Below are 144,179 nucleotides of genomic sequence, written 5' to 3' on the forward strand. Positions count from 1 at the left end.
CCTGTGGGAAACCTGAGATCTGGGAAAATCCCAGAGTCCTTGCATCGTGGCTTTCTTGGTCCCAGGCGAAATGCACAAAGTTGTGTGTCTTCGTGAAGATGACATCTGTGACCCCCTGGATGCACTTGTGGGTGGAGGCTTGCTATATCCCACAGAGGTCACCTGTGGATCCCTGAGGGGAGTGATTGGCGTAGAAATCGAGCATTGTGGACACTTTCATGACCACCTCCATGTCCCTGTAGCATCAAATCCTGCAGCAGCTGGCTGATGTGACTGACCAGTTCCCTAGACATGCACAGTCTTCAGTGACATTGGTTCTCGGTCATTTGCAGGAATGAAAGGAGTCATCTATAGATCCTAGGCTAAGCTAGGCACTGACCAGCATCAGCTCACTGTGGCTCTTCAGCAGTGTGTGCAGGAGCCCCATCCATCCCTTCTTCCTGAGATGCTGCTCTCCTCTCTGTCCAGCCAGCCACGTCTGTTGCTCTTTTCTCCTTCATCTCCGCTCTCTGTATGCCATGAGGCATACAGTTAGGTCACCAGTCTCCATAGTCCTGATGATGTACTCCATCTGAAGGGTGAAAGAGAAAGACGCGTGGTTTAGCTTGGGTGTACTAAGAACCTCTCTTGGTTAAGTCTGAAGGCCCCTTTATGCATCCCGGAGATGGTACCACTTGGATAGCCAGAGATTAGTGTGCTGCATGGCTGCCCAAAACCTCACCTTCCTCTGCCTCACTCCACCTGACCGATTGGTGGCATTTCCACTCATTGGGCTGCATGCTGTGCTCTCAGCTCAGGCACAGGCATTCTCCTAACTCACGCTGCAAGGCTGCCTTGTTAGCTTGAACCATGGGGGAGACTGGTCCAAACCAGGGTGCTGACATTGCAAGGAGCTGTAAGCATCTCCACCAGTGATAGCTTCATGGCCAGCTTTAGCAAGGATATTGTACAACGTGCCCAGTTGTCCAACTGTTCTGCAGTCCACTAAAACGATTATTAGTTTTCAGTGTGTGCCCGAGGGGTGAAAAGTTCAGGAGCACTAGGTGGCACTTTGATGCCTCTGCATTGTATGAGTGGGCAGATGAGCTAGAGGCTCGACTCCAAGCATGTCAATGTGGCTGCATCTGAACTGTCTCAGCTTTATACTTTATACAAAATTTCCCTGATGCAAGGCCGCTTCCCTCCCTACCCTGTACATTCTTGTGCTCTACCAGCCCTTGTCCCCACCCTCCCCCAAGTTGCCTCAGCCTTGAAGTCCAACAGGCGAGCCTGGTGAGCACTGTGCAACCTTACTGTGCACTCGCTCTGAGTTCCCCTCAAAGTGCAGTGTGCCAAGTGCATGCCTTATAAATGCTGTTGTGAAACATGTCAGTGTGCAATCATGCCGAAATGCTCGGATGATCCAGCATTAGGGGATGATTCCGGTGGTCTGGGCTTATAATGATACACAGGTGTATTACCATGAGATTCCTGATGTCCGATGGCAGGAAATGTGGCCCGTCATTGACAGGCAGGGCGGACGATTACAAACTGGTTTCACAATGCTGTGAAACTGATGTTTGGCCTTCTTGCCATATTGTCCGCTCACGCCATCAATCATGCCCAACACCAGCAGGCATGAAAAGTTCCATCCGTATTCTGTCAAGGTGCTTTGTTTCACAGCAAGTGATCATACAGAAGAACAGTTATAATCAGGTTCATTTCATTCAATCAGTTGAACATGCTGTGCTTCCCCACATTGTTAGGCTGTCTTCAACAACTGACTTCCAACTACCCTTGGCAACTCTGACCTCAAGCATAGTGAAAGCTTGCATTGAAAGTCTAGTAATTGTACATGTAATGCCAATTTAATTCAACACTGTAAGTGGTCATCATTAAATTCATATGAAATCATGAACAGTAATGAAACCATGCCAAGATGTTTACAAGCTCATTTTTCTTTGCCTTGAAAAATAACCCATCCATCATTTAATCTCTTAGGTTAATAAGTTGCCTGGTTCAGGAATGCACTCTTTTTAGGTGATAATGAATAGTTACAGTAGCATATTGCATATGCCTTAAACTTCTACTGAAGAACTAAAGATGAGTATTGAAAGAGGTTGCAAAATCTGAGTTTCCACCAGTTTTATCATTGGTGAATGTCATGATGGAATGACAGATTAAAGGGGATAATTGCAAAGAAGCTTATGATAATTGTCAATCTTAGTTCATGATGTAAAACACACAATTGGTGACTCTTGAACTTGATTTTACTATAACATTTGTACATGTAACAATGTTTAGATATCTATGCAAGAAATGCATTAAAATGCAACCTCTGTTGTGTGTTGCACGTGAAAGCAAATTGCATTGTTATGATTCCTATTGCTGCTCAGCAGTGCTTTCAAATAACTATTCAATCTTAACTGTAAGAGACATATATATATAGTATTTTAGTCAGATCTCAAAACATTTCACATACAGTGAATTACCTCGGTGTACAATAACTTTGTAGCGGGTGCTGCAGCATTTAAAAGCACAACAGTGTCCCATAAATGCAATAAAATGAATTAATCTTGTTTTCTTTTGGTGCTGCTGATGATGGGGATAGGTATAAAGAAAGCAAGACTAGAATTTATATAGTGCCCTTCATGATGTCAGGGCATCCTAAAGTGCATTACAGTTAATTAAGTACTTTTGAAAATTTTGAAGCACTGTAGGAAACAGAGCAGCTAATTTATGCACAGCAAGGTCCAACAAACAACAATGAAATGGTGATCAGATAATCTGTTTTAATGATGTTGTTTTAGGGATATACATGGTGGGGATACCAGGGAGAAGTCCCCTGCTGTTTTTTTTTCAAAATAGTGTCATGGGACTTTTTATATTCACCTGAGGGGGCATGGGACCTGAGTTAAACAATTCTTCCTAGGATTGCCCATCAACAGTGCAGCACTCCCACAGTACTGCATTAGGTGTGCCAGCTGAAATCCTTGGCATGGAACCTGAACCCATATCCTTCAGACTCGGAGGCAAGAATGCTACCAACTGAACCATGGCTGACATGAGAGTTTATAGAAATAGATTTAGCATTGCAGAGAGTAACAGTTAATAGAAAACAGCAGGATTAGTAAATGAAAGACAGCACAGATTTGTTAAAGGCAAATCAATGATTGAACAACTTGAATAAATTTTCTGTTGAAGAGGATGGGCATTTTGTAATTGGATTTTCAAAAGACTTTTGATGAAGTACCACATATTGGACTTGTTAGCACAATCAAAACCCATGGGATAAAAAGGACAATGGCAGTATAAAATTGGTCAAAGGATGGAAAGAGCATAGAGTGGTGGTGAAAGGTTGTTATTTTGACTGGGGGACAGTATATAGGCATGTTCCATTGGGGTTGGTATTAGCACTACTGCTCTTTTTGATACGTATTAATAACCTGGACTTGACTAAACAGGGCACAATTTCAAACTTTACAGATGTTACAAAACTCAGAAATGTAGTGATCAATGAGGAGGATGGTCAGAGACTTCAGGAGAAAATGGACTGGTTGGTGAAACGGGAAAAGTTGTGACAGGCTAAATTTAATGCAAAAATGTGTGAAGTGATACATTTTGATCAGAAGAATGGAGACAGGCGAAATATGCCAAATGGTACAATTTCAAAGGAGGTGCAGGAACACAAAAGAGTGCATTTCCACAAATCATTGAAGTAGTATGACAAGTTGAGAAGGTTGTTTAAAAAAGCAGAAGGGATCATTGGCTTTATAAATAAGGTACAAAAGTGAGGAAGTAATGATAAACCTTTAATTACCGTGTGATGAGTTTGAACTCAAAGTTTCCATGATAAATGTGGAGATTGGAACTTGTACTGAAGGTTAACAGTAAGTATGAGCAGACAGGATTTTAAATATTAGTCAATCTCCCATGGTATTACAAAAGGTAGCTCCGAAAATATGACCTCAAACCCATCTGTGTTTTCTTCATGCTTCTGTTCCTCCTTTCTACTTCTCTATCCTCAATTCTTCTTGCTTATCTTTCTTTCTCTTTAGTTTTGAGCTGGTGGGTGGGTGGCAGAAAGAGCCAAAGACTGCAGACTAACTGTGTGGTGTGGATTGTGGGGAAAATGGGGCCTTTTCCAGTTCCTTGCCACCATGCTCCACACTTTCTTCTTACCAGCTCCTCAGTCCCATCAGTACCGCTTGCTCCTTCCCTCTAAAATACATGCCTAACCCCATTATTCTCACTTTTGCCTTGTTACTCATCTTACCCTTAATCAGTCTCCTCAAAGAGCAGGCTTCAAGAGGACAAAGGGATCTTAATTGTCATAAATCTTGCCTGTACCCTACCTTTATATCTGCTATCAAAGTGGTTGTTTGCTTTCAAAGCACAACTTTATAATTCAAATGAGAATGAGGAAAGAAAATGCTTGTTTAGCTTTCTTATTCCCTCCAATTCAAAGGTTGTGTGAATTGGAGTCTCAGGCTTGCTGGGACTTTAATACACCAGTGTAAGTTACTGCCCATGTCCAAGTTAAGAGATGCCATCCCAAATCAAACAGCTAGCTCTTTTGCTTAGGTGGGGCAGGCTGTTGACAACTACAAGGTCACATTAATGATGGCCACCCGGACCCAATTAACCTTCTGAGGCAGAAACTCCTGGAGATCCGAAGAGACCAATGAAAAGGCCTTTTTCTTTATAAAGGTTTTTCTTTTGCTATTGGCATCATTCTGACTCGAGCAGATAGTCAACCCCCTCAATGATTGCAAAAGTAAAATATTGCTTGTGCTGGAAATCTAAATTAAAAACAAAAATGCTGGTAAAACTCAGCAGGTCAGGCAAAATCCATGGAGAGAAACAGAGTTAACGTTTCATCAGAACTGACCCTCAACGATTGATTGCCTTATTCCATTACCTTGGGTCCTTCAGAGGCTGCGAAATGGTGCACACAATACATTTTGGCCTTTAAAGTGTGTCAAGGGTAAAAACTTCTGAGGGACACCCAGGAACTCCCCCTGAATGGGCCACGTGACATTCAGGGACAGGTGTATGATCTACCCATAGTATCTTGCCCAAAGTTTGAAAGGTCTTGTCTAAATGGGGTGGAATTATTTTCCAGTAAAATAGCTAAGAGCAAGAGAAAAGGAATTCTCTCCATATAGTTGAATGAATGGTATTGATGTGCCCTGGGAAATATGATAAACTGTACACGCTCAGCCTGCTCACTCTGAATTTAGTTCGCAACAACAGAGGTCTTGGCAAAAATATCAACTCTAAAGCCAGGCTTTTGGGAGGAACTCCAGCCCCAAATAAAATGTTAAATAAAGGCATCAGAATGCAAATAACAATCTAATCAATAAGTGCAACCCTGTTATTGTGATTCTTTATTCATTTTGGTAAAACCTTTCCTTTGGGCTATAGAAATTTCAGTTTATGAAGAAAAAATGGCAAAAGAAATTTCAAAGCATTTCTGAAAACTGGAAAAATCCAATATGAGTAATCTAGCCATTGACATAATCTTGCACAGTGACATGTTTGCGGAGTAATATTCCATTACAAGTGTGGACATAGAAATGGAAAATGTTAACAAAAATATGACAACAGGATGTCAAGTGGTATGGGCAGCAAGTGCACATGGATGTAAGATAGATATAGATTCAGAATTCTGAAATATTAATTCTCGTCTATTAAATATGTGCACATTTACAAGAGTGGGCTTGTCACGTCCACCTGCTATGTTTCACAGACTCCTATTCCCAGCAAGGAATGTGTGTGGACTAATATATTGCCACGGCTTTTTAATCTTCAATCATGATATCAACCAAAAAGAGCTCAATTTCATTCTGCCACTCTTCCTCTGGGTGCATCACAAACAGATGAGGGAACATTTTGAAATATATTGATTAAATGCTAAATAACCTTGCTCTTTTAGTTAAACATTGATATGAAATGATGTCTATATTTCTTCCATTTTGCAACTTGGTTAACCCATATGTAGACAGAGCCATAGATCATGAAGGAAACTCATCAGCTGGAATCACAAAAATATCTCAAAAAAGGTGATTAACTTCCCCTCTCCTCCTTTCCTCTGTCACACAACACAGGATTCATTCACTAACCCTAGCCCTAGCCCCTAACCATAATCCTAACAGAGCAAAGAGTTGGCCTGTTCCTAAGTCCTGCAATATCACTCAGAGGTTAAGCCATTGTTTAATGTGAACGAGTATATGGGCAGGATTTTATGTTCACTGGGCAGGCGCGTGCCTGACCCGATCAGGTGTAAAATCATGTGTGATGATGTGCGATCTTTCAGTCGATGGGCGCGCGCGAAAGTTGGCAGTGCACCTGCCCACAATTAAAAGGCCTGTTAAGGCCCTTAAGCGATTAATTAAGTTGTATTTTTCGCTGCCCGCTCAACTGTTCGGTTGGCAGGCAGGCGAATAGGCCAGGCAGCCTTTGCATTTTTTATGAAACCTATTCCACGGGTGAGATGACGTTTCCAATGGTAAGTAAAACACGCAAAAAAACTTTTCCACTTCATTTTAAACATGTTCCTTTTCATGGGGCTAAGTCACATGTGGGGACATGGTTATATCATTCATTAAATATTCACTTTCCTTTGTCCAAATCTTCAGCTCCCTGAGGCAGCTCTGTGCCCTCAGGAAGCTGTCAGTGTGCGCTCCCCCGTGCATGCGCAGACTTCAGCGCTCGTCCTCCTCCTGCCCCCACTCCGGCAACGCTGAGCCTTTCAGCGCACGTTTCACGCTGGCTGCCTGTTGATTGGCCAGCCAGCACGAAATCGTGGTTGGGGCCTGATCGCGGGCAGCTGCCCGTGTCGTGGCCCTTTCCGAGCCCGCTCGACGAAGAGAAAATCTTGCCCTATGAATTTGAATCATCAGTCCACTTTCTTCCAGCACAGCTTTCATTTAGTGTCCAAGATGACAAGGGCTTCAAATCCAGTATATTGCAAATCATAGGTACCTATCTGTAATGAAATTTATGTCCTATAAAATCTGCTGAAAATTGGGAACTCTTAGCTTATTCCATAGCAAACCAACATAAGGTAAAAATGTAAGCGCATCTCACAAAAGAATTTTGGCCTGAACAATAATGTCCAAGAGCCTGATTCATTCTGCTTTTGTTTACCAGCATCCTCAGGCTTGGATGCAGTGGGAAGGATGCTGAATTATGTAAAAGATCGTTTTTAGACCTTTTGCGCCTTTTTGTATGTTTTCCTCACTCAAAGGGCTGTTGAGAAAATTTCAGAAAGATACATGAATTTAAAGCAAAAAGTTGAGTGAGAAGAAAAGAAACAGCTTGCTCAGCAGGACCAAAGCAGTGTCAGAGTGATAAATTGATAGTATTAAAAAAGTAATTTCTGAAGATGATCGTTAGAGTGCGAGAGGGTCAGAGTGTCTGTGTCTAAATCACGGTCAGCCTCAGGATGCTCACTCGCTCACATTCACCCACTGGGTGGAATTGTCTCAGAAGTGCGGTAGGGGGCGGGTGAAACAATGTTTTACCCGTCGGCCGCGATGGCGGGTTTTCACGCTGTATCATGCCAAACCTGCCGTATTATTTATGCATTCCCGGGAAACACGCCATTTCCATGGCAGGTGGGTGGGCAGGCTCTCACTCACCCGCCCACCATCGCCTTGCCACTTCATCACGCTGGGCACCATATTTAAAGTCCAGCTGCGCGCGCCACACATCAATGTTTCCAGCTCTATGACTGCTGCAGGGAAGATGTTCATGAAACGCAAAAAGACTGCAGCTCCCAGGTTTAGTGAAATATCACTGGAATGGCTTTTGGATGTCGTGGAGTCCTGCTGGGATGTCCTGTACCCCTGCTCTGGCTGCAGGATTGGCAGATTTCCTCCGTTCCGCCAGGGTGAGTCAAGGGAGGTCAGGGTAAGTCAGGGTACGTCAAGGTAAGTAAGGCAAGGGAGATGGTGGCATAGTGGTATTGTCACTGGACTGGTTATCCAGAGACTCAGGGATAATACTCTAGGGACCTGGGTTCAAATCCATGGTAAATGGTGGAATTTGAATTCAATAAATATCTGGAATTAAAAGTCTAACGATGACTGAAACCATTGTCAATTGTCATAAAAACCAATCTGGTTCACTAATGTCTTTTAGGGAAGGAAATCTGTCATCCTCACCTGGTCTGGCCTACATGTGACTCCAGATCCACAGCAATGTGGTTGAATCTTTAAAAAAAAAAATTCCCTCTGAACAAGGGCAATTAGGGATGGGCAATAAATGCTGTCCTGGACAGCAACACCCACATCCCATAAACAAAAAAAAATCATCACTCTCAACTCACATACTCACAAAGTCATCACATATCCACAAGACCCTCATGCACTGCCAGTGCAAGGGACCTCATCATTCACTCTCTCACAATCACCATCATTGTCTTCATCCCATACATGGGACCGCTCACCACCCACACATGCCAGGCCTATGTATCATCTGGCCTGGCAGGTAACTTGGTAACACTTTCTCCATCTCTATTCATGCAGGTCAAGCTGGCACACAACAAGATGGAGAGGTCGCAGACTGGTGGAGGAATGCCTGAAATCAAGGTCCTCACGGACTTTGAAAACAGAGCCATCCAGCTGGCCGGCGACAATCTGGACCATTCCTGTGCTGATGGTGTGGTCAGCGGTGCTCTACAGAGTGAGGATCCAGCAGTGCAACATCTATCAGACAACCATGCTGTGAGTGATGTGTCCTGTTTCACAGGCCACTGCCATGAACTAATTATTTTCCCTTGCTTCTGCAGGTACATCTGTTAAACAGCCGACGGAGTCTACAACCCAGGGCCCCCAATCAAGCCCTGAAGAAACCTCTGAAGAGGAATGTGAAAGCACCCTCCTTGAAGTCCTGTCACTGTGCTCACCCACACCCTCCACCAGCGCAGGATCTAGCTTTAGAATAGCCTCGGGATCACAATCTGATGAGCACATCACACTGTCTGAGCCACAGCAGGCGTTACCAGGGACTTCCCAGATGTCTGGCACTCAGAGGGCTGCTGGAGGCTAGAAACTTGCTAAGTCTGAGTCAGATGATGAGCCTCTGGACTCGGTCATGTGACAGTTGCTGGAGCTGCAAAGGCAAGCTCGAGAACATCAGAAAGGAATGTCGCTGCACTCCTCAGATTGCAAGGCATGATGGAGGAGTCTGTCCGCCTTCAGTCTGAGATGATAGCACTGGCGTGCCAATGCGCCGAGGTCAACACTGGTAGGATGGCAGTCGCCATGGAAACCTTGGTCCAGGACGACGCTCCTGCATTGCTGCATGGGCTCAACTCCATGATGTCATAGTTGGCCTCCAACTGTGTGTATGCCAGAGGGGTGCCCAGCAGCTTGATCTCACTCCAGCTACCTCTTCTCCTCAAGGAGTAAGTCTGGGGTTTCCGGGCACCCATAGGGAGGAGGATCAGCAGCTGCACACTCGGGCCCATCCATCCAGGTGACTCCGAGAGTGCCCGGCCCATCCGATTCCCCTCTTCCTATGACCTCAGCAGCTTCGGCTCCACAGGCTGAGGAAGGTGCCACTGCCACACAGCAGGGCCCTGACAACAGATCAGGGCCCTCCATGTCTTGGCCCTCTGGAGGACGCCCACCGAGGTCATTACAGACCGGGCATAGCAGTCAACAGGCTGCCTCCACCTCTGTTGTGGATGTCCAGGGAGCACCAAGATGTAGCCGAAGAGTTAGGAAAGTTAAGAAGAATTAGTTGCACAGCCTGGGCATGGGTATTAATCACTTGTATATACTGTTTGCTATTGCCAATAAACTCCCAAGAATGTCTCCCTGCCTGTGGCTCCTTGTTCTGATGAGCAGTGTTTGTGTCACTCAGATGTGAAACCTTTCTGCACAAGATAAAGGCAGGTGTCTCAGTCCAGGGCCCCTTTCCTGTGCCTTGTGCAGCCTTCAGACCAAAGTGATGGTCCAGCCTCACACTCCTGGACACATTACTGATGCCTGCACCTCGGCGATGCTTGTCTTTGCTGCCAGAAAGTTTTGGGCAGGTGTCACAGAGTTCCGTCATTCTCTCTGTGTGCTCTCAGCATCTTTAAGATGGGGCTGGCCCCCACCTCCTCAGCATCTGTGACCAGTGATGCTGTGCTCCTGAAGGGCTCAGATGTTGAAGGCAAAGCATCAGATGCTTCTAAAATTTCAGGACTGCGTCTCTATGATCTGACCCTGATCACAGACCGCAAGTGAACTGCCCTCGGCCAGACAGGAGTCAGACATTCTCAGAGGCTATGTGAAGATCTATGAAGTGTCCCCACTGCATGTCATCTTCATCCTTGCCTGCAATTGAATGACTATTAGGGCCTCCACTGCGTCTCCATGACAGGAGCGTTAACACAGAGGGTACGCGCGCTGCCATAAGCCAGACTGGAGTCAAACGTTCATAGATGCAATGTGAGGATCTATGGTGTCTCCTCACTGCATGTTGTCATCATCCTGCACAAATCTAGCAGCTATGAGGGCCTCCTGAGCATGCCTGCCTCATCTAGCCAGTGTGAGGGCCTCATCCCTTCATGGACCTCCTCACCCTCATCCCCATCAGCATCCTCCTCATTGGAGGATATGCCCAGATCCTTCAACCCCTCTTCAGCCAGCTCCTCTCCCAATTGCAACGCCAGGCTGTAAAGGGTGTAGCAGATGATGACGATGCATGACACCCTCCGCAGACTGTATTACGGGGCTCCACCAGACCGGTCCAAGCTCCGAAACCTCATTTTCAGCATCCTGATGGTTTGCTCCACCAAGTTGCGAGCTGCTGCATAAGCCTCATTATACCATTGCTCTGCTGCAGCCTGAGGCCACCGCTCGGGTGTCATCAGCCACGGCCTCTGCGGGTAGTCCTTGTCCCTGAGGAGCCATCTCTGCAGCTTCTGTGCACCTTGGGAGACTTCCGGAACTTGTGACCAACTGAGGACATAGGAGTCGTGCACATTCCCTGGAAAGCGTGTGAACACCTGCAGGATGCATTTCTGGTGATTGCACATTCAGCAAATGGAATCCCTTGTGGTTGATGTTCTTGACTGTGTTGCCATGGAAACCCGAGCACCACGTGAGTGCAATCCAATTGCTCTTGCATCCTGGCTGTCCTGGTTCCAGGTGTACTAAGAACCTGTCCTGGTTCAGTGCGACTGCCCCTTAACGCTTCCTGGAGAGAGCTGGCCACCACTCAGATGGCCAGAGATTAGTGCACTGCATGGCTGCCTGAAACCCCACCCATCTCCTTGACCCGGCCGACTGGCTGCAGCTTTGCCCATTGGGATGCATTCTGGCAGCTCTGTTAGCTCGAACCACGGGGGAGGCTGTTTTAAATCGGGATGATGACATTGTAAGGGGCTGTGTGTGCCTCCTGCAGAGACTACTCCATGACCAGCTTGAGCAAGAAGATTGTACACCGTGTGCTTTCGTACAACTGTTCTGCAGCCCACTAAAATGTCATCACTTTGCAGTCTGTGCCTGAAAACCTCTGGAGCACTTGGTGGCACTTTGATGCCTGTGTTGCTTGAGTGGGCAGATGAGCTAGGATAAAAGCAAAATACTGCGGATGCTGGAAACCTGAAACAAAGACAAAAACTGCTGGAAAAACTCAGCAGGTCTGACAGCATCTGTGGAATGCAGCCTCCACAGATAAGCTAGAAGCCTGACGCCAATCATGTTAATCGCTATGCTCCAACTGTCTCAGTTGCAGAAGAATGGTCACTTTATTTAAAGGTGCCCCTAATGCAAGGCCGCTTCCCTCGCTCACCCCACCCCCCCATCCTGAATGCTTGTGCGCTATGTTCAACCACAGGACAGCCCTTGCCCCCCCCCCCACCCCCCAATACAAGTCACCTCAATGGCAGGGCTGCCCTTCGCACCCCCCCTCCCCCCCGCCACAAATTGCCTCAAATGCAAGACAGCCGTTGACCCCCCCCCACCCCACCCCCCCCACCTCCCACAATGTGCCTCAAGCTTGAAGTCCAACAGGTGACCCTGGCAAGCGCTGCACCACGTTACTGTGCACTCACCTCCAAGCTCCCCTCAAAGTGCAGCCTGCCAACTGCACGCGCCTTTAATATGCTGGACGATTCCATTGGCGGGCTGAGTGGACGATTGCAAACTGGTTTTACGCCGTTGTGAAAGTGATCGTGCCATATCACCTGCTCACGCCACCGAACACACCCAACGCCGGCGGGCACAGAAAATCCCGGCCACTGTGTGAGTTGGTGTGAATATCTGTTGTTGTATGGGAGGCGCATGCTTGAGACTGGGATTGGGACTGGGACACACATGCATGCATGCATACGTCAGCCTCTCCCCCCACTCCTTTCCCCCTGGCCCCAGCAGGCACTCTCTCTTTCCCCAGTGGCGCTGGCAGTCTGTCTCTCCTTCCCCCAGAACCCACACACGTCATGGATATTATGTGATTTTGCATGGCTTGTCTATTCATTGGATCCAATGTAGATTGAACCATGATCCGATCGCCAGCAGAGGAGCTGATTTAAAGTTTGCCACTGTGGTTTACAAGGAGTGACATTTCTTGAAATCCTTTAATTTCCAGCTTCTGCAGAAACCTTTCATTGACGATGCTTCCAATCACAAAACAAAGACCGAATAATATTGTCACCATTAACTGACTACTTGCTCATTTGTTCATGTTTGAGGAGGCTGGGTGACCACTTTCATTTAATGTTTGGGTTTGTCACTTTTGCAGTACTTCATGAATCTGCTTATGCTTGCAATAGAAAGATACCAATAACTTAAGGGAGAATCTGAAGCCCTTATCCCACACTGAGAAAATTATCCCTTGTACTGATGGTTGGAAAATGTTGATGACACTGGTGGGAGTCATGCAGGAGAACATCTCTAGGTTAGTACCCGTGAGTACTGCTACTTCCTTCCCAATATCATAGCAGTGCATGGCTTGCCATGTCACCTTTGTTACAAGAGGTGTTGCTGCTATCATTCTAAGGCCTGGTCCTCTTTTTCTCTTCGTATCTCCAGAAACAAGTTTCAGTCAAGAGGATGCTAATCCTGCCACTTCACAACACACAACTTCATTCACCTCACTTGCAGTGAGCTCTTGCACAGGGTTATTGGCTTTGACTATTTCAATTCAGATTGTGGACTGGCAGGACCAAGTGAAACACATACTAAGCAGGGTGCCAGCAGAGGAATAGGAAGCAATTGGACATAAAATAAGCTTCAGGGCACCTTCAGCTGAACAGGCAGGTGTTCTGAGAATTTCATAGTGTGTGAAGCATCCTGCAAGGTACTTCAGCTAATATCGAGGAATCCACATTTCAGTGAAATAGTATTTCCTTCAGGAAAACTGACAACTCCAGCAAGGTGAGGACAACCTCAGATAGCCAAAAAGAGTACAGTGTTTCCTCCCAGTCCCAAAGCTCTCTCCTACTCTGGATCAGCATGCCCGCCTGAGATCTGACCAGCATCTCACAAGGTCGGGCTTGGGATTACCTCTTCTCCAACGTTCCCCGTCATAGTGGAAGCCAAGCCCGCCAATCAGACTGACTTCCAGGAGGGGAACCTGTCTGTGTCATCACACGCATACTGGGGAACTAAAATCCCACAGTATGCGGGGAAACCCGGACTTCCAGCTCTCCCATGCACTACCAAGCTCGATCGCCATGCTCCTGGCTAGTCCCAAGGTTAAAATTCCCTCTTTGAACTTCAATATCTGTGAGTCTGCCTTGCCTGTATTCATCATCATTGGGGAGAATCAGCTAGACAGTACACTAATGCAGGGCAGCCCTGTGTCTGTTCTGATGCAGATGACAGGGCGTGTTGAGGAAGTGTCAAACAAGAGGGGTATGGCATAACTAGGTAAACATGAGGGAGCTGTTTCTCAGACATTATCCAAACTCACCAGCTGCCAGTTATCAGATAGCTCACACAGAACCAAAAAAAGAGGACAGATTAATCAAGCACCTCGATATCAGGTGGCACCAGCAATGGTGCAGTCGTGTAAAGGATTCAGCAAAGAACCACCACAGGTACATCTAGAATCCAGCTCATTTTTCCTCCCCTAAGACAGCACTAGAAAGAACTGCAGGCCACGTTGTAGGCTATTCTCACCACTGCTGCTCCTCCTGTGATTTGCAAGGGTACAAGCATAGACGACACACTCAAGAAACTGGAGAAAAATGGCTAGTTTGACTGACTGTAAAAGAGTGCCACCTAGTGCCAAGAATCCATAGTTACCTTGCAATAGGCAACAGGTTTACATACAAAAGCAAAATATTGTATATGCTGGAAATTTGAAATAAAAACAGGGAATTCTGAAAAATGCTCAGCATGTCAGGCAGCATCTGTGGAAGAGAAACAGAGCTAATGCTTCAGGTCAATGCTGTTTTTACAGAATTGGTGTGAGGCAAATGACGATAGTAATGGAATAAGAAACAAAAGATGGGTTTAGAGGAGGCGTAAACAGTGTTACCACCAGGTGAGAAGTGATAGAATGGCTCCCCTCTCTTCCTGCCTCTCGGTTGACCACAACAGGTGTTTTTTTTTAAATTGCTTGCCAATTTCGTGAGTATTGATCTTTTAAAATGCTGTGACTGTAAAAGACACACACAGGCAGGTAGGGAATCGTGTTTATTGTCGCTAACACCCCGCAGATAAAAAATAATAAAAGCACTCCAACTCACACATGCATCCAAGATATTCACATGCACAGATGCAGGTTACAAGGAAGGAGGTTAAGTTAAATTGAGTGTCCAAAAGAAAGTTGATTATAGCCTGTGGGTTGACGCATCAGTTGTTTTCAGGCCGTGTTCAGTAATTTTTTTTCCAGATTTTGTAGAGGGGAATAAACTCTTGACAGTCTATCTTGGTCTTTTCCTCTGAAGTCAGCAGCTGTTTGCTTTATGTTGAAGACGCATCTTGCAGTGTTTGGCTGGTCATATACAGGCAGGGCACACACTTGCAGAATGGTTGGAGAAAGCGGGACCGTGAGCTCTCTTCTCGCTGTTACCCTGTCATGGTGTCTGTCTCTGGACAAGCAGTGTCTTTTTTAACACAAAAGGGTTAGCTTACTATCACATGAACCCCATTCATAAACTAGCCAGTTACTAATATGGTCATAGCAAGCTGGGGAACCCTCATTACAGGTCACAGAGCCCTCTCCTCAGCTGGGGTCCATTGTCCAAAGTGATTTGAGTTTAAAAGCTTGATCCGCACTCACCTGAATAAACCAATTATATCTAGCTGTCTGTGAATAGTTCAGGGGGTGAGCCATTCATTCTCGTTTAAAATGATTGTCCTGATGGGCTACTTCTAGACAGCATAACTTCTTTCTGATAGATTTGTAATTTGCAGGGTAAATTGTAATTTGCTATGTAAATATTCATCCATTTTGAGAGCTGCTGTTTATGTCACTTAAAAATACTGTTGGCAGTCTTTTAAAAACTTTTCCTAAGGTTTCATCCCATTGAATAAATGGCCATTTTTCATACTAATCATGGTTTTATAACAATGGGTATAGCTGAATCATTACTGATAGCTGCTCTCTGTAAAAGTGGGGAGGGGGGAAAAAAAAGAGGTTAAAATACTAGTCTTGGATCCATTCCTCTCTCCCTCAAACTGAATGTAAAATTAAATCATATTATGATCGCTGCTACCTAGCAGTGCCTTCAGTATCAGGTTATCAATTAATCCCATCTCGTTGCACAGTTCTAGGTCAAGTATAACCTGCTCTCTGGTTGGCTCAAGAATGTGCTGCTCCAAGAAACTATCCTGAAAACATTCTATGAACTCCTTATCTAGGCTATCTTTGCCCATCTGATTTTTCCAGTCTATCTGTAGATTAAAATTCCCCATGATTATTCCTGTACCTTTCTGACAAGCTCTCATTATCTCTTCCTTTATACTCTGTCCTACCATGTAGTTACAATTAGGGGGGCCTATACACCACTCTTGCAAGTGACTTTTTGCCTATATTGTTTCTCATTTTGACCCAAACTGCTTCTACATTCTGGTTTCTTGAACTTAGGCCATCCCTCTCTAATGTGTTAATACCATCATTTACTGTACTTAGATTTCCAGAAGGCATTTGATAAGGTGCCACATCAAACATCATTGTGGAAAATAGAAGCTCATCAGAAAGAAGTTATGCTGTCTAGAAGTAGCCCATCAGGACAATCATTTTAAATGAGAATGAATGGCTCACCCCCTGAACTATTCACAGACAGCTAGATATAATTGGTTTATTCAGGTGAGTGCGGATCGAGCTGTAGCGGGGTAACATATTGGCATGGATAGAAGATTGGCTAGCCAACAGGAAACAGAAAGTAGCCATAAATGGGCCATTTTCAGGTTGGTGGGATGCAACGAGTGGTGTGCCACAGGGATCAGTGCTGGGCCTCAACTTTTAACAATTTATAAAAATTAGTTAGATGAAGGTACAGATGGTATGGTTGCTAAATTTGCTGATAACTTACTTTCCTACCTATTTACGTGTTATGAAGAGAATGTAAGGAAGCTACAAAGTGACAAACCTGGCAAATGGAGCATAATGTAGGCAAATGTGGAATTGTCCATTTTAGGAGGAAGAATAAAAAGAAGCATATTATCTAAATGGTGAGATCGCAGAGCTCAGGGGGATCTGGATGTCCTAGTGCATGAATCACAAAAGGCTAGTATGCAGGTACAGCAAGTAATTAGGAAAGCTAATAGAATGTTATCATTTATTATGAGGTGAATTGAATACAAAAGTAAGGAGGTTATGCTTCAGTTGTCCAAGGCACTAATGAGAGCACGCCTGAAATGCTGTGTATAGTATTGGTCTCCTTATTTAAGGAAAGATGTAACTACATTAGAAGCAGTTCAGTGAATGTTTACTAGAATAATACCAGGAATGGGCAAGTTGTCTTATGAGGAAAGGTTGGACAGATTAGGCTTATATCCACTGGAGTTTAGAAGAGTAAGAGGTGACTTGATCAAAACCTTTAACACCCTGAAGGTCTTGACAGAATGGATGTGGAGAGGATGTTTCCCCTTGTGGGAGAATCTAGTACTAGGGGTCACTGTTTAGAAATACGGGCTCGCTCATTTAAGACAGAGTTGAGGAGAATTTTTTTCTCTCAGAGGGTCGTGAGTCTTTGGAACTTCCTCAAAAGGCAGTGGAAGCAGGGTTTCTGAATATTTTTTAAGACAGAGCTAGATAGGTTCTTGATTAACAAGGGGGTGAAAGGTTATCAGGGTAGGTGGGAGGTTGCAGTCAGATCAGCCAGGATCTTATTGAATGGCCAATATGAAGGCCAAGGAATGGCCTATTCCTGTTCCTAGTTCATACTTATTTGTACATATGTATGTTATGATCAGAAATTGTTGACTTCAATGTCTAAATAACCAGATCAATGTACCGATTTTATATTAGCCAGTTTCAATGTTAAAAAATGCTAAAAAGCAGGGCTTAGTGTATGACATAGGATAAAGAATTCAGCAACAGGAAGTGTATGTCAAACCACATTTTTTGTTCTTGGTATATGGACAACAGTAGTACCATATTTTTATATATTTCCATTATAATTCTATATTCATGTTTAGAATTGAAAACACTGTGTAAACTTGTCACACTAATTACACTAGCTTTTTACATTATATTTAACTAGCTTTAGTTCCAGGCATCCTTCACATGCCAAACATTGGGCAAAGAGCTCCGTCTTCGCTGCTTTTCTTACATCTGTATAAACTCACCTCCAATATTGTGAAATTGCTACTGTTCAAGTGGTCCTCTTGTTTTGCTCTGTTTCATTCAATTCTCTCATCAATATAACTGATTATTGGATACACAGTTGGTCTCCTTGCTTCTATGGAATGGAGGCCTAATCCAAAGACTGTCCACTGGCATTAGAGCTGCGTCTTCAGACTGAAGCTAGCAACTTTTACATTTGTCAGATAGGTTATTTTCTTTTGGTGCAGCAGGACTGCACTGTTGTGTGGGGTGGTCGGGATGGTAGGCAGGCATTAGTGGGAAAAAGGTCCCTGTTCAGACAACAGCTGGCACGTCAAAAAACTACCCAGAATTTGTCTGCTACCGCCTTTAAAGCTCACAGCAGTGGACAGATTCCCTCCCCTAATATGCAACACTTGGCGATTCCCAGACAACTTAAATGAGTTGAACCCAGAATTATAGCCAGGTTTGGAGGTTGTCAAGTCAGGTACTTGTGAAAAGAACACCACCAAGCCCAAGCTGGGGCGAGGGTACAAGAGAAGGAAATCTAAGCCAAATTACTCGGCGATGACAAGTGCAGCACTCAAAGACCCCATCTCCCATAAAATACAGAACTGTTGGGCTATTGGGATATACTTCAACTTCAAGCATAAAATTAAAACGTGTCAGATCAGAAAAAATCAAAACCAAGCACTATAAACAAAAAACACACTGCAAGAGTTACATCAAGGTATTTTTATTGGTTGGAGGAAAACCAGTTTAAAAAAAAGTGATTGGAAGATCTATATCTTCATCGTTGAGCATCAGTATGCTATGTTTGCATTAGAAAATCAAAGTTGGAAATCCAGAAATAGGCCAGATTTAAAACATAGAATTGAAAAGAAATGACAAGCATTAAGTTGTTAATGTGAACAAAGGAATTACCAATTCCATCTTGTGAACCGAGTTCCTGTAACAAAGAAGTACCACCCCATTGTTTTGCTGAATTTCATTCTCAGTAGACACTTCAGATAGTTGCATTACATATCTGACCAGAAACATTTGGTTGAAATGCAGTTTTTTTTAAAAAGTTGGATTCCATTGGTCATAGCAGCATATGTTTTGCAAGTTATCAGTATTGGTTACAACATATCTAACCAGAAACATTTGGTTGAAATGCAGTTTTTTTTAAAGTTGGATTCCACTGGCCATAGCAGCATGTGTTTTGCAACAGTTATCAGTATTGGTTACAATATTGATAACAGAATATTACATTTTAGAATTTTTAAAAGAAGAAATAGTTATGCACTCTGTTAAGCTTAATTAAGTTACCCTCCACTGGGATATTTAACTGTACAATAGCAGAGAAACTTAATTGAATGTTGTTCATTTAAGACACATCAAAATTACAAATGCAGCAAATTGCTGATTTATCACATGCTTAGGATTTGTAGGAATGAATTTATTTGTAGTTAACTAGCCTGTACGTGAAAATTATCAAACTGAGCCAGTTCAAAGGTATGTGTTCCAATAGCTGCCCAGCCATTGTGTGGTTTGAGCACATGAACACCCTTCCACAGTGGATAGCCATTCAATAGTCCATATGCTACATTGTCCTGAAAGAGAATAAAATTAAAGGTGAATTACTGCCTTAAAATAGTTCTCTTCACAGCAACCTGATATAGTTGTTGATACAATTTTTGGTTCTTCATAAATATAGGTGATCATTTAAAATCAAATATTAAACATTTGTAAAGTGAGAGTAGAATCCCTCAAATACTTCAACTTTAAACTTAAAAACTATGATGATTTATTTCCTGCCAGAATAGCTCCAGATCTCTGTGTTTATATTCCATTTTCATTGAACTATTATGGCAGCATCTGCAAAATCTCCCAATGACAGTAAATATACAAATATCTCCAGAATGAAAGAAAAAAAAATGCTTAACTACTTTGACCAGATAGGAACATTGGGGGATTTGCAATATTATTAACTCCTTTAGATTTGGCTACAAGGTTTCTACCAGCAATTGCTTAAACCAGAAAAAAGTTTCTAGGATTGCCAATAGGAGAAAGTAAATCAGATTTAAAAAGCTTTCTTTTTAACCTTCTCTCTTCCCCTCTATGCAATTTATGAATCACCTTAAATTGTGCAAAGTTTAACTAAAAAGGTATCGTGGGTGATAGCAACCATGGAAACCCAAGCAAGATCTGGGGTGGGGGTAGCAATGCTACCACTTTGACCAAAGAATCCCCTCAACAACTATTAAACTTGGCTGCTTAGAAATGTAAAAGCCTTAAATGTTCTACATTGCAAATGTAGCTGTGGTTATTAGATTGTAATTTTCAGTTTATAAGCAGAGAAGCGGTTAGAGAACTTCTGTATTGAAAGTGATAAACTAGAATTTTAAAGTAGCTTAACAATGGTAAGTCACCTCAAAATACCAAACATATGGGCTTCGTGTTACTAAGATTCTGCAAATGCTTCAGGATAATTCTTAAAGATTGGAGAATTTGAAAAAAAAAAATCAGTATTCTGCTCATCAGCCAGAAATTTCCTGTGTTTAATTTTCCTTTGAAAGGCAAATAAAATTTGAAGTTGTGTATCTGAATTCCATAAAGAAACAAGCTTATTTAAAAAAAAATATAAACTATATCTCTCACCTTAACGCTAAGTGTGAGAGTATGCCATTTTCCTGCACGAGTACCCGACTGACCTGAAGCCAACACAATTTTACCAGCTGCAAGATAAAAGTCATTTATTAACTGCTGCAAGAATGAAGCAATTGCCAGATATTAGTCTGCAGACAGTTCTGAAACACAAGTTTTACTTTTGAAAATGTTTCTTGTTAACATTTCAATTAAATAATGCTCACAGAAAGGCCTTTCAATTTAGGATGAAGATTATTTGAATGAAAAGGGAAGTATGCCCATTTTTCTCTTCATTAAAGGTCAATGATACAATTGCATGTTTTACTTCCATGCTTTTGTTAGTGGATCATTACTAACGGAGGGGGTAATAAGGGCATTTTAATTTTGTTAAAGAGGAAAATCATTGCTTTAGGTCCATTGCCAGTCAGCAGCACTTAAAATGTAACAGTGCGACAACGTTTCTCAGTAGCTTAGAAATATCCTTTCGCCTCTTGAGTTCGGATCTAATCTAACTCAGATTGAGAAGCTAAATGCATGTAGTCCCAGATATTTTAAGAATTTTAAAATAAGTTGTGTGAATGAGAGGTCACCTAACCAGTTGAGTCCCTCGGTAAATGAAATTATAGGCCACAATAATGGCTGGTGGAGTAAATGGAAGCATTTCATTGATGTAAGTAGGTGGTGTGAAAAGTTGTGAAGGTTGTGTGAAAACATGTTGCTCAGGCATTGTATACAAACTTTTACTCTCTCAGAACCTGTATTATACCTGACCTGGGATTGTTTATTGAGGACAGAATATTTAAAAAAGTGCCAAAAGAAATTGCTTGATAAACATATCTTGGTACATATTTGTTCTTTAAATGCAATTCAACCTCGATCTGGGGAAACTCTCCATTTCAGCATACTACAGAGTACAGCATACTCTCCATTTCAGAATATGATCCTCAAAAGCCACACAAGATATTTCTCTATCATGTGATGTCTTATTTCTACAAAAGCCAGATCTTTTTTGAAGAAAATTGGAGGGCAAACAACTCAGACATAGAAGCATTGAAAGGCCTCTTCTACCCAAGATGAACTTTACAGCTGGACGCTGAAAACATTTTATAATATGAGCAAAATCATACTGTCTTCTGAAAACTATCATGGTTGGCAAAACTGTTTGATCTTATGTGGAGTCCTTATATGGAGATCTGGAGGTCAAGGAGGGCCTAAATTTAGAACCATTAATGCAATTATAGTCAAATATAGGTGGAATCACAGGAATTATTTTTCTCTTCAAGCCAGGCAATGTTCCTCAATGCCTCCTCATTTGTTCTTTTTATTCATTCATGGGATGTGGTTGTCGCTGGCTAGGCCAACATTTATTGCCCATCCCTAGTTGCCCTTGGTGGTGAGCCGCCTTCTTGAACCGCTGCAGTCCATGTGGTGTAGGCTCTGGGCATTTAAGAATCAATCACATTGTGGGTCTGGAGTCACATGTAGGCCAGACCAGGTAAGGACAGCAGGTTTCCTGTCTGATGACAGCTGACACAGAAAATCTATAAGTTGTTCAGGCGAGAATCTACATGGCTGCTAAAGCTTCGTACAACTCACATAGCTGCCCAGGCTGAATGATTAACAGTCTCACCAGGCAATGATATCTTACAAACTGAACCAAGTACAATGTTCCTTTATAAAGTTTCTCAGACAAGCTTCCTTTATTGATTTAGCGTTGCAGCATTTTTGAGAGCCTTTATTGAGTGTCCTGCGTTCATATTGTTAAGGAAGTTTGTTGATGTCAAATACCAAATTCCAATTTCATCTGCTGGTTTCACATTTGCAAGATTTTTAAAAGGTAGTTTCAACTGTTTAAAAACAAAGACACTGACTTAAGATGGCTACCACAGGTCACCTGACATTTGGGACTGCAAGCTGGCCAAGCTTCTGGAAGTTTCTCAAAGGTGGATTACAATGGACATGCCCAGATGACATCCTTGTGGAATGTTACACACACCTTTGTCAGGACTTACCCCAAAACAGCAAGGACCATAAGGCCTCAGACTTTGTCTCCAGGCAACAGGCTGCCAGGTAACAAAGGAAAATAAACAAAACTGATTACTGATATATTTAGAGATGAAAACTGATTATGCACAAGGGGAATGCGATGCTAAGGACCACTGTCTGCCTCTGTTGTATGTCAATGGTTCTGACCATGGAAGGCAGAAATTCCTCTGTTAACATGAATAGGCTGTTGATTAGTTTCCGTTGTGTAACAATGGCCAGTCATCACAAGACCAAAGATCTGATTTTTGAAAGTCTTTGATTACAAAAGCCCTGCTGGCTTTGGGCAGGCTGGAGAAGGAACACTTTAAGATAGCAAAAAAGCTGCTTGCCTCTCTCTCAACTAAAGTGAACCCTGCTAATATCATTCAATGGACAGCATACAGAGAAATTCTAAAGACGACTTCAAATTCCAAAGCAGTGATTCCAAGGGAGAAAAAACCAAGGATTAGTTTTATTTCTTTTATTTATTCACGGGATGCGGGTGTCACTGGCTAGGCCAGCATTTATTGCCCATCCCTATTTGCCCTTGAGAAGGTAGTGGTGAGAATTGCCTCAGCCACAAACAACAGTGAAGGATTCATAATCAGTGAACTCTTTATACCTTTCCCTTTTATTGTTGAATCCTAATTTAGCCAACGGTTAACCTCCTCTACTTTGTAATTTGTATGTTTGCATGCTTGTGTGTGTTGCAACAGTCAGGATGTTTTTACCTTTTTTAATACTTTAATATATCTTTACCTGGCTGGATTTTCCTGGCTGGAAAATATCTCGTTAGATTTTATTGTTGAAGTAATTGGTCAGGTGCTTAAGGTTGCAATTACCAACAGATAACAATGCCAATAATAAAGAAAATGATGAGATTGTTGTAGAATTACTTCCATGTTCCACACACAATTCTCATTCTAATGCAAATCATTTTTACTTTGATTTTGTAGAGGAACTGGACTCAGACATCATTGGTTTGTGCAAGATTGAATAATATCATTCTATCAAGTTCACTTTCTAGCAGCTCTAGCATTTATAATGATCACTGGAATAGACAGTTGGGAGATAAGTACAGATTATCTGATGTTAAAAAAGTAGAATTGGATGTCCTGAATTCAGCAGTTATCACTAACATCAAAAAAATCTTTAAATAAATGAATCGTCGACGTATGAGAAAAATAAAAATGCTCCCTGAAGCCAGAAAACATTGGTAACAGCTGTTTGAAAGTAAAGCAAGAGAATTAAAAGTAGACAAAAAGGACCATGTAGACATTAAAAAAAAACTAATTGGCATCAAACATTAATATACTACCTTTGCTTCAGATATGCTGCTGGACCTGCTTTGCATTGCTAGTATTTTCTGAGTTGTGATTTTAAATCTTTTTTTGGGAGCTGCAACTGATTATGGGAGAAAAAGGTGGCCAAGATGTCATAAATAAAAATGGTCTGAAATGTAATGGCAAACTGAGGTGAAAAAAATTACATTCTTTTCTGGTTACAGCAGGCACCACTAAAAATAAATCAGAATACTGCTTTCTTAGCCTTATGGATTATGGCCTATTCATTTATCGATGGAAAGTGTACAAACGGAAGCAATTTTCTTGATGAAGTAACGAGGAATATAAATAAGCCCAACTATATAAGAAGTTATAATGAAAAAAATGACTTACGGAGATCATTTGTAACTTTATATTTCCCATCTGCAAAGATCCAGAAGAATAAGCCTTCAGCATGTCGAATATCTTGACCTCCTTTGTTCACCCTTCCAGCAATAAACACACCTCCAGTGTTGGCTTTCTCAATGAATACGTCACAAATTATATTCAGATCTTTCCTAGAAAAAAAAGCTTGGAGTTAGCACATCAACTAAATAAACAAGGTCTCCGATTGCCACAACACTGCACTCGGTTTAAAGATGCATACTAGTCATGGTTGTATCAAAGGCACAAACTATTATTGTTATAGATTCTCTCTCAAGTACATCAGCATTTTAAAAAATCATTAATGCAATTCTGGCATCACTTCAAACATATGCAGCTTTATATAGCTGCATACATACATCTTAGTATTTTCAGTGCTTTTAAAAATAGTAATAAGCAGACCATAATTTTTTTTAAGCATCAGGCCAAAAATCAAGTTGTACATGCTGTGGTAGTTTATTGTGCTTATTTATTGGACTCTTTTCTCGTTATTCACAGGATATGCAGGGTTAAAATTGGTCACTATGGCTATTTCTGCAGGCTGCAGAGAATACATTGTCGTGAGCCCAAGTTCGCTCCTGTGGTTTGTTTAATAAGCTGTCTGTTGAGTGCAGAGTCATTAGTGTAACTTCGTCTATCAATGTCCCTGCTGGAAGACTGGGCAATGCTAATTTTCTGCAAACATAATTTGATGAAAGTCATTGAAACAGATCAAAGGGTCAATTCAATTACAAACACTCTGTGGGACAATTTACAGTACCAATTTGACAGCAATATTTAAGTAATACAGTTTTTAATCCTGCAAATGGCTGACTACCTAAATGCAGTTTTGAGAAATATTTTCATTCTGATGTATATATTGGATGAATTACAGGCAGAAAGCAGTCAGTCTGAGGCCTTTAGGGATTAAAATCTAATCACATTCATTCCAATAAACCAGAGGACAGTTAAGAAATTGTCTGTTTGATTTTTATGCCCTGCTACATTTAACTTGATTTAGGGCAGGTAAAAGAACATAGATCATAAGGGATCGGAGGCTGGTTTACGTGAATGACCAATTAAGGAACCCAAGGAAATAACGAGTGCATGAATCCAAATACATAAATGATCAAATGTTTAAAAAATAATTCCCAGTATTTAAATCACAGGTTTCAAATACTGCCTCCCATTACATTGGATTTGAGTGTGCAAACCCTTGGGGAGAAAAAGGTACAAATTATATCAACTAGTTATTCTTCTCTGCCCCATCCAGCCCTAAAATGATACTTGCTGTGCATGCTGCAAAAAGACAACACCATAATGTTCTTCTCTACCCGTATGTTATAACGGACATTCAAGGACCTCAATTTTTTTCATCCATCAAGTCTCTGAGATTTAATTTACTGAATAGGTGCAGTGTACTGCAAGTAAAAGCACATATTATCCTCCAATACTACTGTAATTCAATTTTACTACAATCACTTAACTGAGGTTTATCTGACAGATGGTATCCTCAAATCACGTAATTCATGATAGGTCATAAGTGGTTATTTTATAATTGATTGAAAAGCAATGGCATTTACCACAAATACTGAAAACGTGTCAGAGATGTAAATCAACTTTACTGTCCGTAGAAGCTTTATCAATGGAAAATAAATTTGAACCTACAAATATTTAAAAATTAAGTTTTAACATCGAGGCCACTTTTTTTGCTCACCCTTTCTTCCCAATTTTTTAACCCACTTTTTTTCTATTTAACCTATGCCTTTTCTCTTAGGCAAACATTTCTTAAGCTTTCTTTGATACATTTAAAAATTGGTTTGTAACTAAAAGCTGCTTCTTAAATGCATTACCTTTTAAAATAAACTAATTGATAAAATTGTCAAGATCGATATCGTGGCAAGTGGTTGATAAATAAGTAAAATCTCTGACCCTTCATTGCATCAGGGCAAGTCACCTCACTGAGACAGTGTAAGGCTTAAAGATTTTGTACAGTAATTGGAGTGCAACGAAAAGTTTAAGTGTCAATAAAATGAGGCCTTACCAATTGTAGTCACCAATAATACTAATTGTTTGGTCAGCATCACTTGCCCAAGTTATAGGTCGCTCTGTTATGACCTGGCGCAAGGTAAACACATGGTCACCAGGGTCTTTGTAGTTTACGAAGTATTCAAACACTCCAGTCTGGTCAGCAAAATTAGGTGCTTCACTGAATGGTGGAATTGCTATATCACAGGTAATTTGAACACAAGAGTAGGTTTATTTTTGAAACACCATCCATATCAACCTTCAGCATTCCTAAACCATACCAACTTAAACCAATTGAAAATTGATATTATAATTACTTGAAAGAAATAAAACAAAAAGCACAAAACACTGGCCTATGTTCTGTAGCATCTCATATAGGCTTAGGAAGTTAAACTGTTAAATATATTAGACCACTAGTCACACAAACAAATTTTGTTAAACTTTTCACTATCACCAACTTGTTAACATTAATTTCTGTGGCAAGTCCAGTCTCCATGTTTAAAAACAATTTACTGAGTTCAGCCTCCTAGTTCCTCATGCTTTTCTCAGTTGGATTGATAAAACCAGGTATTCATTTTAATAAAATTATAGTGGGATAAACTGCATGGGGAGGTGTAAACATAATGGGTTAAATTTTGCAATGGTTTCCATACGTGCAGAATCATGAAGCAATAGGTTACTTACTGTTATTACTTAAAAAAATAGCAATAGGCAATTTTCTATTTGCATTATCTATTCAAATAAACTGTTTCAACCTACTTATATATGTGAACCTATAGTAAAAATTCTATTTCATTTATATATGGTTAAAAAAAATTCTTCCAAGATATCACACTGCAACATAAATAGTTACTTGCTGCTGTAAGTAAGTTTCTGATCCATTGTGACAATTTAGTAAGCCTAAATCTCAATAAACATTGTAAAGCTGGATGCAAACACTTCTGAGCATTTAACCCCAATGGAAATGAAATGTTAGGATGCTGAATTCTACAAGCTGATGAAAAAAATAAAGGGCTTGATTGCCTATTCATCATTAACTGCATTTTAACAAGATTTGTGAATTAGGCAACTGGACAAGTTTGGCACTAGATTTAATATTTAGCAGTCTTACAAAATTAATTTGAAGTAGGTGAAAAGTCAGACACCAGTGCTTTAATATGGCTGGATTTTACAGGGGACAAACTTAATTTCTCTGTTCTTGACCACAGGGATCGCGATTTGCAATTAGCCCATCCGTGGTCCCATTGAGGCAGGCAGCATTTAAACTTTGTGCTGCTTCCTCATTTCGCTGATATCAGTCTGCAACCCAGCACTAAATGTACTGCTGGCGAGCTGCACATTCAACAGGATACTCAGCAGTGTGTGTGGCTGACATGCATTTTAGTCAGTCTGCACCTCTTGAAGGCACCCTCCTCCATGCTCACTCCTCTGAGAGGGTCCATGTATGCCTGGTGGCAAGAGCTACGCCCTCATGATAGTGAGGATGTGGAGGATGCAGCAGATTATGATGACCTTGGACACGCAATCTGATTCATACTAGAGCCCTAAGCAGTCAGGGCAGAAGAACAGTTGCTTCAGTGCTCTGATAGTCTGCTGCACAATATTGCTTCTGCCTGCATGACTCCCATTATAGGCACATTGTCCTTGTGTGGTTGGAAGCCAGAAAGAAATCATCCCTTATATGTAGAGACGGTAATCCTTGTTTCCAAGCAGATAGCCTCTGGTTTGTTGTGGTGGCCCAAAGAAGGTGGGATTGGCGGTCTGTCCCAGAATGTAAGCATTATGGCTGCTGCCAGGTTCGCAGATATTTATTAACAAGAATGATCTGGGCGTGGTTGCACAACAACAGTAAGTTGATGGAGTGGTAGCTCTTGTGGTTCCTCTGTCTCTCCCCAGTTACATGCGGGGCCTGCAAAGTGTGTGTAGTCGGTTTCCTGAAAAGTTGGAAATTTTGCTATCCTGGCAAAGCCACATGCTTGCTCATTCTGTTTCTCTTGGATAAGACAGATGATGAAACCCTCTCTCCTGGCATTCACAGCTCCATGATGCTGCAATGAACAGCAAGTTAAGAAATGTCGGTTGCCTCTCCCAACTAGAAGGATTCACTTCCATAGAAGTTAATAACCACGGTGACATTGATGGCCACTATATGAGGCTGTATGGCTTGTTGACAGAGGTGTCACAACTTAGTAACTACCTTCTTGCTGAATCATAAGCACCTCAAACATTGTTCCCAGCTGAGATGAAGGTAGTGTTATGAACAATGTATAATTTTAAGTTATATATATATATTTGTGTGTAAAGAAATATAACAATGTTTTCAGTTTCATTTAGGTTTTATGAACCTTGGTGCCTAGGAGTCTGGATAGATTTGTCACTAAAAGGTCGGGTTTTTTGGCCTTGTTTGTATATAAACATGTTTAATGAGTCTCAACCCCCTGAAGTGAAAAAGAGATATCTTAAAAGGGGTTGAAAGCTCAGTGATTCTGCAGGCTTTACTGTTGCCTTGCGACAGAGATCCAGTGACAGACACAGAAAAGATGGGAATTAAAAAGGGGGGAGTTCAAAGTGTGTGTCAGAGAGGAAGACATGGATTCTGAGAAGAAAACTGAAAGGGTAATGGGACAGTAGTTAACTGAATTATTGGTTATGGGACTCAGTAAAGTGATCAGTTTAATGGAAGTGCTGCTGGAAGACAGTTTAGGTAACTTATTTGTTTGCTCTGCAGTTGAAGAAAGAGTTAGTTGAAGAAAGTTTAGAGTGCAGTTTCTGGGAATCTTCGGGAGAGAAATTAGTTGGGTGAGAAGCATCAAGTGAATGCTCAGGAATTCACTGGAAGAAAATGATTTACAACTGTGCCAACCCCAAGCAAGATGCCTTTGTGTTAAGCTAGTGGTAACTTTTCACTGGTTTGTGTGTCAGTAAAGATATTGCTGGGGTAAAAGAATAGGGGGAATTTGAATCGTCTCCTTGTGTTTGTATTGAGATCTTTCCAACTTTTTGTCTAGTGTAATATAGTTCACTGTTCTTGTTTTAATAAATAGTTCAGTAACTTTGCTCCACAGTTCCTTAAAAAAAAAGTCAGGATCTATTAAGCCAGGTTTCATTCTGGGATCTGACTTGTCCAGTATTAACAGCAGCTAGAATGGTAACAGTAGGAGCAATGCTTCCTGAAGGTTCTTGGTGGGTGGGGCCTTCTGCAAGAACCCTCCTCCTTCACTGTGCGCACAGCTTCCTCTCTCTGCAGCCTGTGCTTCTTGTCCCTGTCATGCTGCAGTCTAAGAGCAACTACAACTATAGCTCCTATAACTCTCGCAGCCTTTCTGTTGCCAGGGCAGGAAACTCCTCTGAAACCCCTTTGAGAAAGCAGCAAAACTCCCTTCAAAATACAGGTCACCAATATGCCTCCAAGAACTCATTGTAGTAATTCTATAAACTTGCAAAAGAAAGTCAAAAGCATCTCACCTACAAGTAGGATAACTGACCCTTGAACTAATGCTATTGGATTTCTCATGCAGCTGACACATGTTTAGCTGGGAGTGATTGAAAGGAGTTAACTGGACCACCATGATCCAAATTGGCAGAACGTGCACCAAATCAGGTAAAGAGACTGTCTGACATGACAATCTCCATACACTACATGCTTTCGGCACCAATCCGAGCATCCTCACACACATGGTATGCTGCACAGGCTTCTGGTGTCAAGAAGCAGTGGTATACCTGCGATTTTCATCTCCTCTGGCTTCTACAGCACTGGCTCCAGTGAATTTTGCAGCCTTTGCTCTAAACTTTGGCAAAGAGAGAGAGAAACCCATGCCAAGAACAAAGACCCTTCAGCTGGGGAAGAAAATAAATGTTCACAACTGTATTGATCGTGCAACTTTATGTGGAATGCTGGAAGTGTGTGTATTTAGTATCAGGTTTCCTTAGAACTACCAAAATATATGTTTCACTCTTAAAGTGTGCAGAGTACAAAATACTTTAAATGTTGTGGTAATTGTACTTATCTCACTATACCCAAGTTGGGCACATGCAACAATTTATGCTTGTTTAAAATCTTATTTAATGCTCACTTACCAACATTAAAATCATCTTTATACTGTTTGGGAAATGACTTAGAGGCTGGGGGCTTAGGAAAACTGCCTCGATTTCCTGTACTGATGGTGGTTATAGTGCATATTTCATCCAACTTTAATTGCAGTGAAAATGATCCATTGACTAGCTGTAGGATTAGAATAATCAATTTTAAAATCAAGAATTTCCCCAATTTGCAGCAAGTCTATAAAAAAAAAGCAGGATTCAGAGGCTCAACTTTTCACTTGTCCCAGATTCTAGAAGGTAGACTGCTGAATATTTAGCAAAATAAAATCCAATGAAAGCCAGCAAATTTTTTTAAAACATATGAAAGAACAAAGTTCACAATGAATTTTTATCCATTTCATAATGTACCTCAAAACATAATATAATGAAACATGCGCTCTGTTAATGAGCAAAATTAATTTTACTGATGAGAAAAATCTCTCAAATGACTTGGTGCTAACCTTAAGGAGAGCTCTCTCTCAATGTATTTAGCTTCCACTGAAGATCGTTGGAGACTGAGCTGCGGTTCAATTAGAAATGAGGCTCAAGATTTGACCTTTAATCTCCCAGCAGTTCCCTGGCCTGGGAATTAGTCAGTCAAGATGCCAATGAAGTCTTCTCAAACCTTTAAATGTAGACTACTAGCAGTCACCCAACACTGGACTCGAGTGAAAGAGGCCATTGCAACAGAATGCTGGAAAAAATGTTTCAAGCTTTTGTGGTATGAGTGACACACCAACTAAAAAGACACTTTGGGTAGAATTTTCCGTTTGGCATGCAGCCAACATGCTCGAGCGTAAAGTGGCGTGTGATGACGTTGGGTGAGTGTCCTGATGTTATTGTGCACTCACACCATATTTCGGTCTGCGCGCGGGTGCCAGAGCTGAACCCACCATTAATTAAGAGGCCAATTAAGGCCATTAAAATTGATGCCGATTTTTAGTTGCCCGTGCAATTTCGTACTTGTCACATGGGCAAAACGACCAGCTGACAATTTCAAAATCCTCATCCATGGGCGGAATTAAAAAAAGTGTCAGCAGCATTGCCAGTGTGAGTAGTGAGGAGTTTGGTAGATAATTTGCTTCTGGTGACTTACTGATATATGGCAACTTCATCTCCTTTTGGGGCTTCATTGTTAGCTTTCCCAGGCATCATTTCAGGACTCATTGGTGTCTCCAAGGATCCCGGAGAATTCAGACAGCCTTCTGTTACCCTGGTAATGGGGATGGATTGTGGTCTCCGCTGGTGTCATCTCCCCTGAGAAGGAAGAGAAGGGCAGAAGGGAGGGGAGGCCAAGTGTGCCTAAGCAGCTTCCAGGGGAGCGACCTGTGGGAGGAGAGTGCAGGCACAAGTGGCGCAGGGCCAGCTGGCAGTCCAAGGTGTTAGCAGCCGCAGAAGATGCCACTATCCTGCTGCCAAGGTTTACCAGCGGCGATGCACCTTGGACATATTGAGGTGGCTGCAATGCTGAAGGAGGCTCCACCTCTCAAGGGAGACAGTGTTGTCCATTTTTCAGATGATTAGGCCTGAGATCACCTCTGGTTGTGTGGGTAGGCACCCCATGCCAGTGGCTCTGAAGGTCACAGTGGCTCTCAACTTCTAGGCATCTGGCTCTTTCCAGGGGGATCAGTGGGGGATCTTTGTGGAGTCTCCCAGTCAGCTGTTCATAGTTGCATCAGGTGACAGAAGCAGGTATTGACTTTCATTTATTTCCATATGGATGAGGCCAGCCAGGCTGAGCTAGCTAGAGGCTTTGCAACAATTGCCTTCATAAACAGGAAAGGATTCCACTCCATGAACGCGCAGATAGTGTGTGACCATAGGGTGCATATTCTGCAAGTCTGTGCAGCTTCCATGACACTTACATCCTTAGACACTCCCAGGTGCTGAGGCTCTTCAGTGCTCCAGACCGACTGGATGGATGGTTGCAGGGTGACAAGAGCTATCCCTTGAACAAGAGCATAGCAACGGAATAACAGGAGCCATGCCTCCACAAGGGTGGTGATGGAGAGAACTGTAGGTCTTCTGAAGATTGCTTCCGATGTCTGGACCGTTTGGGGGAGCACCACAACACCCCCCAGAGCAGGTGTCACTGATCATGGTCGCATGCTGCACTCTCCACAATCTTGCACTGGCAAGGGGGAGACCTAATGGAGGAAGAGGATGTTGACGCAGCTTTACAGATGACAAATCCAGTAGTGAGTCAGAAAAAGAGCATGGTGAGGAGAATGCTGAGGACTTGGAGGCAGACCTCTGTAACCTCCAGGGAGGCAGGGACACCAGAGAGACCTTAATCCAACACTCCTTCAGCTAGGCTGCCAAATAAGTGCTACCACCTCATGCCAGGGCTGCCACCTCCATCCCAGATGTCTGAAATGATCCTTTTTCTTTGACCCCAAAGTCTACTCTCTGCATATGTAATAAAGTTTCAAGCCACCCATGTTCAGCATTACATACTGGCTTACCTTGCACCACATTAAATAAAAAAGGTGAAGCATATTCAGGCCATTATGACAAAAGAAAATTCTCAGGTTGACAGTCAAAACAAATTAACAGAACCTTCTCTGATCTTCAATCCCAGACCAGTTAAAATATTCAAAACATTACACAACAGAAGATCATCAGTGACCAGTTCCTCTTGCGCTCATGGTGCCTTAAGCTTATGTTTGCAAGTGCCAAGTCTTGGTGCTCCCCCGTCACTGGCACCAGCATTGGAGACAGCCTGCTGACTTGTTGACCTTGGCAGTTGTCCTCTGGAAGGGAGCGGCCAGTTCCATGGCTAGCATCTCCCCAGTTGCCACCAGCCTCATCAGATGCATGGTCACTGGCAGATGGGCGGAGGAGCTGCTACTGTCACTACAGCAGCCTGAGAGGGTTCCGCAGAGACGACAGACAGCTCGTGCATCAATGTGAGATCACTTTGGGCGTCCCTGCTCATCATTGATGGACGGGCACCTAGCTGGGATACTGGGTGCCTCATCCATCTCCTACACAGACACTGACCACCTGAGGTCAGTGTGTGTGTGAAGGCTTGCAGGTCCAAGCACAACCCCAGGAACCCCCGATTATGTTCCTGGAGCTGCCTCTCCATGAGAGTTGCCACGCTTAATGAAGAAGGCAGTGCGCTCGGCCATGAGGGTCAACACGGTGCTGATGCTCCGCATGGACTCCTCTGTAACGGAGACCATGGCACGCATACCCTCATGGATCTCCGCTGGACATCCAGCGTCTGCCACCTAATGGACGACTCCAGAGGCTCATTATCTACCTTCGGCTCAGCATCATCCTGGTCTCCAACAGTGCTCCGACTGCCGGCGCCCTATGCACTCTCTGCCTGCACCTCAAGCGAGTGTGAAGTGCCCTCACCTCTGTGCACCAGGCAGACATTCTAGCTGAAGATCTGATGCCCACCAAGGTGCTGGTATCTGCGCTGGTGCCTGGTTCAGAGAGTGGGTGTAACGCAGGTGCATGTGGAGCCTAGCAGTTCTCTGGCAACAGGGGTGGGTCTTCGGGGTCCTGCGATTGGGTGCGTGGTGACAAACCTAAGGGAGAACAAAGACATGTCATTAGTTTAAGTCATCACACTGTCACCCTAATGAGACCATGGAGATCTGCATCATGGTGCCATTGTCTTTCAATGATCAATGGGGAATCCAGTTTTGAGGCTCCCTTCAATGATGAGACCACATAAGAATATTTGCACCATCTAAAGCTCTCACCTCTATGCACCGCAGTCTTACCTTAGTTTGACGCTCCAACCTCTCCGCGGCCGGTTGACCGAGGTGCGTGGTGCCTCTCCAGCACCAAAGCGTCCTGCTTGTATCTGGTTAGGATTAGGTGGTTAGTGGGGCTTCCATCGGTCCACGACCTTTCAGTGTTGTAATGGGCCGTCTTCTCCTAAAAGGACAGAGGAGCTTGGATTAGTCCACTCTCCAACTGCAGCGCCACTGCAGCCTGGCCAACCCCACCTGAGGAGCACCTTGCAAGGCACATCTGAGTTGAGGCCTTCGAGCCACAAGGCACTCAGTCCAAGCAACCAGAGTTCAACCCTTTGGCCAGCTCCAGCGTCATTGACAGTTGGCACTCAGACTCAAACACCCCTGAGCTCCATGGGGCAGGGGGACGGCCAGCCCTTAAGACTTCAACACACTGATCCATGCCAACACGGTACTCACCCTTCCTGAGCTCTGCGGGTCATTAAACCTCTTGCGGCACTGGATCCAGGTGTGCCGCACAACATCATGGCTGCTGATCAGCACCGCCACCTCCTCCCAAGCTCTTTTTGTATGGTGTGGTGGTCTCCTGCTTCCATCCCTGGGGACAAGGGTGTCCCCTCCTGGCAGCCACCTCCTCCTCCAGGAGGACCACAAGGCACTCATCAGAAAACTGGGCCCCCTCCCCACTCCTGTGCCCACCCGACATGCCCTCCCCCCGGCGTCTGCAGCCGCATTTGAATCCATAATTTTTAATCTCCTGCTGACAATGCCGAAGATGTCTTTGCTGCTGGCAGTCTTCCAGAGCCTGATTGCCGGTTTTAAACCGGCCTGTTGGGTCACCATTGGGCCTGGCGGCTGACAGGCCCTGACCCCGCCTTCCTTACTATTCCTTAATTAGCCCACCAGTGTGAAATCGTGATCGGGGGCCGATCGTGGGTGGCGGCCCGTTTCCCGGACTGCACCCGCACGGAGAACTCAAAATCCTGCCCTTTGACTGAATCTAATTTATGAAGGATACGAAACTTCAGTTATGTGAAGTAGGGAAGATTAAACAGATAATTAGAGGCATTCTAAACTATGATGGAGTTGGATAGAGTAAATAAGTAGCATTTGTTTCCACTGGTGGGTGAACTAATAACTAGCTTACCAGAGGTGACTTACATTTCTAATAATTCAGAAACAAACAAAGGATAGGTGAGAAGTCAAGTAATTCTTTGCACAACTCTGAAAAGGTAGCAAAAATAGACCTGGGAGGTGGTGGTCCGGTCATTACTCAGTTAATAGGAGTGAGAAAGGGAATAGGGGCATCAGTAATAATTTGATAGCTTGAATCAGTAAATTCTTGAGAAACCCTAACAGATTCAAAAGTGTAATGAGGGCCATAAATGATGATGTACTGGTTCAAATTCACCTTACGCATTCCTAATCTTTTTAGCATAAAATATCATGCTGCAAAATCAGAATTTAAAAGTCTAGTAGTAACTATTCAAGAAGATCAAAGACATGAATTACCTTGATTTCAGACAGCTGGGTAAAAAAATTTGACGAATTCTTGACAAAGTCAAATTTTGAATGCCATATTTTCAAAGTTTCAATGCGCTTCTGAAGAAACAGTTACACATATGTTTAAATATAAATGTAAAGATTAATAACCTCACACAGAAACACCGCAGGGGAAAAAAAGACATTTTTAAACCTACGAATACAGGATCTCTCAATGCTGTTACCACAATCCCAGCAAAACTATCTTAAAACAAATGTTCCAATGCAAATCCAATAAGCGATATGAGTTTAGTCATTCCTTAGCTATGCCCATTTGCCTTCCTAATTGCTTGGTGCACCTGCATGCTAATTTCTGCACTCCTTGTACGAGCGCACCCAAGTCTCTTTGAACATCAACACTTAAAAGTTTTACACCTTTTAACAAATATTCCGCTCTTCTATTCTTACAACCAAAGTGAATAACTTCTCTATTCTTCATGTGCCATCCTGTTGTCCACTCATTTAACCTACCTATTTCTTTTACAGCCTCTCGGAGTCTGTCCCACAGCTTCCCTTCCCACCTAGCTTGGTATCAACAGCAAACTTCAATAAATTACTTTGTCTCTTCATCCTAGTCATTAACATTGATTGTTAATGGCTGAGGGCCCAGCACTGACTCTTGCAGCATTCCACTATTCACTGTCAGCCGACTTGAAAAAGCCCCATTTATACCCACTCTGTACTTGCTGTTTACCAATCCTCTAGACATGCTAATATGTTACTCCCAACTCCATGAGCCCTTATTTTGCCTATTAACCTTTTGTGAGGCACCTGATCAAATGCCTTTTAGAAATCCAGGGTGTACGGCATCTATTTGCTCCCCTCCATTTACCCTTCTAGTTACATCCTCAAAAAACTCTAATAAATTTGTCAGGTAGGACTTCTCTTTAGTAAAACATGTTGACTTGTTCTAATCATACTATGCTTTTCTATAACTAGGGGGTTACTGTTTAAAAATATGGGGTCGCTCATTTAAGACAGATATGAGGAGAAATTTTTTTCACTCAGAGGATCGCGAGTCTTTGGAACTCTTTTCCTCAAAAGGCAGTGGGAGAAGATTCCTTCAATATTTTTAAGGCAGTGGTAGATGGATTCTTGATTAACAAATGGGTGAAAGGTTATTGGGGGTAGATGGGAATATGAAAATGAGATTACAATCAGATCAGCCATGATCTTATTGAATGGTGGAGCAGGCTTGAGGGGCCTACTCCTGCTCCTAATTCGTATGTTCATATGTTTTAAGTGCATTGTTAAGACTTCCTTACTAATAGATTCCAGCATTTTCCCAATAACGGATGTTAGACGACCTGGCCTATAGTTCAATAGATTAGAATACTTTTCAGTAACATTTGTGACTGTGACAGCAGAGGGGAAAAAGTAATGGTTAACATTGACACATATAAGCAGTGAGAGAGGGGTCTCAATAGACTATTGGCACAAGTATATTGAATTAGAGTATTGCTCTATACTCCAACTCACATTAGATGTCACTTTCTCACAATAAAGATTTTCTACATCTCAGTTATGACTATTATTATTGGTAATGACAAAGTAACTATAAAATAATTTCCACTCTCTCCTTTACCTACACAAAACCAAAAACATGCAGTGATTAACTATTCATACTTACAAATGACCCTTGCAACTTAAAAGTCACATTTTGCTGAAAGACATCGAAAGGTGGTAGTGGTGGCCGGATACATATTGAATGATCATGGGTCTAAATTTAGAAAAGACAGCTTTAAGAATGTTAATATGTACCAATTACATAAATGAGACAATCTGCAATGCAATGGCAGTGGAATTTCTGAAAATTTACTGAAATCAAGGAATCTAAATGCAGATTTCTGAAGTGATCTCTATTATAAACTCAGTTACTTAATTGTACATTATTAACAACACAGAAACAGGTCATTCAACCCAACAATTCTCTGCGTGCAGTCCAACATGTCCATGCCAATGTTTATGCTCCACCTGAGCATCCTCCCACCCTCCTTCATCTAACCTCAAAGTATCCTTCTGTTTCCTTCTCCCTCATGTTTTTATTTAGCCTCTCCTTAAAAGCATCTATGCTAGTTACCTCAACCACTCCTTGTGGCTCAGTTCCACATTCTAACCATTGTCTGGGTAAATAAACTTCTCCCAAATTCCCTATTGGTTTTATTAATGATTATCTTACATTTACGGCCTTAAGTTCTGATCTCCTCCGCAAGGGGAAGCATCTTGTCTACATCCACCCAAGGGAACCTTTTAGTAGTCTAACATCCACATATCTAACATCCTCAGCCTTCTCTTTTCTGCAGAGAAGAGTGCTAACCTGTTCAGTATTTCCTGGTAAGCATAACCTTTCAGTTCTGGTATTATCCTAGTTAATCATTTTTGTACCTTTCTCAGGGCCCCTAAAGCCTTTTTGTAATATGGAGATCAGATCTGTTCAGAATACTGTGACTATGATCGAACCAAGTTTTGCAGAAGCTTAATTTTTCTCTGCTTTTCAATTCAATCCCTCTAGAAGTTATCAACAATGTTTTGTTTGCATTTTTAATGTGTTTATTAATCTGTGACACCACCTCCAGTGATGTGTGCATCTGTACCTCCAGATTGTTCTGCTTCTCTACCCCATTTAAACACTTATTAGTCAAAGAATATGTGGTCTCCTTATTTTTTCCAAAATTTTAAATGAAAATCAAACCACCTCAATTAGGCATGTTAAACTGTGATCAAACATACTAAATGAAATAGACAGTCAGGTTCCAATTCATTTCAAACTGTAGAAAATGGATTCTGATTTTAAAGTAGCACCCTGATAAATGTTTACAATTTCTACAATGCAAAATTTCTGTTTCCAATAGCAGGTCCTCTCAAGTCTTGACACCATCTAAACTTTACAAACTATTTCAACTATTCACATAAATATGTCTATATCTGCTGTTGTCTCCTCGTTACCCTTCAGACATTAACATTGCCACCACTTGCTAGTGCGTAGAATGAGAAGTGGACTCACCATAAGAAATTTAAAATACAAATCTCAGTTTGAAAAAAGTAAAATGTAATCTTGAATATACCCTAGTCAAAAATTACAGCTCAGATTTAAATACCCGTTCGCTTGAAGTGATTTTGTATCGTGGTACAAGAAAAAGTTTGGAGACAAGGTTTACATAAATAATTTTTAAACAAGTAAAGGTAAAAAGTAGAATCATCCTCTTAGATATTCTAAAGGAAAGTTTAAAGCAAACGCTATCCGAGAAGAAAATCTTAATACTTGCTCATGCCACTCTTGTATCATTGGATAGACACAAATACAGTTAATGAGCAGCTTCATAGAATCAGCAATGTTTTGACTCCAGATGCTGATCAGCAGCTATTAGTTGCTAATGAATTTCAAAATGGCTCAGTACATTCAGCAGTATTGCTCTGTCAATTCTCTGTGTGGAGGAAAACAACCAGAAATAGGAAAAGTGGAGCGAAAGGAGATGTGCAATTATGGGCCAGAGCAATGAATATGTAAAGATTCATACAAGAATACACAGTCTGAGACCAGAAAACAGTATGCTATGTAACATGATGAAATGTAGATACCATAGTTTCTATGACAATGGTGATGTTTCCCTTCCCATCAGTAAGGGCCACATAACTGCCACCCTTCTGCAAGTGACCAACAGTCTTCAGATAATGCCATCCTGGCTGAGTGAACTGTGTGGTGTGTGCTGCAAAAGACAAAAATTAGTTTAGATAGCACTTCACACACTCAGTCCTGTTTCTTCAAGCTAACCAGGAAATTCAGAATGAACATGCTTAATTCTGACAATGCAATGAGTCACTTTTGAAATCCTGTGTTTAGTACATGGAATTTAGCTACTCATTGTCAAAATAAGTTGTTCCTCTCTATAAACGGTGCGAAGGAATAATATAATAGATTGAACAGCTAACACATGGTTCATGCCAACAATAGAAGCGTAGATGTGACTAATGACATTAGTCAGGGATTTGTTCTGGGGTGTCAGATTTTCACTACGTTTATAAATGACTTGGCTGAATGGGGAGAGCCACTTATCAATGCTTGCTGATGACACAAAGTTAGGTAGCACAGTGACTAACACAGATGTGAGCAGAAAGTTACAAAGTCAGACTGATAGACTGAATAAGTGGGCGTATCCGTGGCAGGCAGATTTCAGCATGGAGAAGTTTTGGCCTATCGAAGGTTGATGAGGGCATACAGTTGATGTAGTGTACGTGAACCTCCAAAAGGTGTTTGATATGGTGCTGCGTAACAGGCTTGAGAATAAAGTTACAGCTCATGCAATAAAAGGGACAGTAGCAACATATATACAGAATTGATTGTGTGGCAGGAAACAGTAGTGGTTAATAGATAAAAACAAAAAAACTGCGGATGCTGGAAATCCAAAACAGAAACAGAATTACCTGGAAAAACTCAGCAGGTCTGGCAGCATCGGCGGAGAAGAAAAGAGTTGACGTTTCGAGTCCTCATGACCCTTCGACAGAACTTGCGTTCGCTCGAACGCAAGTTCTGTCGAAGGGTCATGAGGACTCGAAACGTCAACTCTTTTCTTCTCCGCCGATGCTGCCAGACCTGCTGAGTTTTTCCAGGTAATTCTGTTTTTGTTGTGGTTAATAGATGTTTTGCAGGCTGGATGAAGGTTTGTAGTGTAGTTCCCTAGGGGTCAGTGTTGACACCCTTGCTCTTCCTGATATATATTAATCACCTAGATCTTGGTATGCAGGGCACAATTTCAAAGATGATACAAAACTTAGAAGCATTGCGAACTTTGAGGAGGATAGTGCAGAACTTCAAAGGGCATAGACAAATTGGTGGGATGGACAGACAGATGGCAGATGATGTTTAATGCAGAGAAATGTGAAGTGACTCATTTTGGTAGAGAGAACATGGAGAGACAGTGCAAAATAGGGGTTACATGAGCAGTGGGACCTGGGTGTATGTGTGCATAAGTCACTGAAAGTGCCAGGATAAGTTGAGAGAGCAGTTAACAAAGCATACAGTATCCTGAATTTTATTAACAGGACCATAGAGTACAAGGGCAAGGAGGAGGAGATGGTATAATTGTATTGTCACTGGACTAGTAATCCAGAGACCTAGGGTACTGCTCTGGGGACCCGGGTTCAGATCTTGAAGTTGAATTCAATAAAAATCTGGAATTAGAAGTCTAATGATGACCATGAAACCATTGTTGATTGTTGTAAAAACCCATCTAAAGGAATAATGTTCTTTAGGGAAGGAAATGGTCTGGCCTACACGTGACCCCAGACACACAGCAATGTGGTTGACTCTTAAATAGCCTAGCAAGCCACTCAGTTGTATCAAAGCACTACAAAGTCACAAAAAAAGGAATGAAACTGGACGGACCACCCAGCATTGATCTAGGCACTGGAAACGACAATCTCAGCCCTATCAACCCTGAAAAGTCCTCCTTACTAACATCTGGGGGATAGTGTCAAAATTGAGAGAGCTGTCTCACAGACTAGTCAAGCAACAGCCTGACATAGTCATCCGGAAACTTACCTTACAGATAATGTCCCAGACACCACCATCACCATCTCTGGATAAGCCCTGTCCCACCAGCAGGACAGACCCAGCAGAGGTGGCAGCACAGGTGGTATACAGTCAGGAGGGAGTTGCCCTGGGAGCCCTCATCAACTCCAGACCTCATGGCATCTGGTCAAACATGGGCAAGGAAACCTCCTGCTGATTACCACGTACCGCCTTCCCTCAGCTGATGAATCAGTGCTCCTCCATGTTGAGCACCACATGGAGGAAGCACTGGGGGGTGGCAAGGGCACAGCATGTACTCTAGGTGGGGGACGTCAATGTCCATCATCAAGAATGGCTCAGCAGCACCACTACTGACCGAGCTGGTAGAGTCCTGAGGGAACCAACAAGAAGGAAAAACATACTTGACCTCATCCTCATCAACTTGCCTGCCGCAGATGCATCTGTCCTGATAGTATCGGTAGGAGTGACCACCGTACTGTCATTGTGGAAACGAAGGCAGAACTTCACACTGAGGATACCTTCCGTTGTGTTGTGTGGCACTACTGCCGTGCTAAATGGGATAGATTTCGAACAGATCTAGCAACTCAAGACAGGGCATCCATGAGGTGCTGTGGGCCATCGGCAGCAGCAGAATTGCACTCAAACACAATCTGTGACCTCGTGGCCCAGCATATCCCCTACTCCACCATCCCCATCAAGCCAGGGGATCAATCCCAGTTCAATGAAGAGTGCAGGAGGGCATACCAGGAGCTGCACCAGGCATATCTAAAAATTAGGTGTCAACCTGGTGAAGCTATAACACAGGAATACTTGTGTGCCAAACAGCATAAGCAAAGTAATCATCAGGGCTAAGCGATCCTACAACCAACGGATCAGATCAAAGCTCTGCAGTCCTGCCACATCCAGTTGCGAATGATGGTGGACAAGTAAACAACTCACTGGAGGAGGAGGCTCCATAAATATCCCCATCCTCAATGATGGAGGAGCCCATCACATCAGTGAAAAAGATAAGGCTGAAGCACTTGCTACAATCTTCAGCCAGAAGTGCCGAGTGGATGATCCACCTCAGCCTGCTCCGGAGGTTCCCAGCATCACAGATGCCAGTCTTCAGCCAATTCAATTCACTCCAAGTGACATCAAGAAACGGCTAAAGGCACTGGATACTGCAAAAGCAATGGGCCCTGACAATATCCCAGCAATAGTACTGAAGACTTGTGCTCCAGAACTTGCCACACCCCTAGCCAAGTGGGGATGTTCGCTGATGATTGCACAATGTTCAGCACATTCGCGACACCTCAGATATTGAAGGAGCCCAAGTCGATATACAGCAAAACCTGGACAATATCCAGGCTTGGGCTGACAAGTGGCAAGTAACATTTGCGCCATACAAGTGTCAGGCAACGACTATCTCCAACAAGAGAGAATCCAACCATCGCCCCATTATGTTCAATGGCATTACCATCACTGAATCCCCCACAATCAATATCCTGGGGGGTTGCCATTGACCAGAAACTGAACTGGATGAACTATATAAATACTGTGGCCACAAGAGCAGATCAGAGGCTAAGAATAATGCAATGAGCAACTCACCTCCTGACTCCCCAGAGCCTATCCACCATCTACAAGGTCAGGAGTGTGATGGAATACTTTCCACTTTCTTGATGAGTACAGCTCCCACAACAATGAAGAAGCTTGACACCATCCAGGACAAAGTAGCCCTCTTGATTGGCACCACATCCACAGACATTCACTCCCTCCACCACAGACACACAGCAGCAGCAACGTGTACCATCTACAAGATGCACTGCAGGAATTCACCAAGGTTCCTCCTTCGATAGCACCTTCCAAACCTACAGCCACTACCATCTAGAAGGACAAGGGCAGCAGATAGACGGGAACATCACCACCTGGAAGTTCCCCTCCAAGTCACTCACCGTCCTGACTTGGAAATATCTTGCCGTTCCTTTACTGTCACTGGGTCAAATTCCTGGAACTCCCTTCCTAACGGCACTGTGGGTGTTCCTACACCACATGGACTGCAGTGGTTCAAGAGGGCAGCTCACCACCACGTTCGCAAGGGCAACTAAGGCTGAGCAATAAGTGCTGGCCCAGCCAGTGAAACTCACATCCCGTGAATGAACAAAGAAAAAAAATGGTTATGTTGAATTTGTAGAAGTCTCTACTTGGCCTCAGCTGGAGTATTGCATCTAGTTCTTGATGCTGCACTTTAGGAAGGATGGTAAAACATTAGAGCGAGTGCAAAAAAGGATCACGAGAATGGATCAGGAACTTCAGTTATGAAGAGAAATTGGAGAAGTTTGGGCTGTCCCCACTAGTGAAAGAATCAAGAATGAAGGGGCACAGATTTAAAGAGATTAGTCAAAGAAGCAACTGTGATAGGAGGAAAAACCTTTTCACACAGCGAATGATTAGGGTCTGGAATGCGCTGCCCAAGAGTGTGGTGGAGGCAGGTTCAATTGAAGCATTCAAAAAGGAATTAGGCTGTTATCTGAAATGGAAAAATGTGCAGGGCTAAAGGGAGAAGGCAAGAGAATGGAGCTAGGGGAGTTGCTCATTTGGAGAGCCAGTGCAGGCCTATGGCCTTCTCCTGTGCAGTAACAATTCTGTGATCCTGTGTGACATTTCTACCTTTTCTTCCTGGGTATCTTTGTGGACTCTTTCAGTAATTTGTTATATTGTTCTTGGGAATTGAGCCAACAGAAATTTAAAAGAATTGGCTAAGATAGGGGTGATGCTGAGAGAATGTTTCCCCTCGTGGGCAAGGCGAAAACTAGGGGATGCAATTAAAAATAAGGGGTTTCCCATTTAAGATGGGGGATGAGGAAAAATATTTTTTCTATCCTAGGGAGAGCAGTGGAGGCACGGTCCTTGAATATTTTTCAGAATAAGTTAGGTTCTCGGCTGACAAGGGAGTAAAAGGGTATAGGGGGTAAACAGGAAAGTGGAATGGAAACCACAATCAGATCAACCATGATCTTATCAAATGATGGAACAGGCTTGAGGGGCTGAATGGTCCACTCCTTCTCCTAATTTGTATTTTCGTATTTCACACTGCTGCTACTGGGACAAAAGCAAAATAGCTGGAAATCTGAAATAAAATCAGAAAATGCCAGTAATATTCAGCAGGTCAGGCAGCATCCGTGGAGAGAAACAGAATTAATCATCATCGAGCCAAAACGTTAACTCAGTTTCTCTCCACAGAGGCTGTATGACCTGTTCAGTATTTCCAGCATTTTCTTTGTTTATTGCTGTTATTGGGTTTTAGTTAGTTATTCTGTCCTGTATACACTAAGCAATAGTTTAGAGAATTGCCTTCATCAGGCATCCTGTTCCATACTGAAGCTACTTCTGTCAAGGGAGCAAGAATTAGGAAAAAGGTGCCATCACTTTAAGTAATCCCTTTGTTCATTTTTCAGAGTAAAGCACTGAATTGCATCAACACTTTTTATAGGCTAGTATCCAAGTTTCTAATTTGTGCATATTGCAATTATATTATAATGACTGGGCAAGTATGGTTTAAAAACATCATTTTGTATTATTACAAGCATGAAAATGAAAACCAAAACCAGCAGTGCCAATTCATTTTATATAATGCATTACAATAACTAAAAGATCTGCTTTCCTCATTCACATCTAATCAAAGCACTTTCATGTAAATCTTGATCGTCCCAGTTTGAAATGAATTTACTCAGCAATGACAACAACTTGTATTTATATAGAATCTTAAAGTAATAAAACAATTCAAGGTGCTTCACAGTGGCATTATAAAACAAAACATGACAACGAGCCACATAAGGAGACATTAGGCCAGATGGCCAAAAGCTTGCCCAGAGATAAGTTTTAAGGGTGTCTTAAAGGAGCAAAGAAAGGCAGAGGTTTAGCGAGTGATTGAATTACAGATTAGGGTATAGGGAGCAGTAGCATGATTACCAATTGAAATCGGGATGGTCAGATGTTAGAATTATAGTGCAGATACCTTGGAGGGTTGTAGGGCTGGAGGAGATTACAGAGATCGAGAGGGGTCTGGCGATGGAGAAATTTGAAAACAAGAATGAGAATTTTAAAATTAAGACATTGCTTAACCAGCAGCCAATGTGGGTCAACGAGCACAGGGTAAAGGGACATGGGCAGCATAGTTTTGGATAACATCAAATTTACGAGGGTAGAAATATAAGAAGACAACCAGCAGTGTGCTAGAACAGTTAAGTAATACATGGCTAGGGCAAAAAGGTGGTTGCAGATAAAGTCATGGAAAAATGGTGAGGGACCTGCCTTGTGAGAACTGGCTAAATTTCTGATTGACAATGGGGTAGCCAGGATGGAATTTGCTAATGATGAGTTTAGAGACAAAGGTGAAGGTATGAACACTGTGGTTATGAACACCAAAGCTTAAAGTCCTTTCAGCAATGGACTCTGAAAGAAATCACAAAGTGATCAATGAGATGATCCATAACAGATCATCAAGTTTACATCTCCCCTGGCATGGGCAGTTCATGCAAAGAATTCAGTTCAGATAGTCCTCATCAATTGCTCTACAGGAGGAGTCCCAAATTATTTTCTGTGCTGCCCAAGAGCAGATTACAATTAGTTCATTTTTTTCTGCATACTAGAATGCTGGGAGAAGGGCATTCATCAAGGCTGAAGTCGAGGTCAAAATTTGGAGAGCTCTAAGGCACTTCATATGACCAGAGATAAACCTTAATCCTGGGATTGTGTATACCAGAAAAGAGTCAAAGAATGGAAAGATCCAGGGAAGTTGACAGGGTGTGATGGTAAGACAATCGTTCTACAACATGGTATTTAAGCTTTTAAGATCCAAGGCCATTACCATTGCTGAATCCCTCGCTATCATCATCCTGGGAGCTACCGTTGACCAGAAACTTAACTGGACCAGACATATCAATATAATATAAAAGCAAAATATTGCAGATGCTGGAAACCTGAAACAAAAACAAAAATAGCTGGAAAAACTTAGCAGGTCTGACAGCATCTGTAGAGAGGAAGACAGAGTTAACGTTTTGAGTCCGTGTGACTCTTCATCAGAACTTGCCGCATCCTGAGATCCACACTCAGTGTCACGCGCCGCTATATGAACACACTCAACCTCTCCCTCAGCAGCACTGACCCATCCTATCTCTAAGCTGTCCTTGCCCCCAGTTTCATTTATTCTTTGTCTCATCCGACACCTTAACAAGAAACTTTGTCTCTTTCTTTCAGGTGGAAAGGAACACAAGCTCAAACAACTCATCGACTCCAACGCCCATCCAGGACCCTCCACCCCTGCCCATCCCTCTGCCCCATCCCATCTTCTAATCTCAGACCTATTTCTAATAATTAATTTTAAAAATATTTTTTTTTCCCAACTATTTCTATTATTATTTTATATTTATTTCCATTCATTGTTTTATCTCCACCTTTTAGCCTATTTCGATCCCTTCCCTCCACTCCACCTCCACTAGGGCCATCTGGCACTTGCTCATCCTGCTTTCTACCCTTAATGTCACCATTAGCACATCCTTTAGCTAATATCACCACCATCAGCACCCCTTTGTCCTTTTGTCCATGACATCTTTGGCAATCTCTCCTTTGCCTCCACCTATCACTGGCCCTCTATCCAGCTCCACCTGTCCCACCCCCCCTTAAACAGCTTATATCTCAAGTTCTGTCGAAGGGTCATGAGGACTCGAAATGTCAACTCTTTTCTTCTCCGCTGATGCTGCCAGACCTGCTGAGTTTTTTCAGGTAATTCTGTTTTTGTTTTGGATTTCCAGCATCCGCGGTTTTTTTGTTTTTAGCTTATATTTCACCTCATTTCTATTTCTCTTCAGTTCTGATGAAGAGTCACATGGACTTGAAATGTTAACTCTGTCTTCCTCTCTACAGATGCTGTCAGATCTGCTGAATTTTTCCAGGCATATCAATACTTTGGCTACAAGAGCAGGTCAGAGGCTGGGAATACTGCAGCGAATAACTCCTCCTGACTCCCCAAAGCCGCTCCACCATCTACAAGGCACAAATCAGGAGTGTGAAGGAATACTCTCCACTTGCCTGGATGAGTGAAGCTCCAATAACACTCAAGAAGCTCCACACCATCCAGACCAATTGACTGGCACTCTATTCACCACCTTAAACAGTCATTCCTTCCAACTGTGACAAACAATGGCAACAATATGCACCATATACAAGATGCAGCGCAGCAACTGGTCAAACCTCCTTCAAAAGCACCTTCAAAACCCATGACTTCTAATACCTCGAAGGAGAAGGGCAGCCGATGCATGGGAACAACATCACCTGCAAGTTCCTCTCCAAGCCACATGCCATCCTGACTTGAACTATATCTCCTTTCCTTCACTGTCAATGGGTCAAAATCCTGGAACTCCCTTCCGAACAGCACTGTAGCTGCACCTACATCACATGGACTTCAGTGGTTCTAGAAGGTGTCTCACCGCCGCCTTCCCATGGGCAATTAGGGAATGGCAACAAATGCTGGCCTAGCCAGCGCACCCCATGAAAGAATAAATAAATTCATCCCGATTAACTGGGATTGATTATAAACTCAGAATCTGATTAATTAGTAGAAGTCAATGAGGCACCTTGTATCTCACATACTCATGTGGTTTGACAATTATTGACAGAATATGGTAGATAAACAGCCACATGGTAATAGGCAGAAGGATACTGATACACAGAACAGGCCAAAGGACAATTGCCTAATTTGGGTACTCAGGTGACATACATACCAGGTCTAATGAATTGAGGGATGTGGCTATTGTAGGGAGAGCAAGGGAAGCCAACGACAGGTTCAAATATTGACTAAATGTCCAAGCAGATGGACATGAGGTAAGATCTATGGACTGGCAAAATGGGGCAAAACAGTAGAAAGCAAGAAAACGCAGTGCAAGTTCTCACAGTGCATCTGGGAATGACATTTGCTGTCGGAAATGATCACATACCAGTGATAGAACCTCTGTTCGTGGAAGGGAGAGATCCTGTAGTAGTTCAGAAAGACATGGAAGTGCAAGCAGGGGGCGTAGCTTGACTAGGTTATGCAATAGAACAAGGACTACAGAACAATCTATAAATGCCACTAGAAGTAGAGGCCTTTATGACCAGGAAGTTTTGGTGGCTGCCAACAAATTAGAAGGTAAATTAATATGAGAGGCAAAACAAAAAGAATTGGATATTTGGAAGGAATTTGATCTCTACTTGGAAATGCCAGATAAGACACAGCCAGCCTTAGCACATATGTACAGAAAATGTCCTTCCAGATTAGACTTATAAGGATAATGCTAGACTAGTGGCTAGGGTTTTGGGGAGAAACTTGGAGAACAAGATGTTTGAGTGGACTCCCCACGGCTGGAAAAGTAATCCTGAAAATTTTCTTAACTCTGTTGGCCACATATTTATCAGGAGGTAGGTTGCTCGATATAAAAGCTGCATTTTTTATATGGAGAAAAATTTCGTAGGAATGTTTTTGAAACCATCTAAAGAGGCCAAGCAATGTAGAAGGGAGGTTGTGAAAATTAAACATTGAATGACGCACTAAGGGTATGGTATTTCTCAGTTGGGTTTATCTTGCTAAAAGTAGACTGTGCTCAACTGAAAGCAGATCCAGCAATGTTCTACTGGTACCACAAAGGGAAACTCTCAGGCATCTTTATGATGCATGTTGATGATTTTCAACAGGGAGGTTCTGTAAAATTTGAGAAATTTGTTATAAATGAGATTAAAGGGGGAATTTAAGATTGGAAGTGAGGCTTCAGGGCCTTTGAGTATATAGGCTTAGACATTAAGCAGAATAGATTGGGATTAACCTTCAATCAGCAAATCTTATTTAGGAAGTGTTACTCATATCCTGATAAATTGAGTTAGGTCATCACAAAAAGATGATCTTACATCTAAGGAAGAAACAGAGCAGTTACGAAGCTTCATTGGACAGTTGAATTGGCTATGCACTCAGGCAAGGCTAGGTGCCAAGTTTGATGTGTTGGAACTAAGTATGATGGAACACACTACAAATAAGGATGTGTTAAGGGCAAATAAAACATTAAAAAAAATAAATATGGAGAAATGCATACTCAAGCTTCAAACCTCGGGGGACAAAATAACATGAAATTAGTCCTTTTTATTGACACTTCTCATGCAAGTCTTCCAGGTGGGTATTTGAGCATAGCTGGTTTTATAACAAGTGGAAAATGTTATCCCTTGTCTTGGGAAGCTAAGAAAAATTAAAAAAGGGCGACTGAAAGTACTTTAGCTGTGGAAACGCTGGTTCTTTTAAAAATAATAGATATGGGGTTTTACTTAACAAATACTTTAGGGGAAATTCTATCCAGGGGGCATTCTGAGAATAGATTGTCCTTTGAATATTACAGAGATAATCGTTCCCTTTAGGATAATGTTCATTCAACAAAAGGTGGACTGAAAACGGGTTAAGGATTGACCTTGCTCGTGCAAAAGAGATGCTAGAAAGAAATCTCAGAGATAAAATGGGTTGATGCAAGTCATTAATTATCTAATTGCTTTACGAAAAGAAGTAAAGAGACTATTGGAGATCCTAGAAGAGAGTCTTGTGTTATGATGTGGTGTACAGAATACAGAAATGCAATTTTTTTCTCTCTTCTTCAGCGGTTTTAAAATACTGTTTGTGTTATAAAGTTTTGATTTAAATAAAGGGAATATGTTAATGGTATGTTCATTATATTTCAAGGTTAAACATATACAGGTGAGGGCATTGGTTGATTAAGTACCTTGAACACATATAAAGAGTGACTTATGCTGCTTTTAAAGGTTTGTTAATGTGTTTCTCATTTTACTCAAAAGAGTATAAAAGGAGACTTCTGGGACACTGGGTGTTGGTTAGGGAGAAGGCAGGCATTTGTAGTAGTGCACTCTGTAAATAAATCTAGTATTAAGTAAAAGATGGCCGCCTAGTTTCCTACTTCACCATCTGGTTTCAGGATGAATTAACACCAGAGGTGTAAAGGGACAGACCATTTGGTTATAAGAGCCACAACATGGCAACAGTCTGGGTGAAGCAAGTGATGGAGGATATAGCCAAGTTTCAGTCATCCCTCAGTCAGGTTTTCATCAAAGCTATAATGTCGATGCAATCATTCACTATAAATTGATTGATGGCTCATGAGTGAATGGCATTCTAGAGGGAGAGAGGTGGCGAGAACTGAACCACTGGTGGAGTCCACAGGATCAGCATTGGGAGGGGTGAGTTGGACAGGGAAGAAATTGGCGAGGTTAGCACCCAGCTGATGCGCTGGGCAGGAAAGTACTTGAAAGTAAGATAGGGCAGTTAGGCTTGCTACACATGAGGATGCAGTGACATGCACCTTGATGGGTTCTTTAGTGAATGGCAAGGAAGGTACAGGGAGAAGCTGTAAGCTTATCCAAGTGAGAGTCAAGTAGAAGAGTAAGAATGCCGAGGAGTACTGATGAGTGAAGGTAAGGATTTGGGAAGGTAGAGTACAGAATCACAGAATTGTTACAGCACAGAAGGTGACCACTTGGCCTGTTGTGTCTGTGCTGGCTTTCTGGACAGGCAATGCACCTAGTGCCGTTCCCCACTTTCTCCACTTAACCCTGCACATTATTCCTTTTCAGATAATAATCTAATCCCCTCTCGAATGCCTTGATTGAAAATGCCCCCATCACATTCTTGGGCATGGCATTCCAGATTTTAACCAGGCGCTGCGTGAAGAAGTTTTTCATGGGCTGAATTTTACACTCAGGGTGCGCCTGAAGTTGGTGCGGCTAGAAGCAAATGTAAAACCCGCTCCGAGCCAAGATTTCAGTCAGCTAGTGTGAAATGTGCCCGGACAAAGGCTCAGCACTGCTGGTGGCAGCGGGAAGAGGGTGGGCGCCGATATCACCATGGATGCTGGTGAGCGCTTCCACTGAGTTCCCTGAAGGCAGACAGATGCCCCAGGAAGCTGCAGACCTCCAAACAATAACACAAAAATGCTGTAAAAAATATCCATGCAGCACAACCAAGCACTTGAAAGCATACCTCATAAAAAAAGTCCTCAGATATTTATCTTTATTTCCAATCCTAATGGAGATTTTTATCCCGCCCTTGGATGAGGTCTCAAAAAAATGTAAAGCCCAGCTAGCCAATTGGCCCATCCGCCAACCATGAGGTTGGATGGGCCATGAAAAATTGCTTGCAATTGGGCCGTTAAGGAACTTAATTGCCTGCTTAATTGCCGGTGGGTGCCCTTCCTACTTGTGTGCGTGCCCGGCGAGCGAAATATTACACTAATGCATGATGACGCCAGGACATCATTTCATGTGATTTTACATCCATTCAAGCTGGGCACACGCCCGCAGAACGTAAAATTCTGGTCCATGTCTCCGTTGCTGCTTTTACCAATTACCCTAAATCTGTGCCCTCTCATTCTCAATACTTCTACCAGCGTGAACAATTTTTCCCTATCTACTCTGCTCAGGCCCATTTTGATTTTGAATGCCTCTATCAAATCTCCTGTCAACCTTCTTTTCTTCAAGGAAAACAGTCCCAACTTCTTTGATCTAACTTCCTCATACCTGGAACCATTCTCATGATTTTTTTCCTGCACTCTAATGTCTTCACTTCATTCCTAATGTGTCACACCCAGAATATGAATTAATACTCCAGTTGAGGCCAAACCAGTGTTCTAAGCAATTTTAACGTAACCTTCCTTGCTATTTTAGTCTATTAATAAAGCCTAGGATACTTAATGCTTTATTAATCACTGTCTTAATCTGTCCTGCCACCTTCAATGACTTACGCACATATACACACAGCTCCCCCTGGTTCCACACACCCTTTAGAACTGTACCCCTCATTTTATATTGTCTCTCCAGGTACCCAAGAGAGGAGAATCGAAAGGAGGCATGAGAAGGATCTAGGAGGGGCAGAGAACACAGAAGTAAAAAGATGGTGGAAAATAATAAAGCGGAAATGGAAATGGTGGGCTGGGTTCGCACTGGCAGCCAAACTATATACATGAGGGGACACGGGAAAACAGGCCTATGTAAAACTTAAGTTATGTAGCATTAATTAGGATATATATATACATCCTGTTAGTGTAGAACGAAGAGAGAAAAATGAATAGAGAAGAGACAGGAGGATAGAATCCACAGTTAAAGTCATAAGTCCTGTAGTGAATTAATGTTGACCTAGGAAGGTGGCATCAGCATGGATCATGTTTGCCCATTTCTTAGTTAGGCCTGATTTTTCAGCTCAGCAGGCAGGTCGGATTGGTGGGCCCAGGATCAGCCAGGAAATGCGATTGGCCTCAACCACGATTTCAGGCTGGCTGGCCAATTAATAGCAAGCCAGTGTGAAACGCGCACTAAAAAGCTTAGCGCTGCCGGGGTGGGGGTGGGAAGGCGGCGGGTGATGATGTCAACGCGAGCACAGGTCACTGCTGACAGAAAGCTCCCTGAAGGCAGAGAGCTGCCTCAGGAGCTGAAGAAGCAAACATAAAAGTTTCAAAAGCTGGAAAAAAAAGAGTCCATGCATCATAATCAATCACCTGAAAATTTAGCTAATGAAAACGCTGTCCACAGAAACTTATTTATATTTTATTTCATCACGGAAATCCCATCCTGCCCATGGATGAGGTTTGATGAAAAATGCAAAGGCTGCCTGGCTAATTCGTCTGTCTGCCAACCGTAAGATTGGATGGGCAATGAAGAATCAGAGCCAATTATGCCAATAATGGGCTTAATTGCCCTCTTAATTGTTGGTGGGCGTGATTCCGACTATTGCGCGCGCACGTCAACCGAAATATCGTGCTATTTTATGCCCGATTGGATCAGTCGCGCGCCCGCCTGCGAGGCTTATAATTACTTTAAGGGCTGAATTTTATCTCCCAGGTGTCTTTCTGACTGGCGTCTCATCCTAAAACATTAATTTTACTTTTTTTCAGGTGCTGACGGCCTTACTCTGTATTTTGAACAATTTTTACTATGAGACTTTGTATTTAGCTTCAGATCAGGGACAGTGCATCAGGCACATTGCTGGGTCACTGTCGCTGGGTCAAAATGCTGGAACTCCGTTCCTAACAGCACTGTGCATGTACCTACACCTGGAGCAGTTCAAGAAGGCAGCTCATCACCGCCTTCTCAATGGCAACTAGGGATGGGTAATAAATGCTGGCCTAGCCAGTGAAGCCCACATCCATGAATGAATTTAAAAAATTGCAAACAATAGAAACATTTACAAAAAATTAGCTTCAATTTGTAAATTCAGGCACATTGGCAGCCTGTGCTAATTTTTGAACTAATCTTTCATACACATGGCTGGAATTTTCTGGCCCCTTTGGTGTCAGGTGTTATGGTGGGGTAAGCAATATGGTGCGAAAGCCAAATATCGGTTTTACACCATCATGAAACCAGTTTGCATTCATCTGCTCCACCTGTCAAAGGCAGCCCGCATTTCCCGCTGCTGCATGTTGGGAACAACATTTTAATACATTTGCATCTAATTAGAAGCCCTGCTTGCCGGAATCATCCCCCCACGTCAAATTTACCATCCATGTTGGTGTGACTTCAGAACGGTGTGCTTCACTACTGCCTTTAAAAAGCACTTGACGACCTGAACCTTGAGGGGAAATCGGAAGCGAGTACACAAAACCTTGTGCCATGCCCGCAAGCATTGCCCGTAGGACATCAAGGAAAAGGCACCATGCTTCCGTGGGGGACACAGGCAAGTCGGTTTTTCCCGACTGGCTTTGTGTGGTTTCGGGGCAAGGGCTCTAGTGCAGGTTAGGCCTGGTGGCAGGAGGGCAAAGCGGCACAGACTGAAGAAAGTACACAAGCACATGCCGGGGGAGGGTGGGGGTGTAAGGGAAGCGGCCACACACTTAGAAAAGACTGTCAAAAGTGAATATTCTTCCGCTGCCAAGACTGTTCAGCTGCAGCTCCATTGACCTGCTTGGAGTCGGGACTCTGAAGCTTTAGTGCCCACTCAAGCAACACAAAAGCATGAAAATGCTACCAATGCTCCAGAACTTTTTACCCATCGGGCACAGACTGCAAATTAATGTGCGTTTTAGGGGGCAGCAGAGCAATTGGCCAACTGGGCAAGTTGCAGAATCCCCTTGCGGAAGGTGGCCATGGCACAGTCACTGGTGGAGATGCTCACAGCCCCTTGCAATGTCTTTATTAAGCCTTGGAACAGTATCCATTATGGTTCAAGCTAAAAGCACAGCCTTGCAGTGTGGGTTAGGAGAATGGCTGCAGCTGAGCTGAGAGCACAGAATGAAGTCTAGTGGCCGAAGCTGCTGCCAATTGGTCAAGTGGAGTGCGCCAGAAGTGGGTGGGGTTTCGGACAGCCAATGAGTGCACTACACACTGGCCATTAAAAATGAGGTTCCATTGCCTCGACAGGTTGGGTGGAGCATTGCAATATAGTCTTAGAAGGTGTTGCGCATCATCATCGCTTGCTGTGTGTTCCACAGCCTGGAGCTGCAACGCAGGGGGTGGGGGAGGACCTTGCTGGGGAGATGGAGGAGCTACACGTATCCTCCGATGAGGAGTATGTTGAAGAGGATGACGATGAGGAGATTCTGGAAGGCAAGGATGCTGGCGATGAGGCCATCGCACTGGCCAGACGAGGCAGATATGCTTGGGAAGCCACAAGATGATGACAAGATGCAGTGAGGACAGTCCTGACATCCTCACCTTGCATCAAGAACGTTTGGCTCCAGTCTGGCTGATGGCAGCGTACTTACCTGCTGTGCTCAGGCTCATTTCATGGAGATGCAGCGAAGGACCTTAATAGTCACTAGATTCCAGGAAGATGATGAAGACATGCAGTGAGAATATTCCACAGATCTTCACACTGCCTCTGTGAACGTCTGACTCCTGTCTGGCTGAGGGCAGCTCGCTTGCGCTCTGTCATCAGGGTCATATCATGGAGATGTAGCCGTGTAACGTTAAATGAACCTAATCCTTTTATCTGCCTTTAGCACCTGACTCCTTGGAGCACAGCGTCACCGGTCACAGATGCTGAAGAGTTGTGGGGCCAGTCCCACCTCAAAAGGTGCTGAGAGCACAAAGAGAATGACAAAACTCTGACGCCTGCCCACGACATTCTGAGCAATGACAAGCACCATTGAGGTGCAGACATCACTAATGTATCCAGTGGGTGTGAAGCCACACCATCACTTTGGTCTGAAGGTTACGCATGGCACAGAGAAGAGTGCATTGGTGAGGCCACATCTCGAATATCATATGCAGTTTAGGTCTCCTTATTTAACAAAGGATGTTAATGCATTAGAAGCAGTTGAGGAGGTTTACTAGATTGATACCTGGAATGAGTAGGTTGTCATATGAGGAAAGGTTAGACAGACTGGGCTTGGAATTTAGAAGAGTGAGGGGTGACTTGATTGATATGAGATCCTGAACGGTCTTGACAAGTTGGACGTGGGGATGATGTTTCCTCTTGTGGGCGAGTCCAGAACTAGGGGGCACTGCTTTGAAATAAGGAGGTGCCCTTTTAGGACAGAGATGAGGAGAATTTTTTTTCTCTGAGGGTTGTGTGACTTTAGAACTCTGCCTCAGAAGGCAGTGGAGGGGGAGTCATTGAATATCTTTACGACGGAGGCAGATAGATTCTTGTTAGGCAAGGAAATCAAAAGGTTATCGGGTGTAGATGGGAATGTAGAATTAGTAATACAAACAGATCAGCCATGATCATATTTAATGGCAGAGCAGGCTTGACAGGCCGAATGGCCTACTTCTGCTCCTATTTTATAAGTTTATAGGCCGTGGACTGAGTCACCTGCCTTTATCTTGTGCAGGAACCAAGGTTTCACATATGAGGGACATGAACGCTGCTCTTCACAACAAGGAGCTATAGACAAGGAAACATTCTTGGGAGTTTATTTGCAATAGTGAACATTAAGCACAAGTGATTAACACTTGTGCCCAGGCTGTGCAACGACATTTTCTTAGCCTTCCTAACCCTGCCGCTACTTCTTGGTGTGAATCAGAGGGCAGCGATCTGGCGCGTTTCCCTGGAATGCTTATCAATGGGGCGGGATACACTAGGAATGGGACCGTAAGGCATGAAAACCCATCATTGCAGCCGGCGGGTAAAATGTCCTTTTTCCTGCCTACTATCGCATTTTGTGCAAATATGGGATGATTCCACCCCATGTCAAAATAATGCACACAGACACAGAGACACATTCAAAATATACAGTCAGACTTGTTATGACATTGACATTTTGGGCTAGTTAAGTAAGCACAAAGAAGAAAATATGTTACTCGAGTTAGATGAAAAGGGTAGAAGGAAGCTTGTGTAGAGCATAAACACCGGCCTGTCGGGCCAAATGGCTTGTTTCTCTGCTGTAAATGCTACATAGTTGATGACTAGGTATGATTAAAGCTTGTTGTTTGTCAGACCACCTACCCTGCCTGCAATGGCATTATTTGGTGTACTGAGGACCTATGGCACATGTATAACTGCTCCATTATTGTTGCAGCTTCCAAGCGCCACTGGGAACTCTCAGTGAGATGTATAAATATTTGTTTAATGTCAGTTATCTTGACGTTTGATGACAAAGTTCTAACAGTATAATTAACATAACTTGCTCATATGAGTTAAATCTGAAGAAACGTAGCTTTTAACATCTCATTTACAATTTCCCTGTGACAAAATGGTTTTTCCAAAACAAGTTACATGATAAAACATGTTTAACCAGCTAATAATCACCAACTGATGCCTTTAGATCTAAGCAAGGAACAAGAATTGACAGCATTAGCACCAACTTCACAAATTGGCAAATGCGGCTTACTAAAAAGAGAATTGAAGACTTAGGAAATATGTTTCTTCAGAATATGCAGAAAATTTATAACTAAGTGTACTGATATATGTTAATTCAGTTATGGGGAGAAGGTAATGAGTGGCACAGATATGTGTGCCAGCGCAGGCACAGATATGTGTGCCAGCCCAGACACAGCCTCTTTTCGCACCATAAATTTTCTGTGGTTCTACGGCACCAGGTAAATTGATCCTACAGAGAGCTGGCACAGACTCGATAGGCCGAATGGCCCCTTTCTGTGCTGGAACAATTCTGCGATTAGTGGAACATGCAGGGTGTACAATTTTTGGAGCACATGAAGTTTGAATTTTAATGAATATTTATTTACCTGTAATCCAAATAGGTGACTGAACTTCATAATGTCCACTCCATGGTTCATCTGCTGTCATCAGTCCATCCTGACCAAATGGTAGATCTTTATAGTAACTTGCCACCAAGTTCCATGAGATAGTACTAGCAGTGGAAAAGTAATGCAATGGAGAATGAATTTACAAGAGTAAAATTTACCACCACAATGAACACTGATTAAATTTTAACCTTATGAGATATTGCCACCTCTTTTAGTCTGCATATAGGCAACATCATAGGTTGTATAGCAGGTATTAGAGATGAAAACTGCAAAGCTCAGGCAGTTTAAGAATATGCAAAAAGCAGTTTGCTTATTTGGTGTCCCTGCTAATGTATGCAGTACCCCCTTCTCCAAAACTGGTACAGACTGACAGAAATTTATATGAACTATGGCATGCACTGCAGCAACTCATCAAGATTACTTCTATAGCACCTCTCTCCTTGCAACTTGTGCTACTGATAGGGACAGGAGAGCGAATGTCATGGGAACACATCAGTTTCACGTTCCTCTCCAAATGACATACCATCCTGATCTGGACATATATTGCCATTCTGTCATTGTCATTGGGTCAAACTCCCTACAGAACAGCATTGTGGGAGCACCATCATCCCAAGAATTGCAATAGTTCAAGATCTTTCAGATCCCAAGAACTAAGTTTGTTTTAGAATACTGCACAGGGATGTATGTTTAGATTTCTATTAACTATATCATACTTAGTACTTACGAAGTAATATTGCCATTGATGTAATTCTGGTTAAGTATACGAGCCCAGCAGCCTCCTCCAACATTATCGTTAACAGTACTGTAGTCTTCAGATGACCATAGCTTCTTCCGAGTCTTCTTAGCATTAGGGCTTGAAAATGTTCCAGGATAATGGGCTCTTAAGATATAAAAAGAAACATTCACGATAAACCCAAAAAGTTTGTATTTCATTATTCATCCAGTAAGTCTTCTAAATTATTTTATGAAGTTGGGAAACACAAACTATTTTAAAAACTAAATGACAATGGTAGTGTGCTATGAAAATCATGTCCAATCCCATCAATTGCAACTTGAGGGCTAAACATTAACAGCAAAACATGAAAACTCTTGTAAAACCATAAGAGGTTAGTCTCAAACTTAAGCAAGTCAGTATCCTATATAGGAGAATTAAATATGTATGGTCAACATATAATTTGGATTGGATTTACCACATTAAAGACAAAAACATTGACCTGCTCACTTATCCTGTTTTCCATTTCTTCCCACTTCAGGTGTTGACTGACACGTATAACCCAGCCAGGAGGATGTATAGTTGGACAGCAGATGCCTCCACAGCTGAACAAATGTGGGATAATTCAAATGTCATATTTCAAATTCCAATATCAATTCAAGGACCATACAAGCACAAAAGGCCTGACTGTAATTTTCTTCTAGAAGTCTTGCACTAACATTGTAAACCTAATAATTTTTAACGCCTTGTGAGAAATGCCTACCCTATAATGTCGACCACATCATATAGTTCAGTATCCTGAAGCACAGACCAAGATATTGGTTCCCAAAGATTATCGCTGGCTATGATTTTCACCTGCTCTAGACCCATTTTGTCCATGGTGTATCTCAGCAGCTTGGCAGAAAAAGACAGAGAAAGTCATAGGAAATGTTAGCATTTTAGTTATCCTGGTGTAATGCCGTTAAAGTTAAGAGTGAAGAAAACAAGTTTCTAAGGCAGAAACTACAATTAGGAAGTGTCTGTAGATAATAGACTGTCATATATAGCAGCATCCATCTTTCAGAAATGTTTGAAAGATGTGACTTTTTAAATAACAATAAAAGTAGGTTGAAAGTGCAATGTTCTTCTTCAAATTGATTACAATCCCTGTGTAATTCCCTGCACAGATAACTTGCTTTCACCCTTCTAATTTCAAGCAAAACTGCAAGCTGGTGCATAAGTGAAACATTACAAACAGCCTGAGGACAGGCATGTTTTCATACTGCAGCATACAGAACACATCAGCAGAGACAACAGATTAATTATAGCTGAAAAAAAGAGACGTGCTGTCAAAGCTTTAGTTTTGCAATCATCAGGGAAGACACAAGAATGCCAAATTTAAAAGGGAACAACAATTTATACTGCATGAGAAAAGGGGTGCAGATTAGTTGGCAAGTCAGCTCCAGACATCGGCATGGCAAATGGCATTGGCATGGCTATTGTTCCCTATGCTTTTGATTATTCAAAAAAAAAGGAGCAATATCTGGACATATTCATTTTGCCTCCAGAGGAGAGCATATGCAGCTTCTAGCAAGTGTAACTGAGCTACATTGAAAGCATGACTGTCTTGAATTTGTTGTTAGTATCATTTTTAGCACACAAGCAATCCTGAGATTATCAGCCGGGTTCATAATGTAGCTCACTTTTTTATTATGCTTGCTAGGAGGTACATATATTCATATACCGGGACCTGTCCTGTACAGGACAAAGGAATATGTCTGGTCACTGCATCTTCTATGAACAAAAAAGAATGGGACCAATAGCTCCCTGGTGCATTCACAGTGGCAACGTCTTGAACAATCATAAACCAACTTGCCAAACAATTAGCACCCCTTTTCTCATGTAGTATAAACTGTTGTTCCCTTTGAAGTGTGGCATTCTTGCATCTGTCCTGATGAGTGCAAGATAAAAAGCTTCGACAATATGTCTCTTCTCTTTTTAGCAATACTCACGTTCTGTAGTGCAATTGACTAAATCAATTATAGAAAATTGAAAGTTATAAACTTAGCTGATGTTGAACAAAGGCCTCAAATTGTTAAGCTGAATTTGAGAGTTCACATTTTACAACTCTGTCAACTTTTGTCACAACAGTAGGAACTGGATCACGAAAAGGAGCAACTTACTTCTCAAAGTTGCTTGCTAAGTCAAAAGTGTTCAGTTACTGAAGAATAATTCTAAGTGCAGTACCCTGGCAAGCTTTTACTGAAAATATTCAGTGTTAAAAAATAAACCTTAACGTGAACGGAGCGATGAGGTTTAGTAGTACATGGCATATGCGGATCTTGAACTGAACTTTACTGTAAAACTATTGGCTAAGTCACTTGATGGGGGCAAAAGTTAGTGAATCGATGTTGCACTGTTGTAGTCCTATCTGCCCTCCATTTAAGTGTGAATTTGAAGAATTGACTTTTATATGCAAAAGGGGAGCAGGTCAGAGCTAGAGATGCAAGCCATTTTCCCCAAATTCTGTGCTGAAAGAAACCTTAAAGATAGTCCTGTCACTCTTGGCATGATACAAGGCAGCACACAGGCCAAAAACAAGGGAGGAAACATTAATGGCAATTCTTGGCCTTGGTATTAATAACTGAAATAATTTAGAAATGAAAAGGAAACCTGCATGTCATGTTGAGCGGCAGTTCCAATGGATATGAATTTGGACCAGTCATTAAGAATGGTGTGCATTTTGTTGATATAGTCACTCTTGTTAAGGATGACCATTCCCGTCCCTTTGTCAGGTTTACTGATGTGTATATCTGGGTTGGTCTTAAGGCCTTGCAACGCTTTAAAACATTCGCAATGCATGTGAAAATGACAAGTCATTCAGAATCCCACAACATGTGCGCACTAGATCAGCTATGCACCCTTTCAAGGATTCAGTGTCTTCAGTGGACCCTGGTTTGTGGCAGGATAGTTGGGAGTACAGGAGTTCCAACTCAGCAAATACCTTTTCCCTTTTGATTTGGGGTGAATGTACACCAAAATTGAAACCATGTGCAAGAACAAATTCCTTGCATTCTGACAGTACACAGTCAGAGATTTGTTACCTGTTATGTGTTTGTTATGGAACTGTTTATGCTGCTATATTGCTTCAATAGATGACTGCACCATAAACAATATTCATTGAGCTTATGAAGTCGGCAACTCATGCAGTTGAGTACAGCTTAAATGACCACATGTAGGTTCAAATAAGATGGTGTTGTCATGGAATCCCCTCTAGGCCCAGCACTCGCAAACGTCTTTATTGGGTTCCATGAGAAACATGTCTTTGATGGAATGACACCCAACCTCTTAGCCCTTGCATATTTCCGATCTGTGGACGATACGTTTGCTATATTTAAATCCGCAGCTGCATGTAATAATTTCCTTGCATGTCTTAATGCATTCCATCCTCTGCTCAAATTCAACTATGAAATGGAACAGTCAAATGAACTCCTTTTCCTTGATGTAGCAGTTGAGAATTCTGCCAGAGGATTCTCTACCACCGTCTACCGCAAGCCTACCTTCACTGGTCAATACATGCATTGGGATTTATAAAGTTCCACGTGCTATAAGATTGGCAACCTTGTAAGTAGTGCCCAGCCATTTGCTCACCTTGCAAACTTGATGTTGAAATGGGATGCAAAGACATCCTGCGGGATAATGGCTACCCTGATCAGATCATTTCGCACTGTATATCGTGCAATGTCATGAATGGGCCCAGGACCATCACTTTTGTCTCTGAAAAGTGCCCAGTCTATCTCAGATTATCCTGGAAGGGGAAGGTATCACAAAAATTTGAGCAACAGGTGAAGCTAGCAGTTTCACACTGATACTATGCAGTAGCAACATGAGTGGTGGTCGCCATTAACAGGATGCTGCCATCAAGCCAAAAAGGCATTCTGCCTATCACACAAATGAGTCATGTGGTGTATAAATTTCAGTGCCAGTGTGATGCTAGGCATGCCATACCTTCCAAAGGCTGGCGGATCATATCAAACAGCATGTTTCTTCTGCTGTTCGCAATGGGCAAGGTATGGACCATATCCAACCAGCCTGTGCTTGCAAAACTCAAATTGTGTCCAACATCAGATGTGATTCCACAATTGGACAACATTTACTAAATAACCCTCAGTGTGCTAAGAATTATGCTGACAACCAATTTAACATTGTCAGTTGGGCTTGCTGTCTGGTGCATTTGCATTTACTGGAAGCTACGTCACAGAATTGTTACGGTGTTGGAGGAGGCCATTCAGCCCATTGTGTCTACACCGGCTCACTAAATGAGCATTATGACTTAGTGCCATTCTCCTGCCTTTTCCCCACACCTTTGCACATGATTTGATTAGAAACAATCATCTAATGCCCTCTTGAATGCCTTGATTGAACCTGCCTCCACCACACTTCCATGCAGTGCATTTCAGACTTGAACCGCTTGCTGTGTGAACAAGTTTTTCTCACATCACATTTGTCTCACATCACATATTAATACACAGGGCCCTGTTCTTTGCAGACAGAAAGAACATGTACACACATTGTGCCTGTTTCAGCTAAACAAAATAAGTGACGGCCATTCACTGATTAATTCTCCAGGACAATGTCTTGACCAGAGTCAAGCTGCCTGGTTTAAATTTCCAAACAATGCTCGGCAGTTAACTGTTGGTCCTAATCAACTGGTGCATTCTCCAGGGCAATGCCTCTACTAATCAGATTCCACTTGCCAACCAATCAGCACTCTCTTCTCATACACTATGTTATTTCCCCTGACATTGGTATTTTCTTGCGAATTGTCCTGATGAAAGCAAAAGAAAAAGCTTTGACAAAAAAAATCTTTTTTTCAAGCAATGCTCAAATTCTGTACTACCAAATGATTAAAAAATACATTTTACTTTAAAAAAATTGCTAAGTAGAGAAATCTAAAAGCTTCATAACATAGGCCTAAATCTATAGTTTTTTTAAACTGCAGGTCACAAAGTTTCAACTATCTTGTTACATGCAAGGGAGATGGTGGCGTAGTAATGTCACTGGACTAGTAATCCAGAGACCCCCAGGCTACTGTTCTGGGGACAAGGGTTCAAATTGGTGGAATTTAAATTTATTTAATAAAATCTGGAATTGAAAGCTAATTTCAGTAACAGTGACCATGAAATGATCATCGATTGTCATAAAAACCTATCTGGTTCACTAAAGGCCTTTAGGGAAGGTAATCTGCTGTCCTCACCTGGTCTGGCCTACAAGTAACTTTGGACTCAGTGACGTGGTTGACTCTTAACTGCCCTCTGAAATGGCCTAGTAAGCTGTTCACTCCAAAGGCAATTAGGAATTGGCAACAAATGCTGGTCTTGCCAGCGAAGCCGACATCCTATCAAAGGATAAAAAAAGTTGGCAGAAACCACAACTACTCTCATTTGAGAATATTAATCCAGAATGTTTAACTCGGATTTTGTAGTCTGTGGTACAGCGCATTCCGCCGACCTCAAAAAAGTTGCCCACAAAGATTTAGCGGGTTCTAGAGTGTTAAATTTCACATCCAGCGTGACTTTGAAACTGACACCATCTATAGGAGATCTGTGGCATCCAGCAAGAATGAATTTATCAAACAGACTGATCAGCCAATCAGAATGAAGAATTCTCACTAACAGCAAACCAAGAGGTAAAAAGCAGAGATTATAATTTAGTTTTTAATCATTTTACAGGAAGCAAAATTAAATTATTGGGACATAGATTAGGCATTAAGATAGAAGCTGCAATATGAAAAAAACTTAAAAATAATGGAACTTTTAAATATTATGACTGAATAATTCTTCACGATTGTAAAACTAGTTGTTCAGGGCCAGAAAGATTGTATAGCATTAATTATGACCAAATTCACCTTTAAAAACACAATTAGCTCAATGAGGTTTAACATTTTCAATAATTTTTACAATGAGAAACATGTGTACAGTGATTAAGTTCAGGTAAACTTCAGTGATTGTGTGTCGATTGCACTTGTAAAGATTGCAACAGCGCACCCTGTGGAGAAGCAGGACAACACCACTGGCAACTTCCAGATTTTCACGTGTGAACACCAAAATCGGCTGTCACTTTTACACAGTAATGATGGCAGTTTTGCTGTCATAATTGTAAATTCCAGGCTATTGGCATATTGAATAAAACCTGTACAACAAAGGCTGCTTGCAGCCATTTCCATTCATAAAACTCAAAATTCTTATCCTACATTTTCCAACAAGGTGATGCAGGCAGAAGTGCTACTGTAATCTCATGGGACCAGTTATAGTGACATAACCACAATGTGTTAACTTGAAGTTATATATAATGACTTAGTGGCATTGTCCAGTAATTAGGTAAGCCATATGGATGACAAGGTTTAACTTTAGGTCTTGAGCTCCCTCCTCCATCCCCACCCCCTTTCTGTTTCTTCCCCCTTCCTTTTGTTATTTTCCAATAAATTATATAGATTTTTCTTTTCCCACCTATTTCCATTATTTTTAAATATTTTTAAATATTTTATGCTCCCCCCACCCCCACTAGAGCTATAGCTTGAGTGCCCTACCATCCATTCTTAATTAGCACATTCGTTTAGATAATATCACCAACTTTAACACCTATGTGTTCCTTTGTTCTGTTGTCTGTGACATCTTTTGATGATCTGCTTCTATCACTGCTTGTTTGTCCCTACAACCACACCAACCCCCTCCACTTATCTCCCCCCACACACACACACACCTTAAACCAGCTTATATTTCACCCCTTTCTTGGATTCACTCAGTTTGGTCGAAGGGTCATGAGGACTCGAAACGTCGACTCTTTTCTTCTCCGCCGATGCTGCCAGACCTGCTGAGTTTTTCCAGGTAATTCTGTTTTTGTTTTGGATGAGAAAGTTCCTGGTTCAATCCTTGGTCTGTGTTAACTTAATCAATCTCAGCCGGGCCAGTGATGGACCTCAACATTCTTCACGTTGGAGTGGAAAATTGTTCCTCATCAAAAGCTAGCCATCGTGGAAATGCTCACAATTTGACAGGGTAGCAAGAACAGATACAAGGATCAGCTGTAATACTAGTGAGTTTAATAATCTGTTGATGTCCATTACTGAGGTTCACATACAAAGAACGGCCATTAGGCAAGTTGGCACCTGTAGAACTACTCTCCATCAAGAGGTCAATGGCCTTCATAACAACTGTCAGGTAAGATGGAAGGATTTGCAGCCAGGAAATCCTGATGTACAGATTCTTCACAGGCCACTCTGAATTAATGGCAAGGTCAGTTTTAAATGTTTTCCACAGGTTTCCTGGTTGCAGCCAGCAAGTTTATGATTTGGTTGGTTATCGACTGGGAAAGCAGCCAGAGAGCAGAGCTGCAATAAGTCCAGTCAAGTGGAGTCAAGTTTGGTTAGCTAGAAAAAAGTGATGCACTTGTGGCTCTCCTGGCCCACAAGCACTGGCCGGCCGTACTATGCCCCCAATAACCCATCTAAAAGGTTATGAGAAATAGGAGCAGTAGATCATTTTACCTATCAAGTCTGCTCCGTCATTGGATAAGATCATGGCTGATCTGATTGTGGCCTTAACTCCATGTAACTGCCTGTCCAACACCCCTAACTCCCTTGATGATCAAAAATCTGTCTATCTCAGCCTTGAATGTATTCAATAACCCAGCCTTCACTGCTCTCTGGGGAAGAGAATTACATAGACTAACAATCTTCTGAGAGAAGCAATTTCTTCTCATCTCAGTCTTAAATGGGAGACTCCTTATTTTCAAACGGTGGCCCCAGTTCTAGAATCTCCCACGAGAGGAAACATGCTCTCAACATCTCCGTCAAGTCCCCTCCAAATCTTATATGCCTCAATAAGATCACCTCTCATTCTTCTAAACTCCAAACAGGTATAGGTCCATCTGCTCAACTTTTACTCATAAAGCAACTCCTTCATTCCAGGAATCAGCCTAGTGAACCTTTGTTGAACTGCTTCCAACGTATGAAAATCCCTCAAGTCTTTTGGCATTTTTTCGTGGACAAAGATTTTTGGAAGGTTGTATTTTTCTTCTCATCGGTTGCAGACCCACAGGTGGCTAATCAGGCCTATCCATGACTGGCAGTTTCTCCCACGGAGGGTGCAGGCAAAAGTGCAGTCATTGCTAAGGACAATAGGATCTATCCTCCTCTTCCTCTTCTCCTTCATGCTGGCTCTTCACTTAGTCTCAAAGCCATCTGTAGCACTCCTGATGTGGCATCTCCAGGTGTCATAATCTGCAGCTTGCACTTCCCACTGGTGGTGGCTGATGTGACACACAGAGGGGGACTTCTTCAGGGAGTTCTTGAATAGTTTGTGTGGGGCTCCTCTGTTCTATTTACCAGTGGTCAGCTCTCTGTACAACACGATCTTGGACAGATGAGTGCTGTCCTTCCGGGCAACATGATCCACCCAACACAGCAGGAAGATTGCCTCGACACTGGTGAAGTTGGCTGTTTCCAGGACTTCATTGCTTGTGATGGGGTCCTGCCAGCAGATCTTGAAGATTCTGCAGAGGCAGCTCTGATGGAAGTGGTTTAGAAGGTGTACATGGTGGCAGTGCAGGGCCGATGAGCCGCACCATGCAAAAGAGCGATGAGGACTATGACTGTGTATACTTAGTGTGTGGTTTGTGTTCTGAGGCTATACTCATTTGTAGAGTCTGCCAAATGCGTTTTTACTTTTGAAAGCCTACTGTCCACTTGCTCATCTATGGTGGCATCAAATGAGATGATGCACTCCAAATAGGTAAATTACTTGATGGCATTCAGTTCGGTTCCCACAATGTCAACGCTTGGGGTGCAGGATGATGCAGGACTTCAGTTTTCTTTAAACTGATTTTTAGCCCAAAGAGTTGCGCTACCTCGGAAATGTGCTATATGTTACAGGTCTGACTGACTGAGGGTCAGGAGAGTGCAATCGCCAGTGAAAAGTTCACAGGTGAGTTTTTCTTGTGTCTTTATGTGAGCGTGAAGATGTCAAAGGTGGAAAAGATCTTCATCAGTTTGGAAGTGTACGTTAATTCCTTCCTCAAGGTCTTCCATTGCCTGCTGCAGCATCATGCTGAAGAAGATGGTGAGACAGTGAATAAAGTCAAGGCTGGTGCACATCTCTGCTTCATGCCATTGGAGAGATTTGGAAGGGACTCGAGAGGTTGCTGTTGTGCTTGACTTGTCCGTACTGATTTTCATGAAACTGCTTCAATATGCCCAGAAACCTGGGTGGACATCCAAGTTTTCAAGGATTTTCCAAAGTCCATCTCTGCTCACTGTCGAATGCCTCAGTGAGGTCTACAAAAGTGTTATACAGGCCTTTATTTTGTTCACGACACTTTTGTTAGTATTTGCACTCAGATATATCTATATCTATATATATATCTATATCTATCTATATATATATGTATATATATGTATATATATATATATATATATATATATATATATATATCTGTTGTGCCTCTGTTAAGTAAGGATATCAAAACTCTAACATTGCTCCTGGTGCAGTCTCATCAATGCCCTGTGCAGCTGTAGGAAAACTTCCCTACATTTATACTCCATCTCCCTTGCAATAAAGTCAACATTCCACAAATAAGATATAGAATGAACAGACTATGAGACAGCCCAATGCCCTACTTTATAAAACAAATAATATGCAAATGATTGAGAATTTAACGAACTCAACTTGACAAAGTACAAAATGCAGAATGCAGTAGACCTTTCTTTTTTATTCCGTAAATTGAGACCTCCATTTTGCAACATATTGCAGTTTCTATACTGAATTGTTCATTATTGTTGAATCCTTTTATTACTTTATGCTTTAAAAAAACTATGTTATGAATTATGAATACTTGTTTTATTTGCATCATCGCAATTCGGTACCTGCCGCTATGATGATTTTTCAAAAAAACCAATTATTGGTTCATGCTAGCTTGCCGTTAATTGGCCAGCCAGCATGAAATTACAGTCGGGAATCAATCTTGAGCGGTGGTCAGTTTCGTGAACTACAAAAGTGCTTTCTTTGAACTGTAAATAGTTGCCAGGTGACAGCATACTTAGTCTTTTGCTTGCTTTCTTGAGCTTCAGTCATGTTAAAATTAAAGAATATTTTTAAATTATCTTCTCTGTAGTTGCCTTTATGAGTTCTAATTTCCACACCACCCACTTCCCGCCTCTCAAAGTTTGGATGGTAACAATAATAACCAGAAAACACCTGAACGCCTTAAGTTTATCAGCAAAAAATTGACTTAAAAAAAGGCTGCAAATAAAGCAGTATCTATCTCAATCTCATCTCAAATTCCTATAGTCAATTCAATACAATCAATATACATGTTATGTATATGCCTTCACTGAGCATGACATATCCTATTCATAACTTTAATTATAGACCGTGTTCATTTAGAAGTTTCAGGAACCGATTTTTATTTAAAATGTACACTGTTGAACTGTTATGATGGACACCAACTTTGCAATTTGAACAAGGACTGTCTGGAGCTTTCAGAAAGTTCCCAATTAAATTACAGTGGGCAGGAGCCTCCCACTGGAATGGTCATATACTAATCTGTGGAATTCACACTGCTATTGTTTTGGGATTTATCCAAAACACAAGTCCAGACTCCAAGTCTCTGGTTGGAACCCCAACAATGAGAGCTGGGCAGAAATCAATTCATCCTGAGTAAGTGTGAATAACTCATCCATTATCTTGTTGGATCCCTATGACATGAGAAGGAATCCAGAGCTTTATTCTTCTACCACTTATAAAAAAAAAAATGGACTTGCTGCCAAAACAAAAAAAAAGGCTGCTACAAGTCACATAACCCCAGGACTGGCCCTTTGTTCTGGGAGCTACCATCAGAGATACAAGAACAAACAAATTCCTCTCCCAACCTATGGAATCTCTCACCTCATTGTACAGACCTCTTGTAATCAATCAAGGCAGAGATGCGTAGACGAATTGGCTCCCTAAACTAAACTATCCCAAAAAGAGAGATATCAAAACTCATAACATTGGAAGAGATGTTAATAACCACCTCATTTCTCTCCTAAGGAGGGACCAAAGAATTCTGGCCAGAAGCACAGAAACTGATCGTCAAGCTGCAATTAGCTATTAATGGGCCATGTCACATGACGCAAGCCTCTGGCCTTCTGGACAGTTTTAACATTATATCTGTGGGCCTCAGCAGCAGTTTGCAGTTTAATAGCAACCTCCCAGGAAACAGAACTCTAGGCAGAACAGGCTGCTTCTCAAAGCTGGAAGATTTCCTACCATCACCTGCAGAACCAACCCAGTCTCTGTGTACCTACTTTATCTGCAGTATCAGCAACAACTCTGATCTCCAGCCAGCTGAACTTGTGCTCCTATATGAAAGAGTTCTTCATTGGCTTCTGGAAATTGTGTGAATTAACGTCCAATTCTGTGGTCCTTGTACTGTTACTATCCATAGTTGTAAAACTCTTTTTTCTATCCCCTACTTTACTGTGAATGTGTGTAGTAGAGTGGGAAGTTGCGAACACTCCTCCCCGGGTTTTGAATAGACTAACCTTCTGAGTTAGTAATAATGTCAGTTTGCTGCAGGTTATTGATAAATTGGATCTCATGCACCAAGGGTTTGGGAAAATGCACCACCACATGCTTATAAAAATAATTCAGAACACCTTTTGCTTATCAACAGGTGGTTAGAAGAAATAAGTATAGTTTGCCTGTCTCTCATCTGCCCTTAACAATCTCCATTGTATAGCAATGGCTTTCAGTTCAACCATTCCAGGTGGGCAAGTATTGGTCATGTGGCTAAAGTCAGCTGGAAATAATGAGTTTTTAATCTGGAGACCCAGAAAAATCCAGGCAGTCTGCAGAAGAACACTGAAAGAAATAGTAGCTGCAGCAAAGGGCTGTGCCAATTTTGCCTTTAAGGGCCTGGAGGCCATACATCTTAAAACAGCCTCCCAGTAAATTCCAAAACTCCACATCCACCTGTAAAGAAATTTGATTTCTTCTTGCTGATACAAAAACCACAAGTGCCTGGCTTTGTGACCTGCTGAAAATTCATCTATTTAAGGGAATTCTGTAACAATCTGAATATCTGATTGCAGCTTTTTGACCCCATGGAAAATGGCTCTTTTGTTTAACGGGCCTGTAACAACGGTTCTCCTATAAGGAGACAAAATGTGAATAGTTTACTATTCTTTTGGTTTAACACTTGTAGAAGTGCACCACCTTCTTTAATTGCAGCATTCTTGAGTGTGATGTGTGTGAATGACATAGCATTTAGATTTTCGGGTTGTGAGAATAAATAATCCTCTTTATCAAAACTCTCAAAATTCTGCTACTGGCTCTTTACACTGGCTACACGCGAAAGGGAGCTTAGAAATACACAAAACTATCTTTCCAAAAAAACATACTGATTGTGGACAGTAAGGGAAGGGAATTAAGGGTTTCAGTTTATCTCTCCTCCCTTGTCCGTGACAGATAGGTGACAAAAGGCTGCATCACAAGTGTAACTTATTCATGCATACATGCATGATCAAGTATTTGTTGCATAGCTTCTGATCTTGTGCACATATATGCTGAATGGTAAAGTTTTGTAGGATATTTGGTGCTTCAATAACTAATTAGAAATCAGAACTAGGTGAATTATACCAAGAGTAAGGAGGGAGATGCGGGCTCAGTTTGAAATGAACAGAGAGACAGAGAGAGAGAGACAATGCCCCTTTGCAGTTGCTAGCCAATTACTAATCTAGCTCCATTAAAAGAGGCAAAAGGTTCACATCCATGTCAGAAACTTTAGCTGATTTGGAAGAGAGCCATACAAGGCCAATACATCATGTACACCATGGAGTTAGGTGAAAAAAATTCACAATTTAACAATGAAACCATGAGGCCACTCCTTTAATATTCAATCTGGTTTTTAATTTTTGATTCACAGGTTGGTGTGTTTTTTAATCCCTTCCCATTCACAAAAATAGTACAATATTGAAAATGAAACGAGATATCTCAGATGCAGCCAATTCAAAATAGATTTTCATTTGTATCCCGCACAGTTTTATATAGAATTGGACGAAAGGGTATACGAAAAAGATAATAGCAAGAGTTTAAGATTTTTTATGCAATTCAGCCCCAAAAACTTACCCTATAATTTCAACTGCACCATTTAGATATGGATCAATTAACATATCATTTGCGATCCCCCAATTTCCATCAGAAGCAATAATACCAACATTCTTTAAACCAACTTTATCCAGAAACCAGCGCAGCACCTTTGTAACAGATAAAGACATAAATCACTGGACTAAATAAGAAAATACACCAAACAACCATCCTAAAAATTCACAGTGTTAGTGTTAATGTTAGAACCACAAGCATGCCAGTTCACGGTAAAAAGGACAATGATTTCCCCATTGCCCAGAGCTTTTGCTGTGTTCTGTGGTTTGCATTAACATTCTTTAACATAGAAAATATTTAATTAGGTTACAAAACTATACTTCTTATGGGGACAACAGCAGAAAACATTTTGTATGTAATTAGATAGTATTGAATGTTAATAAAACATTTCTGCATAATATAATCAAATGAGATATTCTCTGCAGATTTTAATAAATATATGGGAAAATAGCCCCACGACCAGTTAATGTTGTGCTAACTGTGCTTTTTTTTTTGTAAAGCAATCAAGATGAAGAGCCAAGACAGGACACCACCATGGATATAGGAGGAAAACACATGGTAAATTAGGAAATAACGATTAGGTGAGACCTGGGACCCTAAAAGGCTGAAGATTATAGGAGGAAGTAAAAATAGGAGCTACGGAGTCCTATAATAATGAGATATCAGGTGCAACAAAAAATTTCAATGATTGTTTAATTCAATATGATGAGGATGAAGGGAAAAGCCTGGCATGATAAATTTAGGAATGAGGGAAACTTGAGAATAATTAACCAAAGTAAAAAGTAAGAAAGAGAAAGACACTTACAATAGAGATATCCTGGAAGCCGGAGACAAGCGTAGCATGACCTATTAGACAACGTTTTTCCTTGTATTTTGCAGTAGTGCAGGGAGGTTTTATTTAAAAGAGTTTCCACAGATACAACAGCAGTATTCAAGACTTTTACACTCTTAATTTTTATATTAGCTAAGAGTGATTGAGGAAGAAAAGGGGATGTTTGGCATAGGGCAGCTTTTAACAATGGAGACATGGGCTCTCTGCTTGAGGTTAGGGAAGATTGCAAGGCCAGGAGAGTTGCTAGACAATGTTACAATAAAGGCCAATAGTCCCGACAGCAACCCAGCTGTTATGCTGAAGACATGTTCCAGAACTAGCCGAACCTCCAGCCAAGCTGTTCCAGTAAAACTATAACACTGGCACTTACTCAACAAAGTAGAAAATTGCTCAAGCATGCTCTGGTCAATTACCTCTCATCAGTATACTCTGCATCATCAGCAAAGTGATGAAAGGTGTCAGTGACGGAGTGATAATGTGGCACTTACTCACCAGCGACTTTCTCAATTTGGAGTGTGCCAAAAAAGACTTGGCTTCAGACCTCATTACAGCCTTGGTCCAAACATAGACAAAAGTACTAAATTCCAAAGGTGAGCTGAGGGAACAGTGACTAGGTTAGAGTGACTGCCCTCAACATGAAGGCAGCACTTGAGACAATGGCATCAAACAACTGAAGTACAATCGAAGTCAATGAGAATTGATAGAAAATGCACCACTGACTGAGTCATACTTAGCACAAAAGGAAGGCAGTTCACCTAATCACCTCAGCCCCACATTGCTGCAGGAGTTCAGCAACTGTGTGTGCTAGTCCCAACCATTCCCATTGCTTCATCAATGACCTTCCCTCCATTATATGGTCAGAAGTGGGGATGTTTACTAAAGATCACACAGTGCTTAGTTCCATTTGCAATTCCTCAGATAATGAAACAATCTGTGGTGGCCTGGAGCAATAACCAGGCAATAACCATCTCCAACAACAGAGAAGTTCACCACCTCAATCAATGGGATTGTCAAAAAACCCCACCACCAACATCTTGATCGACATCATTGACTAAAAAATTAACTGGACCAGACATATAAATACTGTAGCTATGAGAGCAGTTCAGAAGCTGGATATTCCTGTGGTAAGCCACTCACCTCCTGACTCCCCAAAGCCCTTCCTTCACCTACGAGGCAAAGTGAGCTTGCCTGGATGAGTGTAGCTCCAGCAGCAGTCAAGAGACATGACACCATCCAAGGCAAAGCAGTTTGATTGATTGGCACACCAATTGATCATCCACCATCTGAAACATTCACTCCCTCCATCTCCAGTGCAAGACAGCTGCACTGCATACTATCTGCAATATGTAAAGCAGCAATTCTCCAAGGCTTCTTCAATAGTATCTTATGAACCTGCACCCCATTATCGCCTAGAAAGACAAAGGCAGTACAGCAACCAAGTTTCCCCTCTCAAGTCACATAGCCTCCTGCCTTAAAAATATATTGCTGTTCCTTCATCATTGCTGGGTCAAATTTCTGTAACTTGCTACCAAACAGCACTGCGGATGTACCTCCACTGCACAGGCTGCTGCAAGTTAAGAAGGCAGCTCACCAAACCTAATTCACCTTCAAAAAGTGGTGGATAATAAATGCTGTCTTTCGAGTGATTCACACATACGGTGAATGAATGAATTATAAAAATGAAATACTGGTGACATGAAGACATGGCCAATGAAGATTTGAAAGATTTTCACTGCCCCAAAAAGCATCGAGATCAAGGTGTAGGGATTCAGCAAGAAACAAGAGTTTCAACAGAACTCTGACGAACAATCACCAATATGAGACGTTAACTCTGTTTCTCTCTCTACAGGTGCTGCCAGACAAGTGGAGTATTTCCAGCATTTTCCGTGCTAGTTTTAGCACTGCAACTGTAGGAATTCAGCCATTGTTTGATGTACATAGAATGATATTATCCCGAAAACCTGGAGAGGATTAAATGATGAACAGACGTCACCATTCATGTGAAAAAGAGAAGGGTATGAGAGACCTCGCACCCTTGCATAACGAGAAAAGATTCAAAGACTGAACCATCACATGCAATGGTTAAAAGCAGGTAAAGTAGCCACGAACATAGCTTTGATGGGAAGCTGCATGAAGGTAACTTGTTTAGAAGCGAGCTGTGAAATGCTTTGAAGGTGTCCAACATGATGAATGATTCACAAAAGTGCTCAAGAGCAGAATCACAGAAGTGTTACATTGTCAGGGTTGGACAAAGGAAAAATAATTAGCAGTGGGTCACTGTTTTAGCCAGCGCCCTTTGAAAAATGTGGCATAGTAATACAGCATTAGAGAGTTATCCAGTGAATTTCATGAACCATACAACAACTTTGGAACTTACTTGTGACGTAGATCATCATTTGTAAGCATGACCAAGTTCAAAAGATGGTGCCACAGCCAACAAAATAACAAGAATAAAGGGCTTTAGTTAATTATAGCGTTCTAAGTGCTATGTTTGCAACACAAAAAATAGTCACTGATTCTAAATCAAATTAGGATTTCTTTGTTATGGCACAAAGCCAAATCAATATCAAATAATTAGGCACCTGATTCCATCATAATTCCAAATCAAGTACAGAGCTATAATGTGGTAAGTCACTTACTTTTATAACTGCATACCCACTAAAGGCACAGAAATGGTCCAATTTGTTTTGAATTCATACATGGTACATTCAATCAAGGCCTTTAGCTGAAATTTTAGTTATTCCGAAAGCAAGGATCAAAAAAGATAACAATAAGTTGCCTTATCTATTCCATTAATCTTCGCTGAGTTTTTGATGAATGAAAATTCAACAAGTTATTTACTTATAATATTCATGCCTTTTCTCTTGGAAACATCAGTGTAATATTTCACCTGAGATTCCTAGCAAATTATATCAACTTTTATTTTTCGCCACATTGATGCATAATCAGGCAAAGGAAGGAAAAAACCATGGGATATCTAGATAGTACAAAAGCTAATGAAGACTCAAGTTAAGGTTTCTTCTCATGAAGACAGCATGCACATTTTGTCTGTTTATTCAAACTCAAATTTTACCCTAAGTCAAATTGTATTAGGTCTCAAAAAGCATCATGTCTTTCTAAGCATATTGAAAATTCCTCACTTTAGGAACAAAGAATTAAGTTCAATGAGACATTTCAACATGTTGCTTTGAGTTCACGAAACAAGCTTGTGTGTTTCTACAATAATTCTAAAAAAAGGACACATTTCAATGATGAAAAAAGAGCAAAAGCAACAGCTCTTCTGCCACCTCACTCCAATTTCCGTTTTGAAGCTAGTTCTAGTCACAATTTTATCACACCAATGACAATTTTGCCACACAAATTCAAAACCAGTTTTATTAATTTATATAAGATTAATTATGTATTTTGCTTACTGAGCCTAAATACTACAATTTTTAAAAATCCTCACCAGAAAATCTCCATAGGCAAATCTTACACAGTTGCTGGGTGCTTTGTGAAGTTATATTCTACTTTAAATTTTAAAAACTAATATATTACTTATAAAATGAAGCTGAAGCTATGAAAGTTTTCCATTAAAAATTTTTCTACACGTACCTGGATGTATTTTTTGTTATAAGCTCTCTCATTCCAAATCTAGAACAGAAATGCAAATAAGTTTCATTTTTATCTATAAATATTTTTCAAAGTCAAAATAACAAGATGTTCTTAGAAACAAATTGGTGCCAAGTCTCCTAACAGGAGAAAAAACATTTGTTAAGAATTGCAGACAAAACGAAAACCATCAATGATTATGTACAATTGGCTAAATCCTGTAAACCAGAAGGAATATGCTAGATACTTTGTATTCCAGAATTAAAAAGGAGAAGCTTTGTTATATCTGCAGCTTACTAGGAATAGGATATGATGTGTAATGTCAAGACTCTTCCAAGGAGAACTGTTTAAAACATATTTTTTGCTCAATGATGTTCTTAGCAGGCAGCACTGATACTTCCAACAGCAAGGGCAGTCTCTAATAAAACAACAGGAAATCTCCCTGCCTTATAACCCTACATGGTAGAATGAAGTTCTAAGGAACATAAAGTATATAAAATTACAACATTAATAGCACAGGAGGCAGCTATTTGACCCATTGCTCCTCTGTCAAATATAGCTCTTTAGCCAGGTATTTCCCTGCCCTTTCTTAGTATCCTCTTATATTTTTCCTTTTCAAATACATATAACTGTTGTCAATGGCCCTCGAGGGGGTACCATATGGACAGAAAAACACTGGCAACAATGCTTAAGTCCCAGGTTTTTGAATGCCACTCTCAGGGTCCAAGCTTGTTTTCATTACCAACCCACTGATTTGCAGATTACTTCTCCTTCCCTCCCTCGTTATCCCCTTTCCCAAAAAAAGCCTCCATTGATTGTTAATTATGGCAAATAATGAGTGCGGGAGTAAAGAGGGAGAGAAAAAAAACAGACCGAGGTTCTGACTTATTGGAATACTGTCCTGTGCTGGACCAAACTGAACATATGTCAATATGGAAAGGATAGACAGGGAAAGGCCAGCTGGTCCATCAATCCTTCTTCACAACTATGAACTCTTATGTACAATGCTGCCCCTCCCCAATTCCCCAGTCACCAGCAGCCCATGTAATAGTAAATGATAAGACCAAGGCCAATTTTTGGCCAGAAAAAAAAGCTAGAAAATTCCTCTCCACTCTAGATGTTCAAAACTAGTCCAGGGACCACATTGACCATGATTTATATTACTTAGTATTCCACCTCTTCCCCTACTAGGAACTGGGTCTAATATTGCTAGGTGGAAGAATGGATTGTTCAGCAAAAACATTGTTCTGTGTTCCTTAATATTTCAGTTTTCCGTGACAGAATAAAGGCTTTTATTTGTTAAATGTTTATTCAATATAGAGAGCAGCCAATGGTGTTGATACTGGGGAGTAAAAAGAGAAGGCAATGAAACATTTAAAGTTCATAGAATGGTGCAGCACAGGAGACTGAAAGAGCTGTCCAACTTAGTTCCACATCCCAGTGTTTTCCCCATAACTTTGAAATGAGTTCTCTTCAAATATAAGCTCAATTGCATTTTGAAAGTTTGTTCGGAATCTAATTCCATCACCCTTTTCAGATGGTGCGTTCCAGATTATAACAACCTTGTGTGAAAAATCTCATCTCCCCTCTAGTTCTGTGCCAATTATTTTAAATCCAAGACCTCTAGTTACTGAACCACTTGTCAAAGGAAACAGTTTCTCTCATCCAGCTCTAACAAAATCCCTCAGAATTTTAAATACTTCTGTTAGGTTTCCCTTACCTGTCTCTACTATGAGGAGAACAATCCCAGTTTCTCCAAACTGTCCATTTAATTGAAGTCCCTCATCCCTAGTATCATTTTGGTGAACTTCCTCTATACCTTATTTGAAGCCATGACTTCTTTCCTAAGGAGCGGAACCCAGAACAGTACACAAAACTTCAACTGAGGCTTAACCTGTGATTTACAAAGGTATGGCATTTTATCTTTATTTTTGCATTCAGTGCATCGATGCAGAAAGCCAATATCTTAACTTTATCAACTTGCCCTGTCACCTTCAAGGATGTGTGAATATGCAACCTCAGGTATCTCTGTTCTTGCACCCACGCTCCCCAAAATAGTACCATTTAGATTGTTTCGCCCAAGATGCATCACTTCACAGTTATCTGCAATAAATTGTATTTGCTCTAAGTGTCCATTTCACCAGCCTGTCCTTCTGAAGTCTGCTACTATCCTGATCACTGTTTACTATGTTGCTAAGAAAGACTTGCATTTATACAGAACCTTTAATGACCACCAGACATCCCAGATGATTTACAGCCAATGAATTGTAGACACAATGGCCCAAAACTTCCGATATGGGGAGAGGCCTCCAACTCAACTTACATCACTGATGCGCCTCAGGGCCCTGAGAAAGTTCTGGCAGGCACACATCCACAGTGTTCCAATTTACGGTTTTACTCTGCCCAGATTGCGCCATGATTCCTATGACAGTGGAATCAGATGGCCAGAGCCACGGAGACTTGGACTGTTTTCACTACACTTACCCTGGTTTTAACATGGATTTACTCAGGTTTTTCACAGCAGGTATAAAAGCAGCAAAATTCTAAGTAAATCAGCTGGAATGTCAGAGAACAGAACACATGACAATGTTCAGCTCCTCTCCTGCAATGTTCACCCTCACCACCTCCATCCTGGTAATGTTCACCTACCCACCACCCTCCCAGCAATGTTTACCCCATCTCCCAGCAATGTTCCACACCTCCTGCCACCCCCGCGGATACTGCTCACCAATTTTGGGGGTGAGAGGTGGTGAACATAGTCAGTGGGTGCGGCTGTGCAGTGTTGGGGTTGACAGCTCCATTTAAAACAACGTAAGCCAATGATCTGAAACAATACCTTAAGGGGCGTGTCTTCAGTTCATCATGAGGAAGGGGGGCGTGGCTGTGCTGGCATTATGCTCGACAACTGGTTGCCCAAATGTATTTGCCCCGCATCTTTGCTGGAGCTAGTATCGCAAAGTACAAAGGCTCTAGTGTAAAATGGTAAGTGGGCAGTTTAAATGGCAGTCAGCATCAGACTCTGTCACTGACCAGAAGATCTGGGCCTTTGTGATGGAAGAAATGTAGCAGCCAATTTGCACACAGTAAACTCCCACAAATAGAAATGTGATAATGGCCAGACTCTGTTTTCTATGATGTTGATGGAGGGATAAATATTACCCAGGACAGAGGATAATTCCCTTGCTCTTCTTCGAAATAGTGCCATGGGAACTTTTACATCTGTCTGAGAGTGTGTGGACAGACAGGGCTTCGGTATAACGCCTCATCCAAAGGATGGCACCTCCAACAGTGCAACACTCCCTCAGTATTGCACTGTAGTTATATTATCCGCAAGCTTCAAAGTTGTACTTCCTATGTCCAACTGCAGATTATTTATACAGAAGAGGAAAAGCAATGGTTCTAATATATACCCTTGAGGGGGGGGGTTCCATTTCACTTTGATCAGAAAGATTTCTGTTCTCACTTAATCACTGCCTCCTTTATCAATTATGCACCCAATATATCACTGACCCTTTAGTGTCATTTGCTTCTATCATCTGACAAATTTGTTAAGTTGTACGTTATCAAATCCCTTTTGAAAGTTCATATGCATGCACAGCACTATTGCGTTCCATCAACTCTCTATCTTAATCATATAACCTATGACTATATCATTACCAAGGAGTTTTTGAATGAAATGTGAAGTATAAACTCCATTAGCAGATAATGGAGGCCCATGAACTGAGTAAATAATCAAGGTCGTCATTAATGTTAATTGTGCCTTTTTATGTCCCTTTTAGTTTCACGATGTGCCAAATAAAAACTGATATTCACTGTTTTTTTTTTCTGAATTTACCCTAGGCTTTTTGGTGTCCTATACCCTCCCTCCCCCCAATCATATTCTGCAGAATCTGAAAAAAATAAACTCCAAGAGTTTTTATTGCCAATCTAAAAATTTAAGTTTAATGATCCTTAACTGTATCTTGTATCCATCTGCCTGGTTCATGTTTCAAAGTGGCTCACTGGAACTTTGAATTAAAACAATGACAAAAATTACATTTATATAAAGCCTGTAATGTAATAAAATGCTCTAGGCATTCACAGAAGCATTATGAAACCAATTATGACACCAAGCCACATAAGGAGTTATTAGGACATATGACTAAAAGCTTGGCCAAAGAAGTAGATTCTAAGGAGTATCTTAAAGGAGGGAAGTAAAGTAGTAAGGCAGAGAGGTGTAGGGAGGACATTCCAGAGCTTCGGGGTTAGGAAACTGAAGATGTGGCCAACGGGTGGAGACAAGAGTCAGGATTAGATGAGTGTAGAAATCTTGGGGTTGTGGTGCTAAAGGAAATTATAGAGATAGGCAATGGAGGGACTTGAAAACAAGGATGAGAATTTTAAAATCAAGGTGTTGCTTACACGGGAGCTAATGTAGGCAGCAAGCGCAGGTGAGGGGGGAATGGGACTTGGTGCGACTTATGACAATGGCAGCAGAGATTTCTGTGACCTCAAGTTTATATGGGGGAGACCAACCAGCTTGGAATAGTCAAATATAGAGGTAACAAATGCACGATTGAGGGTTCTGGCAGCAGGTGAGCTAAGATAAGAGCAAAGTTGGGCGATGTTACAGAGGTGGAAATAGCCTGTCTTAGTGATGGTAAGAATATGAGGTTGGAAGCTCATCTTGGGGTCAAATGTGACACCAAGGTTGCAAACAGACTGTCTTAAGCTCAGACTGTTGCAAGGAGAAGGTTGGAGTCAGTAGTTAAGGAGTGGAATTTGGTGTGGGGCACTGAAAACAATGGCTTCAAATCTTCCCAAAATTTAATTGGAGGAAATTTCTGCTCATCCAGTAGTGGATGTCAGATAAGCAATCTGATAATTTAGCAACAGTGGAAGAATCAAGAGAGGTGGTGGTTAGGTAAAGCAGAGTGTCTTGAGCACACATGTGAAAAATAATACTAATCTTTTGGATGGTGTTGTTGAAGGGCAGCATGTAGGTGAGAAATAGGAGGGAGCCAAGGAAAGATCCTTGGGGTGCAGCTGAGGTAAATGGTGTGGGAGTGGGAAGAGAAGCCATTGCAAGTGATTATTTGATTGCGATTAGATAGGTAAGAATGGAACCAGGCAAGAAAAGTCCCACTCAGCTGGACGACAGTGCAGGGACATTGGAGAAGGATGATGTGGCGACATGTCAAAGGTTACAGGTAGGTCAAGAAGGACGAGGAGGGAAAGTTTACCTTTGTCACAGTCACAAAGGATGTAACTTGTATAAGAACTACTACAGTACTGTGGCAGGGACATAAACTTGATTGGACGGATTCAAACAGGGAATTTGAGAAAGGAGACAGCAAATTTGGGAGGCAACAACACATTTAAGGACTTGGAAAGAAAAAGGAGTTTGGAAATGGGATGGTAGTTTGCAATGATGGTGGGGTCAAGGGTTGGCTTTTTGAGGAGAGGGGTGATGATGGCAGATTTATAGTAGAGAGGGACAACACCTAAACAACATCTGCTAACATGGGACCAGGAGAAGTTAGGTGATTAGCACCTTGGTGGGAATAGGATCAAGGGAACGAGTGGTGGCTCTCATGGACAAGTTAAGCTCAGGGAAGGCATGAGGGGAGAAAGGGGAGGTTCTAGAAGAAGATGCAAGTTCAGGGTTAGGGCGATTGGGTGCGGTGGGGGCGGGGGAGAGAATATGCATTAGGGGAAGCTTGGCTAAGAGGGCTCGTGAGAGAGACGTGACAGAGGCATGTAATTGGATGGTTTTTATCTTAATGAAAAGAAGCTCATGAGTTTCTTGCTCTTATTGTTCAAGGTGAGGGCGGAGGAACGGGAAAGATTACATTATTCTAACTGCTGTAACATTATTTATAACGGATTATGATTTCAACAATTCATTAACACAAGTCAAAAGACATTGTTTTGTTAAATATTTGTACTAACCCCAACATAATCAATATCGAGATTATGATAGACTTTTGCACCATGAATCCACGAAGCAACATAATAGGCTGTTTTGTCTGGGCAGGTATAAGGCCAGTTGTCCCCACAACCAATCCAACCAGGAAAGGCCCAAGGTAGCCCTGACAAGAAAATAAACACTCACTGAAAATTCAGTTTATAATTAAAGCAATTTTAAGTCGTTCAAGTTCATTTTGGTTGAGTTTAAATTTTAGAATTTCTCCTGAATGTGGTGACATGTGGGGATAAACTTCCAAGGCTCCAGTAGCATTATGTTCTTCATGCTTGAGTCTAGCTGGCAATGGGCTAAGCCTTGCCTACCATACATTCCCAATTTCCAGCAAATATCATGAAATAGTCTTTGGTAACAGAATTAATTTTAACTATCTGCCTTAGCCCCACCCAGGAGTCCAGACATAAACTGCAAAATCAACAATACCATTATAGTTGTAACCAGCTAACTCACCCTTAAGCATGGAATCAAAGAAATTCTTGTTTTTCTGTGGCTCAGCAACAAGGGAGGTCAGTGTGTATGTCTATGATGGAAGTGATTAGAAAGGTTACTCACTAATTTCCTCTACTCACTAATAGATGATTGCTTTTATGGAGCCTAAGTGGCAGTGTATATAGCATAAGAAATGACAACTGAACTGTTAAGATCGCAAAAAAAACCGATCAATTTGTTTTTGCATTGCCTGAAGGAGTGGGAAGGTGTACTTTACACTGAAAGCACTCTGGCTATTCTTACCTTCTATGAGTTTACTCATAATGCACATATCTATACAACATAAATTATGTACTACTTTGTATTTTTATTGAATAATGGCTACCACCTTTCTCTTTATGTTCCAAGTTCTTAGTTCACTGACCAGTGTTTTTTTTTTAAACTCTTTACAATGCTGAAAATATTTTTTCTAATTTTCCTGATTAGAAGGGAAATGGACACTCCAATAAGTTTTGAATGCTGATCATAAGGATAAAGCATTCAAGAGCAAATTTTTTTAAGAGCTTAGCATTTCTGCAACCAAAGTGTCAATTCCTATCAGGAAGATTGAGTTACAAATATAGAGAGAGAAACTGGAACAGTGATATTCTGTAATTTAAAATTCAAATAACTTAGGAACATTCTATAAAAGAAGACTTTCTCTTCTTTAAAAAGGTCCATCTGATCTTCAACTACAGAATTTTCAAAAAGATGCCAATTTTCAGTTTGGCTTCACTTTAATGTTTAGGTTAGATGGTAATATGTTTAAGTCCCACATTTTGTGCAAATAATCTAGGCTGTCACACCAGTACCGTACAAAGGAAGCGATGCTTTGTCGGGGGTGAAGTTTTTCAGATGAGATATTAAATCAAATCCTGTCTGTCTGCTCAAGTGCATGTTAAAAATTCCATAACGCTATTTAAAAAGGAACAAACAGCCCTCTGTAACCTAGCCAACAGACACTTATAGTGTATGTGGTGGACTGTAAGCTGTAGTCTTTGTTCGGCATTTATATCATATATAGTTGTAAGTGAAGGTCACTGTCATACATGTGCCAGGCAGCCCCATTTTATGAACAAGGATGTTCACTGTAATCACCAGAAAGTAATCTAGTTTTGCCAAAAATTTCAAAGCCTAAAGGTACCACCTGATTTAGCACTAATCCATATAGGAAGGAAAATCTCAGGATTAATTATCGTTATGTCGAATCTGTTTCTCTCAGGTAAAAATCACTTCAAGTCTTAACATTGGCCTTAGTGTTGCTTGGTTAGGAAGAGAGGAAACAAATGACAACATAAATAGAACAGCCAACTGGTATCCAACACTTTCTGCAAGAAGGCACATGGCAGTTCAACAAATGGTCCTAGCCAAAATAACTTACATAATAAATAGCCTACCAAAAATTTGGTCTAGATTCCTACATAAAGAATTGTCACATGGGCATGGTACTGAAAGTCTGCTGGCCTTCACTATCTACATGGAAAGAGGAAAAATGGAATATATAGATTTCAGAACAAAAAGGGTAAACAGTTGAGAAGTACAGTTGTTAAATATATACCTATTAGTTTAATATTAGGATTCCTTTTCTTAGCTTCTTTCATCAGCCACCACTCATATCCTCGGAAATAATTTTCATCATTTTCATAGCGCATGTGTGAAGGTTCTGTCCCATCTATTAAAGTAAGAAAACTCATGCAAATATCTGTTAGATATTACAGACATATGAAACAGGAGCAGAAACATGCCAGTCAGCTCCTCGAGCCTGCTCTGCCATTCAATAGATAATGGATGATCTGTTTGTGATTTGAATTCCACATTCCCATCTACCTCCGATAACTTTTAATTCTCTTGCCTAACTAGAAACTATCTACCTCTGCCTTAAATCGCCTTCGGAGACAGAGTTCCAAAGTTGCACAACTTTGAGAAAAAAAAATTCTGTTCATCTCTGTTCCAAAAGGGTGAATTTTAAAACAGTGCCCCCTAGTTCTGGACTCACCCACGAGAGGAAACATCCTTTCCACATCCACCTTGTCAATACCGTTCAGGATCTTGTATTATGTCACTCCTTCACTCTTCTAAACTCTGGTGGAAACAAGCCCAGTCTGCCTAACCTTTCCTCATAAGACGGTAACCCGCTCATTCCAAGTATCAATCTAGTAAACCACCTCTGAACCGCCTCCAATGCATTTACATCCTTCCTTAAATAAGGAGACCAAAACTGCACATAGTATTCGAGATGTGGTCTCAGCAATGTCCTGTATAACTCAAGCATAACATCCTTACTTTTATATTCAATTTCTCTCATAATAAAGGATAGCATTCCATTAGCTTTCTTGTCAATAGTCTCAATTACCAAGGTGTCTAAAACAGATGGAACCATAAGTGTGACAGATGGAAAACAATTAGATTCAATGATAGCCCTTAATACGACCCTTAGTGAAAGACAGACTACACGATAGTGATAGAGAAATCATAGCCTCCCAACTGAATAAAACTTGTTAAAACTGCTCACTATTCAGAGACTATTAAGGAATGTGAAGATAATCCTTGACTTCTCTTCACCATTTCTTAAAATTACTTTCCCCTGTCTCTTCCATCCTTACCTCTGACAATAGGTTTGAGGACCTAATGAACTTTCTTGTTGCAAAGATCAAGACCAATCTACTTGCTGCATCCTCATGCTCTTTGGGATAAACTTCCCCCAAAAGTCCCTGAAGTCCTAGCCATGAACTCATGGCTAGAAATTTTCCGTTGGTGATTTGGGGGCGGGGCTCACTCGCCAACAGGAAAATGACACGGGATGACGTCTGACATCATCCCGGTCTCTTTAAATTATTCAGGAAGGTGGGCGGACAGCGAAATCAGTTGTCCACCCGCTGACCTGTCAATGGCCAGTTAAGGCCATTGACAGACTAATTAAGACCATTAAAGACCTGCCTGTCCAACATTAAGACTGGCGGGCAGGCCAGGAGCCCCAGTAGGCTCCTGATAATACATGAAACCTCATCCTGCCAGTGGATGAGGTTTCATGCCTGTTTTTAAAAAGTGTAATAAAGTTTGTCATTTTTATTAACATGTCCCATCTTATGTGACAATGTCACATGAGATGGGACATGTTAATAAAAATGACAAACTTTATTACACTTTTTGTCACATGAGGGGGACATGTTAATAATATTTTTATTTTTCTATTTTTTTTTAAACTTTTGTACACTGTCACTAATCTCCCTGAGACAGCACTTTGTCTCAGGGAGCAGTGCGTTCTTTTGACAGCTGGGGATTTCCTCCCGCCTCCACTCAAAATGGCGGCGGGCCCCAGTTCGGCGGTGGTCGGCTGTCCGCCTGCCACCGAGCCGGTGGGGCCCGCACACCCACCAAGGGCAAAATTCGGCCCCATGTCTTTCTCCAGATTCTATTCTGCATTTCCTGCAATGCTCTCTCCAACTTCAAGGCATCCAGAAGACCCACTTCCTACTCCCTCAATCCTATCCCAAACAAATTGTTGACCACTCAACTTTGCTTCCTGTGAGGAAACCACCATGAAGGAAAATGATTAGCAAAGGCATAGCAGTTGTTGAAGGAAACCAACAACACCTATAAAATTGTCACAACCTCTTTCCATGGTCAATAACCTGCATCAGCCCTGTAATTTCTATTCGTTTGAGTAACCCACCCCAGCATGTACTAACAGCAAGTTTCATCCTGTCTCCTGCCCCCCGCACTTTGCTCCTCTTCACCCCCATGTTTCTCTTCCCTACTTGTCTCTTCCCTTGCTACACCCTTCCATCTGCTTGCTTCCTCCCTCCCATTTCTGCTCTAATTAAATTATTTCTTACACTTTAAACCTGCTTGATCTGAATTCTACCATATGGTCTTGACTACCAAAGTGCAATGTTATGCAAGATCGATGGGTATCGCAAAAATTGGCGGCACAACAACTAAACATAAGATCTCATAAACAGTTTGCTGTATTTAGTCATAAATGTTTATATGTAAAGATTTAAATGATATGAGGTTAAGTTACTGAGGGGCTACTCCACTATGACCTTTTTAAACCAGTGAAGTTCAAAGTTAAATTCGACATTTGAAAGATAAGGCTCCCTACCTGTTGTTTGTGCATCACCACCAATCTCCACTTTCAAGATATGCAAGGAGGCACCAAAGTTTGGCTGATAACATAAGGGAGATAATAACAATAAGTAACTGTGACTATGTTACAAACTGCCACACGGTGGGCAAGAACAGAAACATTCATTTCACTCATCATCGTCATTTTTCATTAATTAATGAAGATTGCTGCAAAATAACTTGCATTTATAGTGTCTTTAATAGATAAAAATGCTTCATAAATAACCATGGAGAAGACATTATTAGTGACTTGGGTGGGTTTTAAAGCAACTTTTAAAAGGAGGAAAATGTAATGGGGAAGTGGTTAGGGATAAGGGGAAAATGTACTACTATACGAAGTACACGAACACTAATAACTGCCAGATTAACTTCTTGGTAGTAAAAACCACTTCTCCAAAACTAAAATGAATAAAAAAAAACATACACAGGAGATTCATACAGATTGCATGATTTGCAGTTAAAAGCAGTTAGCAAAAGCCCTTATATGAAACACCCAATATGCAGGAACACATGCAGTAGAGCTGATAGTCACTTTTTAATCTTCTCGCCGTTAAAAACAAATCTAAAGCTTCCATTTAAAAGGGGGTTCTGATCACAATAAGGCTTAGAAAATACAGCTACACACTCAACAGTATAATTGTGGGAAGAGAAAGAATGTCGAGTTTTACTTGGTTGATCATTGTCAATTTGATAACATTTATTACAGAATTATAAATGTTGCATCAATATGCAAGGCCACTGGTTTGCTATCTTTATAGAAAAATGAATGGAATTCAAGAAAAAGAAAACAGAATCTCAAATCATAATACTGAATTTTACTTATTTAGTTATAGTAAACAGTGGCTTGCCAACATAGATTAATAGCTATATGCTCCTTTACTATACATTCCAAACCTTGTTTTCTATTCCAAAATTATAAACACTTCAAAAGGGTGAAAGTTTCTAGTCAAATATGAAGTACATTTCATTTTAATTTTTCAACTTCTAATACGCTGCAGCTATCTTACAATCAACACAGCAGGCAAAGATTGATTTGAATGTTAGAAGATGTAAATTTACAAATGCTCAAACATGGTTTACGCAATGACAACTGCAGACAAAAAAAATGGTTTCAACACACAATATTATGATACAATGTTCGTTTCGGTGACACGGGATACTTAAAGCAGTGTGTACCAAAACTCACCACTTTACATTTTCCACAAGAGCAAGTCAACTGACCTCATGGGTTACGTTGACTAATACCGCGAGCTCTCACATATATGCCTTTCTCAAAAGAAAAGTACACAAACAGTATTGAGACATCCAACAATCGTTTACCAGAAGCCACTTGGCATATGTTGTAGTATTGCTAACAGATGGTCCATTATAGCTTTGAATCAGGCAGTATCTTGTCCAGTGAATTCAAGCCTGAAATGTCAACTCCTTTGTTCACACAGCAAGGAGGGATGTGTGTGCACACATATGAATACACATGAGCAGAGTGTCATTATAAATGTAACAAATACGTAGGTTACTTGTTTTGACGCTACACCCTAGTTATGCTCTGTCAAAGCAAACTAAAGCAGCATAAATACATCCTTCCTGTACCAAAGGGAAAAGTGACCCATAACATGGCTGTTCTCAACAATAGATTATTAAATATTGGAAACATTGTTATGCCTTCAATAACAATACTAATACATTTCAATGTTTTAATTTGCATGTCATTTCTACCTTGAATAAGTAGTCCAAGATCTGGCTGCGATAAGGCTCTGGGTAGTTCACAAGAAGTCGGGAAGTTGCCTAAATAAAAAAAGTGTACAATTCTCAATGAATATTCGAAATTTACAAAAAAAAATCACTGAAATTTACTGCGCACACAATTTAATGTCCAGCTAAGTGTGACTAGAACACTCAACTGCACATACTTACTCAACATATAGTCAAAGCAAGCAGCACTGAATAGACAATATCTGGGGTCATTTGTATAATGCCACTCAGCTGCTATTCTAAAAAAAAGTTCCAAATCCAAGAGTTGTTGATAGCTGCTTTTCAAGCATTTTCCATTTTTATTTCAGGTTTCCAGCACTTACAATATTTTGTTTAATTAGGTGCCATTAGCTTAAGTGTTGCATCCAAATTAAAGCTATTAAGTACTGGCCGGATAGGTACTAACAGGATATAGGAATCACTGCCACATCTTGCTGGGTTTTAATACTCATATTTCTCCCTCATGAGACTGTCACTTTAATAGGCTATCAGTTGTCTTCAAAATCAGTTATTATAACCAGTTTTCTACATTAAAAAGCAAACCCCAGCTCTAAAATATGCAATAAGAAAAATAAACCATCTTACATACGAGCATACGAATTAGGAGCAGGAGTAGGCCATTCGGCCTTTCGAGCGTGCTCCACCATTCAATAAGTTCACAGCTGATCTGATTGAAACCTTAACTCCATTTTCCTGCCCACCGATAACCTTTCACCCCCTTGCTTATCAAAAATCTAGCTAACTCTGCCCAAAAATATTCAGAGACTCTGCTTCCACCACTTTTTGATGAAGAGTTCCAAAGACTCATGACCCTCAAAAAATTTCTCTTCATCTCTGTCTTAAATGGGCGACCCCTTATTTTTAAACAGTGGCCCCCAGTACTAGATTCTCCCACAAGAGGAAACATCCTCTCCACATCCACCCTGACAAGACCCCTCAGGGTCTTATATGTTGCAATCAAGTTGCCTTTTACTCTTCTCAACTCAATGGATACAAGCCTAGCATGTCCAACCTTTCCTCATAAAACAGCCTGCCCAATCCAGGCACTAGTTTAGTAAACCCTCTCTGAAACACTTCCAACATACTTATGCCCTTCCTTAAATAAGGAGATCAATACTGTATGCAGTACTCCAGATGTAGTCTCACCAATGCCCTGTAAAACTGAAACATATCCTCCCTACCTTTGTATTCAATTCCCATTGTAATAAATTATAACATTCTATTAGCTTTGATAATTACTTGCTGTACTTGTATACTAGCCTTTTGTGATTCATGCACTAGAAGCCCCAAATCACTTTGCATCTCAGAGTTCAATAATCTCTCAGCATTTAGATAACGTGCTTTTTTTTATTTTTCCTGCCGAAATGGACAATTTCAAACTTTCCCACATTTACTCCATTTGCCAGGTCTTTGCCCATTCACTTAACCTATATATATATATCCCTTTGTAGCCCCCTGCGTCCTCCTCAGATCTTATTATCCTACCTATCTTTTGTGTCATCAGCAAATGTAGCAACCATACCTTCAGTCCCTTCATCCAAATCATCTATATAAACAGTAAGAGGTTGAGGCCCGAGCACTGATCCCTGTGGCACACCACTTGTTACATCTTGCCAATTAGAAAAAGACCCATTTATGCCTACCCTCCGTTTCCTGGTAGCTAGCCAATCTTCTATCCATGCCAATGTTACCTGCTGCACCATGAGTTTTTATTTTTCGCAATAACCTTTAATGTGACACCTTAATAAATGTCTTATGGAAATCTACATATAGTACATCCACCAGTTCCCCTTTATCCACAGCATATGGTACTTCTTCAAAGAACTCCAATAAATTGGTTAAACATGATCTTCCTTTCACAAAACCTTGTTGGCTCTGTCCGATTACCCTAAAATTTTCCAAGTGCCCTGCTATAACATCTGACTTTTTCCCTATGACAGATGTTAAGCTAACTGGCCTGTAGTTTCCTGCTTTCTGTCTCCCTCCCTTTTTGAATAAAGGAGTTACATTTATTATTTTCTGATCTAATGGAACCTTCCCTGAATCTAGGGAATTTTGGAAAATTAAAACCAACGCATCAACTAACGCACCAGCCTTTTTTTAAGACTCTAGGATGAAGTCCATCAGGATCTGCGGACTTGTTGGTCTGCAACTCCAACAATTTGTTCAGTACCACTTCCCTGGTGATTGTAATTTTCCTGAGTTCCTCCCTCCCATTTCTTGATTGTGGGCTAAAGGCTTTTCTGACATAGGTAGTGGATATACAATGGGTAAGTGCCAGTAGTCCACACCCCACATCAATTTCGATACCAAACCTTTAGGTAAGATAACATGATAGCAAAGCTTGTGGAGTGGCAGGGTAGCAACATCCGGATCTCTACCTTTAAGCACATATGTCCAGTTACTGGAAGATACTGTCTGATTTTGTTCCTTAATAATGGTGAACGCTGATAGCTTCACCGCTATTCCCACCACAAAAACCTGGGACAATAATTCAGCATTGCAGTGCAGGGGTTAAAACTTCTGAAAGGAACAATCTGCCCTGGGCATTTGGCAAAAGTGCCAGGAGGAGCTCAGAATCACAGTGCAGAAGAGGCCCTTTAGCCCATCGAGTCTGCTCTGACACATAAGAAACACCTGACCTACCTGCCTAATGCCATTTACCAGCACTTGGCCCATAGCCTTGAATGTTATGACGTGCCAAGTGCTCATCCAGGTACTTTTTAAAGGATGTGAGACAACCCATCTCCACCATCCTCCCAGGCAGCGCATTCCTGACCGTCACCACCCTCTGGGTAAAAAGGTTTTTCCTCACATCCCCCCTAAACCTCCTGCCCCTCACCTTGAACTTATGCTCCCTTGTGACTGACCCTTCAGCTCAGCACATGGAAACATTTAATTTTATGCTGCAAACTGAAAGCAGATTCATTGGTATTCGGAAGAGATCTGGATAGAGACGTGTAAGGGGGAAAAACAGCAGGGGAGTGGAACCAATTGGATGAGTCTACCAATGGGCCAGCAAAGGCTCGCTGGGCCGAATGGCCTCCTGCGCTGCCCCCACACTGAAAATTCCACCCACCCATCAGAATATGAAGACCCGATACTCACCCCGCCGCCGCTCAGCCCGCCGATGCCGTCAAACTCCGAGCCCAGGCCTCTTTCATCATCTAGGACGTAGACGGCGGCCCCCAGCTGCGGCAGCCCGGCGGTGAGGCAGGCCCAGGAGAGGAGCAGAGGCCAGGCCCAGAGCTGCACAACTCCGCCGGCCCAAACTGCCATTGCAGCCATGGTTACAGAACCCTGCTGACAGCCGGTCAGCTGATCGCTGCCGTCACAATGGGGTGGGGTGGGGGGCACGAGCCGCCAGGGGCGGTGCTTCATTCAGAAGACTGAAGTCCTAGTGTCCTGGCTGAAGTGCAGTCCCAATGAATAAACTTTTCAGTGCAACCATCACTGAAAAAAAAAAGCAATCAGCTTATTTTTTTCAAGTTAACTTCCGGGTACCTGCTGCACTCGCAACTTCTTTTCCGCAATAGAAGCAGTCCCCATTGTTGTAAAAAGTTCACATTGGATCTTTCTTCTTAGGCTGTCCCTGGGAAAAGAGGATGACTTGTCTTATAAGAACATAAGAAATAGGAACGTAAGACATAGAAAAGGAGTAGACCATTCAGCCCCTCGAGCCTGATCCGCCATTCAATAAGATCATGGCTGAGCATCTTGTGTTTCGATCTCCACATTCCCATCTAACCCTGATAACCTTCGATTCCCTTGCCTAACGAGAATCTACCTCTGCTTTAAAAATATCCAATGACCCCACCTCCACCACCTTCTGAGGCAGAGAGGTCCAACCCTCAGAGAAAATTTCTCCTCATCTCGGCCCTAAAAGGGCGACCCCTAATTTTAAAACTAGTTTTGGACTCACCCACAAGAGGAAACATCCTTTCCACGTCCACCCTGTCAAGACTGTTCAGGATCTTATGTACTTCAATCAAATCACCCCTCACTCTTCCAAACTCCAGTGGAAATGAGCCCAGTCTGTCCAACCTTTCCTCATAAGACAACCCACTCTTTCCAGGTATCAATCTAGTAAACCTCCTTTGAACCACCTCCATGCGTTTACATCCTTCCTTAAATAAGGAGACCAAAGCTGCACATAGTATTCGAGGGGTGGTCTCACCAATAGCCTGTACAACTGAAGCATAACATCCTACTTTTATGTTCAAACCCTCTTGTAATAAAGGCTAGCATTCCATTAGCCTTCTTAATTATTTGCTGTACCTGCATACTAACTTTTTGTGACTCGTACTAGAACACCTAGATCCCTCTGCACCTCAGAATTTTGCAGTCATTCTCCATTTAAGTAATACTCCACTCGGCGTTCTGAGATGTTCGATAATCCAATGTTTAAGACTCTGCTGCATGCCGGGCAGGTGGTACTATGAGTGGGTGGGTGGGTTGTTTGGAGATTTGTGCACTCCCTCCAATGCCTTGATTTTACCTCTGCATATTCTCAACAAAGTCTCTCAATGTGGCGTATTTCCCAACCCCTCAGTTTTGGTGTGATCCAATTTTCTATCAATAACCCCACAGCAAACTCGAGATAGGATGAATTCCAAGGGTTAGTTTATTTGCACACACCCAAACTGTGGGAAGAAGTTAGCACCATTACTTCTTTTGCCTTCATGCAGTAAAAGATGGATGGAGAAGAGAAAGATTTACATTGCAGAGACCACAGAGAAAATAAATGTTGTTTCGCTTGGGTCCAGATTCCAGAATCAAAGCCCAATGAGGTAGTCCTTCATGGGAGGTTGGCGGACTGAAGACTGATGTTGTATAATTCACTTTTCTGGGGGTGTTGATTTCACATAATGAGATAGGCATGCAAAGATGAGTCAGTCTTGTTGGTGATGGTGCAGGAGTTCCAGTAAATGGGGCCAGGTATCCAATCTGGGCAGTGTTCCTATACTGTAATGCTGCTACTTAGATGGGAAATGGCAGACTGAGATTTTGCAGTATAGCAAGGCAATGTTACCAGTTGCACAAGCTGGAGGTCCATGTCTCATGACTCCCATCTCTCCACATTGTCTTCGATGAGGGATGTGTATCCCTCGTCTGGGTCCCCAAGATGGTTAAATTTCATAACTATTAAGAATTGAAAAAAAGGTTGCGGGGCCATTTGTCCTTGCGGATGAATAGACTCCGGCTGGCCAACCTGGATTATGAAATGCAGATAGCCTTTGTATAGTTACCTTTGAATTTGGCCTGTGCAACTCACAGGGGGGTCATTAGTGATTCTGCAGAGATAACGAGATGAAAGTATTTTCAATACTGCCAGATAGCTCCTTTTGTTCAGTGGTCACAGGCAAACATAGCTTTGGCCATTTTAAAAGGCCTTTGCCCAAATTTAAATATTTTAGAGATAGCCATGAGGATATCTATATATATTTAATAAAAATATACTGTGTGACGTCTTAGGCCCCTCACAAATGACATGTTCTGTCTACTGGAGCTGGTATTGAGTGATTAGTGCCTTGACGCTGGGCATGTTTGCTTGTGAGAGGATGCTACTGTTGGACTGCCTTTCTTGCCATTGGATTTGGAGGATCTTGTGAAGGCATCTCTGGAGGTACTTCTGCAGTGTTTTGAAGTGTCTGCAATATGTTGCCGAGGTCTTTGAAGCATATAGGAGTGCAGGGATCTCTACTGCCCAGTAAAGCATGCCCCTAGTCTCGTGTTTGACATCCAGGCCTTCAAACACTTTTTTCCTAAGTAGCCCAAAGGCTGGGCTGGCACATTGAAGGCAATATCTATGTATGTCTTCATTGATGGCTCCTGAGATATGGAAAATGGTCCACATTTTCCAGGATCTCACTGTTGACCTGGATCGATGGGGTAGGTTCTTTGCCATTGGAGCTGGTGGGAACAGGATTTTTGTTTTCTAGCATTTAGTGAAAGGCCCGTTTTCTCTTATGCTTTGGAAAATGAGTCAACAATGACCTCTAGCTCAGTTTCTGAGTGAAAGCACACACAAGCATCAGCTGCATACTGAAGCTCCATGACAGAGGTTGGAGTGGTTTTGGATTGAAGGCAGCATAGGTTGAACAGTTTGCTATCTATTCTGTTGACTATCTCCACGCCAATGGGTAATTTGCTGGATGAGAGGTGCAGTATTGCAGCAAGGAAAATGGAGAAGAGAATCGGTGCAAAGACACAACCTTGTCTGACCCCCAATTTTCACTGAGATAGGGTTTGTGGTGGATCTGTTAGTGAGGATCACATTGTGGAGTAATTTCTGAGTGCAGCCAAATTTGAGGAGAATTTTCCATAAGCCTTCATGGTTGACGGAGTCAGTCTTCTATGAGGTCGAGAAAGGCCATTTATAGCTCATTGGTACATTCAAATTAGGAACAGGAGTAGGCTATTTGACCCCTGGAGCTTGCTCTGCCATTCAATAAGATCATGGCTGATCTGATTGGGGACTCATCTCCATATTCCATCAACCCCAATAACTTTGATTCCCTTGTTGGTCAAGAGTTTATCTACCTCTGCCTTAAAAATATTCAATGACCCTGCTTCCGCCTCTCACTGGGGAAGAGAATTCCGAAGACTCACGACCATCTTGAGAAAAAAAATTTCTTCTCATCTCCGTCATAAATGGGAGACCACTTATTTTTAAACTGTGTCCCCTAGTTCTAGTCTCTCCCACAAGGGGAAAACGTCCTTTCAGCATCCACGCTATCAAGTCCTCTCAGTATCTTATGTTTCAATAAAGTCACTTCTCATTTTTCTAAACTCCAATGGATACAGGCCCAGCTTGTCCAACCTTTCTTTATAAGATAACCACCCCACTGATCGCAGGAATGTCGAATGAACATTCTCTGAACTGCTTCTAATGTATTTATACCTTTCCTTAAATAAGGAGACCAAAATTGTTCGCAGTACTCCAGATGTGGTGTTACCAACATCCTATATAACCGTAGCAAAAATATCCCTACTTTTATATTCCATTCCTCTTGCAATAAACACTCTACTTGCCTTCTGAGTCACTTGCTGTATCTGCACACTAACTTTTTGTGATTCATGTACCAAGATACCCAGACCCCTCTGTACCTCAGTGTTGCAATCTATCTCCATTTAAATAATATGCCACTTTTCTATTCTTTTTTGCCAAAGTGGGACAAGTTCACATTTTGTTACATTATATTCCATCTGCCAAATTTTTGCCCACTCATGTAACCTATGTCCCTTTGCAGACTCCTTATGCCCACAACACATTTGCAGTCCAGCCAAACTGAAGAACACTTCATGTTAAAAGCTGAATCATGAGCATTAAAATTGCAACAACACAGGAACAGACCATTCTGTGCAACTGTGTTTCTACTTCACACAGCCTCCTCCAAACCCTACCACCCCACCCCTCTAACCTCATAACCCTCTATATTTCTCTCTCCTTCATGTTTGCATTGAGCCTCCCCTTAAATGCATCAGTGCTATCTGCCTCTACCATTCCATGTCAGTGAATTTTACATTCTCAACACACTGTAAAGAAATTTGTCTAATTTTTTATAATTCTATTTAAACTAATTTTAATGCCCTCTTGTTCAATCCCCTGACTCCATCAACTCCATCCCACCCTTTTCACACTTTCTTCACTGCTTTAATATGATTTTTGCAGTTTGAAGACCAGTATACAATATTCCCAACTATAGCCTAACATAGTTTCAATATATATTTAATGATACCTCCCTGCTTTTATATTCTATTTAGAAATTAATCTCAGTATTCTTGCTAGCCCTATCAAATTTTTTGACTACTTGGAGCAATTTATGTATCTGTATTCTCATGTCTCTTTACTTCTCTACCCCATTTAGTTTCTTAACTTCCAATGAACAGGTAACCTCCTTAATCCTACAAAAATTAACAACCTCACACTTTGCTATATTGAATTTCATTTGCCATTTATATGCTCACTGTGCAAGCCTCTCCTTTTGGTCTGTCCCCCATATTATTAGCTATATTACACAATTTGGAATGGTCTGCAACCTTTGACACCAATATTTGCTTCTATTTACCTGAGTCTATATCATTTATGTTTGGTGAATAACACTGGTCCCAGCAGATATACCAATGCGACACTACTTCCCACTTTCTATCAGATGCAGAACTTCTTTCAATACCTACCCTCTGTTATATAGCCAGCTTTCAACCCATTCTTCCATTTGGCCATGACTGCCACATGTGTTGACCATGAGAATATTATGTGGTACCTTATCAAAGGCATACAATACTGGAACTATATTGCTGTTCCTTCACTGTCGCTGGATCAAAATCCAGTAACTCCCTTCCTAACAACACTGAGGGACTGCAGCAGTTCAAGAAGGCAGCTTACCATCAGCATTTAAAGGGCAATTAGAGGTGGGCAATAAATGCTGGACTAGCCAGCGAAGCCCATGTGATAGAATAACAAAAAACACTTAAAATCCATTTACTCCATATTGTCCGCATTGCCTTTCTATTATTTACTCAAAGAAATCGGTCAGGCTGCTTAACATTACTTTCCTGTAGAAACTCACATTGCCTATTTTTTAATATCTTCCAGAATTTTGTTCATTGATCTTCTAGGAGAACTTTGTATAAACTTGCAGTCTTTGTCAAATCAACAAAATGGGATGAAATTCCTAAATGGAAATTGAAGGTTTTCATCTGGAGTTACTTCATCAAAGTCAAAACTTTGAAAAAAAGTGGTACCATAGAGTGTTATTTTCCAATATTCTTTGTGGCTGCTAGTGTCAATATGTCACCACACCTGACAACTCTTACTTTTTATGTAATCCTGTAACATTACATAAAATGTACAGCATAGAACCAGGTCATTCTGCCCAACTAGTCTATGCCTGTGTTTATGCTCCACAAGAACTTCCTCCCACCCTACTTCATCTAATATTATTAGCATATCCTTCTATTCCTTACTGCCTCATGATCTTATTCAGTTATCCTTTAAATACATCTGTTAGCCTCAACTATTCCATGTGGTAGCAAGTTCCACACTCTAACCACTCTTTGGGCAAGGACATTTCTCCTGAATTCCCTATTCAATTTATTAGTGACTGTCTTATATTTATGATCTACCAGCCCTCTCCTCCCCCGCACCCTGCCCTTCAAGTGGAAACAGGCTCTTGACATCCACCCTATTAAACCCATTCATCATATTAAAGACGTCTATTAGGGTACCCCTCAGCCTTTTCTGAGGAAACAACCCCAGCCTGTTCAATATTTCCTGATAGTTGTTCAATACTTCACAAGTTCTGCTGTACTTCTTTCACTATATCAATATTTCAACAACTTTGATGTTGCTAAATTAATATTAATAATTTTACATTCTGTATGGCATTCAACTACTGTGATCTGTCGAGAGGAGTAGCCTGAGATGGAGATCTAATATTCTGAAGAAGTCAGTTCTTCAGGTGCCAAAAGATATTCAACATTTGTCTGTCATGTGCAATGTCCTGGATCACATGTACACGTCTTCACATTTTATCCCTTTGTTTTTGGTTGACCGTGCTATTTCAATGCTGTGATTAGTGTTGGCCTTCAGTCATTAATGAGATAATTTATTTTTGGCTAATGTAATTTCACAATCCTTCTTCTGACTTGGCTTGTTTTGGGAGGCATCCCAAAAGTAGTATGGCTGGGATCAAAAGTTGATAGAGTCAGGGGATTGAATCGACATCCCTTTGCTCCTTGATGCTGCATACTTATGCTCCCACAAGTTTTATGTCACCCCTTTCAGGTTTATAATTATTCAAAAAAAACCACACAAGGCCTGTTTGTGGGTTCCAGTGTAAAGTGAATCCTAAACTATACTGATAAAGGCAAAATACTGCGGATGCTGGAAATCTGAAACAAAACAAAAAATGCTGGAAAATCTCAAGCAGGTCTGACAGCATCTGTGGAGAGAAAGAGATAACGTTTCAAGTCTGCATGACTGTTCTTCAGAGCTAACGGGAAATAGAAATGTGGTGAAATATATGATGTTTCACATATACATATATTTCACCACATTTCTACTTCCCTTTAGCTCTGAAGAAGTCATATGGACTTGAAGCGTTAACGATCTTTCTTTCCACAAATGCTATCAGACCTGCTGAGTTTTTCCAATATTTTTTGTTTTTGTTGCCTAAACTATGCTGTCTCTCTGTTATCTGTTTCATGTTCTTGCTTCTCCTTGAATATCTTCATTATCTTCTTGCTAACTTGATACTTTGAGAAGCCAGAGTACAAGATGTTTCTTTTCCTTGAATAGCTTAATTACTTGTAATTTTGGATGGTTTCCTCAGTGTTCCTTCTTGCTCGTTTGGTATTTTGATAAACCAGGGTACAAGATAGAATTCTTGGCTGTGTAGTTGCGTGGCTGTTCTGACAAGTTCCCACCATAAATCCAACAGCTGTTCACCAGCATAGCCACATATTTGGCTAGGCCTAACAGAATACTGATAAGACAAACATCATTGCAACAATGTTTCCCTTTAAGTCACACACCATGCTGAGGTAATGATCCTGTGGGGCACTTGGGAAATTTTACCGGAGTAAAGGTACTATATAAATACAAGTTGTTATTGTTGTAATTGGGTCAATATCCTGGAACACTAGTGTTCTGACTCATCCATGAATTACTGTCAGTCAGGCAGTCTGACACACAGAGGTGATAATTGAATCAAGTAAGCAGCTAGGGTTGCTTTATTGTCAACATACATGTGGACGCGGAGCCAATATTTATGGATGGTGCTACCAATGGACAGCTGACAGATGAGGAAGATAATTAAGGGAACCTAGTTTAGGATTTTTGTGGAATCTAAAGTGCAGGGGCTGGTGGGGAAGCCATTTCTGGAGGTGTGCTAGCAGTTTGTAACTGGTAGGAGTGAAACCATGTGAGGGCAGTCCTAGAGAGGAGAGATGATGGAGTTGGGTGGCTGGATTCATTAAGTTGAACATTGCAGGCATGCTGAGGAAGTTAATATGAGACAATGTTTGAAATTAATGAGAACAGCATTGGTGATTTTGACCAGAGCATTGTCTGGACAGTTGGGAGCGTATAATGGGCTGGAGAAAGTTGAACAGGCAGTTGTGGGAGGAGTGAGCATGTAGCTGAAAGGTGACTATACATTTACTGAGGGTAGACAAGAAGCAGGGTTAAGACTGAATAATATTTAGAGATAATAAACAGGTCAAGAGTGGGTTTTTTGAGGAGATTGATGCTGATGGTTTAGAAAGAGAGACAGACAAGGCTCTGTATTTGCAGATCTTAATACTGCTATCACCAGGATGTCTACATGTGCAGTCGCTTGACTTAATTCTATAGATGATTTCCTACATTTTAGGAAAATGACTTGCTTCCATTTAGCACATTTTCCAGCCTAAGACCAATTAACATTGCAGGACTATAGACACTTAGCAATTCATGTCCCTTTGTACTTCAGTCCATCTGCATACCACTCCCATTTTCAAAATGTTTTACTCTTGTAATAAATGGCTGAATACTGTAAATATAGTTAAGTATTTATACCTGTAACAAGCAAAGAAACAACAAATAGGCTGCAACACAGTTCATAGAATAACACAGCACAGATAGAGGCACTTGTGGTAGTATCTTGTTAGATGACAAGGTGAAGTTATATATTTTGGGGCCTCTACAAGTACATCACTTCCAATTAATATTTTTTATTTCTACTTTTTATATTATCTGCTTTTATTAGACAGGGTCAGAGCACAAATAACAGAGATTACCCAGCTGAATTATTTCTTTATTAGGCAATTATGGTTCTCCCATTTGATCATTCTGACTGAGCTGGTGGCATAAGGAGTGTAAAATATTTGTTATGATCCTGGGCCAGTCCCCAGGACTTGGGGGGAAGAACAGGTTAGCAACAATTATGTTTTGTTTAAAGTAGATGAAGGTTGAAATTCAAGACACTTGCTTTTGGAAGAAAGCCACAAGATTCCATAGTTTTGACCAAATAAAAATAAACTTTAATATACAGGCTCAGAAAGATAAAATAATTTTCAAGGTATTTTATATAGTCTAACATTCAGGGTAAATATGAGGTATATGCAAATTGACAGGCGAACTGTGGTCAGACACACCACACTCCAGAGTAAATGACAGATGCAACCAAAGCAGAGTCCATGCATTTCTCAACAAGCCACCGAGATATTAGTCCCACTGGGAGTCAACCAACATCTCTGAAACTTGCTCTTTCATATGAGGGTTTCCAATCTCCACATTTGAATATCCTACCTTGGAATTCTCTCCAAATGTTGCTCCCACTCAGGCAGCTTTAACAATAGCCCACCTCATTGTGTTTCAATCTCACTTTCTGAGATTTGTTCTCCTTGGATTCCCAAGTATAGTCAACACTAACTAATAAGCACTTTCAGATCTATGGCTGTGCCAAGCAGAACACCATTGCTCCAAAGGGGTATCTTTTCCCAATGGCCCTCTTTAATTCAAGTCAGCTTCCTACAGCCCTTTCCCTAACTTTTTAACTCAACTTAACTGGGACCTCTGCCTGTCTCTGTCTCTGTCTCCATGGCACATGTTGGCTGTCAGACTTCCCAAAACTGACTGCCTCTGGAGGAGCTGTTCATTGACCCTTCAACTGATCTGGTGACTTATCAAAACACTCCCAGAAGGCCCCACCCTTATTACTAGGCAGGAACCAATCTAACAAGCATTGGAACATCCTGTACCTTAAATGTTACCATCTCCACAGACTGCTGATTTACCACCCAGGGCCACAAAGATCAATGGATTTAATGACATATTAAAGATTCAAACTTGGGAACATTTCGATTTATCCATTACTCATTGTTACGGTGATGTAACTAAAGTGCAGCTGTGTTTTCACCAAATTGCTCTATTGTAATATCACCACAGAGTGATTTTCTAATTTTAGTACACTGTACTATTGTGACCCTATTGCAGATTTATAGCTGTGATGTCTCTTACTGTTTGAATCAACCCTGCTTAACTGGAACATTGATGCTCTCTTTTATCCCCAGGAGCTTGATAGTGCCATTCAGACAATATTAAGCAGCATTTTTAATAGGGTATAACCCAAGACCCCAAAGGTGAAAACCATTAAGTGAAGTGCAGCAGCAGATTAACATTTACATTTCAGCCAATGTGGATCCTGTGAGTAAAGCATTCAAGCACTCACATCTGCTAATGCAGTAATGGGTCAGAAGCAACTTTGATTAAATGGTGCTTATAATGTAGTAATTTTAGTCCCACAAGCCAGTAGTTTCTCAATTAAAGTAAGTATAGGAGGAGGAATCAATGCCTAAGGGGAACATTATGTTTGAATAGATTGTTCCTCTATACAAATATCATTTGAATAGCTTATTTGATATGTGCCATGTAACAGAAGCAAAATTAATTAAAATGATATCATGATTATACAGGCTGTAATTTATACACAAGTATATATTAATTTTTTTCCCTAAGGGTGATCTCTTTGGTAGCCTCTGATCAGTATTATACGTCCTTTGAGTATATTTATTACAACATATCTCATTAATTGGATTGATCAGGGAATATATATATATATACGCACAATGAGATATTCTGATATTGGTAATTTGTAGGTTAATCTGTGAAACACAACTTTTCTACATTTCCTAACTTCTTTATTATGTACTTGAATCTGATGCTGAAGAGTTTGTTCAGACATTGCTCAGCTGGAATATAGATCAAATTCCTGTTCTGATGAATAATCATTGACCTGAAATGGTATAGCTCTGTTTTTCTCTCCACAGATTCTACTTGATCTGCTTTGCTTGGTTATCCACCACTGGAACGGCATATTATAAGTCTGGAGGTCCCTCAATATGAAATATTGTAAAAGCTGTATGGAATAAATATAAGGAATTTTAACTAACACTTCTTAGTCTTAAACAATAATCTTCATAATTTTGCCAGTGGATTCTCACTTTGTTGTAATAAGATTGTGGATCCTTCTGATAGTTACTGTACCCAAGATACCATCTCTACCATATATACCCATGTGATGTAAAGATGCACTTATTTCAAACAGTGATTTTTAAAAATCCATTGGCTGGGAACTTGGGCTTGAACTGGTAGGTGGTAGATGAAGTTCAATGCTGAGAAGTGTGAGGTGATGCATTTTGGTAAGAAGAACATGGAAGAACATAGCCAGCCAATACAAAATTTTGAAGGGGTGCAGAAGCAGAAAGACTTAGGTGTATATGTGCATAGATCATTGAAGGTGGCAGGGCAGGCAGAGAGAGCAGTTAATAAAGCACATAGTATCCTGAGCTTTATTAATAAGGGCATAGAATACAAGCAGGGAGATTATACTCAATTTATATAAGAGACTTGTTAGAGCTCAGCTGGAATATTCTGTTCTGGGTGCCACATTATAGGAAGGTGTGAAGACATTTGAAAGAGTGCAGAAGAGGTATACAAGAATGGTTCCACAGCTGGAGACGGTCCAGAGGAGGTTCACGAGAATGATCCCAGGAATGAAAGGCTTAAAATATGAGGAATGTTAGAGGACTCTGGGTCTATACTCGATGGAGTTTAGAAGGATGAGGGGGGATCTGATTGCTGAAAGGCCTGGATAGAGTGGATATGGGGAAGATGTTTCCATTAGTAGGATAGACTAGGACCCGAGGGCACAGCCTCAGAGTAAAGGGAAGACCTTTTAGAATAGAGATGAGGAGAAACTTCTTTAGCTAGGGAGTGGTGAATCTATGGAATTCATTGCCACAGAAGGCTGTGGAGGCCAGGTCATTGAGTGTATTTGAAACTGATATAGCTAGGTTCTTGATTGGTAAGGGGATCAAAGGTTACGGGGAGAAGGCGGGAGAATGGCATTGAGAAACTTAACAGCAGACTCGATGGACCGAATGGCCTAATTTCTGCTCCTATGTCTTATGGTCTTATGAGAAACTTCAGATATGAGGATAGATTGGAGAGGTTGGGACTGTTCTCCTTGGAGAGAAGAAGGGTGAAAAGAGATTTGATAGAGATGCTCAAAATCATGAGGGGGCTGGACAGAGGAGATAGGGTGAAGCTGCTCTCACTCATAAAAGGATCAAGAATGAGAGGGCACAGATTTAAAGTGATTTGCAAAAGAAGCAAATGTGATGTGAGAAAAAACTTTTTCACACAACGAGTGGTTCGGTTCTGGAATGCATTGCCTGGAAGTATGGTGGAGGCAGGTTCAATTGAGGCATTCAAGAGTGCATTAGAGTGAATAGAAACAATTGCAAGGATACGGGAAAAAGGCAGGACAAATGACACAAGGTCATAATGTTCATTTGGAGAGCCGGTGCAGACTCAATGGGCTGAATGGCCTCCTTCTGTGCCATTAAAATTCTGCGATTCTGTAAACTTTTAAGAACAGACTTTTTAAACAACAGGCTGAAAAGGATGATTAGAAATCAGAGCCAAAATGGCTACTCAATTTGTATCACTATGCATTCCACATTCAATTTCTTTGGGATGGAGATGCTGGGTCTGCAAAGACCCTACCAGAGACAATAAACCCCTGAGGAATATGAAAGACAGTCTCTGCTGTGCCATTAACAAGGCATTAAGATAAGCAAAAACAGAATTACCTGGAAAAACGCAGCAGGTCTGGCAGCATCGGCGGAGAAGAAAAGAGTTGACGTTTCGAGTCCTCATGACCCTTCGACAGAACTTGCGTTCGAGTCCAAGAAAGAGTTGAAATATAAGCTGGTTTAAGGTGTGTGTGTGGGGGGCGGAGAGATAGAGAGACAAAGAGGTGGAGGGGGGGGGGGTGTGGTTGTAGGGACAAACAAGCAGTGATAGAAGCAGATCATCAAAAGATGTCAACGACAATAGTACAATAGAACACATAGGTGTTAAAATTAAAGTTGGTGATATTATCTAAACGAATGTGCTAATTAAGAATGGATGGTAGGGCACTCAAGGTATAGCTCTAGTGGGGGTTTTTTTATATAATGGAAATAGGTGGGAAAAGGAAAATCTTTATAATTTATTGGAAAAAAAAGGGAAGGGGGAAACAGAAAGGGGGTGGGGATGGGGGAGGGAGCTTACGACCTAAAGTTGTTGAATTCAATATTCAGTCCGGAAGGCTGTAAAGTCCCTAGTCGGAAGATGAGGTGTTGTTCCTCCAGTTTGCGTTGGGCTTCACTGGAACAATGCAGCAAGCCAAGGACAGACATGTGGGCAAGAGAGCAGGGTGGAGTGTTGAAATGGCAAGCGACAGGGAGGTTTGGGTCATTCTTGCGGACAGACCGCAGGTGTTCTGCAAAGCGGTCGCCCAGTTTACGTTTGGTCTCTCCAATGTAGAGGAGACCACATTGGGAGCAACAAATGCAGTAGACTAAGTTGGGGGTAAGATAAACACCTGAGATTCAACTACTGGAGATGGGATATTAAATCTGATCACTTGGGCCATGAGACAATGACAAAGCTAACTTTACAGGCATGAACTAATCAAGCTAACTATTGGAATATACAAATAACAGCCTTATGTGGATCAAAAACAAAAATAGCTGGAAAATTCAGCAGGTCTGACAGCATCGGCGGAGAGGAAGACAGCTAATGTTTCGAGTCCGTATGACTCTCCTAAGTTCTGATGAAGAGTCATATGGGCTCGAAATGTTAAGTGTGTTCCTCTCCGCAGATGCTGTCGGACCTACTGAGTTTTTCCAGCTATTTTTGTTTTTGTTTCAGATTTCCAGCATCCGCAGTATTTTGCTTTTAGCCTTGTGTGGATTCTGCCCCTCTGACAGTGGAGAGAACATGTCACATGACAAGCAAAACCTCTTGAGTGTTAAAAAAGACACATTTTGCAGAGAATTGACCAGCAGAATCACCTGACCAGCAAAATCACCAAGCCACTGAACAATGCAATACTTTTACTTATGGACTCTAATTTGATCAACCTATCCTTCCTTGCTGTGTAATATGTATTTGTGTATGGGCCCTCTGAGTGTGTGTATGCATGTGAAGGTTGGAGCTGTTGGGTTCCATATGCTATGAAAAGAAATCCAGAACTTTGTTCTTTTTCTATTTTTAAGAATTGACTTTCTGCTGAACGAAAAAGAGATGGCTGCTACAAGTCACATGACCACAGGGTTGGCCTTTGTTCTGGGAGCTACCCCAAGGGTTACAAGAGCAAACAAATTCTTTTCTCAGCTGATGGTATCTCACTCCTCATTGCACAGATCCCTTGTAATCATGAAAACCAGGAGACTTACACATTGAAACTAGCTTTGCCTGCAGAGCTAATAACAGACCCATCTCACACCTGGGATTATTCAGGCCCATTTCAAAAGGGAACCAAGGGGACATCATTTGCATCGGATGCTAGCAGAGTCAGTGGGTCTGCCTAAGCAATGGCATCCTGACACCAAACACTCAATATGGATGGTTACTCTTTCAACAACTAACGATGGGGTATAATCAGATCTGAAATCAAAGCCAATTCCAAACCCAGGATAAACATAAACACAAACAATGCTGGAAAAATTCAGCAGGTCTGACAGCATCTGTGGAGAGAAAGGCAGAGTTAACATTTCAAGTCTGTATGACACTTCTTCAGAGCATGGAATGGCTGGGCTATCTAGATGAGCCCACTGATCGTCCAGCTGGCTCAGGCCTGTTGCTATGACATGGATGGGTATACCTTGATGAAGGCTTGTCACAGTCCAACAGGTTGTTTCGTTCTGAACCCCAGTGTGGTGGCGTGACATCAGCTGATTGTTCGTTCATGGCTGTGCCTCTTCGGGGAGTGATGTCATTTGAGCTATCCCTGATGGCGATGTTAGCGGAGGATCAGTTCAAGCAGCTCCCAGCAGAAAAGCAGATCGACACCAGGGCATTCCTGCCAGAGTCAACCCACTGCAATGTCCTTTACCACCATTCTCGATGCCCAACAACAAGTATATTGAGCAATCCAGCTTGGGAAGTGGTGGCAGCGGTAGTCAGTGCCAATGCACTGTAAAAAAGGTTAGCCACCCAGTGCAGGAAGAGGAGGAATGATCTCCTCTTCCTGCACTGGGTGGCTGACTTTGTTTGCAGTACATTGGTGTTAACCACTGCATCACTCTCAACTCACATACTCACAAGCCCAACACACCTTCACAAGGTTCTCACTCGCTGCCACCTCAAGGGACATCACCACTCACTCTCACACACCATCACATCTCCATTTGGCCTCATCTCCCCTGGAGCTTGTGTCCTTATCCTGTCTAGGGCTCCACTCGCCATGCATACATGCCAGGCATCCTTGTCATCTACACTCGCATGTGTCTTCCTCACACTCTCTCCATCTGTCTTCAGCAAGACAAGCTGGCTCACAATATAAAAGAGATCCTAAATGGGCAGAGGAGTCACCGAGAACAAGGTCTACTCTGACTTTGTGAATAGAGCCATCCATCTGGCCAGTGAGCCTGGGACTGTGTCTGTTCTGATGGTGAAGGAGGCGGCGTACAATCAAGTGAGGATCCTGCACTGCAACATCCATTAGACAACCATAATGTGAGATATGTCTCCTGTTTCACAGTCCCCTGCCACGCACTAATTATCTCTCCTTTCTTTCATAGGGCCCTCTGGAAAACTGCAAAGGTTAGGCATAAGCCAGGCCATCGACTCCAGCCCTGATGAAACATTGGATGAGGAAGCCACATTGAAGACCTGTCGCAGTGCTCACTCATACCCTCCACCAGCGCAGAAGCACACACCTCGGTGGAGCCTAGTTCTAGAGTAGCCTTGGGGGTCACAACCTGGCGAACACAGCACACTGCCTGATCCACAGTAGGCGGAGGCAGGGATATCCCAGGTTGGCAGCACTGTGAGGACTGCTGGAAGCCAGGAATCTGCTAAGTCTGAGTCAGAGTCACTTCACGTGATGTCAAGAAATGGCAGAAGGCACTGGATACTGTAAAGGCTATGGACCTTGACAACATTCCAGCAATAGTACTGAAGACTTGTGCTGTAGAACTTGCTGCACCCTTAGCCAAACTGTTCCAGTTCAGCTATAGCACTGGCATCTATCTGGCAATGTGGAAAATTGCCCAGGTATGCCCTGGACACAAAAAGCAGGACAAATCCAACCCGGCCAATTACCACCCAATCAGTCTACTCTCGATCATCAGTAAAGTGATGGAAGGGGTCATCAACAATGCTATCAAATGGCACTTGCTTAGCAATAACCTGCTCACTGATGCCCAGTTTGGGTTCTGCAAGGGTCGCTCAGTTCCTGACCTCATTGCAGCCTTGGTTCAAACATGGACAAAAGAGCTGAATTCCAGAGGTGAGGTGAGATTGACTGCCCTTGACATCAATGCAGTATTTGACCGAGTGTGGCATCAAGGAGCCCTAGCAAAACTGGAGTCAAGGGGAATGAGGGGGTAAGCTTTCTAGTGGTTGGAGACATACCTAGCACAAAGGAAGATTGTTGTGATTGTTGGATGTCAATCATCTTAGTTCCAGGACATCACTGAAGGAGTTCCTCAGGATAGTGTTCTCGGGCCAGACATCTTCAGCTGCTTCATCAATGAGTTTCCTTCCATCTTAAGGTCAGAAGTGGGGATGTTCGCTGATGATTGCATAATGTTCAGCACCATTCGCGACTCCTCTGATAATGAAGCAGTCCATATCCAAATGGAGCATTACCTGGACAATATACAGGCTTGATCTGATAAGTGGCAAGTAACATTTGCGCCACACATGTGCCTGGCAATGACCATCTCCAACAAGAGAGAATCTAACCATTGCCCCTTGATATTCAATGGCATTATCATTGCTGAATCCCCTATCATCAACATCCTGGTAGTTGCCATTTACTAGAAACCGAACTGGGCTAGCTATATAAATACTGTGACTACAATATCAGGTCAGAGACTAGGAATCCTACGGTGAGTAACTCACCTACTGACTCCCCAAAGCCTGTCCACCATGTACAAGGCACAAGCCGGGAGTGTGATAGAATACTCTCCACTTACCTGGATTAGTACAGCTCTAACAACACTCAAGAACCTTGCCACCATCCAGAACAAAGCAGCACGCTTGATTGGCACCCCATCCACAAACATTCACTCTCCCCACCACCGACGCAGAGTGGCAGCAGTGTGTGCTATCTACAAGATGCACTGCAGGAACTCACTAAGCCTCCTTAGACAACACCTTTCAAACCTATGATTGCTCCCATCTAGGACAAGTGCAGCAGACACATGAGAACTCCACCACCTGGAAGTTCCCTCCAAGCCACTCACCATCCTGACTTGGAAATATATCACCATTGCTTCGCTGTTGTCGGGTCAAAATCCTGGAACTCCCTTCCTAACAGTGCTGTGGGTGTACCTGTGGGTTACGGTTGTTCAAGAAGGCAGCTCATCACCACCTTCTCAAGGGCAATTAGGGATGGGAAATAAATGCTGGCCCAGCCAGTGATGCCCATTAATGAATAATAAAAGATGACAAACCTCCGGACTTGGTCCTAAATCAATTGTTGGAACTTCAGTGACAATCAAGGCAATATCAGGAATGGATGTCAACTGCAGTCCTCAGATTGCAAGGCATGATGGAGGAGCCCGTCTGCCTTCAGTCCAAGGTGGTAGTGTTGGCATGTCAAAGCACCGAGGTCAACACTGGTAGGATGGTGGCGACCATGGAAACCTTGGTCCAGGACATCACTCCTGCACTGCTGCATGAGCTGCACTCCATCACTAAGGCACTTGCTGACATCCATCTGTGTCAATATAGGAGGGGGGGCAGGGCATCTTGTTCCCACTCCAGCTGCCCCTTCTCCTCAAAGAGTTAGCCAGGAGACCGCAGGCACGCATAGGGAGGAGGATCAGCAGCTCGATACCCCAGAGCCATCCACCCAGGTGACTCCACGAGTGACCGGCCGACCCACAACCCCTCTTCCTGTGACCCCATCAGCTCTAGATCCACAGGCCAAGGAGAGTGGAAATGCCACACAGGTAGACCCCAAAAGCAGACCCCAAAAAGAGGTCTCAGCCCTCCAGAGGACGCCCACCAAGGTCAACACAGACAACAGGGCATAGCAGTTGGCGGGCCACATTCACCTCCCCTTTGGGTGTCCAGGGAGCACCAAGGCTTGGTGGCAGGGTTAGAAAGGTTAAGAAGATGTAATTGTACAATGTGGACATGGGTGTTCATCACTTGTACAGAATGTTGACGATTGTAAATACACTCCTAATCATGCCTCCTTGTTATGATGAGCAGTGTCCGTGGAAATCAGGTGTAAAACGTTGGTTCCTGCACAGGCTGAAGGTAAGTGTCGCAGTCCGGGGCCTCTCCTTTGTGCAGTGTTCTGATCACAGTGATTGTCCCATTTCAAAGGCATTCTCCAGATCAGTGATATCGGCACCTTGATGTGGATTGCATTTGTTGCAAGAATCTTGTACCCAATCATTGCAGGGCTCCATAATGTTCTTTGTGCTCTCAGCACCTTTGAAGTGGGGCTGCCCTCCCATTTCATCAGCATTCCTGACAGGTGAAGCATGTGGTGCTGAAGGGAACAGGGGATGATGCCTGCCAAAGGATCAAGTACTCTTAAAGTCTATATGCCTCCTATGTTTCGGAAGCATCTCTATGATACAAGCCTCCTCCCTATGGGTGCCTGCGGGCTCAGTCAGACAGGTGTCAGACCTTCCCAGATGTAATGTGAAGATGTCAAGAGTGTCCTCGCTGCATCTCATCAGCCTTCTCATGGAATCTTGTGGTAATGAGGGCCTCAGAAACATGCCTGCCACATCTGGCCAGAGCAATCCTCACCTTTCAGGACCTCATCACGTTCATACGCTTCTGCTTCCTCCTCATTGCAGGAGATGTGCAGCTCAGCCATCTCCTCATCATCCAGGTCCTTCCCCCTTTGCATCACTAGGTTGTGTGGCACACAGCAAGCCATGATGATGCATGATACCATGTGGGAATTGTACTACAGTGCTCCTCCAGATCTGTCAAGGCACTGGAACCTCATTTTCAGAATCCCAAAGGTGTGCTCCACCATAGTCCAGGTTGCAGCATGAGCCTCATTATACCTTCTCTCAGCAGGAATTCGAGGCTGCTGCACGGGTGTCATCAGCCACGTCCATTGTGGATAACCCTTGTCTAGGAGGAGCCAACCCTGCAGCTTGTGTGGACCCTTGAAGATGTCAGGGATCTGAGACCTGCTGAGGATGTATGAGTCGTGGATGCTCCTGGGGTATTTTGTGCAAACCTGCATGATCCAATTTGTTATGGTCGCAGACCAGCTGAACATTGAGTGAATGGAAGTCTTTGTGGGTGCTTAGCGCCAGGGAGATTTTAGAGTTACGTGAGTGCAGTCGATGGCACCCTGCACCTGTGGGAGATGGAAATCTCAGCAAATCCCAGAGTTGTTTCTTCCTGGCTCGCCTGATCTCTGTCGACGTTGACAAAGTTGTGTGCCTTGGGAAAAATTATGTCCGTGAGCTCCTGGATGCATTTGTGGGTGGAGACATGTGAGATCCTGGTCCCCACTGGAGCCCTGGAAGAAGGCACATCCATAGAAATTGAGCACAGTGGTTACTTTCACTGCCACTGGCAGTGGATGCCCTCCAAGTCCTCATGGGGTCAAATCCTGCAGAAGGTGACATATGTGAGTGACCAGTTCCCTTGACATGTGCAAGCATCAACAACACTGGTTCTCGCTCATCTGCAGGTAATGCATGCAACGTCTATAGACCATGATCTAGCGCGGTGCCTATGAGTCACAGCTCTCTAGGACCACACTCTCCATGCGGAGGAGGCCCTGCTGTCCCTTTGTCTTGAGAGTGCTGCTCCTCCATTTGCAGAGCCAGGTGCCTCCGTCACATCCTTCTCCTTCTTCTCCCTTGCCTATAAGCAATGAGGCAGATAGTGAGATAACCAGGCTGTAGCTTCCTGATATTCTCCTCACGGAATTGTCAAAGAGAGAGACACGAGGGTCAGCAATTGTCTCTTAAGGGTTACTGTTGGTCAAGACATTGCCTCTCAAGGCCCCTTTATGCATGCCGGAGAGTCCTGGCCACAAAATGATGCCCAGTGTTTAGCACGTGTGAAGGTTTGCTATGATCCCACCAACTTCTGCCCCACACCACATGACCAAGTGACAACAGCTTTGGCCACTTGACTGCATCCTCAGATCTCTCCTCAGGCGCAGGCATTATTCTAACCTGTACTCTAAGGCTTTGCGGTTTCATTGGACCATGAGGGTGAATGTTCAATGCCTACATAACAACAATGGTAGGGGTTTGAAGTGCTACCCTCAGTGAATGTTCCATACCCACTTCTCCCAAGGGGATCTTCAGGCTTGCCCATTACCCAATGGTTCTGCTGCTCCATAACACTCTGTTGATTTTGAAGTCTGTGCCCGAGGTGTTAAACTAGAGGAGCAATCATTAGTATGCTAAGGCATTAGTGTTGCTTGAGTGGGCATAATTGCTTCACTAGGCTAACTCCAAGCATGTCAATTGAACTGATGCTAACCAGTCTCAGCTGCAGCAGGGTCTGTATTTTTGAACTGTTTCTCCATTTGTGTAGCCACTTTATTCCCACCCACCCTCATCCCACCCCCTGCAGTCATGTGTTTGCGTGCAACCTTCCATGCTCTTCACACACACTGGGGCCCTTGCCCCAAGGTTCCCTTCCTACAGTCTGTGCTGCCTTGCACCCCACCCCTTGCAATGGAGCCCTTACCCCGAGGTTCTCTTCCTACAGTCCGTGCTGCCTTGCCCCCTCACCTTGCACTGGAGCCCTTGCCGTGGCACCACGCTAAAAGCCCGCTGCGAAGAAGCAGCTGTGGAGACTTGCATGTGACCCTCCCCTTCCCGGAAATCCTTGGTGCCACTTCATTGCATTCCTATCGGGGATCCTCACGAGTGCTGCGCTGAGTTGTCTGTACTCACCTCTGAGTTCCCCTCTAAGTTCAGGCTGCCAGCTGCGCGTTTTTTAAAAGCTGTTGTAAATTGCGCTGTTCTGCATTTACGCTGACGTGGCGTTTAAATTTTATGTTGGGGTGCAAATCCGGCGTGTGGCCACAATAAGGAGATGCAAATGCATGCTAACAAGATTCCCGATGTTTGGCAGTAGGAAGGGTGGCCCGCCATTGACAAGTGAAGGGGACAATCTTTTCCTAGTTTTATGTCATTGGGAAACGCGCCTAGGGCCTTCTTACAATATTTTGTAATCTTGCAACCGAACATGCCCGCCCCGATCGGGCACGGAAAATCCGGGCCATAGTTTCTCTAAAGTAACAGTGCTCATTGGTCAGTGTGTTTGTATCATCTGGAAAAACTCAGCAAGTCTGGCAGCATTGGCGGAGAAGAAAAGAGTTGACGTTTTGAGTCCTCATGACCCTTCGACAGAACTTGAGTGAGTCCAAGAAAGAGTTGAAATATAAGCTGGTTGAAGGTGTGTGTGGGGGGGGGGGGGGGGGGGGGGGGGGGGCGGCGGAGAGAGAGAGAGAGAGAGAGAGAGAGAAGTGGAGGGGGTTGGTGTAGTTGTAGGAACAAACAAGCAGTGATAGAAGCAGATCATCAAAAGATGTCACAGACAACAGAACAAAAGAACACATAGGTGTTAAAGTTGGTGATATTATCTAAATGAATGTGCTAATTAAGAATGGATGGTAGGGCACTCAAGGTATAGCTCTAGTGGGGGTGGGGGGAGCATAAAAGATTTAAAAATATTTAAAAATAATGGAAATAGGTGGGAAAAGAAAAATCTATATAATTTATTGGAAAAAAAAACAAAAGGAAGGGGGAAACAGAAAGGGGGTGGGGATGGAGGAGGGAGCTCAAGACCTAAAGTTGTTGAATTCAATATTCAGTCCGGAAGGCTGTAAAGTGCCTAGTCGGAAGATAAGGTGTCGTTCCTCCAGTTTGTGTTGGGCTTCACTGGAACAATGCAGCAAGCCAAGGACAGACATGTGGGCAAGAGAGCAGGGTGGAGTGTTAAAATGGCAAGCGACAGGGAGGTTTGGGTCATTCTTGCGGACAGACCGCAGGTGTTCTGCAAAGCGGTCGCCCAGTTTACGTTTGGTCTCTCCAATGTAGAGGAGACCACATTGGGAGCAATGAATGCAGTAGACTAAGTTGGGGGAAATGCAAGTGAAATGCTGCTTCACTTGAAAGGAGTGTTTGGGCCCTTGGACGGTGAGGAGAGAGGAAGTGAAGGGGCAGGTGTTTCATCTTTTGCATGGGCATGGGGTGGTGCCATAGGAGGGGGTTGAGGAGTAGGGGGTGATGGAGGAGTGGACCAGGGTGTCCCGGAGAGAACGATCCCTACGGAATGCTGATAGGGGGGGTGAAGGGAAGATGTGTTTGATGATGGCATCATGCTGGAGTTGGCGGAAATGGTGGAGGATGATCCTTTGAATGCGGAGGATGGTGGGGTGATAAGTGAGGACAAAGGGGACCCTATCATGTTTCTGGGAGGGAGGAGAAGGCGTGAGGGCGGATGCGCGGGAGATGGGCTGGACACGGTTGAGGGCCCTGTCAACGACCTTGGGTGGAAAACCTCGGTTAAGGAAGAAGGAGGACATGTCAGAGGAACTGTTTTTGAAGGTAGCGTCATCGGAACAGATGCGACGGAGGTGAAAGAACTGAGAGAATGAGATGGAGTCCTTACAGGAAGCGGGGTGTGAGGAGCTGTAGTCGAGATAGCTGTGGGAGTCGGTGGGTTTGTAATGGATATTGGTGGACAGTCTATCACCAGAGATTGAGACAGAGAGGTCAAGGAAGGGAAGTGTCAGAGATGGACCGCGTGAAAATGATGGAGGGGTGGAGATTGGAAGCAAAATTAATAAATTTTTCCAAGTCCCGACGAGAGCATGAAGCAGCACTGAAGTAATCATCGATGTACCGGAGAAAGAGTTGTGGAAGGGGGCCGGAGTAGGACTGGAACAAGGAATGTTCCACATACCCCATAAAGAGACAGGCATAGCTCGGGCCCATGTGGGTACCCATAGCCACCCCCTTTATTTGGAGGAAGTGAGAGGAGTTGAAGGAGAAATTGTTCAGTGTGAGAACAAGTTCAGGCAGACGGAGGAGAGTAGTGGTGGATGGGGATTGTTCGGGCCTCTGTTCGAGGAAGAAGCTAAGGGCCCTCAGACCATCCTGGTGGGGGATGGAGGTGTAGAGGGATTGGACGTCCATGGTGAAGAAGAAGCGGTTGGGGCCAGGGAACTGGAAATTGTTGGTGTGACGTAAGGTGTCAGAGGAATCACGGATGTAGGTGGGAAGGGACTGGACAAGAGGAGAGAGAAGGGAGTCAAGATAACGAGAAATGAGTTCTGTGGGGCAGGAGCAAGCTGAGACGATCAGTCTACCGGGGCAGTTCTGTTTGTGGATTTTGGGTAGGAGATAGAAGCGGGCCGTCCGAGGTTGAGCGACTATCAGGTTGGAAGCTGTGGGAGGCAGATCCCCAGAGGAGATGAGGTCAGTGACAGTCCTGGAAACAATGGCTTGATGTTCAGTGGTGGGGTCATGGTCCAGGGAGAGGTAGGAGGAAGTGTCTGCGAGTTGATGCTCAGCCTCCGCGAGATAGAGGTCAGTGCACCAGACAACAACAGCACCACCCTTGTCAGCGGGTTTGATGACAATGTCAGGGTTGGACCTGAGAGAATGCAGTGCAGTAAATTCAGAGGGAGAGAGATTAGAATGGGTGAGAGGAGCAGAGAAATTGAGACGACTAATGTCGCGCCAACAGTTCTCAATGAAAAGATCAAGAGAAGGTAAGAATCCAGAGGGAGGGGTCCAGGTGGAGGGAGAATATTGGAGGTGGGTAAAAGGATCCGTTGAATGGGGAGAGGACTCCTGCCCAAAGAAGTGAGCCCGGAGACGAAGACGGCGGAAGAAGAGTTCAGCATCATGCCGAGCCCGAAATTCACTGAGGTGAGGGCGTAAGGGTATGAAACCAAGTCCTTTGCTGAGCACTGAACGTTCAGCATCGGAGAGGGGAAGGTCAGGGGGTATAGTGAATACACGGCTGGGGCTGGGATTGGAAGATGGGGTGGGGACGGAGGGACGGGCAGGGGTGGAGGGTCCTAGATGGGTATTGGTGTCGATGAGTTGTTGGAGCTTGCGTTCCTTAGCACTTGAGAGAACGAGAAAAAGTTTCTTGTTGAGGCGTCGGATGAGCCGAAGAATAAAATGAAACTGGGGGCACGCGCAGCTTTGAAAAAGGGTACGGCGGTGCTGCTGGAGGGAGAGGTCGAGTGTTCATATTGCCATACCCCCTACTCCTCAACCCCCTCCTATGGCACCACCCCATGCCCACGCAAAAGATGCAACACCTGCCCCTTCACTTCCTCTCTCCTCACCGTCCAAGGGCCCAAACACTCCTTTCAAGTGAAGCAGCATTTCACTTGCATTTCCCCCTACTTAGTCTACTGCATTCGTTGCTCCCAATGTGGTCTCCCCTACATTGGAGAGACCAAACGTAAACTGGGCGACCGCTTTGCAGAACACCTGCGGTCTGTCCGCAAGAATGACCCAAACCTCCCTGTCGCTTGCCATTTTAACACTCCACCCTGCTCTCTTGCCCACATGTCTGTCCTTGGCTTGCTGCATTGTTCCAGTGAAGCCCAACATAAACTGGAGGAACGACACCTCATCTTCCGACTAGGCACTTTACAGCCTTCCGGACTGAATATTGAATTCAGCAACTTTAGGTCTTGAGCTCCCTCCTCCATCCCCACTCCCTTTCTGTTTCCCCCTTCCTTTTGTTTTTTTTTCCAATAAATTATATAGATTTTTCTTTTCCCACCTATTTCCATTATTTTTAAATATTTTTAAATCTTTTATGCTCCCCCAACCCCCACTAGTGCTATACCTTGAGTGCCCTACCATCCATTCTTAATTAGCACATTCGTTTAGATAATATCACCAACTTTAACACCTATGTGTTCTTTTGTTCTGTCGTTTGTGACATCTTTTGATGATCTGCTTCTATCACTGCTTGTTTGTCCCTACAACTACACCAACCCCCTCCACTTCTCTCTCTCTCTCTCTCCCCCTCCCACACACCTTCAACCAGCTTATATTTCAGCTCTTGCTTGGACTCACTCAAGTTCTGTCGAAGGGTCATGAGGACTCGAAACGTCAACTCTTTTCTTCTCCGCCGATGCTGCCAGACCTGCTGAGTTTTTCCAGGTAATTCTCTTTTTGTTTTGGATTTCCAGCATCCGCAGTTTTTTTGTTTTTATTTATGTTTGTATCATCGATCTCCTGCCCTGAATGGGAAAAGCCAATTTATTTTTAAAAGGTAAAGTAAAATCTTTAAACCATGACTATGCTGTGGCATTAAAAATCTACATTTAAATTCTTAAAGATGCTAGAAGGTTTGTTACATTTGCGGTTACCTCTGAATAAAAGCACAAGGGTCCACTGTGCTCGAGGCAGAATGGATTTATTCAGCAGCCTGAAAGTTGAAGCTGCTGGCGGAAAGAATTACTCCCTGTTCGTCTGGAAGCTGCTTTATCTTCCATAGAATATCTTAGAAATATGATTTTTGACCAGAAATCTCAACTGAACCTTATAATTTAAAACACTGGTTTGTCTCATTATACTTTCCTTTAATCCGACTCACAAGGCTCATTGTGAGGCTTTTAGCTCAAAGCGCTGAAACTCTACACACAAGTGACAGTTTAGGGGAGAAAACACATTAAAGCTCACACACAATTTCTTCATTGCATGCAAACACCCGTATATAAAGATATTTCTTTCCCATTCATATAACATTCATCTTAACAACCTAAAACTTTCATACTCTAAACGGACCTTCATTTAGCAATGGGGGGGAAAAAGGGTCTCATTGCTCTCTCTCTCCCCAGGGCAAAAGCTTTAGTGACTTAGATCAATTTAATTGTATTCCTTTCATCTTTTAAGTTATTTGCCAAAACGTTAATGGGGGACCCTTTGGGTTCCTAATCTAAATTTTTGTTTGCCATGGCTGATGTTACATTTATAGTCTGACTACAACTAAACACTGGACATTAGAAGAAGAGAAACCCCACCAACAGGGCACACCACATGGAAGTTCCCCTCCAAGTCACTTACCATCCTGACTTGGAAATTTCTCGCCGTTCCTTCACTGTCGCTGGGTCAAAATCCTGGAACCCTTTCCTAATAGTCCTACGCAAGATGGACTGTTGGGGTTCAAGAAGGCAGGTCAACATCACCTTCTCAAGGCCAACTAGGGATGGGCAATAAATGCTGGCCCAGCCAGCAAAGCCCCCATCCCACGAGTGAATTAAAAAAACAGTCCTCTCCATTTTACTGCACCTGTTCTTTCGCTACACTGGACGCTAGGAACGGTTTTTCCCTTTTACCGCACCAGTTCTCTCAGAGCTCTCAATAGGAAACGGTCTGTACTATTTTACCGCACAGCCGCTGGTTAATTGGTGCCACACTGTCCTCAGTTACTCCACTCACAGACCCGTACTATGGTTCGGATCCTCAAACCGGCCCACTGGCTTCCCATCCTGAATGCCGACCACCTTATCTCATGGGTGGTAAATGAATGTACTCACCCATCCTCTGTTTCAACATTCGGTCAGGTGCCAGCGACTGATACTGCAAGGATCCTGCCGACTACGCCAATTATTACTGTGTTGAAAATATTACCACTCTCAAGTCTTGCGAGATTCAAGCAAGCAAGGGCTTTATTACAAGAATATACTGGGAGGATACGGCCTGATTCTACAGGGTGTCTTTCTGATAAAAAGGCTGCGTGGCATATTTACACCTTTCAGTTATCACATTTCACTGTACTGCCTCGTACAATATCCAGTTACATACCTAATGAGCAGAATTACTCAGGCTGCAGATGTCCTCTGTTATCTCATTGGGAGGCTGTGAATGCCTTGGATTTAACGCCTCTCATCTGTGCTCTTATCACTCAAACATTTGTTTACCCATGTGTGAAGGTCATTAAGTTTTATGACTTGTGATTGTTAGATGGGTTCCCACAGTACTGGTTATGTACCCATCATGCCTATGTGTTGGCTATATTTCCCATCATGCTTAAAAACAGCTCTCATAACTACATTTCTCTATTATAAAGCTATGAATACAATGTCTGTCCTAATCAGTTATCCCTCTTCAGGCTCAAGGAGTTGGGGTGGTGTATTAGCATGCGTAGAGGATTGGCTGTTAGCCAGGAAGCAAAGAGGAGGCAAAACTGCGGCATTTCCAAGCTGGCAGGCTGTGACTAGGGGATTGCTGCAAGGAACAATGCTGGGGCCTCAGCTCTTTTCAATCTATATTAATGACTTAGATGAAAATACAGAGGGCAGAATCGTGGAGGGTAATGATGACATGAAGTGAGGAGACACCATAGATCCTCACAATGCATCTGTGAACATTTAACTCCAGTCTGGCTGATGGCAGCACACCCTCTGTGACAAGGCTCCTGTCATGGAGACGTGGCAGAGGCCCTAATACTCACTAGATTCCAGGAGGAATGCAGTGAGGACACTTCTTAGATCTTCAAATAGCCTCTGTGAATGTCTGACTCCTGTCTGGCCGAGGGCAGCGTGTTTGCGCTCTATGATCAGCGTTATATCATAGAGATGCAGCCGTGAGACTTTAAATGCGCCTGGTCCTTTGTCAGTCTTCAGCACCTGTCCCTTTCAGGAGCACAGCTTCACCGGACACAGATTCTGAATAAATGTGGGGGGAGGGCCCAGCCCCACCTCAGAGGTGCTGAGAGCACACAGAGAGAATGATGGAACTACTTGATGCCAGCCCACGACATTCTGGCAGCAATGAAAAGCACCTTTGAGGTGCACGCATCGCTAATATGTTCAGTCAGTGTGAAGCTGGACCATCACTTTGGTCTGAAGGTTACACACTGCACAGGGAAGAGGCCCTGGACTGAGACACCTGCCTTTATCTTGTACAGGAACCAAGGTTTCATATCTGAGTGACACAAACACTGATTGTCATAACAAAGAGCCATAGGCAAGGAGACATTCTTGGCAGTTTATTTCCAATAGTCAACATTATGTACATGCGATTAACACCCATGCCCAGGCTGTGCAACAATGTCTTCTTAACCTTCCTAACCCTGCTGCTTCATCTTGGTGCTCACCCAACATCCACAGTGGAGGTGGAGGCAGACTGCTGATGGCCTTGCCCCGTCTGTGATGGCCTTGGTTGTCTTCCTCTGGAGGCCTGAGACCTGGAGGGCCCCGGCCTGCTTTTGGGGTCCTGCTGTACTGCAGTGGCACCCTCCTTGACCTGTGTGGCCGGATCTGCTGGGGTCGTAGGAAGAGGGGATTTGGATGTGCTGCACATTCCCGGGGTCATTTGGGTGGATGGCTCCGGGATGTGGACATGCTGCTCCTCTCCCTATTGGTGCCAGAGGGCCCTGGCTGACTCCTTGAGAAGGGGAAGCTGGAGTGAGATTGAGCTCCCCGCACCAGTCTTACGTTGGCAATGTTGGAGGCCAATTATGTTGTCAGTGATGGAGCTCAGCCCATGCAGCAGTGTAGGAATGATGTCCTGGATCAAGGTCTCCATGGCGGCCGCCATCCTATCAGTGTTGACCTCAGTGCATTGGCATGCTGGGGCTATCACCTCAGCCTGAAGGCAGACGGACTCCTCCATTGTGCCCTGCAGTCAGAGTGCAGCAGACATCCCTTCCTGATGTTCTGGGGCTTGCCTTTGCAGCTCCAGCAGCAAAGGTATGACCAAGTTTAGAGGCTCCTCATCTGACTCGGACTCAGCAGATTCCTAGCCTCCAGCAGTCCTCCGAATGCCAGAAGCCTGGGAAGTCCCTGCTGCCACCTGCTGTTGAGGATCAGACAGTGCAATGTGCTCACCAAATTGTGACCCCGAGGCTACTCTAGAACTAGGTCCCACCGAGGTGTGTGTCTCTGTGTCGGTGGAGGGTGTGGGCGAGCGCTGTGGCAGTTCTTCAACTGGGATTTCAGCAGATTCCTTTTCCGAGGTGTCTTCAGGGCTTGAGCCGAGGACCTGGGTTGTAGACTCCCTCGGTTGGTTCCCATATGTGCCTGCAAAAGCAAGCTGATATAATTAGTGCATGGCAGTGGTCTATGAAACAGGACACATCACACACAGCATGGTTGTCTGATGGATGTTGCACTGCTGGTTCTTCACTTGGTAGAGCACCACTGACTTCACCGGCAGCACAGGAATGGTCCGGATCTTTGCCGGCCAGCTGTCTGACTCTATTAAAGTCTGCGAGAACCTTGATTTTCAGGCATTCCTCCACCCGTCTGCGACCTCTCTCTTCTGTTGTGTGCCAATTTGTTCTGCATGAAGACAGATGGAGAGAGTGTAAGCAGGAAGCCTGCCAGGCCAGATGATAAATATGCCTGGTATGTGTGGGTGGTGAGTGGTGCCATGGACGGGATGAGAACAATGAAGGTGTGTGTGATAGACTGAATGGTGATGTCCCTTGAACCAACAATGAGTGAGATCTCTCTGAATATGTGACGGGTTTGTGAGCGTGTGAGTTGAGAGTGATGAGCAGAGTGATTTACTCTGGCAGAACGGAGGAGATTCTCTTTTGGCACTGGGTGGCTGTCCTCCTTGCTGGGTGTTGGTATTGGCCACTGCTGCCACCTCCTCCCAAGCCAGATTGGTGACATTGCTGCCGCTCCTGCGGCCAGAGTGGGGGTAGAGGACATCACAGCGGCCCTCCACAGTGTCTAAAAGGTGTTTCAGAGGGCTGTAGTCTTCTTGCGTTTTGTGGCCATGTCTTCTGTGCAACAATCCTGGGTTGAAGCATGGAAAAGTGTGGCTACACTTTTAATATAATGCCCGGTGTGAGGAAGTGGCAAGGTGACGGCATGGCAGGTGAATATTCCATCATCGGAACGGCTTGTTTCCCGGGAATGTATAATTAATGAGGCGGGATTGGGACGATATGGCGTGAAAACCGCCAATGCGGCTGGCGGGTAAAATGTCTTTTTCACTACCACACTTAAAGCAAATCTTGGATGATTCCACCCAGAGAGTAATGCTAACTTTGCTAATGGTACAAAGTTGGTGGAACTGTAAGTTGTGAGAAAGACACACAGTGGTTGGGAAGAGATATAGACAGGGTAAGAGACTGGGAACAAGATGGCAGGTGGAGTATAACATGGGTAAGTGTGAGGTTATTCACTTTGGTCATAAGAATAGAAAAGCAAAATCTTTTTTAAAAGACGTGATATTTTTAAATGTTGAGAAACTTGGATATGCTTGTACAAGGAATCAAAAAGTTAGCATACAGGTACAGCAAACATTTATAAACACAAATGTGTTATTGGAAGAGGATTGGAGTACTTAAAGAAGTCTTGCTACAACTGTAGAGAACTTTGAGACTACACCTAAAGTACATTGTGCAACTTAGGTCTCCACATATACTGAAGGATATACTTGTATTGGAGGCAGTACAGTGAAGGTCCACTAGATTGGTACATGGGATGAAAGGGTTATCCTATGATAAGAGGCTTAGTAAATTGGACCTGTATTCTCTGAAGTTTGGAAGAATGAGAGGTGATCTCATTGAAGCATACAAGATTCTGAAGGCACTGGGCAAGGTAGGTACTAAGAAGTTGTTTTGCTGGCTGGAGAGTCTACAGCACAGTCTCAGGATAAGGGGAGGACCATTTATAGATGCTTCATCGTTGACTACATCTAAGGCTAGGGTAGACAAATTTCTGGTCTCTCAGGGAAGCAAGGGATATTGGAAGCAGGCAGGAAAGTGGAATTGAAGCCCAAGATTAACCATGATCATATTCAATGGTGGAACAAGCTCAATGAGCCCTATGGTCTACTTCTGTTCCTATCTCTTGTGTTTTTGTGAAAGAAGAGAGGAAGAGAGGCAGACGTTAATGGATGGTATTTCAGAGTTTAGGTCCTAGGCAGCAAAAGGCATGGACACCAATTGTGGAGCAACTAAATTGGGGATATGCAAGAGGCTAGAATTGGAGAAGTGTAGTGTCCTTTGTACAAAATCTAAAATTGGTTGGTAAATCAAACAATGCGTTTTACATGTACTACCAAGTTGTTTTCATAGAATGTTTTTGATAAAACCCCTTCTCTCACTATGTTCATTGTTTGGCCACAAATATTTCAACCCCTTTATAATATTTTTAAATGCTGTGCATGGGTTATTTACTGATGGAGGTTTAAATGTGTATTTGATGTATCTCACCTGTTCAACTGTTCAGAAGATTCCTCACAACTTCATGCAATTCCAGGAGTCCAAACAACTTAAAGAGAATATTTCACAAAGTAAAATACCGTTTCTGAGCATTTCTATAGTGCTCTTTGGGAATGATATGATGAGTTTTATGCAATCCGCAAGCACCTCTATTTGAACAGTTTGATTTTTATCATGACTCACTGATTGTGACTGACATGATGTTGAAACCCCAGTAGCTGAAATTGAGGGTTCTTCATTCTGACAGTAAAAAACTTATTGTTGAAAGCAAGTCAGATAGAGAAAAATCTATATGGCGATAACTCAGAGATGGATCTTGAATTGAAAATATCTGCCAGACAGAAGCATCAAGATTTTTTATTGTTGACATGATGCAATCTATCTATATATAATAAAAAGTTTGGTGCTTGGAGTGGACTTGATAACTGTGTCTGTTGTGTCTGTAATGTCTGCTTCAAACGTTCATCAGTTTTCTTTGGGCTTGTTGGTTGAGTGCCTATTTTTCTTTTTCATTGATTGGGTCTTTTCTACCTTTTAAATTGATTATTTTCTACTTTTGCTGTTCATCAGTCATTTTATACAAAATCTTTCCATTTTCTTCATGACCATATTCCACAAAAATATCTTTTTCTTGGAGATACAGTCATCAATGTCTCCTCATGCATCTCCAAAAATTGTAAAAGAACTTTTGTGCCAGGGTCCCGTTGGTGGGCATGGCATGGGAGCAGGAAGAAAGTTTGGCGATAAGGGGAGGCAAACCAAAAATTCAAAAACAATCACAGATCATGCTCACTCACAAACCAGATAGAGTGCCAGTTAAAACACTTAATGCTGAAAGTCAGGAAGTGAGTTTGGAAGTACATCCGTTTTATCAGTGTATTGCCCTGAATCTGCATTGGTTGTGCACTGAATATTTTCCCATTGAGGCCGTGTTTGTGTGTTGGAGGTTTTTGCTTCCCTCCCTTGCAGTTTTCTTGGTTTGCTCTTGAAATCTAATCTTATTGTTGAACACTGATAAAATGGGTACACTTCCAAACTCACTCCCTGACTTTCAGCACCAAGTTTTTTAAATGCATCTCTATCTAGTTTCTGAGCAAGCCTGAAATTACTTTCGCATTTTTGATTTGCTTCTGCTGCATTTAGTTTCGTGCATTGTTAGGTGTTGGCTGTTAAAAGTATAATGTCTCATTCCCTTTCTTTTTTTCATCTCCCACTCCTTAAATAAATTTGTCCTTCAGCCCGAAAGTCTTACCTGAACCAGAGGTGAGATGCTTTCTTGAACTGCTGTAGTCCATGTGGTGTAGGTATACCCACAGTGCTGTTAGGGAAGGAGTTCCAGGATTTTGACCCAGTGGCAGTGAAGGAACGGTGGTACATTTCTAAGTTAGGATGGTAAGTGGCTGGGAGGGGAGATTCCAGGTTGTGGAGTTCCCATGTGTCTGCTGCCATTGTTCTTCCAGATGGTAGTGGTCATGGATTTGGAATGTGCCTTGGTGAGTTTCTGCAGTGCATCTTGTAAATGGTACACATGGCTGCTACTGTTAGTCGGTGATGGAGGGGGTGAATTTTTGTGGAAGGGGCACCAATCTGTCGTGCTTCTTTGTCCTGGATGGTGGCAAACTTCTTGAGTGTTGTTGGAGCTGCAGTGGAGAGTATTCCATCACATTCCTGACTTGTGCCTTGTAGATGGACAGGCTTTAGGGAGTCAGGAGGTGAGTTACTTGCTGCAGGATTCCTAACCTCTGACCTGCTCTTATAGCCACAGTATTTATACGGCTAGTCCGGTTCAGTTTCTAGTCAGTGGTAACCCCAGGATGTTGATAATGGGGGATTCAGCGATGGTAATGCCATTGAATGTCAAGGGCTGATGATTTAATTCTCCCTTGTTGGAGGTGATGATTGCCTCGCACTTGTGTGCTGCAAATGTTATTTGCCACTTGTCAGCCCAAAGCTGGATATTGTCCAGGTTTTGCTACATTTGGACATTGACTGCTTTAGTGTCTGAGGAGTCGCAAATGGTGCTGAACATTGTGTAATCATCGCCGAATGTTGCCACTTCTGACCTTATAATGGAAGGAAGGTCATTGATGAAGCAGCTGAAGATGGTTGGGGGTCTAAGACACTACCCTGAGGAACTCCTGTAGTGATGTTCTAGAACTGAGACGATTGACCTCCAGCAACCACAACCATCTTCCTTTGTGCTAGGCATGACTCCAACCAGCAGAGAGTTTCCCCCTGATTTCCATTGACTCCAGTTTTGCTCTGGCTCCTTGATGCCACACTCGGTCAAATGCTGCCTTGATGTCAAGGGCAGTCACTCTCACCTCACCTCTGGAGTTCTGCTCTTTTGTCCATGTTTGAACCAAGGCTGAAATGAAGCCAGGAGCTGACTGACCCTGGCAGAGCCCAAACTAAGCATCAGTGAGCAGGTTATTGCTAGGCTAGTGCTGTTTGATAGCACTGTTGATGACCCCTCCATCACTTTACTGATGATCGAGATAGACTGATGGGGCAGTAATTGGATGGGTTGGATTTGTCCTGCTTTTTGTGTACAGGACATTCCTGGGCAATTTTTCACATCGCTGGGTAGATGCCAGTGTTGTAGCTATACTGGAACAGCTTGTCTAAGGGCGCAGCAAGTTCTGGAGCAGAAGTCTGCAGTATTATTGCTGGAATGTTATATGGGCCCATAGCTTTTGCAGCATCCAGTGCCTTCAGCCATTTTGTGCTATCACGTGAAGTGACTCCAATTGGCTGAAGACTAGCATCTGTGATGGTAGGGATACCTGGAGGTGGCCAAGATGGATCATCCACTCAGCACTTCTGACTGAAGATTGTTGTAAATGCTTCAGCCTTATCGTTTGCACTCATGTGCTGGGCTCCTTCATCTTTGACGATGAGGATATTTGTGGAGTCACCTCTTCCAGTGCGTTGTTTAATTGTCCACCACCATTAATGACGTGATGTCGCAGGACTGCAAAGCTTAGATCTGATTCGTTGACTGTGGGATCACTTAGCTCTGTCTATCACTTGCTTGCTATGCTGTTTGGCATGCAAGTAGTCCAGGTTTTTAGCTTCACCAAATTGACACCTCATTTTTAGGTATGTCTGGTGCTGCTCCTGCCATGCCCTCCTGCACTCTTCATTGAACATCAGTTGAAACAGTCAATGCACAATGATGGATATGTGCATAACCTGACTTCCAACCTTGGGTGTCAGTAAGTAGTTAGATATCATGAAGCTAGGTTTGTTTATAATAACTTGAGGTGTGAAGATCCTGGATGAATTAGATATGGAAATTATATGTTGCATCATGAAGATGTGATATACTGAGGTATGGGTATAACTGAGATGCAATAGATAAGTTTGTGTGGCGTGTTGACATTGGTGAGCAGTAAATTAGGGAAGGATTAATGGACAATGCTAGGTGGGGCATAATCTTCGAGCACATTGTCTGATGTCACATTGTCACATTGTTCTTTCCTTGGGAGGCTTCTCAAGAATGTGCCACCTTCTTATACAGTTGCTCTCAGGTCTTGCAAGTAATGTGCATTGGGTCAGGTCACTATCTGTTGTGGCATTCAGGGGGGTACCAAAATGGGGTGACCCTAGTAACAGACACTCCATTCATGCAGCTGGATGTCCATTTTGTTAGCTATGAAATAGGTACTCTACCAAAATGTCATTTAACTACAATCCATTTGATCGCATTTTGATTTATCTGCACCCCATTCCTCCAACAACTGTCTCTGAAACCTGTTGTTGTACCTGCTGGCTGCAATTCAGGTTTTTGCACCATATCATCCATTCCCGGTGCGTGCCACTTCATTGTACACTCTGGATTGCTGGCAGGGTGGCCTCTGGTTCACCCACTCCCCCGGTCACCTCAGGCCTTCAACAATCCATGCGTTATAATTAAAGGGCAGCTCTGCACAGAGCTAGCACTCTCTAAGAGATTGAAAGCTGTTGCAAAGTCATAGCTGCCAAAGGGAGGAAACATGCTGCCCTCAAATTTAGCGATGCCTCCCCTGGGTGCCCACTGGGCACAGTGGAGGGCCAACGCAAAGTCCTTAATCCCCGATCTGGGCAAAGACCAGAAAGCAAGGTCACTAATCCAGTATGGGAGGTGGTGACAGCGGTGGTCAGTGCCAGCACCCTGCAAAAGAGGATAGCCACCCAATGCCAAAAGAGGATGAATGATTTCCTCTGTTCTGCCTGGGTAAGTCACTCTTCTCATCATTCTCAACTCACACATTCACGAACTCATCACACATCCACAGGTATCTCTCTCACTGCCAGTCCAAGGGGCATCACCATTCACTCTCTCACACATGCCTTCATCTGCCTCGCGGATTGTGTCCTCACCCCATGCAAGGCACCACTCACCACCCACACACACCAGGCATCCTTCTCATCTGGCCTGGCAGGCATCCTGCTTACACTCTCTCCATCTGTCTTCATGCAGGACAAGCTGGCACACAAGTAATGGGAGAGGTCACAGACTGGTGGAGGAAAGCCTGACATCAAGGTCCTCACATTGTTAGGACATAGAGATAGTTTTAACTAAGTTATATTTTATTTGTGGGGGTTAGGAATGAGTTTTAGCTTTAACGTTTAAGTTTGATTTGTGGTTCCATATTTGTGTGTTAAGAAAAGGAGAAGTTGTTTTAGTTTTACTTTAAAAGATGCCTTCATTCTAATGAAGATATTCTGACTCTTGAAGGGGAGTGGAGCAAACAAGAGTAGGAAAAAACTGTGCTGCTGCCTAGCTACAGGGGTTTAGAGAAAAGAGTTCCCACAGAGACAGAAAAGTGGTTTCAGTTCAGTTTAAAGGAGTTTGAGTTCAGTTGGAAGCAGTTGCCAGCATAGGAGGGACAGAAGAGGGAGAGACAGCAAGCCTCAAACTAAAATTGAAGCCAGGTTTCCAGAGAGGCTGGACAGCAGAGGGTCATAGAAGCAAGTCCCAAACTGAAGTTGAAGCCAGCTGCCAGGGGAAGCTGGACAGGAGAGGAAACTGTAGAAGCAGGTTCCAGAAACTAAAGAAGAAAGTCGCCAAATACAGGGGGGTTGAACAGGAATTTCCAAAGAGGAGCGTCTAGTCAAGGGACAAGAACAGGAATGCAGAAAACGTCCTGTTCTGTGGAAGTGAAAGTAAGGAGCAGAGAGGAAGGCTTCAAGCTTCATGCTTAAAAAGAAGAAAGCTGCAGGACACAGACTTAAAACAACGTAGGCGTATGAGAAGATGAAAGATCCAAGGGGACAGTTGAAGGTCTGTAACTCTTTACTATGGGCATGTGAAGCAGCAGTGTTCTGTTGGCATGGCTGAGACAGTGAGGCAGCGTGCGTAGAAGGAAGCTGGAATGCACATGGTGATCCAGGAAAATTCAAAACCCTGGAGTTGGAACCTTGTGGAAGTTGACTGAGAGAAAACATCATTTGGGAGAAGATTCCCAGCATGTTTTTGGAGAGTGGAGATTGGAAATCCTCATGTGAAAGTTGGAGTTCAATGAGACTGGTTGGCTCACAGTGTGACAAGTGTCCAGGGGGACCTGAGGAGAGATCCATATTACCTGTTTGGGGTGACATCTGTCACTTGGTTTCAGAGTGGGGTGTGTCACCTATTGGTTTACATGGACTGTGTACTCACTGTGAACATTAGAATATAAGATATCTTTTGTAACTTATGTCATCCTTACAAACCTGTATATATATGTAAAGAGTATTGTAATATAGTTCATCTTTTTGTGTTTAATAAATGTGTTATTCTTTCGTTAAACGTTCATCATCTGAATTCTGTGACTCTGTTCAGTAGCAACTCTCCACGTATCTAAACAAAAAATAAAAGTTAGGATCTAATAATGCGGGTTCCAACCTGAGATCGGGCTTATCCAGCAGTAACGTCAGCTGGGATCATAACAACAGACTTTGAAAATAGAGTCAACCATCTGGCTGGTGACTATCTGGACCGTTCCAGTGCTGATGGTATTGTTGGCGGTGCTCATCCAAGTGAGGATCCAGCAGTGCAACACCATCAGACAACCATGCTGTGAGTCAGCTCCCCTGTTCCCCAGTCCCCTGCCATGCACTAATTATCTCTCCTTACTTTCGCAGGTACACCTGGGAAGCAGCTGTGGGGGTCCACAAGCCAAGTCCTCAACTCAAACGCTGAAGAAGAAGAATCAACTGAAGCCCTGGAAGAAGAATCTGATGACACCCTAATTGAATTCCCATCACAGCGCTCACCCATACCCTCCACTAGCACAGAGACATGCACTTTGGTGGGACCTAGTTCTAGAGTGGCCTCAGGGTCACAATCTGATGAGCACATCTCACTGTCTGATCCACAACAGGTGGAGGCAAGGACTTTCCAGGTTTTCAGCATTCGGAGGACAGCTGGAGGCCAGAAGTCTGCTGAGTCTGAGTCAGTTGAGGAGCCTCTGAACTTGGTCATACCTCAGTTGCTGGAGCTGCAAAGGCAAGCTCAGGAACATCAAGAAGTGATGTCTGTGCACTCCTCAGATTGCAAGGCACAATGGAGGAACCCATCTGCCTTTAGTCTGAGGCAATAGCGCTGGCATGCCAACGCACCGAGGTCAACACTGGTAGGATGATGGCTGCCATGGAGACCTTGGTCCTGGACATCGATCTTATGTGGCTGCGTGGGCTGAATTCCATCGCTGGCACCATAGTTGGCCTCCAACAGTGTCAACATGAGAGGGGTCTGGGGCAGCTCGATCTCACTCCAGCTTCCCTTCTCCTTAAGGACTCAGCCTGGGGCCGTTGGGCACCCATAGGGAGAAGGACCTGCAGCTCAATACCCTGAGGCCATCCATACAGGTGACTTTAGGAATGTCCAGCCAATCCTCTCTTTCTGTGATCCTGCAGCTCCAGTTCAACAGGTCGAGGAGGGTGTAACTAACTTACAGGAGGACATCCAAAGCAGGCTGGAGCCCTTCAGGCCTCAGCCCTCTGGAGGACGCCCACCAAGGCCATCACAGACAGGGTGAAGCAGTCAGCAGGCTGCATGCACCTCTGCTGTGGATGTCAGGGAAGCACCAAGACGTAGTAGCAGAGTTAAGAAGGTTAAGAAGGTATAAGGGCACCGGCACCTGAGGGAGGGTTCGGGGCTTGGGGCCAATGTGGAATTCCATCCGAACAGGGGAATGTTCAGCAGGAAGACCACCGCGCACCGGGGCCACCTCAAGAACTAAAATTACATCAGGAGAAGGTGTAACTCTTTTGGAGTTAAAACAATCAAACTAAATTAACAAAATTGGGATAAATCAGGCACAGCCCCTAATTCAGGTCAGCTGTAAAACCAAGAACAAAGTTTAAAGGAAACTTACAAACTTTAAACCAAAATGTGATTAAAGGGGTCGATAAAGCACCCCAGTCCCCGTGGTGCCCACCGAGCATGGAAGGCCTCGAGTGTGCCGGCAGACACCACGTGCTCCCTCTCCAAGGACACCCGGCCGCGAACGTAGCCGCGGAAGAGAGACAAACAATCGGGCGGGACTCCCCCCTCGATCGCCCGCTGCCTGGACCTGTTAATGGCCGACTTTGCAGCCCCAGGAGCAGTTTCACGAGGAGGTCCTCCTCCTTCCTGACACCCTTCCGCACCAGGTGCCCATAGATCAGGAGCGTGGGGCTGAAGTGCAAACAAAACATTAATAACAGGTTTTTCAAATAACTGAAAAGGGAGTGCAGCCTACCACACCCTATATAAGCATGGTCCACGGACTCCACAAGACCACAGAAAGGGCAGGTTTCCTGGGAGGCTGAGAACCTGTGCATTCTACGATTATAAGGGACTGCCGCATGCAACACCCTCCAACCCAGGTCCCCGATAGAAAGAGGGAGGACACCTCTGTAGAGGGCCTCCCATCGGGGGCCTCCACCGCCGGACGGCAACAAGGCACGCCAGGGCATGTCCGGGCGGTGGACAAGGTTGAGAAAATGGAAGGTGTGCAGCAGCAGTCCGTACATAAAGCTCCTCCGTGCCGTGCCAAATGGCACGGAGGGCATGTCTCCGAGGCGGCTCATATTGCGGGGCACCAGCACCCGAGGGAGGGTTCGGGGCTTGGGGCCAATGTGGAATTCCGTCCGAACAGGGGAACGTTCAGCTGGAAGACCACCGTGCACCGGGGCCACCTCAAGAACTAAAATTACATCAGGAGAAGGTATAACGCTTTTGAGTACAAACACATTTCCATCTGTTTCAGATGAAGTTACATTGTTTCATAGTTTGCCATTGTGAGATTTGAACTCTTGAGCTTGGGGTTACAAGCCCAGTACCATAACCACTTGGCTATTTAGGCCAAGCCAGGAGAAGGTATAGTTGCACAGCCTGTGCATGGGTGTTAATCGCTTGTACATAATGCTCACTAATGTAAATAAACTGCCAAGAATGTCTCCTTGCCTATGGCTCTTTGTTATGACAATCAGTGTTTGTGTCACTCAGGTATGAAACCTTGGTTCCTGTACAAGATAAAGGCAAGTGTCTCAGTCCAGGGCCTCTTCCCTGTGCAGTGTGTAACCTTCAGACCAAAGTGATGGTCCGGTTTCACACTGATTGGATATTAGTGATGCCTGTACCTTGATGGTGCTTGTCATTGCTGCCAGAATGTCGTGGGCTGGCATCAAGTAGTTCCGCCATTCTCTCTGTGTGCTCTCAGCACCTTTGAGGTGGGGCTGGCCTCCCATCTCATCAGCATCTGTGACCAGTGATGCTGTGCTCCTGAGGGGATCAAGTGCTGAAAACTGACAAAGGAACAGGTCCATTTAAAGTTTCACGGCTGCGCCTCCATGATATGACCTTGATCACAAAGCACAAGCGAGCTGCCCTCAGCCAGATAGGAGTCAGACATTCATGGAGGCAACGTGAAGATCTATGCAGTGTTCTCACTGTGTGTCATCATCATCCTCCTAGAGCCTAGTGACTATTAGGGCCTCCGATGCATCCCCATGACATGAGCCTGAGCACCGAGGGTATGTGTGCTGCCATCAGCCACACAGGAGTCAAATGTTCACAGATGCAAGGTGAGGATGTCAGGACTGTCCTCACTGCATCTTGTCATCATCCTCTACGAATCTTGCGGCTATGAGGGCCTCCCTAGCGCCTGCCTCATCCTGGCCAGTGCAATGGCTTCATTGCCAGCATCCTCAGCTCCAAGGGCCTCATCATCATCATTCCCTTCGATGTCCTCCTCATCGGAGGAGACCTGCAACTCTCCCATCTCCTCTTCAGCCAGGTCCTCTCCCCCTTGCAGAGCCAGGTTGTGGAGTGCGCAGCAAGTGACGATGATGTGTGACACCCTCGGTGGATTATATTGCAGTGGTCCACCCCCCGGGTTGAGGCACTGAAACCTCATTTTCAAAATTCCTATTGTTTGCCCAATCAAAGACCAGGTCACTGCATGAGCCCCGGAATATTGTCGCTCTGTTGCTGTCTGAGGCCGCTGCACAGGCGTCATTAGCCACGACCTCTGTGGGTATCCCTTGTCCCCAAGGAGTCAGCCCTGCAGGAGGAGATAGACAGATTTTTAATTAGTAACGGGTTGAAAGGTTATGGGGAGAGGGTGGGAAATTGGAGTTGAGGCCGAAATGAGATCAGCCATGATCGTATTGAATGGCAGGGCAGGCTCAAGGGACTGAATTGCCTACTCCTGCTCCTAGTTCTTATGTTCTCTTTGGACTCTGGGAGATGTCAGGGATTTGAGACCTGTTAAGGATGTGGGAGTTGTGGACACTCCCTGGGATCCATGCGCAGAACTGTAGGATGTGTTTGTGGTGGTTGCTCACCATCTGAACATACAGCGAATGCAAGCCCTTGCAGTTGACATAGTTGACTGCTTGTTGCCACAGAGATCTAAGTATCATGTGAGTGCAGTTGATGGCACCGTGCACCTGTGGAGCATCTGAGATCTGCGCAAATCCCAGCACACTTGCTTCCTGACTTTCCTGATCCTGGGTGAAATGCACAAAATTCTGCACCTTTGTGAAGGTAGCATCTGTGACCTCCTGGGTACACGTGCATGAAGGCTTGCGAAATCCCGAACATGTCACCTGTGGAGCCCTGGAAGAAGCCACTGGCGTAAAAATTGAGCACCGCAGTCACTTTCATCAACTGGCAGTGGATGTCCTCCATGTTCCCCACGGTGCCAATTCCTGCAGCAGGTGGCATATGTGACCGACCAGTTCTCTAGAGATGCCCAGTCTTCAGCGACACTGGTTCTTAATCATCTGCAGGAATGACAAGTGCCGTCTGTAGACCCTGGGTCTAGAGAGGCACCTACAAGTGAAGGCTTTCTGTGGATCTTCAGTTGCATGCCAGCAGGCCCTGCCACCCCTTCATATTGAGGGAGGTGCCCCTCTCTTTGCTGAACCAGGCACCTCCACTGCTCTCTTGTTCTTCTCTGCTCCCTATAAGCCATGAGGCAGACTGCTAAATCACCAGGCTCCATGATCCTGATGTTCTCCTCCTGCAGGATCAAAGAGAGAGATGCGTGGGTTAGCATATGTGTCTGAAGCACCTCTCTTGGTTAAGTCTAAAGGCCCCTTCACACATGCAGGAGAGTTCGATGGCCAGTGTGTAGTGCACTCACTGGCTGTCCAAAACCTCACCCACCTCCGCCCCTCTCCACTTGACTACTTGGCAACAGCTTGGGCGACTGGACTGCATGCTGTGCTCTCAGCTCAGGGCAGGTATTCTCCTAACCCACTCTGCAAGGCTGCACTGTTCGCTTGATCCATGATGAATACTGGTCCAAACCTTAATAAAGACATTGCAAGGGGCTCTGAGCGTCTCCACCAGTGACTGTGCCATCTCCACCTTTCGCAAGGGGATCCTACAACTTTCCCAATTGGCCAATTGTCCTGCTGCCCCCTAAAATGCACCTTAATTTGCAGTTTGCACCCAAGGGATGAAAAGTTCTGGAGCATTTGGCGGCACTTTCATGCTTTTGCATTGCTTGAGTTGGCAGAAAAGCTTCAGATGTCCGACTTCAAGCTGCAGCTAAATGGTCTCTGCTGCGGAAGAAAGCTCACTTTTGACAAGCTTTTCCAAGTGTGTGCTCACTTTCCTCATCACCCCCTCTCCCTCTACCCCCGTGGCATGTGCTTGAGTTCTTCCTTCGGTCTGTGCTGCCCTGCCCCCAAGCCCCCCTGGCTTGTGCTTGTGTACTACCTTCGACCTGTGCTGCCTTGCTCCACACCAGCACCCCCACCAACCTCCTCCTCCCCCCACAGGCCTGGCCCGCACTAAAGCCCACGCCCCACCACCACACTGAAAGGCAGCTGGGAAAAAATGACTCGCCTGTATCCCCCGCGCAGCGCGGACCCTCTTCCTTGGTGTCCTATGGCTGATGCTCACATGCACTGTGCAAGGTTGTGTGAACTCACCTCCAAGTTCCCCTCAAAGTTCAGATCGCCAGGTGCACACCTTTTAAAGGCAGTTCTGAAGCACACTGTTCTGAACGATGTGGGTGCTCAATTTGACTTTGGGTCCTCGACATGCAGAGGCAGGAAACGCAGCCCGTCATTGACGGATAGAACGGTTGATCGCAAACTGGGTTTCACGATGATGTGGAAACGAATTTTGGCCTTCTCGTCATATTGTCCCTCCCTGCCCGCTATCACACCTGACGCCAAAACAGCCGGAAAATTCTGGCCCTAGTAATTGGTTTGCTGATTCTCCATAGTGACTCTATTTAGTTCGTTAGTCAACTTCACTCCACCAGGGTATGTCAGACTTTAATTTTGGCCATAATTTTCTCCAGTCAAAAATTGGAAAACCCAAGACCATTGTATTCAAGGCATATCACAATTTATGTACCCTTACCTTCCAACACCTTCCACAGCTGCTGTTTCAGGTTGTTTGCAACTTCAGCATCCTACTTGACTCTGAGTTGGACTTCCATTCCCATATGCTCTCTATAAACATTGACTTATATTGCTGTAACATGGTCTGTCTCCATCCCTGAATCAGCCCATTGGCTGCTCAAACTCTCATCCATACCTGTGTTATTGCCAAACTCAACTGTTCCAGTGCTTTTCTGGCTGGACCCCTGTGCGCCACTCTTCAAACACCAGCTCATATAAAATACTGTTGCCCTTGTCTTATCCTGAACCAAGTCCCACTCACCCCTTTGCTTGCCTATCTCTGTAACCATCAGCAGCCCTCCAATCCTCAGGGAACTCTGCATTCCTTTTACGATGGCCCCCGAGTATTACAAAATCCCTTCACCTCACTATTGGTGGCTGTACCTTCAGCTGTCTAGGCCCTAAGAAGGCTCTCTCTAAACTATGCCTCTCCAGCAATCTCCCCCCTTTTAAAACCTTTCTGCAAACCCAACTGTTTGGCCAAACATTTAACCACTCTTCCAAATATCTCCTCAGTGTTGATTTACACCCCAGTGACAACCTTGGAGTGTATTTATTTGTTAAAGGTACAATATTGTTGTTTATTGCTGTTGCCTCCATTTTGATCCTCCCTAAATCTTTTCACCATCTTTGGCTGCTAGATCTGCCTTGCAAGCTTCAGAATAGGCTAAGAAATATTTCATAGTCATCCGGATGTTTTATAAAGGATGAAACAATATTTGTCTCCATATGCAAGAATTTATGTTTCGATTGGCTGTTGGGTAACCTTGTGTCAGTAACTGAACAAACAAACCTCAATTGACTGGAGAGGGAAATTAGGTTTAATATTCCTGTCCTCTTAAAAGTACAAACAAGCTAAAAATGTTCCCAACCTATGTTCACCTCAATTTATGCAATGGAAACAGATAATTAACTTTCATTTCAAGCATTCTCTGGGCCTCTGCCCAAGCCTTTCCAATTGCAGTTGGTCTGTTCTCCCTGGACTTCTGAAGCTCTCCAGCTGGAATGCTAAAATGCAATTCTACCATCATCTGTGCAATGCATTAGGTGGAATTACATACAAACTACAGCAGAGCAACAGACCAATAGGTCCAAAAGATCTATATCAGTGTTCATGGTCCACAAGAACTTCCTCCCATACCTCTTCATCCAACCCTATCAGCTTAACCTTGGACTGAGAATCTGATCAATACTATAGTTCAGAGGTGACTGGCACTATACCCTCCAAAATGCACTGTGCCAATTCAATGCATGATCTTTTATTCTGTGGCTACTTTAAGATGCTCTCTTGAAAGAGAAGTAGCCAATTGGTTTATGAAAGATTAAGTTGGATTTTACCCTGTCAAAGCAGGTGACTCTGAGCAAGATACAGGTTAAAACATCAGACACTGCCAGCCTGTTGGGAAGACGGCAGGGACTTGACGACTCCTGCACTTAACTTTGTTAGCGAGCGGGAAATCCCCATGGGACAGCGAGGTGTGTTGGTGAGTCTGACATATACATACATTAAATGCCAGTTAACCACAGTTTTAACCCCGGATGCTGTCTAATTCTGAGCCCAGGGGTTTCCCAAGCTTCCCGGACCTTATCAGGTTGAACAAAGCGAGAGAACAGTAGGAGTTCATGGGGTTGTGCAAACCTTTAAATGCTGAGGTCTCATAGCTACTTCTTTGACTAAATGAAAGGCTTTTGCTCACATGTCTTGTTCTAAGAGTGTCTTTAATTGCTTTGGTCAAGGTCGTTTCTGCTACCTTGGATTTTTTTGCTGTTGGTCTGCTCTTCCCAATGGTCTACCTTCTGAGCAGGATGACAGCCACTTATGCAGCCTTGCCTTGGACCTGTGATGAGGAACAGGGGGAGTAGCACCACAAGGAGAAGCACCAGCAGAAGCCACACCAGCAGAAGCAGCAGCAGCAGAAGCAGCAGCAGTCGGACCAGCAGAAGCACACCAACAGAAGCCACACCAGCAGAAGCCACACCAGCAGAAGCTGCACCAGCAGAAGCCACGCCAGCAGAAGCTGCACCAGCAGAAGCAGCAGCAGTCGTACCAGCAGAAGCCGCACCAGCAGAAGCTGCACCAGCAGAAGCCACACCAGCAGAAGCTGCACCAGCAGAAGCCACACCAGCAGCAGCACCAGAAGCCATACCAGCAGAAGCAGCAGCAGCACCAGAAGCACATCAGCAGAAGCCGCACCAGCAGAAGCAGCAGCAGCAGAAGCCACACCAGCAGAAACTGCAGCAGCAGAAGCCACACAAGCAGAAGCAGCAGCAGCAGAAGCCACACCAGCAGAAGCTGTACCAGCAGAAGCCACACCAGCAGAAGCCACAGAAGCTGCACCAGCAGAAGCCGCACCAGCAGAAGCCACACCAGCTGAAGCCACACCAGCAGAAGCTGCAGCAGCAGAAGCCACACCAGCAGAAGCCACATCAGCAGAAGCCGCACCAGCAGAAGCAGCAGCAGCAGAAGCCACACCAGCAGAAGCCACACAAGCTGAAGCCACACCAGCAGAAGCTGCAGCAGCAGAAGCCACACCAGCAGCAGCACCAGAAGCCGTACCAGCAGAAGCAGCACCAACTGAAGCAGCAGCAGCAGAAGCCACACAAGCAGAAGCAGCAGCAGAAGCCACACCAGCAGAAGCCACACCAGCTGAAGCCACACCAGCAGAAGCAGCAGCAGCAGAAGCCACACCAGCAGAAGCCACACCAGCTGAATCCACACCAGCAGAAGCCACATCAGCAGAAGCCACACCAGCAGAAGCAGCAGCAGCAGAAGCCACACCAGCAGAAGCTGTACCAGCAGAAGCCACACCAGCAGAAGCCACAGAAGCTGCACCAGCAGAAGCCACACCAGCAGCAGCACCAGAAGCCGTACCAGCAGAAGCAGCACCAACAGAAGCAGCAGAAGCCACACAAGCAGAAGCTGCAGCAGCAGAAGCCACACCAGCAGAAGCCACACCAGCTGAAGCCACACCAGCAGAAGCAGCAGCAGCAGAAGCCACACCAGCAGAAGCTGCACCAGCAGAAGCCACACCAGCAGAAGCCACACCAGCTGAAGCCACACCAGCAGAAGCTGCAGCAGCAGAAGCCACACCAGCAGAAGCCACATCAGCAGAAGCTACACCAGCAGAAGCTGCAGCAGCAGAAGCCACACCAGCAGAAGCCACATCAGCAGAAGCCGCATCAGCAGAAGCAGCAGCAGCAGAAGTCGCATCAGCAGAAGCTACACCAGCAGAAGCTGCAGCAGCAGAAGCCACACCAGCAGAAGCTGCACCAGCAGAAGACGTACCAGCAGAAGCTGCACCAATAGCAGCAGAAGCCACACCAGCAGAAGCAGCAGCAGCAGCCTTCTCCTCAGCCACCTGCCACTCCACAGGACAGAAGGGGTGAACACAGAACTTTATCTTGCAGGTAGTATCTCAGCATAGATGTACAGGCAGTGGCTTAACTTTCTGGACATTTTACAGCCTGCTGGAAGAAGACCTTCTGCCAAGTGGACCAGCTGGGAATTTATTTGCCTGTGGCAGTCAAGATCAACACAACACTTAATTTCATTGTCTCTGGCTTTCCTTCTGGTGACATTTGTAAAATCTCACAATCTGCCACCAATAAATGTATCTCCCCGGTGACTGATGCCATGTTTGCCAGGGCCGACACTTATGTGCACTTCACAGCTGATGAGGCCAGGAGAATGGGATAGCCCTCAGATTTGCTGGATTCCCACAGGTATAGGGAGTCATACATGTGGCACCCAGCGGAGTTCATCAATCAAAACAGAATACCCTCTATCAAAGTTCTGCAACCACTAAAAGGTGAGCTTGCATTTCTGTGCAACTCACTCAGGAGTCCCATGATCTCTTCGTCCTTTGCTAATCAAGCCACCCACAGATAAGGCCTACTCTCTAAGGATGTGGCTAATGACACTCGGTGAGGAGCCCTACCACTGATGTGCATGAAGGATACCACCAAAGCCACATGAGCACAAAAATGGTAATTGAGCAGGTCATCGGCTTGCTGAAGATGTGGTTCAGGTTGCTGCACTGCCCTGGGAGTGTCCTTCGCTATGCAGCAGCAGGGGTTTCTAGAATGGTAGTGGCCTGCCATGCCTTGCACCACGTTGTGCAGCAGCAAGGACTGGAGGTGCAAGAGGGAGAAGGTGATGACTGCTCTCCATTTTTGGAGAAGGAGGAGGATGAGGAACCTAATGTGGTGAGGAAACCTATAGCCACTCACTTAGCCGCCAGGATACCCGGGGTGATTCGATTCAACTATTCGGAGGCAATGGAGCATTCTAGCATATCAATTCTGAACCAACTGTGCATCCCAACCCTCCCAACGCCATCTCCCAACACAAAGCAGTCTCACAATCCACAATCGATCACTCTCATGGGCGCTGATTACTCATTTTTCATTCTAGCCATACCATTTTTCACAAGGCAGAAGGCCACATAGTTGGCAGCAAAAAAAAAAAAACTTGGGAGGATGGAGCAATGAATGGTGTTTCGAAATAAAGTTTATGCTTGATAAACGTTGAACTGAAAATGTTACAATCTGACAGTCTTCAACACCCAGTTGAACGCCCTTGTACAACTATAAATCGTTTTTCTTCCTGTGGCCTCAGCAGAGCCAGAGGAAGCTGCTCGATTCCCTGCTTTGACTGCTCAGGTGCTCTTGGCCAGCGTCCTCAGGGGCCTATTTGGGCCCCACTTGCACTTGTGCAGGGCTGGACGTGGCCAGTGGGACAGGCATTGGGGGTGGAAAGGGAGCAGGTGCTTTGAGCAGAGACCCCAATTCCATCAATTCTTCCTCCACCTTCCGTCCAAAGGCCCACCCGCATTTCCTTGCTGCCAAGTGCTGGTGAGCACTTTGCTGTCCTTCAGTGAAGCTCTGAATGACAAGAAGAGCTTTTGCTCCGTCCTGTTTAAGGTGGGAGTCCAAGGGCAGAATCTTGTGGAGGCCACAGGGGTCTAGGCCACTGGCTGTAGAGTCAACGAGACCCCCCCCCGCTGCCTCTTTTTGGGAAGGCTTGCTACATCTTGTGCCACTCAGGCACTTAACAGGCCAGTGGCAGGCCTTCCCCAGGATTAATAATCCCGGGCAGAAGTCCTGGGAATCCTGGCGGCAAAGTGAGTAACTGCAGGTACCTTCACCCCATTAGGCTCCTCATCCTCCTCCTGCTGTTCTTCAATCAGAGGCCCGCAGCTCTCCTGTATTTAGCAGCACCACCATCAGTGGCTGCTGCCTATATTACATCCATTGATGTCTCGGATCAAGGAAGGACCCAGGCCTGGGTGATTGATAGCGGGAGGGGTGTTGCATTGGCAGCAAGGGCAGCAGGGTGGCTTTCAGTGCCCCATCCTTCCCAATGCCAGGTACTGAATGCTTGTCAAAGAGGGACTGCCCCTCCACAAGCCCGCAAGCAAACACGCTCTTCACGTGGCGAGACCCCCACCTGTCGCTGGACTAATACCAGTGGCTTCAGCATGAGGTCTTTAAGTGGGCACTAATTGCCCACTTAAGGGCCTCAATTGGCATTGGGGTGGCAGGGCCATCCACAGCCCTTCCTACCATAGACTTAATTGGGGTGAAGGCAGGAAGGTCCAGCACCCTCCCACCCGACTAAATGCCTTTCCATACCAAAATTGTCATGGGGGAGGGCACAAGATTCTACCTTGAGTGTGCAGGCCATTGGTTTGGGCCAGTATGTACTTGGTAGACTGCTGCATCTAATGCTTCATGCATATGACCACTCTTTTCATGGACGTAGACATCAGCATGAAGGTCTGAGCCATCATGGCACTCATGCTAGGGTTGGAGTCCTCCAATGTCTCTCTCCAATCATGTGCAGTGTGGCTGGAAAGGCTGACAGAATCTCACCGCTGTTCCAGAAAATTCCTCTTTGTCAGTGACCCCCAAGACCATCTGAGGAGAGTTTGGAGAATCCTGCACCCTCGAATGAGGGCTCTCCACTGCTGTACCTGCCCCCAGCGCCTGATCCTGCTCACTTGTGATGTGAGCTTCACTATGTGACAACCCAACTACTTGTCTTTGTGGGCCCATCAAGGTGTGCGCATTTAAGCTGGTGGAGGGCATGGATGAGTCCTGCAATGGTGCATTCTCAAAGTGAGGCATGTCCTCTCAGAAGGCCTTAATCTCTCCCTGCACCAGCTGTTCAGGGATGCTAGTGGGACCTGTGGGAGATGAAAGACATGGAACTGACAAGGTGAGAGAGTTTGCAATCATCATTGATGTTCATTGCTAAAGGATTGCACTAGGGGGCACTGTGCACTAGTGATAACTGCATTCAGTAGAATAATGTTATTGCCAAGTATTGCTGATAACGGTCAACAGATGACAGTATAGTGCAATTTTCATACAAAATGTTATGTATCTGTCACTACAAGAGCTAATAGATTAAACTTATTTTATTTGTGTCGAATTTAGTCTTAAGTATGCCGAATGTATGTGAGGACTCTGACCCAAATAATGCTATTGCTTGAAAAGTAAACTGTGCAAGTAGTGGTTTAAAAATTGACTTACAAATCCTTTTTAGCTAAGTGAATTTCATTCTACACTCCTATTTAATGCATAGTTTGCAGAAATACATATTCCTTCAATGATTTATCCATGTAGAAACACACTCAGTGTCTGTAGGTGTTTAAAAAATGTATATGTCAAATGGCTATTTCAAAGTGTCTCAGATGAAATTGGTCATGACTCTATAAATCACCCATGGTCAGTAAAACTGTAGTGTTCCAATGTTTTTTTTTTGGTAGCGTGATATACGTGTTTTGCTATAGTGAATGCTTTACTCGTTATGGGGTTTTGAAAGAACTGGTTTATCAATTACACAGAGGACACAGAGAAAGCTTTATATTACTTATTTCAAAATTTAATGTCTGTTGATATTTGACTAATTATGAATGATTGATTTTTTTTATATTTGAAGTCTATATTTCACCTTCATTCCTAATAGCAAACAATATTTGCATACCATTTTCTCAGATGTTTAATATTGCATTGTTCTGTCGGTGCTTTAATTTCTTTCTTTGTAATATAATTTGCTTTGCGAGTAATTCTTGTCTTCGTGGTAACTTTGATCTTGGATAAGGCTTAAATAGCAAACAGTACATTCTTAAAGAGTTTAATAAACATTAAGAGCCCCCTGTTTGGCTATTGTGCTTTTTGTTTATCGTAAATGTTTATCACTTGTTCAGACAATTGAGCAGTAATGAGCTTCCAGTGTTACTAATTCATCATGGGGAAAATAATGCATGATAATGGTTATGTTGAGCTTTCAGTTCTAAATTCATTCTAATTACCTTCTTCAGCGACAATCTCTTAGGATTCACAAAATAAATGACGTTTATCTATAAAAACAGCATTTCAGAATGCAATTAAAGTGAAATATTTCTGAAGTTGTTTCTAATATGCTTGTAGCTATGACAATCCTTAAAAGACTAAAATGAAAAAAGAATATTTTTTCTTCTCTTAGCATGATGTGACAAAATTAATTTTGTAAATGTAATTGAAGTCATGTAAATATAATAATGTTAGGTTCCCCCTGTATTTCAAAACTAATTATAAGCTGTAGTTAATGGACCTTTTTTTTTTAAAAAGCTTGTAAATATTTTATTGGGTGAGATATTTGACCATGTTTCAGGTTACAACGTAGATTACTACAGTTAATTTTATCCCATGGTAAATAAAGCTTGGAGATTTCGATAAATATTACTATTTATTTTGCTCGCATTCTTTAATCACCATTCTTAATATATATTTTCAAAAGTACCATTTGTCATGCACTATTCACTTCATTGTTTTTTGGGGCATTCATTTCAAAGTTTGCTTTTGGAGTAGATCTGCACTGTATCCTGAGATTTTAAGGAATGTGAGGAATTACACATGGATGTCCCATTTTTTAATGCCAATGTACGTATGGTGTTTGGAAGGTGGGGAGAAAGAAGGGGGTAAAAGGATGCATGATGACTGGTCCATCTCGAGTATCCATCCTCTCCCTCTCGTTATGTGTCAGCTATGACTCAATTAGTAGCTGTCCTGCCTCTAAGTCTCTGAGTTCAAGTCCCGCTCGGGCTTAAGCTCAAAAACCTACACCGACACTCCACTGCAGTACTGAGGGAGTACTTCACTGTCAGAAGTGCCATCTTTCAGGAGCAACATTAAATTGAGTCCCCATCCACCCTGCTGGGGAATATGTAAAAGATCTCAGGACACTGCTTTGAAGAAGAGCAGGGGAGATATTCTTGGTGTCCTGGCCAATATTTATCCCTCAATGAACATCACATTATCACATTACTGTTTCTGGGTGTTTGCTGTGCACATATTGTCTGCTGTGTTTCCTATATCACGACAGTGGCTACACTTCTAAAAGTACTTCATTGGCTGTAAAGTACTTTGAGACATCTGGTGGTCATGAAAGGCACTATATAATTGTAGGATTTTATTTCTATGTGGGGGAATTGGCCCTAATATCTGTCCCCTGTTACCGACATGATATATACATAATGCCAAAAATGCACATTGATGAACTACAGACTGACATAAAGAATAAAGTAATTGCTAGATATAGAATCTCAAATTGCTGGTTTTAATTTTAAAGGACAATGGTATTTTTGAGGGGATAGGGTCACTTGAAAACAAATTAATTTACTTATCATTCTTGACTTCAAGGTGAGGGAGATTTTTCGTTAATTCACTGTCCAGCCTATCCTCAGTGACTCTATTTTAAAAATGCTTTTGTATTGCCATTCTAACCATTGCTAGGTCACCATTTGAAGAAAAAAGCCAACATGCTAATTCATAGATTGGGCATCATCCCAAATTAAGGCTGTGAAATAAAAACAGTGAGCAGCCTTATTTCAATATATTGGTACGTTGTTAACTAGGTTAATTTGAACTAAGAGGCAATGAGGAGAAATGCCCTAGCTCCATCTCTCTGGCAATTTTCTGAGGCTGAACTAGACTGTTTTTGCAATCTTGGTGTCAAAATTGATTATGAGGTGCACTTCCAATCACATATCACATCATCACTCAGACCACCTAATTCCACCTCCGTAACATCTGCTGACACTGTACCACCTCAACTCATTTTCTACTGTAATCCTCATTCACACTTTGCTAACCTTAGACACGACCATTCTAATGTACTCCTGGCCAGCCTCTCATACTCTACCCTCCATAAACTTGAGGCTTCCAAAACCCTGCTGCCCGTGTCCTAACTCGCACCAAGTCCCATTTAGCAATCTTGTGCTTGCTGATCTTCATTGGATGTCAGTTAAGCAAGGCCTCAATTTTAACATTCTTATCCTTGTTTTCAAATCTTTCCATGGCCTCGCTCCTCATATCTTTGTAATCTCAAGAAGCTTGAGATCATCCAGGACACAGCAGTTGCTTGATTGGTACCACATCCACAAACATTCGCTTCCTCCACCACCGATGCACAGTAGCAGCAGTGTGTACCATCTACAAGATGCTTTGCAGGAATTCACCAAGGATCCTTAGACAGCACCTTCCAAACCCACGATCATTACTATCTAGAAGGACAAGGGCAGCAAATAGATGGGAACACCACCACCTGGAAGTTCCCCTCCAAGTCACTCACCATCCTGACTTGGAAATATATCGCTGTTCCTTCACTGTCGCTGGGTCAAAATCCTGGAACTCCCCTCCTAACAGCACTGTGGGCGTACCTACACCACATGGACTGCAGCAGTTCAAGAAGGCAGCTCAGCACCACCTCCTTGAAGGCATCTAGGGATAGGCAATAAGTGCTGGCCCAACCAGCAAAGGCCACATCCATGAATTAATAAAAAATAATCTCCTCCTACCCAACAACATTCTTAGCACTCCTCCAATTCTAGTCGTTTGAGCACCCCAGGTTTTAATTGCTCCATCATTGGTGGCTGTGCTTTCAGTTGACTCAGCGATAGTTCTGGAATTTCCTCCCTAAGCCTTTCTGTCTCTCTACCTAGCTTTACAACACTTCTCAAAACCTACAGCTTTGACCAAGCTTTTGGGCATCCATCTTAGAGTTTACTTATGTGGCTCAGTGTCATGTTTTGTTTATATAATTCCCCTGTGAAGCACTTTGCGATGTTTTATCAGATTCTAAACGCAAGTTGTGTTTGTTTTTGTTGAATAGCAATGAGGAAACTCAGGACATATACAGTAGTAGGCAACACGATAAAAAGCAGTCAAAATGTCATCTTTTTTCCCTTTATGTATGGCCTTCTCTGACTGGTGAGTGAAGTACCACATGATCCACTATATGATTCTGTACAGAATAAT

At 43.2% G+C, this 144,179-nt stretch overlaps 1 protein-coding gene across 2 annotated transcripts; it reads right to left on the reverse strand.

The window, feature by feature from the left end:
• Positions 1-18,423: 18,423 nt before the first annotated feature.
• Positions 18,424-91,113, reverse strand: galcb (galactosylceramidase b). Of its 2 annotated transcripts, none has more exons than XM_041214982.1 (17): positions 90,875-91,113; positions 87,731-87,799; positions 85,992-86,055; positions 83,445-83,558; positions 81,385-81,524; positions 75,457-75,495; positions 58,616-58,746; positions 57,865-58,020; positions 57,120-57,244; positions 38,990-39,117; positions 37,041-37,130; positions 35,381-35,470; positions 30,150-30,294; positions 26,089-26,269; positions 24,036-24,199; positions 20,347-20,423; positions 18,424-19,298 (listed from the first exon to the last, which is right to left on the reverse strand). In XM_041214982.1, exons 1-17 carry the CDS (start codon positions 91,052-91,054, stop codon positions 19,155-19,157), a joined length of 2,037 nt encoding a protein of 678 aa, XP_041070916.1. In that variant the 5' UTR covers positions 91,055-91,113; the 3' UTR covers positions 18,424-19,154. The 2 variants fall into 2 exon arrangements, with proteins under 2 accessions (XP_041070916.1, XP_041070917.1); XM_041214983.1 differs by lacking the exon at positions 58,616-58,746 and adding an exon at positions 70,998-71,125.
• Positions 91,114-144,179: the final 53,066 nt, after the last annotated feature.

Source organism: Carcharodon carcharias, chromosome 20 (genome assembly GCF_017639515.1).
Source record: "Carcharodon carcharias isolate sCarCar2 chromosome 20, sCarCar2.pri, whole genome shotgun sequence".
Lineage (NCBI taxonomy): Eukaryota > Metazoa > Chordata > Chondrichthyes > Lamniformes > Lamnidae > Carcharodon > Carcharodon carcharias.

Bases quoted from the DNA above. Each gene is read 5' to 3' on its own strand.
- galcb (XM_041214982.1), bottom strand. From the start codon at position 91,054: ATGGCTGCAATGGCAGTTTGGGCCGGCGGAGTTGTGCAGCTCTGGGCC. The intron at 83,559-85,991 runs GTAGGGAGCCTT...TTACTTTAATAG, and splicing joins TGGTGATGCACAAACAACAG to ATGGGACAGAACCTTCACAC. The intron at 58,021-58,615 runs GTAGGCATTTCT...TTATATCTTAAG, and splicing joins GATGTGGTCGACATTATAGG to AGCCCATTATCCTGGAACAT.